Source organism: Drosophila subobscura, chromosome J (assembly GCF_008121235.1).
Source record: "Drosophila subobscura isolate 14011-0131.10 chromosome J, UCBerk_Dsub_1.0, whole genome shotgun sequence".
In the NCBI taxonomy this organism is placed as follows: Eukaryota; Metazoa; Arthropoda; class Insecta; order Diptera; family Drosophilidae; genus Drosophila; species Drosophila subobscura.
The window spans coordinates 16,811,789-16,948,467 of NC_048532.1; the positions used below are offsets into that span (position 1 = coordinate 16,811,789).

Here is a 136,679-nt window from a genome sequence, read left to right on the forward strand (position 1 = left end):
TCGCCTGATGCTGATGGGCAGGCTGTGGCAAAGCGGGCGGCCCGCCGCCACCACCCGAACAGCTGCCGCTGCTGCTGCTCCCAGCCCCACCGCCGCCGCCGCCGCCACCGCCCGTCGAGAGATCCAGCTCTGGCTTCACGTAGTAATCGCAATAATAATCGTCACCGCTCGCATTCAAAGTCGAGCACTTGGACAGATTCAGTGCAGAGGCCGAGTCGTTGAAGGCTGAGGATAACTTCATTCCGGCGCCTGCTTTGCCACCAGCTCCTCCGCCCAGCAGGCTGTTGTGGTTGTTGTTGTTGTGGCTGTTATTGTTGTTGTGCAGATGTGCCGCATAGGCGCTCAGGCTGAGATCTGTGGCATGGGAAGCGCCTCTGAAAAAGGAGAAACACAAAAATTGTTAGTAAAATGAATTTAAAGACAAGGAAGCTTTGCTTCAAACACGGATTTAAATCCATTTTCCTATTTTTTCCCAACCATTCCCCATGAACCTACAACAGGCCATGCCAGAAATAGGCAAAAGTCGCAGACAACCCCCCCAAATGGTAGAGCAAAACGTGCTCAAACAAACCCCAAAGAGCAGATTCGATACAATATGGTAGTGGCAGCAAAAGGACCGAACCGAACAGAACATAACCAGAACCAGAATTTATTTCAATGTCCCGAAAACACAGACCTTGGCTCTCTCTCCCCTTCGCCCTCTCGGTTCGGGGCTGGTTTCCTTTCCTGCGTCTCAAATTTCAAGAGCATTTTCCCAAAACAATGCAGCTGTCAGGGACTCTGCTCTGGGTGAACGCCTGAACGTGGCTATTTTTAGCGTTGCTGTCCCCTCCCCAACTCCACAAAGTCGCGGCTTGGCCCAGTTGTGTGCCCATTGACAAGGGGAAAAAAGTGAAGCGGAGAACATCTCTCCCCCGCTCTAACAAGACACTCCACGGCTTATCTCTCTCTGTCTCTAGCAGGTAGTTGACAATTGGAAAATGTTGTATGTAAAATGATATGCCAGACGGGCAGGACTAATCAGGGCCAAATGCATTTTCACATGTTCCACTATCTCTCTCTCTGGAAGAGAGAACTCTATTTGCCTGCGGCTTCTGTGGTCTTGGCTCGAATGGTTTCCCTTGGCCTTATCAATATTTGCTTCCGCTCTGACCCAAAAAACAGGACCCTGACCATAGACCATTAGAGAGTTTACACTTTTCGGGGGATTTTAGCGGGGGAAATTCCACAAATCGCCGCGTTATCTGAACTTGGTCAGATTATTCTCTCTGTCGTTTGAGTCACAAATAATTCTGTTGATCGTTTAAAACAATTTCCCAATCCCAGCTTATTGATCGAGTGAAAAAATGAATAATAATCCCTCCCAATTGCCTAATCGGGCACAAATATTTGGCAGTGCAAATGGAATGGGGCTATGGGATTGGAATGTGGGGGTAAACGCCCACTTTTTGTGTGTGTGTCTGACGCACTGGAAAAACATTTCATACCGAGAGGGGAGATCGCTAAACTGTGATTTTGGGGCGTGGTTCGTGGTAGTGCACGGGTGGGTAGGGAGGGCAAACAACAGTTTCATCAATTTTGCAGCTCATTTGCTTATTAAATCATAAGCGTGACACACAGACAGCCGAATGCAAAGAGCCGAACAGGAGAACATGCTCAGATGTGTGCGGCACAGCTGCGGTTAAAATAATAGTAACAAAGAACACAATTCATATATGCGAAGAATGATTACCTGAGATTTAATGGAGAACTAAGAATGATTAGGTATACCCAAGAAAGTCTTTGGGCAAACAGCGATCAAAAGAAATATTGCAAGAAAATTGTATGTACCCACAACTTGCATTTGCATTGCTATTCATTTGGACACAGCTGTGTTTACGCGTACGTGGACTCGATCGGGGAGCAGCGACAGAGGGAGAGGGAAGATGGCCGAGCAACCCCACAGGCCCGGGACTGATGTGTTGTGGCTCTGCCGTTTCGCTTGTCCCCCGTCCACCGGCCGGCCGTCTGTCCCTCCGCTGCTGGGCTGGTCGTGGGCATATTTTTAACCCTGGCCGAAGTCGAAGCCAAAGCCGAGGCTGAGACTGGCTGTTCAATTGCTCACCCATACAGCCACACACACACACAGAGCCAGCGCAGCGCAGAACATTCACACTGACATGCCTCATTTTCTCTCTCCCACAGCCGACCCGACCCAACCAACCGACCGACACTCGTCTGCGATTCTTTTCTAAACTTGGTCCACGATTGTCATTTTCATATTGCTCTCATTAATTTATCGCTCTTTCCCTGTCTCTCTTCTGTCTTCTCTATCCCTCTATTCCTCCTTCTCGCGTACACTCTCACTGTCTCTGAGGCTCGAGCGCGCTACCACCACCAGTAGTACGTTTTTTTGTTGTTGTTGTTGTATTTTGTTGGTTTTTGCAGCTTCCCTCAATTTTGTTTTTGGTTCAAGTGGCGACGATGCTAAGGCTAGAGGCTGGCGGCTGGAAGCTGGAGGCTGGTGGCTGGTGGCGAGACCTCGCCTCTGTCGTTGTATAATGCTGTAGAATATTCGCTGCTTGGCGAGATCTGTTTTTATGGCTATGGCTATGGCGGCGGCTCAAGCGCTGTACCGGGCCCGGGCCGGGCCGAGTCCGTTCCGTTCCGTTTCTGTGTTGTCTGTTATCAGCTCAAAATAATAAAAATTTAAATATATATACATATGGTCTGTGTGTGTGTGTGTGTGGTGTGCGGGCATGTGTCGGGGCCGTCGACTGCTTGTTGCCCATGTGGGTACAGTCAATTGAAAGGAAATGGCCTTATTTCATATAAATATGTACATAAAGTACAATCCACACACACACCAGCGCACATTCTTATACAAGTTGAGCTCCATATGAGCCAGAACATTGGTCGGGGCAGACTCTCGACTGGCGGGTCTCGGTCTCTGGTCTCTGGTCTCTGGCCTGGTCATTCCTTTGTTCGGGATTGGTTTTTTCCACGTTACCGCTCCGATTTTCGCTCTACGAGTACTTAAATGTGCACACGTCCATCCCATCCACATATGCATATTTTTTTCGTGTTCTTTACGTATTGGGCAGATGTTTTTGCTCAGATACTGAAGCTGAGATTTGTCCGAGTTCGCCATGCAAATTATCAGCGATGCCAACTGGTTAGCGTTTGAAAGGATATGAGCCAGAGAACCGAGAAACTTGCTGATTATTCTTACAAAGTTGATTTCAGCTTTGTAGATCCAGTAAGGGTAGATCCAATTTTTTTCTTAACCATAATGTTTGCCTATTAGCGTGAGTCATAAACCAGCAGGAAATAGACTTCAATGGCACTTGGGACAGCAGGCGCTACCCCCATGAACTGATAAGTTTCCAAGAAATGTTCCACTTCAAACAATTATTTGGGCTATGCATGGCCACCACCCCACAACAGCATAACAACATTCAACCACAAACCAAAGAGACTTTGCATGGAATTGCTTCACCACCGATCAGCGACGTCAACAACATTGAAACCGGGGGAGAACGCAAACCTTAGCCCCCAGACCTTATGCGATATGTCAGTGTGTGTGTCTCAGCTACAAAACCAATTTATGTTAAGTGTGCCATCTTTTCGATTTCCAAGCAAGATCTAGCGCATGAGTCACCCAAAGGAAATATAAACGGGGATCGTGTAGTAGTTTGCACCCGCGCTCTGCACACACAAAGCCACGGACAATGAGCATGAGAATGACAGACACAGAGACAGAGGCAGAGACAGCCAAGCCAAGAGCCAAAAGCCATTATTCATGACTTGAAGGTGCACTTTGACCGCACACCCCAATGCCTATTATGAATCGATCAAGAGGGGGCAGACACTGACGACGCTTATCGAAACTCTTTGTAATATTAGTCAAAAGCACGGACAATGAGTACATCAACCGAGTGTAAGATGAGCCAGCGACATGATAAATACGAAATAACATTGAAAATATCGGAACCAAGACCCATTCATGGTCCATTTAACTCAATCGTGACACGAGCACTGCCAATACGATTCGTACTCACTTTCTCTCTCTGATGACATCTCGCAGAAAATCCATGGCCTCGTACAGGCTCCACTTGGGCTTGAAGCCGTTGCCCATCATCTTGACGTGGGCCAGCTCCCGACGATAGGATTCTCGCAGAGATTTGAATGCGCGCGCCACTCGGCGACCCGGAGCATTGAACTCCCGTCCGATGTGCTCCCAGGCGCGGTTCTTCTCCTCCTCGGCGCCCTTAAAGTTGGGCAGACGCGAGTCCCACAAAATGGGGTTATCGTGCACCATTTGGATGAGCTTTAGCTTGTCGGACGCATTTCGACGCACCACTACGGAGGGGGAAAAACAAAACAAAACAGAGGGTTGATGGGGGGTATGGCGAAGGATGCGCGAGGACTACACACATTTCTTGATCTTCTGCGTGGGCGCCACGGCCGTGGAGGAGGACAGGGGCATCAGCTCCACCTTGGGCGTCATGTCCAGGGCGATGGCAGCTGCGGCTGCGCTCAGGTCCTGCAACGAGTTGGTGGCGCTGGGCGATCGGCCAGAGATAGCGCTCACGGGAGCCATCAAGATGTGCTGGAGAATCTGCAGATTTATGTTGGCGGCCAGTGTTCCGTCTTCACTTGGCACTTTTTGCACTAAGACACGACACGACAGGGCACGATCGCGGGCAGGGCGGATTTAAGGAGGCTTACCCTCTCACGACCAAGTTTAAACGGCGAATAAAAACGGAAACCAAAAAAATAACAACCACCGCAACGAGCAGCGGCAGAAAACCGAGCTGCGTCGACGCTGGCAGCAAGCCCGCATTCAAAGCCAGAAAATCACGCGCACATCATGAAGGAAGGAGAGAGCGCAACAACAGTCCGTCCTCTCTCTATGTTTCGTTTCTGTTTTTGGCTCTCAGTCTCGCGCTCTCTCTGTCTGGCACGCTGCCTAGATGGAACAAAGTGTACCGTTATCGGAGTCGGTCAGGCCGAGACAGACGACCAGGTCACAATCGAAACGTTCTCTTCTGCACTCGCGCTGCCGCTCTCACCAGAATGGAAAAATGCCGTTTAATTGCAATCACACAACAGAGCAACAGAAAGTAAAAGCAAACGAGGAACGGCGAGCGAACGAACGCGAAAAGCAGCGACAGCCAGCCAGCGCGCACACACACACATTCCAGTGAATACAATCAAGAGGAGCAGAGAAACAGAACAAGAAAATGTGTGTAATACACAAATCCGTCGACGCGTTCGCGCTTGTGTCGTCGGTTTACAGTAGCGCTGGACGAATTCGCCGTTTCTTTTCCGCGACAGAGATGGCAATGTAATACCCTACAGTGCGAGGCTTCTTAGTTCATCAGAGATTTCACCAATAAGGTATACATTTATTTATTTTTTAATGAAAGTCTAATTGGACCAATGCTAAAGGTGTAGTGGATGGATTTCTTGCAGCGGAATTTTTAAGGAGAAAAACATAAAAATTTCAAGGCTGGCAGAGATCGACAGAAAATAATGGTATCCTAACAGAGAGTATAACCCACACTTTGGTCGGCTCTTAAGTACAGAACGGTCTAGTACACCCCATTGCATACGCGTACCCTCACAGATTAAATTTATTTATTAAGAGCGGCACAAACTGTTGCCGGGACAAGCAGACTATCGGCCCACTCGCAGTGGTCCAATCGCATCGTACACCAGTGTACTTCCTCAAACTCCCTCTCTCTTGTCTCACAACAATTGCAGCACTCAGTTCAGTTTCAATTTCGTATGCATCACCCTCTGCCCGTCCACAAACTGCTGTGTGTGTGTGTTGTCGAGAGGGGGATCTTCTGGAGGGTGGTAGGGGGCAGATTTGAGCCCGCTTAAGTAATGTGGAGTGGGGGAGGGAGGGCATGCCAACGATGAATTCGGTCTCTCGCTCTCTGTCTCTGTCTCTTCTTCGCGTCTACAATTGCGTTTTAGTTGAATTGTCGTTCGGTTTGTGCTGCTTTGGTTCTGTCTTTCTGCCTGCTCGCCGCGTCGTCTTGTCTTCTTTCGCTGCAGTTACCGCCGCGATTCCGATTCCGATCCGAAGTCGAAGTTCAGTTCATTATCGTACTTCCTCGTTTGTAAAAATTTACAAGAGAACACAGAACATTTGGATCACACATGTTGGCGATACTGCCAAGGAGCAACAGAGACAGAGGACTTGCAGTGAGTGGGTAAGTGAGCGAGCGAGATGAATGTATCCGTTTGTGTGTGCGTTTTGTTGTGGCCTGCGCTTTGCACTCACATTCGCTGCAGAGCAGCAGAGATAACAGTTCCCTATTTCTGTCCATTTAAGCCGCTGAAAAAATCTAGCAACAACAATCGACTCGGACTCTCGCACTGCAAGCAAATGGCAAAAAGAGAGACGCAGCAAGAGAGAGAGTGAGTGACAGAGTGAGAGATCAGAAATGCTTTGTCTGTACGTAATTTATGCCTAATGAACTATTTCCGGCCAAGTGTCAATTAATGTATTCTGTTTTGGGGCAGCAGCCCAGCCACAACGTGCCCGCACAAATGTTGTCACGATCATTTTTCTGGCAAAAACTCTGGGCCCCCACATCCACACACACACACACACACACGCAGTAGATGCCCATGCCCATCTCTCGAGCTCACAATCTTCTGGACGGACGGACGGACAGCCAAGCAGCCGCTTCCGTTGCAGTACCCTCTATGACCCAACCCAATGCCTCTCAATCTGGCCCGATCGCATGATCTCTCGCCAGATGAAAGACCCTCCCTCCCTCCCTCCATCGTCACCCGCCCGCTACGACTCTGTTTCCTTTTGGTATTTTTCAAGCCAAATTGAAACCCATGCAAGCGGAATTTGTTCTCTACTTGACGGCTACTGCTGATTAAATTCTCATGTGTGTATGTCCATACATACATACATATGTACATACATACATATGCACAAGAATAAATATGTACGGCTGTATTTATGTGAACTTTTATGGGGCAAAATGAGTTTTCTGCTCTTTAGCTGGTCTCTGGCAATAATGCGCAGTTAATTGGGCAGCCATAAAACGGTAAAGTAAAGTGAATTTGAGAGCCCAAACGATGATGGCATGAACAGGAAGATTTTTTACAAATGAAATAAAATATGCATTTGTTCATAAAAGAATACTATACATACATAATATGTACAAAATAATGTACATATTTCTGAATTTGGTTCCTGAAACTCAACTTCTCTTTAGGCCAACACTCCTCTAAGGGACTCCTCTTCATATGGAAAGTAGTAACCCTGCCCAACCCATGAATGTACTCATACAAATGTACATACACCCATGCATATTCATGTTCGTACTTAAACGAGTATTAGGAAACACCACAGAGCGCTTCTTCTTCCGTCTCCATGGCATGGCAAATGACGATCGGTTCGTCGCTTATCACTGAAATTAATCACTAATTCAATGCAAATAGAGTCTTGGCTGTAAATACAAAGTCATAAATATTGACACAGGTCAAAACGCCAGGCCAGGCAGCGTAGAGCGATGGGGGAGGGGGCTTGGGCAGGAACATGAACGATCGTAACTGTTGGCGTTTTTTTTTCGCTTCGTCTTCTTACCCATTCGATAAGCCCGAAATGAAACGAAAACGAACCCTAATTGAACTCAGCTCACAGCTCACAGCCCAACCCCAAACCCAACTCAACTCAACTCAATCAGGCCATAAAATGTACGGCGACTGTTTCTGTGTCCACAAACGATCCAAAGCGGGGGAAACGATCCAGACCATGTTGGGTTATAATTTTAACCAACATTTTTTCCGATGAACCAATCGACTGAGACCCCAGGGCCAAAGGCAGAGACCCTCCCCCCCTGCCGCTGCATTTGGCAATAGATAAAGAAAAAAGATGACGACTCGACGGGATGGCTTGGCGTGGCGTGGCATGGGGCATAGGCACAGGGGTAACCGTCTCATGACAAATCAAGCAGATCGAAGCCCGAAGCCAAGACCGAATCTGGGCTGGAATCTGAATCGAAAGCGATCGTCCATCCATCCATCGATCAGTCCCAAGTACCGGGCGAAAATCAGTTGCCGTTTTTTCTACTTTGTTGTTATTTGACGATGGTGCGGTGCTGGCGGTGCTGGAGGTGCTGGCTGGGCTGTCGCGTTCGAATATTTAAATTCTGACCCAACCCCAATCCAAATAAATTTGTGGCGTAATGTGCAGCTGTGTGCGTGTGCTTTTCAGTTTCAGTTTCTTGCCGTTGCTTTACTCTCCCTCTCTCTCTCTCTCTGCCTTGCTCTGCCGGTCTCTTGGGGTCAAAATAGTCGCATATCGTTAAGAATCCACCAGGCCAGGCAGGCAGGCAGGCAGGCAGGGCAGAGACGGGGCACAACAGAAACTTAAATATCATCGCAATTGGGTAATGGCCCGGCCATGTGACTGCCGCTGCGATACGGCAAAAAAAGAGTTCGAAGATGCAAATGAAGGTCACAATGTGTGTACATACATAGTATGTACATATGTATGTATATGTATGGATACATATGTACATAGGTTCCTAGGGGAGCTCTTTAAACGCCATTTGTGACACTTTTTTTTCAATTTATTTCAACCGAAAAATGGATTTTTGTGTGTGCTGCTATGCTGATTTTTGGACCCAAAGATTGTACAAAAATATGTATTTACATTTACATCTACATTTATGTATGTATTTACATATCTTGTACATATCTCTAGCTATTACTTCTATTAGTTATAACTTTGTCTTTCCAACCGCTTAGCTGCCCACAAACTCGCAAGATATTGCTGTTATTGTTGTCCCAGGCCCTCGTTGCTGCTGTGTGTGTAATCGCGGTTGTAGGCCCAGCTCTTGGTGCAGCACTCCCCGTACATGTGTTGACGCTGTCAGCGCTTATCGTTCGCCCGTTGATTGTTGTAATTGCCCGCTGGTCGTACAATTTGCTGTTGCGGTTGGCCCACAGATAGTGGCTGGAAAATATAAAACTGAGAATAGTTGGGAATGCCCGGACTGAGTGAGAGTTGCACAAATGAAAGGAGGGCTCTGAGCTGTCTCTCATGATCTAATGCAGTCGTCGCTCCCAACAGTCAGTTCATCTGCTTTTGTGGTGGGTTCTCCGTGCCGTGCTGCCAACATTTGCTGCTGTTAATTACTGTAACTCACTTGCAGCAGCAAACACAGCGAGAGGAGAAGCCAAACCGAAATGGGCAATACACTAACTAATTAAAGTTAAAGCTGTTAAGATAATGCCAGCGAAGGGAAAGGAAAAGAAGTGCATCGCGCGCTGCTCTATCCTTGGGAGTTGCCCCTGCCGCACACACACATGTCCGTTAGAGAATGAGAGCACAGAAATTTAATTAACAATTTAGAGCAACATTTGGGGCCACCGAAAAACAGAAAACAAGCAACAAAAACGCCAACGCCAACGCCAGCGCCAAAGCGCGGTCGGTCCCTCGGCGCGTCCAAGGCGAGTTAGTTAGCAGCCACGCCCACTGTGGCAGCCTGCAGCGGACTCGGGTCTAGTGTGTGTGTGTGTGTGTGAAGGACCCTCCTTCGCTTTGGGGCCAAAAGCTGCCATGTTCCAGGCAGACAACTGCAACAACAACAGCAGCAACTTATCACTCAACAATCAGAGGCAGGCACAGGCACAGCCGTCGCAGTCGGAGCCCAGGAACTGGCCAAGTAATTACAAGAGGACATGCCAAGAAGGCGCCCTCTCATGTGAAAGGGTTGGACTGAGAGGGGGAGCGGATGGGGCTGCGGTTAGCATCTACATTTAAATGGGAAAATTGTTAGTTGAAGCAAACGGAGAATCAAGGCAGAGATTTCTTGGGTTGACTTTTGGGGCTAACATGCGACTACCAGAATTATGCCCAAGATTTATACATGAATGTGTGGGTGCTGTGTGTGTCCTGTGCTGTGTCCTTGCAGGGTACAGCCATGGAGACATGTGGCAAATTATAACATTGACCAACAAGGAACCTCTTGGCTGACAATGGTAGTAGTCGGAGCAGCAGTTGTTTTTGCTATCACTTTGGCATTGTTTCTGACATGTAAGGCAGCAACCCAGCACTGTCATAATCAAGGCAACTCGCCCGCGGGGACACAGCCAACAACAGCAGCAACAACGAGAATGGTTACGAGTCCGAGGAGAAACTGTGTGGCAACAGCTGCGCGCTGCTGCACTGCTGCTCTGGGGTTTTTTTTGGGAGCAGCAGAATTTGGGGAACATTCCAAAAAGGATTGACCAACTCACTCTCGTGCTGTTTGTTTAGGTTCTCTCCCCAGTTCTCCGTCAGCAATCGAAGTATTTGCCCATATCCATAGCCACTGCCCAGTCGCATGACAATCCCTGAAGGATGCAGAGCAGTCCTGGCCGTGCGTCCCCAAGGTAAGCTGCCAACTATGAGGACAAGCGGCAGTACTTTGGGGAAATAATTTGGCCTCTGCTATTATTATGTTATTAGGGCAGAGAGCTGGCAGCTGGAGAGCGAACTCTGCTGCTGCTGCTGCTGCTGCTGCTGCTGCTGCTGCTGCTCGCTTTTTTCTTTTCCTTTTTTCTTAGTTCTTTTTTTTGCGATGAAGACATCCTGTCCTCACTTTCGCCCACAAATGTGTTTTATAAGTTTTTTTGCTGCTGCTCCTCCTTGCCTTCTTTTGTGCTCTCTCTCTCCCTCTCCCTCTCCCTCTCTCTTGTTCCCTCATTTGTGTCGACTATTTCGCCTCTGTCTTCGCTCCTGCGAGTCGTCTTTTTTCTGCTCGTTGGCAAAGTAAACATGCACCCAAAGCGCAATCTAATTAAGTGAAGTGTGGATGGGCAGCAGGGGGAGTGGCTCGGCAGAAGATGAACTGATGGACTCGAAGGACTCACTGCCAGCGCTCTGTGTCGTAGCTGTTGCGTGGGATGCGTCTCCTGACGTCCTTGCCGTGCTGCTGCATGAGATTTGCTGCTTTGCTGTAACTTTTTCCCTTTGCTGGCAGTTGTACCCTGGAAGCACTTGGGGTATATGTGTGGCAGTGGAGGATTCACCTCCTTCTACACATTTTTTTATACTTTTTCCTGCCTGCAGGGTAGCTCCACTTCCTCCTCTCCCTGGCGCTCCCTTTGTTTCTTGTTGATTTTTTGGTTTTGTCTATTACGTTGCTTGCTGCTGCTGCTGCTGCTGCGTTCCCTGTGTAGCTTGTTCGAACAACATTTAAATTGGCTAAATGGTTTTCCATTTGCTTGAATCCCAAAGCACCCACCCGCACCCGCACCCGCACACTCCCCTTTAATCACACACCCCGCCCACGCCCTGCCACTCCCCATCCAAGACACAACTGAAATGGCAATGTGAAATGGGTTTCTGTGGGTTTGTGGCCTGCAAGTTTATTGCGGGAGAAAAGAGAGTAACAGGAACACACATTCAGTGGCTCTGCTCGTGGGACTTTACCTTGAAGCTGAGTTGATAAATTTTTAAATAGACCAAAAGCTGTTTTTGGCTCGTGCTTGACATTAATGAAATGGGGCTCCATGCGCTGGCTTGGAGTTTTATTAGCCTGCAGCCTGCAAGCTGCAGCAATAACCCAGCCACGGAATGGTCCTGCCACGTCTTAGCTGCAGCTCCTTTTGGGCTTCATCGAATTGATTGAAAATTGCCTCTTAATGCATTCAAGTGGCCAGCCACGTGCCGCGTTCAATAAGTAGGGGTGCCGCCCGATGCCCGATGGCAGCTACTGACAGCAGCCCAGTCCTGGCCCAGTGCTTGCTCCTTTGTTGTGTCCTGTTTTCCCTTTGTGAAATATTGTCATTATCTTATTACAAACGCCTGCGGTTAAATGGCCATGTAAAGTTTTCGTTTTTTTTTTTGCATTTACAAGCCAAAAGACGAGCCACAAGGCAGCTCCCTCCGTTGTCCGAGCTGAGGTCCTGCCGATCCTGCTGGCTCATGCATAAATTATGCGTTAATTACAATGATTCTTGAGCAATAAAAGGCGCGGAAAAAGAGGAGGAATAAGAGATAGCAAAGTGCAATGCCCCTTCCATTGATGCTGCAAGTTTATTTGCCGCAAATTGTTATAAATCGAATTTTAAGTAGGAAAAAAAGTATGAAAAATAACGGAAAAGGCGGAAAATGCAAATAAAAATGCGTGTAAAAATATGATAAATTACGCATACGCTTGCTCTCTCCCTCTCCCTCTCTCTCCCTCCCTCTCTCTCTCTCTCTCCCCGTCTCTGTCTGCGCGTGAGTATGCAGTTAATTGCCATTTTTAACAACATTTTGGCCTCTCGCTCGCCGAAGTTTCGCTCTGTATCATCATCATAGCAATGCCATAAATGTCTGCAGCTGTCCCCCCCTGTCTCCCTGTCGAATGGCTTTATTCAACGGCAAAAAGAGAGCGAACTCGGCGGCTTACATGAATTGTGCATTACGACTGTGGGCAGTCTTTAAGCAGTTTATGCGTTGTAATCGGATGATTGCGCTGCAGCTCAAAATAAAGCCAGCCAAGATATACGGCCACAAAAAAGAAGACAAAGTTTGTAGAAGTATTTTAGGGGCAGGACTCGTGCATAGCAAAGTAGCGAGCGAGCGGCGCCAGCTTGGCGACGTCCTTGAGTGGAATTTACAACCCCTTCGACGGTGGACAAAAGCTGCCACTCCCCGCTCCGCGCTCCCTGCTGAAGCTGCCCACTTGGGGCTAACTCTCGCACAAAACTTCCCGGCGATTGGCAAGCCATAAATTGTAAATTTAATGTGTCCATGGGGCTACGTTTTCCCCACCCACTCCTTCCACCCCCCATCACCCCACCCAAACAAGCGTCTCAATCTGCGTGGCAGTCATTGAGTTGTCAAACAGTTTTATTGACTTTCTATACAAGTTGATTTTAGGCCCCCAATATCTCCATCCCGCTCCCGCTCACAATTCGCCAAAGATAAATATAGTGCCTCCAGAGAGGGAGAGGGAGGGGGAGAGCCATGTCCTGCTGCTGCTCTGTGCCCTCGAGTCCTGTCCCAACATAGTGGGAAAGCAAACACTTGCGTGTCCGACACACAGTGCACAACAAAAGATTTCGGATCAATGGCCAGGGCCGTTTAAAAATCACAAACGAAAATCAAACACTCCCCGCTGCTCCTTCTCGCTGCCAGAAAACAGATTAGAAAACTTCTTCGGCTGACCGAGAACCCAGGACCCAAGTCCCTCCCTCCCCCGCACCGCAAGTTGTTAAAAGTTTCCGGCTGCTCCAGCTCTCCGTCTCCCTGTCGGCGCCAGAGCCACAAATCGCAGGCGTCTCCCGAAATTGAGTGCGGACGGAATACGGCGGAGTTTCGGAGCTGAACGAGTTGTAACAGCAAATTGACATATGGCCGCCAAAGTTGAGTCTTCCCCCGCCCCACAGTACCCCTCCCCCCCTGTCTGCTGCCAATGCTGATTTTTTCCGCCTGTCCGTTTTGCTTATATTTTCTTTTGCGTTGGCCAAAAGTTTTTTTTCTGTGCAGCAGCTTAGAGTCCGAAGAGCCTTAAATTTTTTGTTTGAAGTTTTGTTGGGCGCTTAAATCTCAACATGACTGCGGCTGTAAATGTCTGAGCGAGAGATGAGCTCTTTGGCGAAATTAAATTACACATTTTAACACGTTTTGCCAGGCAGCACTTAACCAGCGAGGAGGAGTGCCACGAACTGGCAATGCTCTAACCAACAGCAGGGGCAGGGACAAAGGCAGCGGCTACTGCGGCGCCGGCATACCCTTTGGCAGTGACTCGCCTTTGATGGGCAAACGAAAATACCTTCTACACATTCGAGCAGCATTTTATATCGAGAGCTGGGAGCTGGTAGCTGGTAGCTGGGAGCTTTACTGCCAGACAGGGAGACGCAGACACATTGGAATTCGCGAGCAAACATTACAAAGAAGGAAATGTGCTGCCGCTTTGCCGTGTTGCCATTTGCTTTGAAGTGGTTTATACTGATTAGTCTGTGGAATTGGCTTAAAAAGGCGCGGCTAAGAGGAGCAGAAAGGAGCAAAAGGGTGGCCGCAGCGAGCCGGAAAAAGAAGCGCCTGCCCCGCTGCCCCGCTGCTCCCCTGCCGCTCTCTACGCCTTACGTTTGAGGACAGAATTGAAATTGTGGGTGCGGCTGCTGGCTGCTGGCTGGTGGCTGCTGGCTGGTGGCTGGTGGCACACACCACGCTGTTTAGTTTATTGGCAACGCGCTGCTAATTGGCGGTTTTATAGTTGTAGCTGCTGCAAATGCCTTTGGAAATTTGCAATGGGCCAGCTCCCAGTGCCAGCTCTTCAGTGCCCCCAAAAACCGACGACAGACGAGGAGTCAAACCACGTTCACACCACGATAGCCCCGTCCCAGCCGAAATCCTGCCAGGGCATGGCTCCACACCAGCACTAATGATGATTGGCAGCTGTTAAAATGATTAGAGGGTGCACAGCTCTGGCTGTGAACTGTCTGCAGCACTCCCAGAGCAAAGAGAGTGTCCTGCTGCGGAGTGTGAACATTTAAAAGTATTTTTTTTTGCTGGCCAAAAATTAGCGCCAGGTTAGCAGCTCTGATGAAAGGCGTGCGAGCTGCCTCAGGAGCGGCAGGAGCGTCCAATTTGCAGCGTTTAGAAACCGAATTTAGCTTCAACTCTTGCCCAAAGTTTTGCTGTAATTTGTTTGGTACTTGCACCAAAAATTGCCATAGAAATAATTGCCAGAACATCGATCGCTTGCCACCGAAAAATATATTCCCATTGCTGCTGCTGCCGCTGCTGCGCAGACATCGATCAGTCGCTCTTTGCATATTTTGATTAGCATTTCCATTTGGCTAAAAGTAATACCGATTTGTAGCTGCACAACCCCCCCGCACTCCCCCTGCCCCGCCCACATTGTTATGCATGCAGCTTTGGGGCAAGTGCAGCAATTTACTCTCGAGTGCCGAGTCGTTTTTTGCGTGAGAAATTTTCAATTAATATGCGCAATTGCAATCGAGCAGAGAGGGGGGCTACGCGGGGAGAGGTATGCGGGAGGGGGTTGCAGCATTTTAGCATTTTTCGCACAGAAATTTGTTGCTTAGCAAAGCGCCACGGCAATACCCTCAGCGATTCAGATTCTGATTCTGCCACGGTTCAGGTTTAGGTTTTTTCGCTGCACTTTTTTGGGGTTTCGCTTTTTGTGGGTGTGTGGCAGCCACACAAAACATACGCAACATTTCGTATTCAAGTGTAAATTGCATTTGCAGTTTTGCAGTTGACGAGTTTTGGGCAAAGATTTTGCATTTTTAGTGGAATGAATGAGAAAGCAAACAAAGTGGCAGGCAGGCAGGGAGGAAGGAGCTTCCCGTGTTGCGCCAGGTGCCGCCACTTGGTTGGTGGTGGCACATGTGGCGCTGCTACGAGTAGTTGTTGCCACACTTGACAGACACAGCCCAAAACCCATTCATTCAAGCAGTCAACCAAGCATTCATCCATCCATCCATCCATCTATCCCATTCAGCGCTTCATTCAGATGAAAATTTACAATTCAAAATGCCGCAAAATTGTCTGCGCCAAGGCCGTGCAACATCTATTTGACAGCTGTCAGGGGCTGCAAAGTTTTCGCTGAAGACGCAGTCGCTCGGCTAGGAGGCGCCACAGCAGAAGGCCAGGCCCGAAATGCAAATTTTCAATCAAACTGCAAGCCGCCAACGTCGTCACTTGTGTCAGTGCTTCATCAACATCTTTGGCTTTTGCTTGCCACTATTCTCCCTCCCTCTCTGTGTGTGTGTGCCTCTTGTTGTTTGGCCGCCTGCCTCTTTGTCGTGCGTGTCGAGGCGCCTCTTGCATATGCAACACATTTTCATGCTGCTTCCACCCAGAGACAGACGCGGGCAGGCAGTCAGCGACAACCGCAAACAAAACCGCGAGAGCTTAGGGGCCAACAGTGGGCCAAACAAGCGAAGGAAGCGCTCAGAAATAGGCTGGCTAAGGGGCCGTTATTCTGGGCTATTTACAGGATTTTTGTGTGCATTTTTGCCTGCTCCAAAGTGCGTTAAAAATTCAACAAAAACTTTTCAGACTTAGCCCACCGTTTGTTCGTTTTCTTTGGAGAATTTTCATTCTCTGCCCCAGCTGCCACAGGCAACGGAAGTTGTTTTGCATGTCCCACAATGTGGCAGGCAGTCATACCGTCCCTCTCTGCCGCTGTCCCTCTGCCATCTTTGAGTAGCTTTTTCGGCTCCAAATGCGATCCGATGATGATGTTTTCCTCTTTTTTCTTCTATTTCAGCGACTTAAAGTTTGTTTGTGGCAACACCTGTGGGCGCTCCCAAGTTTATTGATCCTTTTATGAGCCATCAAAGTGACCGCGAACCCAAGAGGGACTTGGACCGGGGCCTTAAGTCTCCAAAGGTCGTGTCCAAGCCACTCAAAGTAGTTTCTCGCCAGAGAAATGTCAATAAATGGGACACACAAAAGGAATACGGAGAGACAATCCCGCAGCGAGGCAGCGAGGCAGCGAGGCAGCGCGACGCCAATTGGCCGCATTAAGAGCAGAGCTTGTAAAAATATTTCTTCAGTCAAGTAATGGCCCTGACAGTGAGCCACCACCACAGTGGACCCGCAGCTCCTTCCCCCTGCTGTCCAGCTGCTGCTCCCGCTGGCTGCTCCACTTTCAGGGCACAGAGAAATATCCTTTTATGATTTATCCCAGCGGTGGCAGTTAAAAGTTGCACAAACATGCGACCGAACCAACTATGGGCACAGACTCGGCTCCAGCCGCTGCTCCTCGTATTATCCGGGGACATTTTTAATAAGATTGTGTGGGCGTGGCTCTCTGTGGTATCTGCCACGAGCCCCCGAGGCTTGTGAGTAAGTTGTCGCAAGTTATTTATGTGTCAATTATTGGGCATTCCGAGCTTATGGCAGCAGCAGAGCACTTGGGCCAGACCCAACGCATTAAATGGTCAAATGAACTCTTTTATTTGATGGCCCCAAACCCCCAGCCCGAACCCAAACGACAGCCCGGCTTGTGCCTTCTTTTTTATTAAACAATTGGATATTGGGGAATGGAGGCGATGCCGCACATGTTGCCCGCGTTGCGTGCCAGCTGGAGATAGCCGTCGATGCCCCAGGATGTGCCGAAGGAGTTCTTGATCAGCCAGTACTCGCCCCACTGCGGGTCAGTGCCAAAGCCCACCAGCAGCATGGCATGCCGCAGCGTGCGGCGCTCCGATCTGCAGTGCGGCTCCCGCAGGACACCCCGCTTGTAGCTCATGAAGGACTCGTGCTGATGATCGATGGAAACACTGACGGGTCCAATGTTGTACAGCACTTCGGCGAGCTGCTCTTCATCGGCAGTGTTGAGGGTGACATAGCCACGCACCCGACCCGCGCTTGTCCCACCTTCGTAGCGACAAGCTTCGGTTTGTGGCACAAAGGGATAGGCGGCCTTTGTGGCAATGCCATGGTCCCGCGTGTAGTTGAGTGCCACACTCACCCAGCCCCCCGAGCAGCCGTTGTTGGGCGAACCCGAACAGTCGAGCAAGTGCTTGGGCGAGAGCTCCACCAGCTGGTGATTCTTCAGCGCCAGATGCGCCTCGATGACGCCCGAAGCGGCAAAGGACCAGCAGGCCAGGCAGTCGTCGCCTTGGTTGCCCACCGCGGAGACGATGCCCGCAGCCCGCCAATCCTTGCCTGTGTCCTTGATCTCCTGGTAGTACTTGTAGTCGCTCGGCTTGCTCGCATTCCGAGTGGCTGCATCCTCCTCGGGCTCCGGCCCGTTCGCCAGGAACGAGACCAGATTCTGTTTCGTATCCGAAAACTGATTCAAGCCCATCTCGTAGCCCACTGCGCCGGCGGCAAAGAGCCGATTGTGCTGCTCCACCTGCTGCGCCCGGCGATTGTAGATGCCGTAGTGGCGGATGTTGTCCTGGTGGTTGTACCGCTTGCCATACCGCGCCTTGAACGCCTCCCAGTCCTCCCGGGACACGCGGGCGCTGGCGCAGGCGATGCACAGCAGCAGCAACGGCAGCAAAAACAATTTCATGACGATCTCAACGGCTCAAACTTTGCCACACAACTGGGGAGCGGCCCGGCGATGCTCAGACTATATTTATTTTTATTTTATTATATTTTATTCCAAAGAAAATGTTGAGCGATTGCACGCTCGGGTTATCGCTGGGCGCTCGGCGCTCGGCGCTTGCGCTTCCAGGAAACCCCAAGAACCCCTCCCAAATGACGTGTGCCGATAGCTCCAAATTGTTGCAGTGCCAATCTCGGCATTTGATTGGGAATGTGAAATAATTTATGCATAATTATAATGGGCATAATTATGTTGAGTAGCAGGCAAATTACGCTCGGTTGTGTGATGTTCGTTGGACTTTGGCAAGTGTTTGCACGGCACTTGGAAGTGCTCTTATATTTGTTGTCAAAATAGCCAAAATAATTTAGTTACTTATATATTTTGGTTACCTATGAAGCGGCTGAATATTGATAGCGATAGTGAAGGTTTAAATCGCGAATAAAACACCTTGGCTTAGTGCCAAAACCAATTTTAGAGACATGAATCTTTGCCATTGAACAGTATTTGATTATTATTATTTTATTTTAATTTTAATAATTAATAATAATAATTTATTATTGATAGAAAAAAGCTTGAAAATAACAAGGTTTGCCGCTCGTTTAAAGGCAAGAAATTAGGCTTATAAAGAGTATTTTTTTTTCAATCGAATTGTATTATGATTGAAAGCGAAAATCGCATGCTAAGAACTGGCCTTTATCTGAGTCTTCTAAGTACTTTTGGTTTGTGTTTTCAATGCAGTCAAAGTCCTGTGGTAAATTCTCCAGAGGTATCTCTCAGTCGTTCTGTCGCGCACACACCCCCTGCCCATTGGTTGCCATTTTGAACACAAAACCAAATCATTTTCCCATTTGAAGGGAATGCGCACAAATTGTTGTCATTCCATGCGTGAGGCGTATCAAACACTCGAGCACGCTGCATGCCGCACTCGATGTCATTGGACAAAGGGCACCAAAATGCACATAATTCCAAACTCATTACAGAAAAAAACAAAACACCAAAAAGGCAAAAATACTATGAAAAATGTACTTAGATTTGTTGAACTAAATGCAATGTTGATAGGAGCGATTCAGTGTTGGTTTTTGGGCGAGTGTGCAAATCATAATCCAATTAGTCAATAAATTATTAATTACAGGACTCAGGCACTGCCCTTGAATGCCTTTAATTGTTGTTGTTGTTGTTGCTGTTGTTTTTCTCTGTGTGCATATTTTGAGCTCTGTTTTTGTGTGTTTTTCTACTTGCTGCCCCGAGTATTTATTTCGCAAAAGGAAAGTTGCATTTAAATGACTTTTTCTGTCTATATCGATGTCAGCATAGCCATATCCGTATCCATATATATGTATACCCGATGCATTCATAATTTCCACACAATTGACTCAATTCACAGGACACAAGTGAATGCCACATGATGCAGGGACTCGCCTCTCACTCGCCTCATGATTTATGCAGTGCACTGCCAAGTCGGGGCAGGGGGAGGCGTTGTAAGCAGTAATTTTATTTTCTGTTAATTTTGCCAGACAATCGCAAAACAACTGCATATGCCACAGCACTACAATGGAGCACTGGGAGCGGACACAGCGGAAAACGAGAAACGAAAATGAAAATAATACAACAATTTATTTTATTGATGACAATTTCTATCTGCCACTCGGCTGTTTTTGTGCATACGAAATCAGGCAGCAGGCAGCAGGCAGGCAGCAGACAGGAGGCAGCATCATCAGTGGAGGTCCAACTGCTCGCCCGCGCCCAGCGCTCTTCAATTGCATTATGGACTGGACTACTCCCATAACGAACAACACACAAAAAATACAGCACAGGACAGCGGACAAAGGGCAGAACCCATGGCGGACTTTGGGCATACACTGCAGCTACAAAAACTAGCAAAAGTTGCAGCTAAATTTCAGCAGCAGGCTGAAAGTACTTTTAGGCAGCAACAGCTTCAATGATCAAGGAATTTCCTTGCAGAAGTGCCACCAATTAGCCTAAGCAGCTGTTAACGTAATCCACTTAATAGCTAATGTAATCGCTGACAAATAGAGAGAGTGACAGCACAAAGCCTGGTGCACAAATATGTGCACAAGCTTCATGCTCCTCCTGCGCGTGTTTTTGGGGCACAGAATAATTCCCCGTTGAAGCTCTTTGAAGCGTTTCGTTTCAGTGGCCCATTGTTGGACGAATTTACAATGGCGATTCATCAAAAATAGATTAGGTTTTCATTGCAACAATGAATATGCAGCAGAGGACACTGCATACAGATAAAGGACACACATATGTCCCTGCCAAGGCCCTCCTCCAATATTCAATATGTTTTGTCATGGCTGTGCGGGGGTAGTCAAACAATGTGGCAATGTTTATTGTAAATCAAAAATGTACTGGCAGCAACTTGAGCGCAAGTTGAGCTGGAAACAAGTTTCCTAAGGCAGCTACAAATTGTGGATGGTTCTAATGTCGCAAAGCTTAAATATTCGACACAAAAGTGCCGTAAAATAAAATAAAAAGCGCGCAAAAAGAGAGCAAACTTTGAACTTTAAATAAATTTCTTCCTTGTGTGACTTTGCCGCGGAAAAACTTCTTAAATAAAATAGAATATGAAAGAGGCAAGGAGGCAAAGAGGCAGCAGCAGCGGCACACTTACTCCATGTGCAACGGGGAGAGAAAATTCGCTGAAATAATGGGGCCAGAAGCTGGGGCATTATTTCGGGCTTAAGCGAGGCAGCCAGCCATCCCGGATATGGACTCCAGAAATGGGCTACAGCCATGGGTATCTGTGGGGGGGAATGTGCATAAAATTTAATGCCTGCTCCACGACTCACATCCTCAAGCTCCTCGCCGAATGGCGCCAAGTTCTAGCAGCAGTTTCTCTGTATGGGGAATATGTCAAAGAGTATCTGCCCCATCCTCGACTCTGTTGCATTATGAATGCCGCATAATTTAAGCTGCACACTCGCCCGCTCTGCCCTCTGCCACATAAGAAGTTTCCCCAGTAAGTACAGCACGGAAGCGGGGCAAAAACTTGCCCCTTCAAGGTACTCCATGTGGCACGCTGCTAACGATTGCTTGGACCCCGAGCTTTGGGCAAACTGCAACTCGACTTGCCACTTCTAGTTGCCCTTTTCAAAGTGTTTGCTTGACGCTTCCAAATCTCTGCAGGAGCAGCAGCAGCAGCAGCCACTCCTTGACAGCTGCCAGCCTGGATGGCTGCCTGCAACTGGCAGCAAAACTTTCGACTCTTTTCCTGTGCCATGGTGCTGCTGGTGGTGGTGGTGGCCGCAAGTGTCCTGCGTGCGTGCCGTGTCCTCTTCCGGTCAATCGCTTTGTAATGTTTCAGGCACTTGTCTTGGGAGTGTCGGCCATGCTTTTGGCTCTGCCTCACCTCGAAGTGCCACCCGGAATTGAGTCGCTCGAACGTGCCCAACGACAGGATATTACATGCATAAGTGAGTGCTGATGGAAGGCAGTTAAAAGTTAAAGCCCAAACAGCCACGGATCAGCTGCGATCCGCATTTGAATTTCTCGATATATATTTTCTCTCTCTCTCTGAATTATTGCTCAATTCTTTTAGTGTCCTGAATTTCTAGAGCTGCTTCTTATGCGGTGGTTGCCGTCTCCGTGGCAACTGTCGCAGTGGCACACATTTCCAATCATCCTCGGCGCACTGGGGACACCGCATTGTGCTCTGCACTTACGCAGCTGCTCTGATTGCTGGCCCTGGCCTGGCCCGTAACTCATAGAAGCCGCAGCTTAAAGTGCCACCCCAAATGGCAGCTTGGAGCGGCAGTTCTGCCACCTTAGAGCCGCGCTGGCTTGACAGTTTTTCCTTTAGTTTTACGCGCTGTTGAAAGTCATGGAGAAAAGCTGCACGTGTGTCAGTCTCAGTCTCAGTCTTCCCCGTTCTGGTTGTGTGTGTGCGTGTTGTGGCATCTTTTGCATTTGCACGTGCCGCACGTAAAACTTAAAAATGCCGCACCAACAGCTGCCGCCAGCTGCAAGCCAAGTTCCAGCCACTTCCTGGCTGCCCGTCGCTGCCACCCGCTGCCACCCGCTGCCACCAGCTGCAACTGTTGCTATCGATACGCGCACTTGCAACAGTTGCCATTGCCATTTGCCATTCCCATAGACAAGTGTAGGGCGTCGTCCTGCCATTTGATACCCTTCAGCAGCGAGTTCCTTTCAAGCATGCAGCAGTCGAGAGCTGCTCGAGATTTACAAACCAAATTTGGAAAAGTTCTTCAAGCTTCGATCCGCCATGGAGGAAACTTCAGCTATTTGGGCCATTTAGCGGCTGCGCATAAAAAAAGGTCGATAAAGGGCATTAAAGCAGCCTCATTCAGCGGCCTCAAGTTCAGGCAGCATCTTGTCTTAGTGGAAGGTGCCAGTGGTGCTGGGGGGAGAGGCAAAGTGCTGCACAAGTGCAGTGGGTGCGTTTTTGCATATCGCCAGTGCCAGCGCCAGTGCCAGCGCCAGTGCCACTCCCTGGGCTGCATCCTGCGCGGCGACGCTGCACAGGTTGCCACCGTAATTTACCAACTATATCCGCCTTGTTACCTCTCCAGCAATCTCGCTGCTGGAACGCTGCTCGCTGGCTGGCTACCGGATACGGAAGCGTGCCATAAAAGTGGCATATTTGCCGCATCCTGTTGACAATAACTGAACTGCACCCAGCACTCTCTCTGGCTCTCCCTCTCGCGTCGTGCGATTTTTGGTCCTGGCCTTGTTGGTTTTTATTCCCTCCCCCCCCGCCCCCACGGGCCGCACGCTTTGGTGACTTTTGCCAGAACTCGGTTCATTAGGGTCTGGCTTAGCGAGTGAAAAGCGCGAATTGAGAGCACATTTTGACGAAGAATTGAACCCAAAATGCTTAACTTTACTTCAGAACTTTCACTCTAACAATTCCGAAACGAAACGCGTGCCGTAAAGTTATCAAAGATTCCAGCTCCAGCTGCAATATTTCATGTCTAGAAAAGTTTTTAGCCACAACAGAGCACTGGCAGAAACTACCGGCAACTGCCAGCCACTATGTAGAATTTAATTGAAGGAGCAACCATATTTTGAGCACCCCTAGCTCGTGTTGGACATTTTAATTTCTTCAATTTTAAGCCACAATTTAAAAAAAAATGTACATTTTTTACCCACTCTAGCTCACATTTTCAGGTGCTTAAAAATTAAATTTTTCAATGTTTTCGTTGACTTTTGAAGTCTTAACTCTTGCCTGTCCGATAAGGTAGAGCCCCCGACTAAAGAGGGGGACACGCCATTAATAACGAAATGAAATCAGATGGAAAAACAAGAACACAACCAGAGCTACACTCACACAGAGCGAGAGCAACTCCTCCTAATAAATATGCCCAACTAAATTAACTGCCTCAAAGATTGACGACAAGAACTCAGCAGAATTCAGGCCTAGAAAAAGACACCCACACCCACGCACGCACAAACAAGCAGAAAGGGGGAGAATATTTTGCGTCGTAAATTTAGGCAGAATAAGTGGGAACAGAACAAGAGATAGAGAGAGGAGAGCAGAGGAGCGGAGAGGTTAGCAGCGGAGAGAGTGGGTGAGCAGAGGAGCGCAATGGTGAGCAGCGGAGAGTAGGAGAGAGGAGCGCAGGCAAAAGCTGACAAACAATTAAAACAATGAAAAGTGGGCAGGCAAACGGTAAAGATCCCAAAGAGACAGGTGTGACCAGCCTCAACCAGAGGGGCAGGGGGGCAGTAGGTGGCAAGGAGAAGGCTGTTAGGTGGCAAGTAATGGCTAGAGGGTGGTGGACTGTGGCAGTTGGCAGTTGGGGTGGTCTATGGGTTGAGGCTGTTGAGGCATGGCAACTTCATTGCCTAGTAACGGGTCTGCTGTCTGCACTTCATCAACTGCCGTTGGCATTTCTCAAGCAATATTCACCCCAGCTCTCTCGCTCTCCACACCTCACTCAACCGCTCTGCCTTTGACACACTCACACTCGCTCTCTCTCTCTCTCTCTCTCACACACAGGGCTGCGCACTTTGCCGTTGTTGCTGTTGCTGCTGAGCTTATTGTTATTCTTGTAGGCTAGACAAAAGGTGTTCTTCTGCTGTCTCCTCCCTGTCTGCCTGCCCGGCGTCTCTCGCTTGCTGTCTCTCCCTTTCTCTATCTATTACTCGCCTGGTGACGACAGAAGGGCCGGGCTTGACTGTGGCCCAGCGAGGTTGGAGCGCAGGTGAGCGGAGAAATTATTATTTATAAATTGCTATACCCTGGGCAGTGTGGGAGGGTATAATGCGCTTTAGCAGGCAGTTTGCCTTAGATTACGGGGTTGACACCATTTTTTTTCACTCTTTCTAGCACCTAGAGATGAGGCAGCCTCAAAGAAAATCATCACAAAAATCTATAAAAATCGTACAAATCTGTTCCCTCTTGTCTCTCTCTTTTCTTCGCTTTGCTAGAGCATCCAACGCTTCGTTATGGCGCAGTTTAGGGTCTTCCCTTATTGTTGATATTGTCTCCGTCCCCCTGTCGACAACACCTTGCAGGCAGTGTGGATGGACCCTTTGCGCTCCCCTTATATTTGCTCTTTTGAATAAAGTTTATGGCTCGGTGATGGCTCAACTTTCCGCCCCCTGCGCCTGTGTGTTCTGTCCTGCCATCGTCCTTTCGTGCGCCTATTGTCTGATAGTTGAAAAACATTTTGCACGCTTTTGGCAGCTAACATGAAAATTATTGCGTCTGTCCTGCTTTGGTTTTAGTTCAAGTGCAAGGCGCTAAGAGAAATCGCAGAGAGCGGGGTGGCGGAGGCACGCTGCAATTTTAATTAAATTCCGACTTTTGCAAGTGCACAAATAAAAGCGTGGAAAAATGGTGCAAATGGTAGAGGCGGCAAATCCCAAAGGAAAAACGCGTAGCGAAACGAATCGAAATTTTCATTTCTATTTTTTTCACTTTTCACTTTTTCACATTTCAATAAACAATTTTTATTGCCTCGCAAATTAGCTGCGGGCCAAGCGCAAGGTGGAATTACTTAGAAGGTGACGTTGCGCGCTGTGGGGAGCAGCAATGACTTATTCACCACGCGCAGAGAGACCAGCGCTAGAGAGGGATGGAGATGGAGATATTGGTTCTGGAATAAGATTCCACTGTTGTGAAGACGTCACCTTGTGTGGATTCACCTTGGTCCAGCCTATCGCCCACTCAGCTGCTGCGCTTCCCACCGCTCCCCTCCTCATCACTCCGCCCACCTCCCTTCCGCACACTTGTAATAATATTTTTGACCCCATTTTTTCCTTTTTTGCTCTGCTTTTCCTTTATTTATTAGAGTTTTCTTTAGATTTTCTTGTGCGAGTCGCTCTTGCTAATGAGTTTTCACTTGATTGAAGCTCGGAGCTTGGACAACATAATATTATTTCAGCACACAGTTCTTGGATATTATATTTTGCAGCATTTACGAATGAAATTTTCCTGCCCAGCAGCTCAGTTCGAGTGCCAGTCCGAGGCAGCACTTTGTGGTGCGTTTCGCCCGAAATGTCTGTCAGAGCCCATTATCTATACCAAAAGTCCATGAAATATATGTTTTATGTGGCAGAGCTGCACTTTGAGAGAGAGTGCAGGCCCCAAATTGAATGTGCAGCAATCCTTTTGGGCATGTGGACCGAGAGCAGCATGAAATTCCATAATGAAATTGTGCAGAAACCAAAGGACATCCGTACAGACGACATGCAACATCCGACAGGCGACATGCGACATGCGACAGACGAAGCTAGACGAAAGATGGGAGATGGCAGACCCACACTCGCCCGCCCACACGCTTGGCCCATGGCCATAGGCCTGTCACGTGCCAAGCAGCAGCAGGGGCAGCAGGGTCCTTGCTCGGACTCCAGCTCGGTCTCGTGCAATCCTTGGGGTTGTCAATGCTGTTTGCATTTTTCGCATGAAATTGACGTTTCATTTGTTATAATATGCATTGAGGCAACATTTCGATACTCATAAATATTTAACAGACATTCATCTGTTGGGAGAAGCAATGAAGGAGCCACAGGAGCGTGGAGAGTGGAGCAACTGCTGCTGCTGCTGCAACGGGCAGCAATGCGATATCCGCACAATGGCCCGGAGACGGGCAACTGGGGAGCAGCAGGGCAGTCGGAGTCGGAGCCGGAGCCGGAGTCGCTGTTGGCGGGTGGCTTGTCTCTCTGTTGTACGTGTGCTTGCACATTATGGTCATAAAAATGCTAGTGCCGCCAAAAGGAGACCCCAGACGAGGCAGCTCCACGCTGGACATGGGCGTTGACACATGCAGCGGCAGCGGGGGGTGGGAGCAGCCACGTTGAAGGCCTTTTGCAGGCAGGCTGCTCTCTCTGCTGTGGAGCGTAGTCAAGTGCATTAATTATTGATTGAAATAATGCTCCAGCCCAGCCAGCTCCTCCCACTCGTAAGCTGCTGCCGTTGCTGCTGCAATATCAATCCGGGAATATTATAAATTTCAGCCACAAGGGAACTGCAGCTCGAAGTGAAACTGGCACAGGCACTTGGTGGCTCTGTGTGGCTCTGTGTATCCTCTATCTTGTGTCTGCTGCTGCTATTGATTTTCAAATGCCAGTCAGTCAGCCATTTCTTTGCCTTTCAGAACGTGGCCCCCACCACCTAGCCCCTGTTCTGGCTTTTTGCACACGCACCGTTTGCTTTTCGCCGTTAAATCGAAACAATCAGCGCTAATTGGAAATTTAACAGTTCATAAAAAAGTTTTGCACACCTACGCTCCTGCACCCCCCATTGATGTGTGTGTAGACGCTCGCAGTTGACCCAAATAGCGCTTTGAGCCACGAAGAGGCTACAGGGGAGAGGCAAGGCATGGCCTGGGTGGGTGCTGTTGCTGTTGCTGTTGCTGGGTTGTTGCATTGCAGCATGTGTCTGCTGCATTCATACATCAACGACTGTGCACACACACACACACACACATTAAAACACTATCAGCGTGTGTTTCATTTCACTTTCGAGTTGCCTTTCAGCTGCTGCTCCTTCCCCCCCACCCCACCCGCCAGGATAACACTAATTTCGCACCACTAATTACAGTTTTTTAGCCCCACACAACACCCGTCCTCCGCCCCACACTTTGTGTAATTATGCGAAGTGAGTTTTGCTACTTAACTCAGTTGGGAAATATCGTAATAAAAATTACACCCAACCAAATGTTGTTTCGGCGGTGTGTACAAGTGTGTACAAGTGTGTGTGTGCTGTGTGTGTGTTGCTGTAGTTGTTGTTGCTAATGTTTTTCTTCTGCCATTCCTGCAGTTACTTTTCATTTAAAAAGGAAGCATAGAAATGGCCAGGAGTTGGGTTTGGGGTCGAAAAGTGTAAATTAAGTGCAACATATTACACATGTATGGAGGTGCTCCCTCCCTTTGCAGCTAAGAAAAACGAGGGTAATAGGGGCAGCACGAAACTCAAGATGTGTTGAAGGAAATGCAGGAACCTGTAAGCGATAATTGGGAGCTAAACGAAGACATCGCTGGGCAGCAGGCGGTAGCGATAATTATGATACAGAATGGGGATCAAGGAGTGTTCTTTCTCCATGAGCGTTGGGAGAGGAGGGAAACTGATAGCTTATAAATATTTGAAGACATTGCTAGGCTGCATTTGGTGGCTAATGAAAGGAGAACACATGTGATCCAGATCGGGTTACAAAAAGGTGTTCTTTCTGTCACAATTTTGGCACCAAAACAGCTTTACTTTGGGCACAAATGCGGCACCACCTGAGCAGAAATATTACCTTAGACTTAACCCTTCAAATATCTTCTAAAATGAGAACTAAATGATACCTTCGGCTGGCAGTTTGCAGTGCGAAGTTCCTTCTATTTCATTGCTTATTCCAATGAAGAATTCAGCCTCCACTTGCACCTCAAACTACTCCAATTGCTGGCTGCTGCAGGCCAAATCAATTTCAATTCTCAGCAATTCAAGTTCCCAAGTTAAGTCAAGCGAATGCCTAGACTCAACGCCAGCATAATACACTTACCATAGGAACCTGCCTCAGTGCCTGACTCCCTGCCTAACCAACTGCCAGCGGAATTCAACTGACGTTCAAGACACAACAAGACGCGGCAACAACTGCAACGCTTTTTTTTTGGGCCAGGTGCTGCCACAAGCTACACGTCCCCCCCACAAATAACTGAGAGAAACTTTTCTATGCAACAAGAAACAGTTTTTGGTCCCACTCCGCACATTTCGCATCAAGGCAAAGCCCTTAGGCTCGCCGCGGCAAGAGTCGTGCAGGAAAATAGAAAAAGTTGGGCGCAAGGAGGGTGGGGCTGGGGTTGTAGCTTGGGCTGGGCGTGCTTCAAATTGAAATAAGCTGCAGGTCGCAAGTAGCAAAGATTAAGCGAAGAGTTCAAGAGGGTCCAAGGGCAAGAGACAAAAAGTGCGCTGTAATAATCGCTTTAATTACAATTAAAACGGAACTGTAATCACAGCGTTGTTTTTGCTGTTGCTGTTGTTGTTGCTGTTTTTACTATGAAGATGAATGACTGCCCATCCATCCAGGACGAGCCAACGGAGGGACAGACAGAGCTCAGGGCCAGGCAGACAGAAAGGTGAGCTGCCAGCGAGGGGAATGGGCGGGGGCTCTGGCAGAGTCAAAGTCGCGAAAGCAAAATGCTATTATAATTCTAATGACGTTTAATCGTTTTTGGTTGAAGATTCCATGGGCGCTGCACAATTTGCATAAAGCTGAGGCAACCGTTGAGCGGGTGGCCTGCTCTCGTGGCACTGCTGGAACTTTATCAACGATTGTGGCAGGCAGCAACTTTTTTCCACGAGTCACTTAAAGCGATAAAGTGGATGCGGAAGTTGTGGCAGCAATGTGTGTGGGGTTTATTATGTACTACAAACAATTCTTCAATTATTTCAATGAAAAAAAAGTATTTATTTTTTAAATTTGGGCAACTTTTGTGCCTTTGTCTTTGAGCTTAAAATTCACTTGTTATATTTTAGTGCATTTTTTGTTTCATACAGTTTTATGGCACATAATACAGACTTTGATGCATGCATAAAATAATAAAATAATTATTATTATTACTATTATTATTTATATTTAATTACGCTAGAAAGTTAGCCTTTGGGCTGGGAGCTGCAACGAGAAAAGGAGAAGAGTGGAAATTAGTAATTTGGGCAAAAACATTTATCGATCAAATTCAAGTGAGTTATTCAATTTTATAGCCCCCTCCCCCCAGCACCCCGCACCACTTTTGCAGCCTGCCAATTAACAATTCCCATCACAGGCAATAAATCAATTTTAACGACCATTTCGCCTAATTAAAAAGCCTCACAAAATATTAGTCGTAAAAAAGAAAAACTTTATGACACTCGGTCGGTCGTACAGTTGTGTGCCTGTGCCTCTGCCTGTGCCGCACCCAAGTGCCACAAAATGTAGCAGGCAATTAGGCGCCACACAAAAACACCAAGAACACCGAGCAGGGGGGCAGTCCAGGAGGAGTCACAGGAGAGAGAGAGGAGCCGGGAAGTGGAGTAAATGACACAGAATGAAAAGCAAATATTATTACGGGGCACAGATGAGTGTCCGTCGTCGTTTGGGGGCACAAAAAATACTCTCATGTGTGTGTGTGTGGCGGGTAGGAGAAGTGGGGATGAAAATTGTACTGCATTGACAGTTTTCGAACACTTGGCCAAATAACTGGTGGCTGGGAGGCTGGGAGGCTGACACCTGCCACGACCTCATGGCACCCCTTGGCAATTTCCCTATGCACACTGGAGCTGCTGCTGCTGCTGCTGCGTATTGGTGAGAAGCGAATGGGTTAGAAGGATGGACAGAGCACAGAGCAGAGCAGACCTAACCGCTTGCTTGACACGTTGTTAACTTTGAGGGCAACAACAATGGAGGAGAAGGAAAAAATTCTTGGGGGCCACAAACAGACAGGGAGAGGAGGACACAGAGACACCAAGGCAGAAGCTGCTGCTGCTGCTCCTTGACATGTGTGTGTGTGTGTGTGTGGCCTCGACAAAAAGAGAACCGCAGAAGGAGAGGCGGCAGGCAGGCAGCAGGCAGGATGGAGCTACCAGAGGACGCTGTGGATTTTACGCACTGCTAAATAAGCAATTTGCAAAATGTCCAAACCAATAACATAACAAATGACACAGTGGCTGCCCCAAGTTTGCGGTCTCTGCTGCCACTCGAGGCGAGGCGAGTCGAGTCGAGTTGAGGCTCTTGTCTGCCAGGAGGATGAGTTCCAACTGCAGCTAATGAAAATTAAGGCTAAGGCTAAGGCTGCGGAAGTGGCTGTGGCTGCCTGCGGCCTGTGTGCCATGTGTCCGTGCCTGTGCCTCGCTGTGAAGTGTGAAAGTTTTTCCAGCTAAAGAAACATTTCCGCAACGAGCTGCTATCAAAGTGAATGTTGGATTATGCAAATGAAGGCCTGCCAATACCTGAGGACCACAAAAGAGAGTTATTAGCAGCCAAAAAAGGAAAGGGGACCCAACTTCTAGTCAGCATCTTCATCATCTTTAGCCTCTGCCTTGGCTGCAAAACTTTTCTAGCTGTTGTTCAAGCTCTTAACTGCCAGCTGAAGCACCCTTTGGAGGGCTCTTACCCTGCCACAGGGGCCAACCTTCTTGTCTGTTGGAAAACAATGGCAAAGCCCGAACCTGAAACTGCTGCGCTACGCTTGATGCGTTGGGAAAATCTCATTAATTGGCACCGGGCACCGCAAAGCGCAAGGAAAATAACATGTCGGCAGGATAATGGACAAACCCTCTCTCTCTCCCTCTCTCTGGCCTAAAAGCGCACTTTAAATATTAAAGGGCAGCCCCAACTGGATGCTCCTCCTGGCACTGGGACAACGTCAACACAACCGCAAAACATCAAACCGGGAGTGGGGCGTGTGCAAGCAGTGCGGGTAGGCAGCGGAGCTGTGCAAGCAGTGCGGAGTGTGGGCAGGCAGCAGCAGGGCTGTCCAAGCAGTGTGCGTGGGCAACGGGACTGTCCAAGCAGTGCGGGGTGCGGGCAGGCAGCAGGACACTGCTTGGAGAGTGCGGCGCGGGGTGTCTGCAGTTGGGATTCCTCCGAGGCTGGACCCAGACTACAGGTCTGTGGCGAAGGCTAAACGCAAAAGCGTATAATTTACAGCACACCTTGTGGGGGTGGGCAGATAGGCTGTAGGAGAATGGGTGGGAAGGAGACTCTGGCTGTTGCTTGTGACAGGCCAGGCGGGTGGGCGTGGCCAACACTTGCCGGAGCACAATGATTACCATGGCGATGATGAGCATGATGATGATAAGGACAACCAGGCAGAGGGGCGACCATCGTCTGTTTATGAATATGCCGCTGACGAGCAGAGAGCAACGGGAGGGGGTCTGCCCCCCTCCCCCCTACGCATAATTGGCGTAGGGACATCTTGGTGGGCGGCCCCCCATGTGTAGAGTAATGTGTGACGGGCTGACGGGCACTGGCTGCCCCAGACGTGCCGGAAATCAACTTAACACAAACCGCAAAAGCGCAATCTCCTTTTTCGGGGGTAGGGTTTGCTCTTTCTTACGCCTGGGGAACGGACTCTTGTCTGGCTGTGTGTGTTGATATTTCGGTATAATTGGTGTGTCCATGTTTAGGGGTAAAAGTCCCCCTCGCCCATGCCACTTCCTAGCTGAGGCTGCCCTGGCGTCCCCGATTGCACATTAAGTTGCCGCTTTGCCTCGCACAAATTGACTTAATGACGCTTTGGCGTAAGTGCAGTGCTGCAGCTGGCTCTGTCCGCTGTTGTGTGTTGCCTCGTTTTGGTTTTACGCATTCGCATTTCAAAGCAGGAGCATGCGGAATGGAGACTGCAGTCTGCCCCGACTCCTGCCTCGTAGGTCAAGTCGCTTGTGGTTGTCCCTGTGGTCTCGTAATGATGTGGTAATGTCTCCCGCTGACCTTTTTTGCATGTTGCATTCACTCGGGTTTGGCCGTGGCTGTGGCTGTGGCTGCTCCTTTGCTCCGTTTGTCGCTCGCTTATCCCCAGTTTGGCGCCTTGGAATATAATAAATTACTCATGCCACACTAGCCCTGCAGACGTGTCAATATGCAAAGTGAATGCGACACCCCCAAGAGTGCCCGATGACTCATGGCCAGCACAGGGGTCAGCACATTCCCTACGACAGTTTGCTGCTGCCAAAACTCAGTTAATGCACAACTCAAAAGCGACTTTGCTGGGCAGCTTAATCCGGCTCCTAAGCTCCCACCCGCTTACCCAAATCAATTGTCAAATCCGAAACACATTATCGAAATTAAATGCCAAGGAGCCCGGATTTTGCGCTCCAAGTGTTTGATTTACGGAAACAAAAAACCAACAGAATATCCTCAAGCTCAAGTTAAACAAAAAGCCAAAGGGATTGCGGGGGGGTGGGGCAGGGAAAACAATTGGGAAATTGTAAAATATTAAAAACATTCGGAGAACATGAAGGAGAAGCGGCCATCGCCCCTCGTGCTGTAATACACTGCCCAAAAAAGGTGCTAGAAATGTTTGGAGAACATCAGCAGAAGCCTTAAAGTATTGTTAAGCGATTGGTGGGTCTTATGCGCACTATTTATACCCCTAGTTTTGGTACTTATAGCACTCAAATCAATAGAGTTTCCTCCATTTATTGTCTGTTAGGGTATCTGGCAAGCAGAAGCCTTTTCTTTTGCTCTATTTTCGAGCCCATTTTTGTTAGCTATTAATCAAAGCAAATAGCTATGGAGAAAATAAATATTTAATTACCACTCAGCCACAGCAGCAGCAAGGAGAAGGGCTCTAGCTGAAATTTGCATTGCCTATCGCAGGGCGGATAACCTGAGACTAGAGCTGGGACTGGCACTGGCACTGGCACTGTGGCTCTATGGGGGCTGGGGTAGGCTTTGTTTTCTTTGCATTTCATTAGGGAAATGCATAAACAGCCGAGCGCCTGCATCCCACTCCAATCCACTCCGCTCTGCTGCTCCACCCACTTGAGTTGCCTTTGCACAGGCTGTGCTCTGGCTTTCTCAAGAACTGTTGCATACCTGTAGGCGCAGCAGCGTATGCTGTCATCATGTTTCCTGGTGATTTGTGGGCCACATTCTGTGCAGCAAGCTGTACCCGTGAGAGTCTGCAGCCTGCCCGCCTGCCTGCAGCATTCTGATTGAGTCGGGGAGACAAATCGCTGTGGCAGCTAATGTAATTAGTCTGTTTTTGTCTCTGTCTCCGCCGCTCACTCTCTCTCTTGCCCTCTCTTACGCTTTTCAGTGGTAATTAATTGTGTAGCCCTGAACAAACAAACTGCCAAGACGCAGCGACAGTTGGCTGGAGGCAAATGCATCCAGCAATTGATATTTTGATTTTTTGGCCCCAAAAACCAAACCGAAACTCTCGTTCAGTCTGTAATTTACTTATAAATGCCACAGCCACATCGCCTTTGCCTGGCTCGGCATTTACGGCAATCAATTTTTGTGGCCAGCCAAAAATATAAACGAGTGGAGTGGACTGGAGTCGAGTGGCATCGAGGGGAGTCGAGTGGAGCGGCCATCGAGTGGCCATCCTTGACTCAAAAATATATACCCAAAAAGCATTTTGGCCTGCAAATGTTTAGAAAACAATAAGCAACGGGGCTTAGGCTCTTAATTGGCAGAAACGGAATTTATTTTCAACATCATCTTGGCTAATTGTTGGCCCCCTGCCCCGGCCGCTGTCTGTCTGCTGCTGCAACTTAATTACGCAGCCTTCGGGATTTTCATTAGCTTATGAGACGCAATTTATTTGCAGTGAAAACTTTAGCCTGCCCGCCCCACCCCACCCCGCCCCGCCGCCTGATTGTCAAAGCGATGTCGAAGCGCGCCAAAGTTCAAAGTTCGCTCCGGCACACTAAGGATGATAATTTTTGTCGCATGGCAAAAACTTAAACAACTGTCGCAACTTTTCATGCAATCAAAATTATTAATTTAGCAACAAAAAAAGCATAGAAAAGCCTGCACAAATCCAAAAGGTAAATCTGGCACATAAATTCCTGGCAATTATTTTGTTCGAGCTTACATCCTTCGAGCAGTCTGTGTGCAGGGGCGGCAGCTGGTGTAAGTTTCCTTTTTTGTTGCTTGTGATTTTTGTGATTGCCTGATTGATATGCAGCATAGTCGATGGGGCAGTGCAGGGTCCGTGCAGCACGGACAATAAGTATCTGGCGCAGCTAACCATACCTGGGGGCCTCATCATCGTGGGCTTTTGGCTGCCATGATTGCAGTCAGTGCACGTCGGGCGACGGCGGCGCGTCATCAGTTCCTTTGACATGTCCTGCGGCCATTAATACGAAGGAGATGCGAGGTGGCATTCAAGACGAGTTCAGGTCGGATCCTCGTCCTCGTCGTCGTCGTCGTCGTGTGTGTCGTCTGCGCGCTTCCGTTTTGCCTTCCGCCCCCACAGCTACCTCTGAAATTAAGTCCCCCACGTGGCAGGGGGATTGGCAAATTTCCAATCGCAGACGGAAGCATTTCCCCAGTCATCAGGCAGCGGCAGCGGCAGCGGAAGCTACGAACGAGGCGAGGCGCCTTCTGCGCTGTGGTGGAGCTCATTAAAAATGCAGCAACTGCCAGGAGACACAGAGGCGCAGGACCTGGACTCAGTCTCTCCGCCTCATCAATGTCTCTCTGCTTATTGCATAAAATGCCATATTAATGGCTGTCAATATTGATACTACTCATGGTTATAGTTCAGGCCTAGCCACAGCCCACAGCTCACCCGTGCTCTGGACAAGAAGTTTCCTTGGGTTAACATTATTATACAGGAGGCAGGCAGCAGGCAGGCAGGCAGGCAGGCAGCTTGCACCCAAGGGTATATCGATGCACAAGGCAGGACCATAAATTATGCACACATATTCCACATGCAACGCGTCCTTCAACTAGCCATTTGTGGGGTATCCTGGCATTCGATCAGCATTAAACACATCCTGCTGCTGCAGCCACATGTTAGACTTGCTTTAGATTCGATTCATTGGATGCGTCTCTGCCACAGCCTCCCCCCATGCTGCTGCTGCCCGGGTTTTTGTTGCCCCTTTCAGTATTGGGTGTGGCTCCACGCACACTCCATTCAAAGTTATAATTATGTTGATTGGCATATGCATTTCATTAGATGATGGACCTCAATGGCATCCACTCAATCACAAACAGAAATCGCTCAGAGGGAGAGACTGGGAGACAAAAGCCAAATGATAAATTCATCATGCGAGGCCCATGGAAAATCTTGTGCGCTGAGTTTTGTATCAGTTGCAAACATAATTTGTCAATGGCACTTGGATTTTGCCGAGTTTAATGAATTAGTTCTGCCACACTTAATTGGTGCGGCAGGAGCAAACGAAGCCTTTAAGCTGCATGCAAAGTCAAGGGCCACTTGCAGACTCGTGCCAAAATGTTAGTACAAAACGTAACCCCAAGGTGAATTTGCTTAGCTGCGGTTGCAACCCAAGTTGACGTCTTCACCACAGTGGCGATCTCTATCCCTTTCTAGCGCTTGTCTCTCTGCGCGTGGTGAATACGTTATTGGTTCGTCACCTTGTTAGTAAATTCACCCTGACAGCCGACTGCCAAGTCAATAGAAAAACGGCGAAAAACAAAGTATATTCCCCGCCAAAATAAAATCAACAGCAGCTTTTCCAAATATTTTTCGGCGAGAGAAAGATGGCGGCGTATTAATCAAACAAATGCATTTTGATTATACAAACAGCGCGAAAGTTTTTCGGGGGCACACACACAAGGCCCCACCCCCCACTCTGCCCAAAAAAAACTGATTTACGAAAGTTACGATCCTAAGCCCCGTCCGTGCTGGCTGGGAGCTGGCTGTGCAAAATCCATTAAACTTTTACGACTATTGTAAACATTAACTTGCATATGCATTTTATGTGCAAAAAGGGTGGCCGCTAGGAGTGGGTGCGGCGGGGTGTGGGGAGGACTGTGCAATACTTTTTAGCGCCGCCATTTAAAACTTGCCCCATCGAGAATGTGGCATGGAGGCGGAGTGCGTACATCAGACATTGTAGCCAACTGAGATTTGATTTTTTCTTCTCTTTCCTTTTTTTTGTTTGAGCGGAAATGCAAACGGGCGGAAGTGTGTGTGGAAAGTGTTTGGGAAATCTGGCACTCAGACAGCAGCCAAAGTTCAAGAGTGTGTGGCAGCAGCATCCCAGACAAGGAAATGTTCAGTTTATTTACTGTGAATTTCGAATGGTGGAAAGATGGGAGCTGCCGCCACACAATGTACCCCACTGGATATGTCATATTTATCTCTGCAATTTATCGATCCTATCAAATGCACACTTCCCAATGATGGTAAATGGCTGCCGCTGCCGCTGCCGCTGCTGCTGCTGCCCCCGTTTAATGCTCATTTTGCGGATCAAAAGTATCTTTTGTTGCCCACATCGCGTGTCATCAGCTGCAACCATAAAACGATAATTTATGGCAAATTTATAATGTTGTAAGTGCCAACAAACTTGCTGTAACTATCCATAAAAGGTCGGGGACATGCCACCCACTGTGCTGGCTATGCCCGCTCCCCGCTGCCACTTGCCACACTCAAATCCGAGGCTGCTGCTCGTAAAGCAACTTGGCCCAGACCATAGATAAGAGTGGAGCTAGCGGGCTGTTGGCCTGTCGGTTGCATTGAATGGGTATGGAGGGAAAGGGCAGCCGCAATGGCATCTAAAGGGCACAGACACCAAAGGCGTCGCTGCATAAATATTACAAAATCGTAAATACAGACGCTCCTGCAGTTGCTGGTTACAGATACAGGATGCAGATACAAATGCAGGGCCAGAACTGGCTTGGCCCTGTGGTGAGGCACACATCGATGCCTGGAGGCTGCACCACACATGTCTCCGTCTCCGACTCCATCTGTGACACAGTTCTCGCAGCTAAGACCCAAGAGGCGAGGCGTACATTTGGGGCAGTCTAAGTGGAAGTTCTGGCACTACTCTTAGCGGGCAGAACTCTTCTTTTCGTTACAATTTGTAGTCCCACTTAATCCAAAGCAAAATTAATTTCTTCTACAACAAATCAGCTGCTCAAAGGGATGGCAATTTGGCATAACTGAAAGCTGCAAAATCCCCATCGAAGGGTGCAAAATATTCGCCTAGCACATATCCGGCAGCCTCTTGCCCCAAGTCCGAGTTTGCAGTTCCGATTTCAAAGCCAAGAGCCTGTGTATCCCCATTGTCGCTTGTTTCTTGTTGTTGCTGTTCTAATTTTTGAGCTCATTCTGTCTGTTGTAGCACTGCCTTGGAGGGCCCAGTTCTGTCAGCTAGCTCCTCCATGGAAGGAGGGCCCAGTCGGTGTTAGGGCTCGAGCTCTGGGCTGCTGTCATGTGGCAGAGTTCTAGGCATTTTATTTATGCGTGAAATGCTCTCAAATCTCCAAACTTGCCACGCTCCGTCCGGCTGTGTGTGGGTCTCTGTCTGTGCGTTTGTCTGGGGTCCACTTCAACGTCCGGAAATTAAAACTTTTTTATGGCTCTCTGGCATTTTGTGTGTAAATAAAACTTGAAATTTAAATATGTGTGTGTGCTGTGGTGTGCGTGTGTGCATGTGGTGTGTGCCGTTTGTTGTTGCTAAATAAATTGGTCAGTGCAATAAATTTTCGCAGGGCAAGAGCCAACGCCAACTCGTTGAAGAATTTTCCGTAGCCCCCAAAGCTCAACATTTTTGCAAACGATTTGCAACAAATTCTTGGAGCAAATTCCCACAACAAATCCTGCAGGATCATCAACCCAGAAGTAGCCCAGAGGCTGGCACATAATTCACAGAAATTGCAGCATGGGATTTGGCAACCCCTCGCTGGATCCTTACTAATTAAGCCTTAAAAAATATTCGAATTACTCACCACTCCTTTGTCGATTCAATCATATTTTTGGGCATTCCTTAACGCGCTGCTGCCACTCACTTCTCTGCTATGAGCAGCAGGATCTTGTTCATCAGCTCATTGGCCACAGTCTCGTTCAGGGTGTTCAGTCGTGCGGCCAGAAAGTCGCCGAATTTCATGTACAGCAGCTCCCGGGGGCTGGGCACATGCCGCGACGGCGAATGCGAGCGACCGCCGCCTCCACCGCCGCCACCGCCCACGCGCGTGTAGCTGCTGGTGCCGCCGGGCGAGAAGCGGCCGTCGGGCCCCAGCATGTCCACATCCAGCACGGGCGAGTAGCGGCCCGTGTCGTCGTCATCCTCGTCGTAGTCATCCAGATCCTCGTCGAGGTCTCCGGCATCGGCATCGATCAGCTCGTTGTTGGCATTGATGATGAGGCGTGGCGGGGAGGTGGCGTAGATGGAGGCGCTCTTGGGTGCTGCCGGCGGCAGCTGCAGACGCGCCTTCAGCTGCTGCTTGGTCTGCGGGCGAATGGTGGCCAGCTTCGTGGCGCTGCCCTCTGCGTCTGCCTCCTCGGGCGACCCCGGCTCATCCTTGATGTAGATGGAGGGCGAGGAGCTGCAGGAACGTGAGCTGGACAGCACCTGGGCGGGCGAGGGAGGCGCAGCGGGCACGGGCTGCTTGGGTATTGCACTCAGCGAGGTCAGCGTCACATCTGGCTGTAGTTGCAGCGCCTGCAAGTGCTGCGCCTGTGGCAGCAAGGCGGCGGGCAGTTGGCTGAGGCTGGGCAGGAGGCTGGGTGAAGGATTTGTCTTTGGCTGTGGCTGCGCCGGCGGCTGATTGTTGGGATTGTTGGGATCGCTGGGTGCAAAATATTGATACTCATCCATGGCCACGCTGCTGCTGTTGTTGTTATTGTTGTTGTTGCTGTTGGAGCTGTTGTTGTTGTTGGTTCTGGGTGCTGGTTCCGTGGGACCCGGCTTAACGCGTTCCCGCGATCTGCAAGGGAGGAAGAACTTTAGTTACAGCCTCGAAATTGTTCCCAAATTTAGTTTTTAGCTTACTTCCTCTCACGTATCACCTCCTTGAGAAATGCCATGGCATCGTAGTACTCCCACTTGGACTTGAAGCGCGTTGTGCCCAGCATCTTCTCGTGGTTCAACTCCCTGCGAAAGATCTCCCGCAGTGAGGTGAAGGTGCGCTGCACCCGCTCCCCTGTGACATTGAACATGCGCCCCAGCTCGTTCCACTTGATGGCCTTCTTCTTGTCCGAACGCTTGTAGTGGGGCAGGCGACAGTCCCAGAGGATGGGATTGAGGCGCACTAGCTCGATGAGTCGGCGCTTTTCGATGTTGTGACGCGAGAAGGCCATTTCTCGCTCTTTGGTTGGACTTTCCGGGCGCTCTCTTAATCTGCACTCCCGTTGCGCGTTCTCTCTCGTTCGATGACGCTCTCTTAGGCGCTGCTGTTAACGTTCACTTTTGTGTTGCTACCACTACCAAAATGATATTTGCGCATGTCCGCCTTTTGGTCCACTTGTCGGTGAGAGTTTTGTGTGTGTTTGTGTGTCCGTGTGTGTGTGTTGGCCCACTGAGGTGGGATGCTGGCTGCTGGCTGCTGCAAGGAGTAGGGAAGTGAAGTAAAGTGAGAAAATCGTTAATATTAGTTTATGCCCTGATGGTCCGTTGGCCGTTGCATACTTTTCGGCGCTCGTCTTGCCACACAAATAAGGGGTAAGGGTCGCCACACCGAGTGGGTCCTTGAGGCTGGTTAGGGAGGGAGTTCAATGAACCTTTCGGTCCGACTCCGAGTCCGAGACCTTGGCGTGGGTCTTGTATTTGTTTTACAAATAAATTCAATTGACTTTGAGCGGGGTTTGAGCGGGAATGATTGAGATAATAAACAGTAGAGGAAAACAATGTAAATATTAAATTGATTATGGAATCCGCAAGAAGGAATGAAGTTTGAGAAAATCAAATGAAAATGAAAGAACAAAAGCTGCCAGCATGTGGCTCTAATTCAGGTGTACTTTGCCGCACCACCTGAGGCGCTGTTGCTGGTTGCTGGTTGCCACCCCACCAACAACCCGAACCGCACAAATATATATTTATTCCAGTTGTAAACAAAATGGGAAAGTGCTCTTTGCAATGAAATCAAAAACCCACCGCCAATCGTCTAAACATAAACAATTGTGCGTTGTTTCTGCGAAATGCGAAATGATTATTTATTTATTTATTTGGTTTATCTTGAGAGAACTTTCTGCTGACGATTGCGAGGGGTTGGAAATGGAGTGAAACTTTCCGAAACTTTTCTATCTACTGCCAAGAGAAGATCTCTGCTAAACAATGGAGTGGCAGATCGTTTGACTAAAGCAAAAAGCCAGCAAAGGAATGTTCTGGCATGTGGGACACAAAAGATCTGCGCTTTGCAGGCAGTCTTTGCTTTTTTTTGCCAATTTCTTTGTGAACTTATTTTGAACGTTGCTGCAACGAGTCTTTGTACACTTGTTCGCGGACTTACCGCACACTTGCGTCTAAAAATAAATATAAAAATGGTTTTTGCCACGCACTTGCCGCTGATACCAAAACAAATGAAACGCAAGAAAATTCAACGAGCCGCCGAACGCATTTGCTGATTATTTGCAACTTGAGGGGAGGTGGGGGGTGGCGGGACTCGGCACCACATTCAATTAGCTTTTAATATTTTGTTGTTGGAATATAAATGCTTGCCTGATTTCGGTTTGTTTTCGACTTGCGGCTGATGAGATGGTTCACTGTTTTTGTTTATGCCGTTGATTCTGTCGCTGTCGTGGCGCTGGCGCGTTCCTTTATTAACAATATGAGCAGCAAACGTTGTGGAATTTATTTCAATTTATTTCAATTAACAACGTTGTTGCGGCTGCCGCTCTCGCTGCTCGAAGTGGATGTGTGTGTGCGTCAGTCCGCAGTCCGCAGTCGTCGTCGGTCGTCGCTGTTGCTGCCACTTATTGGGGGATGATGGATGCTGGCTGTTTGTTTGTTACTGCTCGAAGGCCTTGCAACAACTATTTGCTGCCACCACACAACGCACACAGAAATCTCCAAACGAGGTTCGGCAACACGGGCAAAATTTACCGCACACACAAACACACACACACACGTGAGGCATACACATACGTGTATGTATTATTGTGTCTATGTACCTTGCGTGTGTATGTATGCCTGCGAGTGCTTGCCAATGTGTGTGTATATTACTTAAGCGGCAGCGAGAGAGGCGCCCGCCGCAGCAACAAGCTCATTTCCACAATTTAAAACACGATAATTTGATTTTGGGGGAAACTGTAGCTTAGTTTTTACACCACTTGGTAGTTGCCACTGCTGCTGCTGCTGCTGGTAGCTGCCACTTTCTGCTGCGTGTTGGCAACTCTCCTTTACGGCGTGGTGTGTGCTGCTTCTGCTGCTGCTGTGCTCTTCTCTCCTCGATGCGATTTTCACAACTTGCCCACCAAAACCAACTGTAAACGAACTAAATTTTCTTGCAAATTGGCGGCGCAGCAGCCGCCAGCCAGCCACCGAGAGAGCGCACAGCAACAATTATGCTCTCTCTCTGTCACTCGCTCGCACGCTTATAGTGCACAAAGAGAGCAGCCATCCATCCCCGCTCTCTGAGGATGCTTTTGCTTTTGCTGTTGCTGCGTTGCTTTGCCTACTCTCTTCAGTGGGTTGTAAACAATCCGAACAAAAAGAGAGCGAACAAGCGGGAGCGATGGAGAGCGGGAACTTTGGTAAAACACACATTTTCGCAGTTGGTTCTCTTATCGACGACGTTTGTGGCAGCAGCAGCGGCAGCAGTGGCACGTTTATCGCCCTGCTCCTCTTGTGGTCTGTGAGTAATTCCAAAACGCTGATTAACACAAGTTGTATGTGGCCTCCTCACGATAAGCGCCGGGGGTAACATCAACAGCCAATGCACGGGACAAATGTGTTCCTGAGCGAGATTTTGGCTTTGCTTGCGAGAGATTTCGTGGATCAGCTGCTTGGCATTCTTGGATCTTATTTTGTTTGCTGCTGGAACGCGCACTGGAACTGTGTCCCGTTAGGTGAGTGTTGTTTCCTCGACTATTAAAAGCTGATCTTTTTCCTAGAACTTCCAGTACACAAACAGCTGATCGAAAGAGCGAGCTGTCAAAGCTGTGCATTGAACAGCAATACAATACCCTGTCGATACACACACACACACACAAATATTGGGTGCTAGCGTCCTCGCACTAACAACAAAGAGGCGGCAGGGGAAGTGAATTCAATTCGGCAGCTTGTACTCAAACGTTATCGAGAGCCCGAGTCGAACTAGATTACGAAATCTGAAAGGGCTTCGCACACACCCCCGCGGCAAGAGGTCCAGTAAATTAAACAAAAGAAAATCGATAGAGCCCAAAGATTGGCATAAGACGCTGGATGCCTCGAACAACATCAACAAGAAGGAGGAGGAGGAGGAGATACAAACAACGAGCAGAAGACGCGAACAAAAACAACAAGGAATTGGAATACAGTGGAAACAGGCAACGAAGCAACAGCTGAGGCGGCCCAGTACGTGGGGAGAGAGAATCAGAGAGAGCAAAGGGTTGCTTGATATGATAAATTGGTAGCTTGAAATTCTTAGACAGACAGAGACGCAACTTACTTTATCCACTCGCGAACACCCGTTAACAATGGTGGAACACAGTTCCCAGCGCAAGCGAATCTGTTCTCTCTCTCAGTCCAGTTCTCTGCTCTCTCTCTCTCTCTCTCTCTTTCTCGTTGTCTACTTTGCATTTATCATACAGATATTTTGTGCCGTTGTGGATGCTGTGCTTGTGGATGGTGGAGCGAACGAACATTTAACAATGCGAACAAATACGCGTGCAAACAGAGAAAAGCGAGACGAACAGAAATCGCACACATTCACTTGCAGAGACACACAGAGGCTCTCTCGCTCTCTCTCAGATGCGGGCAAATATTCAATTTGCCACCGACTGCTGCAATCAACTTTATTACAGTGGAAACTCAACCCAAGGGATTACCATTATCTACACAGAAAATGTGCAGCATCTGAATTATGATAAATGAAAGTATTTGAATTTAAATGTATTATGATAGGGAAAGAAGAAAGTAACAAAAGAGTCAATTTGGTAACCATGCATGTCAGTTACTCTTCTGTGAAGTCTTTAGCCTGTTCCTATATTTGTCTCAACTAATTCTCTGAGGCCCCACTGTACTTGCTGCTGCTGCCGTTGTGGCTCTTGTTTACTTATTTTTGTCGCCCGTTGCCGGTCGTCTCCCGTTTGGACATCTGAAAAATAAGCTTTAAAAACACTCTGATATTTATCAATCGCAGTTCTGTGGGCCACTCACTCACACAGAGGCCCACTACTGACACCCCTGCCTCTGCCTCTGCCCCAACCAAACGCCATTCGATTTGACTTATCAATACTCGTGCATGGATGGGGATGGACTCCCGACCAGCCAGAGACGAACACGGTCCACAATTGAAATTAAATCAATTACTGCAATGTAAATCTGTGGCAAGCAAATATTTTTGGGCTCGCTCGCTCGCTCACCCGCTCGTTCCGTGTGCGATTTTAATGGGGCAGCAACAAGATGTCACAGAAATGACAAATTGTTTCCACAGATAAAATCTGGGCATGTCGCCTTACACAAATATGAGTGTAGTAAGCTGCAATAACCGCAATTTTAACCAAATTCCTGCCCATTAAATGGAGTCTACATATGTATTTCGGAGAAAAATAAAATGCCTTCAACCAAATGCGAGAATGTTGTGGGGGAAAAATGTTAATGGTTAGGCAAACTGTTAAATATTTAGGCAAAATAATATTCTAACAGACAAAGGAAGGCATGGGCCATAAACATTTCATTGGCCACTTAAATCAATGAAACAATTTGCCAGCTAATTTCATTTATTGCCACTTGTAATTGCATTTGTAATTGGTGCGCCAAACGATGCGAAATATGTGTGTATTTGTGCCTCAGACATAAAGTTAATCAAGATGTGTATCCAATTAATAAAATCAAATTCGAAATATTCAAAGCTCATTAATGCCAAAGGAGATTCCTTACGCAGCGGGCCTCCAGCTGTATCTGAATGTCGCGAATGTCGTCTGTCTGTCGTCGCATGTGGCTTAGGCGTAGGAGGAAGTCGCTGTAGATAATATTTAAATGGTTTTTTAATGGAAACAGTTGGCCTGCCAAGAGACACACACACTTTGTAGAGGAAGAGGAACAGCGAGAAAATCTCTGACAAAGCAGATAAGCAACAGCCCAGCCCAAGCCCAAGCCCAAGCCCCCTCTGCAATCAAAGTGCGAGCTGCCAGCTGTTCCCCAGTTGTCTCATCGGCTTATGAGTCGGCATCGTCATCGGAGGTGGGTTGGTGGATGCCGGAGCGAGGGTGGGCCGCTCAAGCCGCTTTGGCCTTAAATACTTCACCTCAATTTGCTCTGCTTTGGCCCTGGGTGGAACGCTTTGCATTGCTTTGCTCTGCTCTCGAACGGAGAGAGTCGTAAGTGCCTAAGAGGCGCAATCGAAATGGCCTGGGCAACCCTGTCGCCGCCCCGACCTGGGTCAAGCAAGCTTTTTGCATTCGCCAGCCTCGTGTTTGGCCATAATTTTAAATATTTCACAAGTTTCTGGAGCTGCTCGAAAAAGTTTGCCGCTTTCTGCCTCTGCCTCTGCGTCTGACTTTTTGTATGTTTGACTTTGAGGACCTTTTCTTGCCTGCCTCTTTGGTTCTTGGCAGCTTCGGGCGAATGCCAATGCCCAATCGCTGCTAATTGGGCCAGAAAGTGAAGTAAATTTGCAGAGGCAGAGCCCGATCCCGATCCCTATTAGACCTGCCTGCTGCCCATTAAAAGTGTGTGTGTGTCTGTGCACTCTTCAAATGGCAACCAAAGATGGCCCAGCCCATGCCCCAACTGGAGCGCCTGTCAATATCAATTAGCAGTGCATGTGGCCGGGGCTTTTAGGCGAAGAATTTTCCTTTCATGGATGAGCAGCAGCTGCCACCTGGCCCAAGAGCACGCTCAACCTTTTTGGTGGCTAATTTCAATCTATTATGAAATGAATATTCATTCAACTTGAACTCGTCGATAACCTTTTCCGACCCCAGACCCGTGGCGTGCCCGGAACCATCAGCTTTCAAGAGTCAAGCGCTCAATTACGTTACTTTAAAAATATTAAAAAAAAAATGTTTTATTTACTCTTTTGCCGCTGGTCTTGGTCCAAGGAGCAGCTCCAAACCAAGGACCGCTACAATATTGTAATTTGGCTGGCAGTCCGCAAAAGGGAACGCAAAGGAAAACAAAGAAATCAGAGGGAAAAATCAACTTTGTGCAAATAAATGCAAAATAATATTACGAAAAGTTGACCGTAAAAAGATGCCGGAGCAGTCGAGCAGCAGGAGGAGCAGTCCGTGGAACAGAGCGGGGTGGGTCGGAGCGGAGCGGGTAGTCGTTGCACTTTGAGTGGTTTGTTGGAGCCATCGCTCCTGCTGCTGCTCCTGCTGCTGCTCCTGCTGGCTGGTGCGCCTAAAAGCGCACACTTCATTTCTAAATAGAATTTTTGTGCCCCGCTTTTTGGCGCAGGCCAAAAGTTTTCTCTTCTTTCTTTTTCATTTTTTGTGTGCCTTTCCGCCTGCTTTTGGCCATTACTTGGCCATTGATTTCAATTCCATTTCGGCCATTGGCTTGACTTGGCGCTGCCTTCGCCGCTTGGCTCTCCTCTCCGCTGTTCCTCCTTTCTGCTCGTTTTTTGCCCTGTGTGGATATTATTTAATGTGCAATTTAGAGAATATGTTAATTTCACTGAGGTTCTCCGCCGCTTGGCCAGCAGCCACATGATGGAGAGGAGCTGCCCCAGCAGACAAAATATTCAACTCGATTTCAACTGATTTTTCGTGAATAAATTTTATTATTCCATATGCTGTGAGGGGGGGAACAACTGAAAGTCTAGTATTGGGAGAAGAAATAAAGGGCGATTGCTGTCGAGTCAGCTGGGTGGAGCCCAGCTCTACTCTATGTACTTTCCAGGATCAATTTGGTTCAATATTCCTCAGTTCGTGTCCAGTCCAGAGAGCGCTTAGTGGCGGCGGTAACGGATGCGACGCACGGTCTTGTAGCGGTAACCATCCTTGGCCAGCTCGGTGCCCTCCTCAGCGGCAGCCTTGGGCTCAGCCTCAACCTCTGCGGGGGGCAGATACTCGCCATTTGGGGCACTCTCGGCGGAGGCCTCCTCGGCAGCGACGGCCGTCTCACGGCGATGACGACGGAGCTTGAGGCGACGCACGGTCTTGTAGCGGTAGCCATCATCGCCCAGGACAGTCTTCAGCTCGGGGGCAAGCGACACCTCAACCGGGGGCAGGTACTCGCTGCTGGGCTCGGCGATCTCGGAGACATCACGACGGTGACGGGCACGGAACTTGAGCTTGCGGACGGTCTTGTAGCGGTAGCCATCGTCGGCCACTTTGGTGTCCCCGATGGCAGCAGCGTCAACTGGCGGCAGGTACTCCTGGCTGGGTGCATTGTCCACGGGGGGCAGATACTCCTGGTTGGGCACCTCGCGGCGGTGGCGCAGCTTCAGGCGTCGCACGGTCTTGTAGCGGTAGCCATCCTCGGAGAGCTGAGCGGCCTCGGCATCGCCAACAGGCGGCAGATACTCCGCCGAAGGCTCCAGACCCGCTGGCTCAGCCGACTGGGCAGCAGCGAAGGCCACCAGGCACAGGGACAGGGCACCAATGAAGAGTTTCTGTGGTGGGGAAATGGCATAAATATGCTCCTTGCTGCCAGTTGCGGCTTCACACTCACCATTCTGTGGCTACAGTTCTTGTGGGAGATTGGCAAACTATGATGCGAACTGACTGAAGATGTTGCTGTGTCGAAGGTATTGAACCCAATGATGTCTTGTTCCCCATTCGCATTGAGTATTTATAGCGGAATCTGCAAGTGATATTTGAATCAGGTTTCATTACCCACAGAAACAACCAACGAATGTAATTTAGAGCCAACAGTCAAAGCCAACAGCGGACTCTATTAACCACTTGGCAAGCAGTTTTTGGTTCGTGTTCCCGCGACTCGTTTTCGTTTTTCGGCCACGCACTTGAGCACAAATTATTTTTGGATCTGGTTTTCAAACTCAAGTAGCTCTTCACGCGGTCTTGGATGTACATCATTTGTGATTGTTTGATGATGGTAATGTGGCTGGAAGCTAACTTTTCGAGGAAAAGCCAAGCCAAAGTGCAGCTGCTACTGTTTGAGGGTGGATTCCTGCAGTTTTTTACAACTAAAATCTTCACCCATCAGAATACTTTCCAAAATTCTAGCTGTCAGCATGTACCCCTCCATTTCTAGCCACTTGACGGCTGCTCTGGCTCAAGCATCTTGCCAAAAACTCTTGAGTTGTTCTGCGACCTTGAACACTGCTACACTTTCGGCCAACAATTTGTTTCCTGCTCAGCACGAGTGCCACTTGAGGCCCTGTTTTGTCTATTGATCGATAGCTTGCGAGCAGAATGGAAACGTTTTGTCAATCTGCTGTTTGTTCTGATGATAATTAGAATGACAAGCGTTTAATGTGGCAGTCCTTAAAGAATATTTAAATATATTTCGAAATGAGTACCCTTAAAGGGGGAATACGAGAGCTCTTGGATGTATTTTTGGCACATTTTTCATGCTATTTTTAAAGCATGGCGGCATGCCCTGAAAGTGCTTTGGAAGTGCTTTCATTTGTTTCTAATAATTTGCCATTAATTGCGAAGAAAAACTGCGAAAATGTCAAGAAATGTTAGCCTAGAATTGTGAGCCTTTAGTGCTGCATTCTGTCTCTCTTCATAGGCACATTTGACATGCCTCTAGGTATGTTTTATATTTATAATCCAACCGAAATCTCCTTGCAGCTGCAGCACCCACCCACCATCACTCTCTCTCTCTCTCTCCCTGTTGTGCCTGGCTAAGTGGTGCCATAAAATTTCGATTGGCACTCGACAAACACAGACAACAGGCAAATAGCAAATGATGACAGCGACAATCGGCAGCACAGTAATAACAACATGAGTAATATGCAACTCGGCCAAAAATTATGCATTAAACAGACTTCAGCCATTTAATTGCCACAGTTCCAGTGCCTGTCCCTGTCTCTGTCTCTGTCCCTGTCTCTGTTGCAGCTCCCTCCTGTTGTTGCCCCTCTCCTTTTGCAATCATTTGATTGCTGGATAAAGTACAATTGTTTGCGCTCGGCATAAGGACAATGCCCGGCGGCGGAGGCAGCGGCGGTGCTCGGCAATCGGCCAGGACACCTTCGTGGAGTGGCGTATATGTTGTGCATTAAAACGAAATTAAATGGATGCCACACCGATGTTGCTGTGGCAATTGTTGCTGCTGCTGTTGCTGCTGCTGTTGATACTGTCATTGTTGCAACAAGCGTTGCTGCTGCTGCATATTTTATAAGCGGCAAGCATATGCAAAAGGGAGGGGTTGCTGTTTGCACTTCCCCTTTACTGTTTTTCGGTTTTTTAGCCAATTTAAACGGACTTTTTGGTACGGTCTGGCCGGCCGGCCTACAGGTCGCTGGCGTAAAATCAGCAGAAATAACAGTAATAAATCGACAGTAAAGTTCGTGGAGAATAAGGTGGGGTAGAGCAACCGAGGGGGAGAGCACACGAGCGGGAGAGCAGAGGAGCGCGAGAGCTCGCGGACGGGAGAGCGGAGTAGAACAATGGGGAAGGCTTCGGTTTTTAGGGTAGAAGCAGCGACACCCTGGCCAGAAGTTGATCGCCTCTGATTAGCAAATAAATTTGATTATTTATCTTACAAATTAATGCCGAAGATTCTTCAATAATTTCTCTAATTTTCATGGTAAACTCCACCCCGAAGTTCAGGCATTCCTTTATGAATCGCATCCATAAGCATCTTCCATCTGCCCCACGCGTAACAAACAGTTGCAAGTGCATGTCCCTCGTGCCTGATCCCACCCACTGTGCCTCCCCGCTCCCCCTTTATCTGCTTATGCGTGAGCTCATTTGTGCCATGCATCACACATGCAACTGTGTGTGTGTCTCCGTCTCCCCCTGTGTGTGTGTTTTGTCTACGCCCTGCCTTTGACATCGCTGCCGCCGCAGCTGCCGTCGCCGCTGCCTGCGCCATGATAATGTGTCATTATATTAAAAGCTTTGCAAATACGCCACCTACCGGGCAAGCCAAGGCACTCCCTTGGCTGGCCTCTCGCCCTCTCCCCTCCCCACCCGCTTTGTCCGCCCTGTGCACTATGGGGCATTTGACCACTTTTCCTGGCCGAAACTCATTTGTCAAAAGTCAAAAAAGTAATATTTTTGTAACATTTATACATAGGGATAACATCAGTCCGTTATGTAACATACCCAGAAAATTAACAGTTCGCACCACTGTTAAGATAACAGCTGTTAAAGTCAGCTGTTTGCTACGAACAATATAAAGTTATCGGAAAACTGATTTTTTTTATGAAGTTTAAAGTGCAAAAATTGCTAAATTTACCAATTTAAGTAAATTTTTTACAACATTCTTGATTCAGACAGGTATTAAAAAGTTGTTTGTGAGTTTGAAATTAAAAAATTGTCCTCATAATATGTTTAATGGTTAGTTTTTTAAGAAGTCCATAATTGTGACGAAAATTTGTCTTTGAATAGACTTACAAAGTGTTCGGTTCCCGCCGGAAGCAATAAACTGCATAGATATTGTAGAGTATTCAATTCTTTATCCAATTTATGTTACTTTTTCTTGCGCTTTTCTGCGTCTTCGGAGATATTTAAGTTTTCGTAACATAACCTAAAGTTTGGAAATTCGGAGTTGTTTGCAATGTTAAACTCAGTGAAGAAGAAAGTTGTGGAAGAAGATGTCGATTTGCATTGCATTTAAGTGGTAATACCTGTCACTAGCTTTGAGACCGATAAGGGATATTTGTAGACCCTTTGAAGAACTTTTTTTCACGGTTTGTCGATTAAATTGAACAATTCCACGGAAAAATTGAAACAAATCGTAAAAAACTGTGCAGATTGGATCAATTCGTGCTCAATCGTGCAATTATAATAACGTTGAGACATTTCCAGTATATCTGCACTGACGTGCAGTGCTATTGTGTCCAACATTCAACAAATTAAAGAAAAGAAGCTGCTTGCCGTATACAAGGAAGTCAATGTAAAAATCCGATTATCTTCTACTTTAAAATTTTTAAAAATCCGGGCACAACTTTTTTAGTTTAATATGGCATTGCTTTACATATTCCCATCATTATTTGTTTAATTCAATTTAAAAATAAAATAAAAATTAGATTTTACCCTGAAGAAAAGGCGGTGCCACGCCCATTTTTTCAACATACCTTCCTTTCACTATTATAAACTCATATCAAAAAACTAAATCAAAAAATAATGTTTCGTTTGGAAGTTATTAATTAATGCCACAAAAAGTGGTCAAATGCCCCATAGTGCTGTGGGGCTGCTGTGCTGGAAATTTCATTAACGTTTCTGCTTTGTGGCGGCGGCCCGTGTTGTGTTTGCCCATAAAACTAAGACGCCATTGGGAATATGCCTAAGAGCAGCGAGTGTACGTGTGCACGTGTGTACGTGTGTGTGCAGCGCATGTTGTTTGTCAGTGTGTGTGTTTCAGTGTGTGTTTGCTGCCTTCAAGTGCAGCCAGCAAAGTAGGCAATTAATTTGTTAATTGGCGTGAATATTGTTAGTCAAATTGATGGCAGTTGACGAGACTAAATGGAACTCGACTTGGACACTGGCCTGCCCGGTAAAGCGCCCACCCTCCCTAGGCCCTAATCGGATCCCCGGAGCTGAAGACGTTTCACCAGCAAATTGAGTTTTCGCACTCTGTGCGCAGTAATTTGCTCAGTCGAGTGGATTCTCACATAGAAACGGGTCCAGGATTGCTTTAATGAAGAGTCGATGGATACTGTGTGGAGGACTTCTGTCTATGCGCACAATAATTCTCCCTGCGACACTTTATAGCCCTCAGTTAATGGCCCGCCATTACTCTTCATATTATATGATAACTTTTTCCACCTTTATATGCTGCGTATTTGCATTTCAAATTTTATGCAGCTCGCAATTCTTTTTTTCCTCCTTTTTGTTGATTGCGCCGCACACATGTCGTTGATATATTTTTGTTACTGCCCGCCATGGGTGCTGGCATTTTATGGCCTTTTGATCTTTTCATTATGGTCATCAAAAAACATAAAGGAAAGTCCTTTTGCCACACCCGCTCTAACTCTGGGGGCTTTGTTTCCGTTGCCCGCTCCGCTGATTTGATTTACACAAAATGCCAAATGCGATTTTATGACCATGTTTGCATTTTCCGCACTTACATACATACATATATTTGTTGGCCACAGCAAAGGCAGTCTACAGACTTAATGATACTCCCAAATGGGGGGGAACTATCAAGGGAAAAGCAACTAAAAATAGGAGAAGTTTATGCTGGATTTTTGTGTGTAAAAAAATATAAATAAATACAAATAAATTCTAAAAACCCTCAAATTGCAGCTCAGCTTATCCCTTTTACTCTGCCACGCATACCCTGTACTCTGTGTGCACACTAATCAAGAGGTGCGAACCATGCAACAGTGCGTATGATGCATTTGGTTAAATGGCTCGATGCGTCAATGTTTTTGGACCAAATCTAAAATGCCTTTCAACCACAAGTACACCCATATGGCACATATACCCATATATATTTTGTATATACATTTGTGTTTGTGTTTCTGTGTACAATTCGCATCTAGCACGCATTTTTGTTTGTTTTATCAGCAGCACCTGCTGTCCCGTGGCGCTGCTCAAATAAATAGAGAAAATAATATGTTTTGCTCTATGTGTGTGTATTTATTTGGTTTGGTGGCTTTGTTTTTGTTTTGATGAGCCCACGTAAAATGCAATTAGTGTGCAAAATGTGCAAAATACTTGAAAATGTTAATTGAAAATGAATGTAGCTGGGAAGCCTCTTCCAGCGCAACTCTTGGCCAAATGATCTCTCTTTACGCCGCTCCAAATCGTAATTATCCCTGTGCATGGTCCGTGCTGGCAAGTTTGCCAGTTCATAAATGTCATGTCCTTGTATGTAGCACCTGTCATCATCAACATCATCACGAACATCATCGTCAAAGCAAGCATCCGGACAGCGCATCATCATTACGACCGCACAACGCGCTCTCTCTCCTCGCTGCAGCCACGGCACGCTTAGCATATGTGAAAAATGTTGGCTTAATTCTCCCCCTTGCTGACAGTTTTTTGTGCCCTTGTCCATGTCAAATAATATTTATATACTCGTCCTGCCAGCCATCGCATTGCCCATTCAAATAATGCGGGGATTATTTTCTTAATTGATGTTGATCGGCCTATTATATGCACATGGCAATGCTCCCACACCCAACCCGCTGCCTTTTCGTTTAATATTACATTTTTTTCAACTATTACCCAGCTCTCTGGGCCAGTCTCTGTGGTCGCTGCCCCCCAAAATGTGTGCGCGCTAAAAGTTAATTTGATTTTGTGACCGCATGTAAAATTTTGAACTTTCTGACTTTGACAAAATTGCGGATTCAAATTGCATGTGTGGGGGGTGCGGAAATGACGAACCCCAGAATCATTAGCAATTTTGGTTTATATTCTATTTGGAGCCACATATATGAAATTCCAGTTAATTGCTTTGAAGCGTCGCAACGAGGGGCTTTGGTTTGTTTTTGTTCTGAAATGAAATGCGCAAAAACTTGACTAATAAAATATCAAATAAATAATGGAAAACTCTCAGCGGCAGCGGCACGGAAGCCCCCACTGGCTCTTCGCTTTCGATTTAGTGATAGTTTACGGACTTATGGAATATGCATGCAAAATGCAAATCAATATCCGGTGAACGGCGCTCAGTCTCTGGCCCTGGCCCTGCGCTGTCCTTGATTGCCCGTTCATGTGCCGCTTCCTGACCCTCTCTCTGTGTGTATTTTACAGGATTAAGCACTTAACAACAATTTTACGCACGCACTTTAAATTAATTATGCATTATTTATAAATAAATGAAATGCACACGCACCGAAAACTTTTCGCAAATGATGTGCGCGCGCCCCCCCCGGCCTGGGGCCAGACTCCCTGCTGTATCGGGTCGCGGTCGGGGGAGATTTTGCATGTTGAAAGCCGCAGGACGAACATGTTGCGCTTAAAATACTTTTCCTAATTTTTCGCTAATATTTACCAGGTGGACGCCAGTCCGCCAGTTCGCTCTTCCATGCTGCATCCTGCTTCCTGGTGTATTCCCTTCGCTTCGGTTTCGTTTTTCGGTTTTTGGTTTTTGGATTGTCTGCCTCTGTGTGTCGGAAATAACAAATATTTAAACGTATTTAATTAAAACTCACAAATGAAACCACAAACGCAGAACGCGCGCAATGAGCGGCCAAAATGGCGAGGGGCGAGGGGCGAGGGGATGGTGGTGGTCCAAGGGTGCACTGCATCCTACCCACAATCCTCCCCCCTAATCCCATGGCCCTTGCTGGGCATTTATTGTTTATTTATTCACCTTTCAGTGCAGCTCTCGCTCTTTGCATACTCGAATCTGATACTTTTAGGCCGAAAACATTTTATTTGAGCGCAATTGTAACGCAAATTGCATTGCAAACCTCCCCCGAACCCCACTCCCCCACTGCAGCACTGTGGGTCTGTGCGATTATTCGATGGCGTGGAAGTGGCATACGAATGGATATATGGCGCTTTAATGGGCATACGGATAGGGATATGCTTGGCAACGGTGCCATAGATCGGCCGCACGTCAGCATTTATATGGGAAGGACAGATGAGGCGACGACCCCACGACTCGCGGATTACACTTTTAATGAGAAGAGATGGGACATAAATAGATACATATTTACATGTGTACATACATTAAATTTGCCTAAAGTTGTTACGTTGTTATATTTTGAGACATTTTTTGATCAATTTTGAAGCTTAAAAACAATCATTTTTACTCAAACAAATTCTGAAAAAGTCAATAAAATGCCGTTTCTATTATGATTTCCATGACTGTATGTACACATGCGGCTTGTACATTTCTTATATTTACAAAAATGCAATTACATTTCCAAGGAACTATTAGTTTCCCTTAGCAGGAAGTAGAATCAGTGAAGAGATCCTTGGGCTGAGATGCAAAAGAGGTTCCAAAAGCGTTCCAATATTTAAAAGTACTTTTGTTAGAGCATAAAACGGATAACTTAAAATGTTATATGAGCATGTGGCATGCTCGATTAGATACATTAAAACCACAAGCACACCCTCCACATACATTCTCCTCCCCAAAACTATTTCCAGCGCAAGGTATTCGTGGCTTTTGCACGCGTTGCAAGTTTCAAACAACAAAACAATTTCATTTAAGAATAGTTTGGCTATTGTTTAGTTTAAATTAGCAATACGCTCAGGCCGAGCAGCATCGCTGTACTCTTTTTAGTAAACAAATTCCGAATGTTAATGGAAATATTCATCAAAAGTGAAGCATACTTGCAGGCTGTCATTTTATCCGGTACTCAAAGAGTAAATAGGGTATATTGTATTTTTGGGGAATAACGGTTGTATGTAACGCACAAAAGGAAACGATTCCGACCCCATAAAGTATATAAATTCTAGATCAGCATCAATAGACGAGTCGTCTGTCCGTCTGTCCGTCCGTCTGCCCGTCCGTCCGTCCGTCTGTCCGTCTTGTTTGTCGGCTAGTTCTCAGAGACTATAAGAGCTAGAGCCACCAAATTTTGGCACCAGACTGCTGTATGCTCACACTGAAACCAGTGTATTTCAAAAATGAGCCCCGCCCCCTTTCGCCCCCGCAAAAGGGCGAAAACCTCCCAAATCTACAATTTTGAAGATAACAGAAAACTAAAAACGCCATTCCGTAGGGAATTACCATATCTATTACTGCTTCTGCAGTATGCGACCTCTGCCGCGAGTCTGCAGTGTGCGGGTCTAGCGAAGGGGGGCGAGCTAAAGGAGCGTGTTGGTGTGAGAAGCGTTGTATATGTAGATGACAGATGAAGGAAAAATGTAAAATTTGACAAAACACCGCTAAGGAGCAGATGTAGTACTGAGTGCCGGGTATAAAAGTTGTGACGCGTAAGAAGCGTCTCACTCGTCCCTTCTCGTTTTTGTGAAGAATACATGTATAACTACACTACTGTGACATGTGTAAGGTGGAATGTACAAATCAAGTCAACATTCAAATGAATGTTGATATTTCTTAGCTAATAGCTAAAAATCTTCTTATCGTAGAAGGCTTTTAATCCCTCATAGGTTTTCGCTTAGGAAGAATGTCTCTACTAGGGGGCTATTGATTACCGAGCCGAGCAGCTGGGGAAAAATAGAAAAGAGGAAAAATAGAAAAGAGGAAAAATAGAAAAGGCAAAAAACAGAAAAAGAAAGAAAAGCAAAGCAAAAGTAGTTGCTGTGGCAAAGCTCTTCCCTCAATTGCTACGATGGCAGCGTGTGAAAAATTGCATTTTTCCGCATATGTGCACAGCAAAGACACAAAAGTCAAATTACAATTCCCTCTCGGAATATATCCTCTTTTTTGCTGGCACTCCACTCCACTCCACTTTCCTGCACTCCCACTCCCACTCCCACTCCCTTCTCTTCGCTCCACGTAAGCATTTGATATGCTTTTAAAATGCATAAATTAGTGCTGTGGAAAAGATTGAAATAGAAGGGGTTAAGAGTAAATCCGGGCAAAACAATTGTATTTTCTCAGTGGACGATGCCTTTGTCCTCCTCCTACACTTGGCATATTCAGGATGCGCCATACCCAAACTCATTGCCATTCTCCTCTCCAGTTTTGCTTACATTATCCCCAAGCAACTTTTGTCTGGCTTTTTGGCTCTCCTCTCAGTTACGAATTTTTTTGTGTTCTATTTACTCTTCAAGTTCTCCCAAGGCTTAGAAATTAGAGGAGTTGCAGAGTCTAGAGATTCTTTGCCATTTAACTAAGCTGGCTAGCAAACAATGTGGGAGAGAGTCGCAATCGCAATCGCAGTCAGAGTCCAAGTCCAGTTGCGAGTTGCCAACAAACAAAAAAAGCCAGAAAATTGCATATGAAAGAGGCTGCATGAGGCAGAAGTTGCCACACTCCAGGGAGCCAAAGCGCTCTTGCTAGCTAAATATTTAGTAGACTTCCGAGGTAATCCAACCATTAAGACACGGCAATTTCAATTAAATATCTCATCCGTTTTAATGATGAACAACATTGGATTTTATTATTAAGCAAACAATTGACGGGAGTGGAGCGGGGGCAGGGGACGGGGGTAAAATTCGTTTCTGGTTTTTGGCAAAATATTAAACAAATGTGCGGAAAAGGCTTAGAGCAGCTAAAGAGCTTAAAAACTAAGTGCAGCTCCGAGGCCACAAGGCAAAGCCTGCAAATTGCAACCTGCATTCTGCGTTGATATTGTACATAAAATAATAGTTTCATTTACATTAAATTGTGATACAAAAAACTAAACAAATATGGGATCATTATAGCTCTATACATATACATATACATACATATTTATATACATAAATATATGTGGGGGCGTGTGTGTATACATATTTACAAATATCACAACAAATTGGGGCATTGCGAAGGGGACTTCAAATGGGTTTTCCTAGGGGTTTCTTTAGGGTAGTTTAAGCTGAGTTAAAAGTGGTTTAAAAGCGCTAAAAGTTGACTGTAAAAACAGTTAAAGTAATTGTTTAATAAAATGACGAAATGGTTTAAATAGAGTCTGGGGTTTACTGGAGCTCTCTCTCTAGAAGTCGCTTACGAAAGGAAGCGTGTGTGGCGCATAGAAATAACAGATCCGCTTGGTACAAACATGGGCTATGCAATGGAATGTGTGTGGAGGTTCAGATGTGGAATGGGTTAAGTGATGGCTGCAGATCCATTTAATTTTTATGCGCAATCTATTCATCTCTCTCACATACACGTGCTAGCTGCTGGGAAAGGCAAGAAGAGTCTTTGTTCTATTCAAGAGTAAATGTCGAGGAGTCAAAATGAAGTTGAAATTGTGTAAAATCGGGGGGGTGGGGATTCCTATAATACTTTGGCTGCTGCTGCTGCTGGCTTAAAGCTTCTCGGAGTACTCGTAGGGCGGTGGCGACTTGAAGCCATTCTCCGCCTTAAAGTCCGGCTCAAAGGCACGATTCTCGTGCTGGCCATGATAATTATTATCTCTCTGCTGCTGCAGCGCATTGGCGGCCACCTCGGCGTGATTGCGATTCCTCGAGATCTGCGTGGAGTTGCGCAAGCCATAGCAGAAGTAGATGACATAACCAATCACAATCCAGATGAGGAAACGTATCCACGTGTTCAGATCCAGCTGGAACATCAGATACAAGTTGGCGAAGACACTGAGGCAGGGCACAAACGGCACCAGTGGCACCTTGAATGTCAGCTCAATGGTGGACACGGGCTGCATGCCAATGACAATGCCAATGAGGATGAGCACCACGCCCAGAAGACTCAGCGAGACAATGCCACCAGTGCTGTCGAGGTCAAAGACCTTCTGCAGCGAGCACCACACGAGGCAGACGATGGCAAAGACCACGATGCCGATCTTGGTGATGCCGGAGGTCATGCTGTTGGGCTCCCGATACGAGTTGCCATTGAAGAACTGCCTGAAGACATTGGGCGCCTTCACAGACACCAACTTGGTCATGTCCTCGTCCTGGTAGCGCAGCACCAGCACACAAATGGCCACAATGGTGTAGGCCAGCAGCGTGCCAATGGACATCATGTCCACCAGCTGATCGAGGTTGAAGAGCATGGCCATGATAGCTGTTGGAATAAACATTAAAGTCAGCCATGGATCTACTCCCAAAGTGCTGCCCACTCACATGCAAAGATGCCCGAGACAATGGTGGCTATGAGCGGCGTCTTCGTATACGGATGCACCTTGGACAGTCGCTTGAACAGGATACCATCATTGCCCATGGCGTAGAGGATGCGTGGCAGTGGGAACATGGCACCCAGCAGGCTGGTGCACAGCGCAAACACCGCTCCGATGGTCACAATCCACTTGATGGTGATCCAACCAACGGCATCGAAGGCAGCCGGGAAGGGCGCATCCCTGTCCTGCAGGTAGTACGGCAGCATCATGGTCAGCACCGTGGAGACACCGAAGTACGCCAGAAAGATGATAATCAGCGAGATGACAATCGACAGCGGAATATTGCGCTTCGGATTGATGGCCTCCTCGCCCGTGGTGGCAATGCAATCGAAGCCCACAAAGCCAAAGAAACATTTGGCCGCGCCAGCCATCACGCCAGCAATGCCAAAGGGCATGAAGCCACCCGTGCCGAAGCCCTCGGGCACTTTATCCTGAGGAATGCGCCAGTTGTCGCTGTCGGCTGCGGGATAAAAAGGAGCATTAAGAAGGACCGGTTGAAGTCGGGTGCAGCGATCACTCACCATTCATGGAGCCGGCAACGAGCACAATGCAAATCGTCACCAAATTCACGCACGTGAAAATGTTATTCAGAAAACTCGACTCCTTGGCACCAAAGGCGAGGATGCCAGCCAACAGCAGCACCATGCCAAAGGACAAAAAGTCCGGATAGTCGCCCAAAAAGTCGACGTTCATGTGCATCGATTCATTCAGCGCCTTGGACATGTTATTGTCGATCAGCGCATCAAAGTAGCCGCTCAAGCCGCGAGCCACGCTGGCAGTGCCAATGACATACTCGAGGATCAAGTTCCAGCCAATGGTAAAGGCCACAAACTCGCCAATTGTCACATAGCTGTAGACATAGGCACTGCCAGCCTTGGGCACACGAGCGGCAAACTCCGCATAGCAAATGCCCGCAAAGGCGGAGGCAACGGCGGCAATCAGGAAGGAAATGGTGACCGCCGGACCGGCAATGTTGTAGGCCACCTGACCAGCCAGCACATAGACGCCCAGTCCGAGTGTGCTGCCCACACCGAGGGCCGTCAAATCAAACAGGTTAAGGACACGCGCCAGCTGGGATTCGCCCTCGTTGACATCGTCCGTTTTGCGGCGTGTGAGTGCATTCCAGAATTTCGCCATAACTGAAAGGAATGGTAAGAAAAAACATCAATTAGACATTGTCCAGGTCAAGACAAAAGCATATCTAATCGGGAGTATGAGTACGAGTGGATCGAGCAAACATAACTCTAGACAAGTGGTTCGGCTGCCTCGATGTCTGTCTTGATAGCTCCGTCGATTTGCCAGCCCTAATAACATTTGTTGGCTGTGTCTTTGTGACACTGATTCATGGCGAAGTAACTCGTTACTGGTAACAGGGGAGAGTGCATTAACATCTGTATTCGTATAATTAATGCCTGTTGAATGTACTCCAACGACTTTTTGTTGAGCCGAGAATAATTGATGAACTTTACGGCGTACGAATGCGGTTTAATAAGCAGGGGAAAACGTGATGACAGCTACAAGTTCCCAGCAGATCTACAAAACAAAAGTGTTTCCAGTGCCCCAAGATATTTCACCATCAATGCTCTCTCGAAAGTGCTACAACTGATTCTCCAGTTGGTAACGAATAAAACCGCGATAAGTTGTGGAGGATTATTTATGTGCACAGATTAAACCCTATGACCGAAACCTAATCGAGTGGGTATTCCATCATTCCGAGAATGTAATCCCAAACTGATTTATCAGCCAACAACACGCCCGAGTGTCGTATATAAGGCCTAATCGATGTGTCTCACTATTTACAATGTCTTTGAAAGGCCATTTAATGGTGCTTCGGTAACCCAGCCCATCGAGGGTTTAAAGTGTAATATTTTTGCGACCTGTTGGTAATCCTGATAAGTGGCTGCTCGATGAGCACGCGCCTGTCCCTGCCCTGCCCTGCCCTGCCCTGCTATCTTATCGTTGATTGACAGGCTGATTAGCAGCGAGAAATCGGTGTTAATGCGCGCACTAATAGACCATTCAAGAGTCTCACTTGTGGCACTCAAGGGCAGCCACAGCGAAAGTAAACTCCTTGCAGATAGCGATCCGACTGGGCTTTCGCTTTTCCCACCCAGCTGTCCGGGGGTCTGTGTCTGGCAATACCTGTTTTGAGAGGTCTCAAAAGTCTAATCCCAAGTGGCAGGGGGGCTCTGCTGCCGTGATGTTAATGTTAAATCATCTGTGATCGAAGGTCGACTAGTTTTATGGGTCACTGCAAAGTCCAATTAATTCAGAAAACTGCCTGTAGAATAGACAGCTCCAATAAATCTCTAGTAATAGCAGAATATTGGTTCGAGTTGTATGCAAATTTTGTTGGGGATTTCCCTGCAAGAAACCTCCTCGAACATGCTGCCGCTGCGTGGTCAAAACAGTCAGCCCGGCCTCTGCCGCATTCCTCTTAGTATTTTTTATTATATTTTTCTTGTTCCTTTGATAAAAATACACACACACACGGGAGGGTGGTCTGTGGCGCGTACGGGGGGGCTGGCACTCTTATAAATTGCACAATTTTATAGGCACCGCAAATTGTTAACTTTATGATCATTCTCTTTGTTTTAGGTCGGGTTCGGGACTTGAGTCATATAAATAATGATCCCCCCCACTCTGATTAGGGGGGATTTGGCTGCTCGTTTGGCTGCTCGTGGCTAAGAACAACAAGTGGAATGGAGTAAGTAGAGTCCTTGCTCTCTACCGAATATCACCTGGAACATACTTTTCAATTCGTTTTCCTCTTTTTTATTTCCAGTCAAACACTTTTGGCTTTTCACTTTGCTCACCAGACAACACTCGAGACGGTGGGAAAACTTTTACTAACTAAACTAACTATTTTTGTGCCGATCAAGTTACCGCGCGCGACGCGCTCCAAAGTGTTTCTGATCGTGGGCCGCCGCTGTTGGAACGGTTAAAGCTTTGGATTTCGCTCTGCTTGGAGCTGCGCTGCTCGCCGCTCTGCTCACTGCTCTGCTCTGCCCGCAAATATTGTTAACAACTTTTTAGCCAAACGAAAGCAGCGACAACGAAGATATCGCAGCGCAGGGCGCTGAATGTTTTCCGGTTCAATCCGAATTTTATTTTTGGCGCGGGCTTTAGTCCCCGTTTCGTTCCCGATTTGCACGAACAGAACAAATCCCAATTACATAAATCTTTATACGACAAATACCAGCGATACAATAGCTGTTTTATAGTTATTAAGCAGGTGGTCCTAATCGTTCCTGACGTCACAGCCAACCAGCCGATAAGCCCCCGCGTTTTGGGGCATTTGTTTTTTCTTTTATGACTGATTTCGGTGTTGGCTCGGGCAGAGCCGCTCGTGCCATTGATTAGCCCAGCCCTCGACGAGAGAGTCGTTAGCATTTGTGGCTGCCACATATCATCATCGCACTGTGTGTGAACAGCACATTTACAGCCCACTTTTAGGTCTCTTCTGATAAGCAAACATTCAGACACGTTCGCTCGTAGCACGAAAAATGCGCTCACAGGTGCCGCGGCCGGGGGGCAGACCATGAATTTGGAGTGTTACACTTGTAAGCAGCGGACGGACGGACGGATGGACGGACGGCTTCAGCTTCGTTTAGAATGCAGGCCGTTGTGCCCGCTTGACACTGATCGAGACCTACGATGAGACGTGCGACTGCCTGCCGTGCGACCTTGACACAGTTGGGCGGCGCGGGAAGCGGCAGTGCCTCGAAACGGCAGAGCTTGATCGTTCTGGCAACAGTTGTGGGGGTGATATTAACATTCCGGCTTGGCCAAACCAAAGTTTTCACATTTACTTTTGGTTATTTTCCAAACCAACAACACGTCCTCCCCCAGCCCGTAACCCTCGCTTTGGACTTGCTCGGGTAAAAAGCATTAAAAACGCGCTAGTCTGGCCAGAGAGAGACGCAGACGTAGAGGCAGACGCGCAGATGCAGCCTCGGGCCAGACCAATGACTTGTCAAAATACTTCTCGAGTGAAAAGCTCGGCTCAGAGCAGTGGCCACGCGGAGACCGGCTGCTCTGGGGCAGCTAATGGCTGCGCCTCTGGGTCTGTGGGGCCTGTGGGGCCTGTGGGGCGGTAACGACAGTCTAGTCAAACTTGAATAACAAATCAAATCTTGTTTTGTCGGGTCTACAGTAAGCAGTAGGCCTAGTTTGCCACAAGTGAAACATAATCCACAGCCACGCAAGTCGCAGTCGCAGTCGCAGATTTTGAAGCCAACAAGCGGTGGGCGGTACCTGGAACTTGTGACTAACGATAGCCCCAAATGTCTCCATTTGGTACCACTTTGCCTCCATTTAGCACTTCTTTTGACGAGACATTTTGACGTCAGAAGTGTCGCGCTGTGACGTCAGTTTTGTTTGACAAATCACTGGAACCCCAGCAGACCGTAGACCGTGGGCATGGCCTAATTGATTGCTAATTTATGTTTCGATTACTTGCAAATATTTGACAAACTCTTTGTTAAACATTTTCACACCTTTTGCGCCGCTAAGTCTCATGGATAATTGTACAACAAATATTTCGCTTACTTTGTGGCACAAATACGAGCACCAAGCGATATCTCTTTTTGGTTTTTTGCTGGATTTTGTCATTGCAGCGCCCAATCGATTTATGATTGTACCATATTTGTTTCCCAGCTTTAATTTACGATCGCATCGAGCTGAATTTTTACGATTTCCCGTTTCTATAACTGATGTCTGCATCTGTCCAGGAATTTTCCCCACTTCGAGAGGTCCATTTGAATAGTTATTTCCCGACTACTGGCCATTGAAGCACACTCCATAAATAATTATTTACGCACTTTGCAATTTCAGTTTTAATGGCCCACAATTAGCACAGAGAGGATTATAAATATTTTTGCCAATTTTATTTCAACTTTCCTCTTGTGGATTTAGATGGCATCAGTTGGGTCGGGAGGTTTATAGCGCCTCCCAGACGTTCCATAAAAATGAGCTAAAAAATATGTATAGTCGCCTGAGTTTTTTGTTCGACACATAATCGTTCATGGTTATAAGTATTATCTTTCGCTGTGGGCCAGACACTTCTGGAGATTAATCGCCCGAGAATTCTTGACGTAGCGAAGGCAGGAGGCAGCGGCACTCCATGCGTTGGCTTAGTGCAAAGTCGGCCTGTGGGGCTATATAATTTCATACGTCTAATACGTCTACGAGTGCGGGTATATCTGATGCAATTAAAGTAGGCCCTCCATTTGGCAAGACTCCTCCAGATAAGCGACTGGCTAATAGCTGCACTCTCTGAGCGATATTCCCATGTTAATCGTGAGTCTCCCCCCGCCTGATAAACGAACAGAGAGAGAGATAGAGATAGATAGAAGGTGTTGCTTCAGCATTATCTATGGCACAGCAGAGCAGAAAAGGGAGGGGAGGGGAGGAACTTTGTTATCTGGCCGGTAGGATGTTGGCGTCTGTGTTGACACGAAGCATGTACAAATGAAAGAGACATTGAATTGGATTTTTTGTTGATAAGTGAAGAAGTGTGTTCCGTTCTAACGAATTGTTGCCAAAAACGATATCTTTTCCGGGCTGATAGCAGCCATTTCTTTTGCTCTGGTAGCAACTTCTGCCCATTCAGGCATCTATAATTATGTAGATTACTTGTGCCCCACCCACCCACAAATGACTCTGAGAGTCACTGAACTCGCTGAAGAATTCTACCCAGCAGCCACATTATACTCGCATTTGAATGGTTTTTGTATACATTTTTCGTTTGTTTTGTCTTCGAAAAAGTTTCAATTTGACTGGAGTAGCACATTGTGCCGTGCCCGTAGTACTTCATAATATTAACAATTTTTATTAGCTGGTTGTCAGGTGAGGATTGCATTGTCGCGGGGGAGTCGCGGGTGCCACAACAATGGGTTGGCTGTATTTTAATGCGGCTTGTTGAGTGCTCACTCTGGCTTGTAAATTGTTTGTGACTTTGAAGCGGCCGCCGCATGCGCTTGCATTTTTTTTGTATTTGACTGCTCTGTTTGGGGGGGAACCAGAACTTTTCTTGACTTGACATTCGCTGAGCAAGAGGTCGCAGTTGCAAGGGTTACTCAGCCGGGTTAATTATGCAGATGGAAATCCTCTCTGTGTGTGTTTGTGCGCTAAAAACCAAGTCAAATGGAATGCCAAGTGGCTGACTGACTGGCCACATAATGTTCGCTGGCTCAAGCCGTGTAAGTGCCTCTCTCTCCCCTGTAGGAGTGTGCTTGCTATCAGCATTCTGCGATTACTATGTAAAACCCCCCATTCAGATATCGTTTATACTTGGTACACTATAATAACTCTTCAATTGGCAATATTTGGCTCATGTTTCTCAGAAAAATATATACCTATATAAAGCAATCTGTCGATAGAGATTTTCTATATTCGTCCATGTCCACCTAAACCCTGACAAGATTATTTTATCGGTCAAGCTAATCAGTTCACTTTCTGTGTTTTCTCTCTGAGTTTGTGTGTGTGTGTGCAAGCCCCCCAGTTGCCATGAGGCATTTGTTTTTCTTAGCAAGTTATCATTTCGAGAGGGTTTTTGCAAGTACTTTTACGAAGGTGCGCCATAAATCAGAGTGCCGGAAGGGAACCGGTTTGAGGCTTAGGACAAAATGAATGTTCATTATGCGATTGGAATAGATCAGCTTTAGGCAAAGTCCCACTTCTAATTTGAAGTCGTTAATGATAGGATGGTGGGTGACCTTCCAATGCAGAGACAAAAACACTCGAAACTACAAAACAATAAAAAGCACTACCATACATACATACATACATATGTACGTGTACATCCATATTCGTGTACATCTCTCTTCTCTCTTTATGCCACAAAAAAGAACTCACAAAAATGATGTCATTTATGGCCCAAAATGCGTGGAATACAAAATCAAAAGGAAAGTCCACTGAAAACAATAAAGAAGAACCAAAATTGTGCAAAAAACAAAAAAGAGAAGCTCTGAAACCGGAATTACCGTGCTGTTACTCCGTTGCAGATTCGTTTCGTATTATTTTATATGGGAAGAGCAGCTCCAGGCAACTCCAGGCAACTCCGCGTAAGATTACAGTTACAAAAAAAGGCAAACACAAACGACAGTCACGCGACGACACTTTAATCGAAGTATTCTCCGTTTATCATTCGCGCCTTATTTTATACCTAAAAACACTGAGATCGAAGCTGAGCGTAGGGACAAAAAAAGTTGTAATTTGTTAAAACACGTACTGCTGCCGGCGCACACCGCTCAGCGGACTTGAATTACGCTAAACAAACTGCAATTAAGATCTGTAACCGCAAAGAGAGAGAGAGTGTGAGAGAGCGTGAGCAGGCGAAGGAGAATGTGCAAGGGAAACCAATAACCAAATGAGAGCATCAGCCAGAGCGGGTGTGAGAGCGTAATGGCAATAGATCTGTTTACAGTTATTAATTCTCTCAATTGTTTGGTGGCTTTGGCTAAAGGTGTGGTGTATTAACCCCAGTGGCCTTTCAATGCGTAGACCAAGGGTGACTTGATTTGATTTGTATTTCATATTTTTATCTACAGGAGACAATCTTTCACTTTAAATCAGTTGGCAGATTAAATTTTGGAAATCACCCGAATAAGTTTCCCTGTATAGCTGCACCTCCTGCATGCAACATATTTATGCGAGTGCGTAGCTCCAAAAGTTTTCCCAAACGCTCAAATTACAGACACCACACAGCCCACACCTGCGGCTGCAACGGGGTTTTCCCGGGCAGTGGTCGGTTTCCCCCCCAGGTGGTGTGGCCACGCTTCATGGAAAACGGGTTAAGGCTATGCACGGCCCGATGTAAGCTGCAATTAAATTGCAACTACTAACTTTAGTGTACATACCTTTAGCACACAGAGGAGGGGCCAGTGGGTGGGATGGCCTGCCTATGCACCCTCAAGCCGTTCGCGGATTTGCATTCGCCGCCGCATTCGTAAATTAGTAATTCAACAATTTATAATTAAAAAGTTGTGCAAACATTGTGAAGCATTTATTGCATAATTGCGTTTGGAGGTAAGCCAAATAAAAAATGAAAGAATGAAGGAAAAAAAAACCTCCATTTACCGTCATTAATCGAGGGGATTTTTTATGTTGTTAAATCCTTGTCATATTTTTTTGTTTACGATGAAAGGCGAATCAATGGATATGAATGGATAGCTGAATGGATGGTTGGCGGGAAATAGGATTATCAATTTCATTTCAATTGGCCGGAAGGCTATTTTCCGTCTGCTGATGATGTGTTTTTGTGCTGATTTGAGCAATGAAAGCGGAATTCTTGTTTGTGGCTTAACCATAGATTGTTAATAATTTCAAAATTGTACGCTGCACAGATTGAAAAAAACAACCACTAGAATGATTAATATCTATTTGTGAGTAAATTAATGTAATGTATTTACAAACAATGCACACCCCTTCCCCCAAGCAGAGATAATAATTAAATTATGTTCCCGATATAAGAAACGATTTCTCATTTTCAGTGCTGCAAACTTGCTAATTGGATTGCCCCTTTATTCAATAAATTTATTCATTTAGCAATATATAAAATTAAACCCAGATCGCCCCACCAAAAATGGGCTCGGCAGCACATGGAGGGGCTGGGGCCAATCCCAAACCCCCTGCTAATGGCACTTGCATAACTTCCGTTTTATATGTTAAGTATTTGATTGCCTCGTACTCTCAGTGTATAATTATTCATCTCCTGAATTCGTAACTTTGCAAATTAATGTTTAGCCTTTGAAGTCAATTCCGCAGACATCATATTTTAATCAGTGATTGCAAATTGCAAGGGAGAGTGTGGGTCCAGTATTTATATTAATATTCACAACAATTTGCCAAACAACTTCTAAAACAATGCAAATAACTTTGCCCCAGGGAAAATACCAATCAAATCGATGGTGGGGTGGATGTGTGGGTCTAGACTCTAGAAGGGTTGCCCGTACAGCCCCTTTTTGGCAGCGAGCCCCAACCGAACATGCCGTAGCAAATTACTTAACAAGTGATTAGCCGCAGAAAAGTTTTTCAGCATCAAAGTCTGCCACCCTTGGGTTGGCCTGGCCAACAAGCCTCGCAAATTGGAGAACACACTTTCAGGCTATTTCTGCATAAATTATTATTACGAACAAATTTCGGTTAGTTTTCCCCGGGCAAGTCGAGGCGTGCCTCGCTCGCCTCCTCCTTCTGTGCAAAATATTTTGCCTATGCAATTTTCCAAATGATGATGATGGTCGTGGAAACCTGAAGCGTCCACGAATTTCTTTGCTGCTTCAATTAGACGCGGCCCGGCCCCAACACAATTTGCTTTTAATTGTCCCCGAAAAAAACCTTTGACAAAAACGAGAGTGATATTATTTGTGATCTGATTCATTCCACTTTCACACACAATTATCACCCGAAACGATTTGTGATTTCTCGCTTGATTCTGCCCAATGCGGAAATGTCTTTATTCCGTGAATGCTGGCTGCCACTCTCGTTTGTGTGAAAATAAGTGGGGTGTATGCAGGTATGCCCAGGGGGATAGTCGGTAATTAGTTGCAGAGACTAAGCTGGACTGTCTGCCAGTCGTTTAACTGCGATTTGCGTTTTAAATCAGCTTCAATGAGCGAATATTTAAACAAATGAAAAGGCAAGGACACAGCTGATACAGATACTGTTTTCCTGGGTCTCTATTTAGGTTGTACCGCTGATCTAAACCTGAGAAGAAATTGCTCATTTATTGTCTCAGAACTTTCAAAGTTTTTGCCACTCGAATCCGTTTTCAAGCCGTAATAAAATGATCAATGGTGCTGGCAGTTTGGCTCAGCTGAAACCAGTTGAATACTAGTTTAAAGCAGCAGCCATAATTATTTATGGCTGCCATAGAGTACGGACTCCGAAAAAGCAAACTGAGAAACTCTCTGGGGCTCTTCACACACCAACGCGTCTGGTTATTATTATTACTCCGTACCTTGTTCAGACGTCAGACAACAAAACAGATCACAGAGAACACCTGTAGAAGCCGCGATCGAATCAAATGAAAACAAATAACAAAACAAGTAAAAACACAGCCCAACCGAATGCCTCGAACGCTGGCGATGAACTCAACTCAAAGTCTGTGAATCGCAGCGGCAGCAGCAGCGGCAAACAAGCTGAAAATTAACTATGAATGTTAATGGGCACAGCCATATAGATTCTGCGTTCACCTTCAGACCAAAAGCAGCAGCCAACAATGTTTTATAACGATGCAAAACACGCACGAAGTGGAATTGAACTGAATCGGTGTATATTACTCGCCCTATGCTACGATGGAGTTGTTGTTGGTTTTTAGTAACTATTTACAGTGCAGATGATCGGAGATGCAAATGGTTGGTGTAGTTAGATGCTAAACTGTCCACGCTGCTTGGACGTTCCGGCATGCACGTCGTCCGCGACGGTCTTGCTGCTCTGCTGATAGACCAGCCCATCGACGCCGGGTATGGTGTTGCAGCCCACGCAGGCGTGCAGCGTGTCGTGTATGAAGATATCACAATCGAGGCAGAACAGCTGCTTGCAGAAGCCGCACTTGAACACCGTCTTGTCTGCCAGTGGGCCAAAGAGTTTCATGCAAGCGTAGCATTCCGTGGTGCGCTCCGAGGCTTTCGGCAGCGATTCGAATGGAATTTCCTCAAAGTTGGGCACCGGGAAGAGATGATGGTACGAGCGGGCAAGATGTGGCGCCGAGACCAGAGTGAGACCACACGACTGACACTCGACGGGCAGTTCGCAGTACTTGCTGTTGCACTGCGGACAGTGGTGGCCGGTGGTGCAGAGCTCGCTGGGCTCCTCCAGATTCTCTATGTGGCACATGCACATCGAGAGCGGTGCATCCTTGCCCTCCACCTCGTTCTTACTGTGCGGAAAGCCCATGCGGATGAGCGAGTTGTGCTGTGTCTTGGCCGCCGGCGGCGGATCCACCTGCGACATCAGTTGATCCCGAAAATGTGCATCGTCCAGGACAGCGCCGAATGTCCCCCTCGTCTGTTGGGTCAGATATCGGGCGACGTGAATCTCTGCCGACAAAGAGATGACCGAACAGCGTATGCCCTCCTTCTTCAGCTCATCGATGGTTAGATTTATGTCCACGGGATCACAGGTGGTCAGGGAGCCCATCACGATGACAATCTCCCGCGATGCATGCGAAGGTACAACTTTGAGGGTCTTCAATGCCAAGTCCAAGCCGTTCTGCAGCGATGGCTCGCTGGTCAGCGGCACATTTGCCAGGCTAAGGGGAAACTAACCATTAGTACGCTGTCCATGCCATGCGGGGGACTTGTCGCTGCTTACCTTTCCAGTGCCTTGAGATGCACACGCGAGGTGCCCGTCAATTCGGTTATTTTCTCCGCTCGCTTCGCCTTCAGGGCAATAATGCCCATCTGGCTAATGGGATTCTGGTCGAAGAACTCCTCGATGAACTGATCCAGCAGCTTGAGGGTGCAGCGCAGCCGCGTGGGCTTCAGGTCGGGCACACTCATCGACTCGGAGCAGTCGAGTATGAGGAAGAGATGCCGCATCATTCCCAGACGATTCTGTTTTGCCTTTTGCGCCTGCCGCTGGCGCTTGGCCTTCTGGATAATATCCGCAATGGCCCCATCCAGCAGCCCATCCTCGTCGTCCTTGATGGCTTCCCTGAAAGATTTCACCACATTGAGTTTAGCGGATTTCTCATATATTACACAATATTACCATGTCTTCTCATAGCCCGTCTCCCAGCGGTACTCCTTCTGATCATCACGGTCGTCATCAGCCATGATATTTTATTTAGCTAAGCGGCAAACAGTTAAATAAACAATGTATTAGCGTAATGCTTCTTTTTTTGTATTTAATCGCCACAGTGAATGGCTCATTCCGAGTGACTGTTCAAATTTAACACACTGAACGCCCGCCTTTTAAATAGACACCCTTTGGTCAACAGAAGGTTAATCGGTATCGGTCAATGACATATTTACTCGATTTTAATATTCTGTTTAATATTGCCATCCAACTTAGACTCTCAGCTGTAGAACGACAATTTTCTACGATTGTACAATACGTTCGCCACAAGATTGGCCTACTCTTCATGACTTCTTTTATTGCATTGCCTACAAAAATAACGATTTACCTGAAAGGGTTGGAAAAAAAACGAAATAAATAAACACTTCGTTTTTAGAATGTTTTGTTTCTGGGCACCCAGTAGTATGTTCCTTTGTGTACCCTGTATCCGTTATTTAATTTAAAAATTTCGTTTCAAAGCTGCTCTTAAACATACGAATGTTTTTATATTATGCAACATTTGTTAAGATATCTCTCCAAAGCAGATTTACGAGCCAAAGATTTCCAGCATATCCTCAATTCGAGGACATCCTACCCTCCAAGGGTACTAAATGTTGCTTATTCCATAAGAAATGTTGGGGAACAATACTGCGATGGAGATTGATCGATATACAGTCTGGCCCTCAGAAATATACCGAAATATACTTTTCATTTTTCGAAATATACAGTAAATCCAAATTGTTTTCCACGATCTTGATATTACCGTTTAATATTACCAGCAGGAATCTCATATCTGAACATAAAGTTTTATAAAATAAAATAAAAATAAATCAACTACACAAATTTACCGGCAACGGTGAAAGTGTGTACACATGCATCGACACCCAAAAACAAAACATTGAGGGCTGCCATGTCTTGCCATCGAATAATAGTTTAACTCTCCAAACCAGTTCGTAAATTATTTACATAACGCTTATTATGCAACTAAAATTATAAAAATACTTCCTAGGTTTTATCTCATCAGTTCAACTATTTAATTTAAATTTATTGAAAAACATCAGGGTGCACAAAGTTACCATATCGGTAAATCATTTCACCACGCCACGCGACTGGCTTAGCAAGTGCTAATTTATGTGTACGAACGGAAAGGTCCACTACACTCTTGGTCGAGCATTTGAGCGCTGATTAATTCGTGAAACTACATTAAAAAGTGCGTACGTCTAATAGATTTGTGACGGGCTAGCAAAAAATGTGCTTCAATTTATACAATTAATAAATTCGACAATCGCAGATATAACCTACCAAATAGGAAATTTGGTAAACATCTCAGAAAGAGCTCATACAAAAGTCACCCTGGCCGCAGCAAAAGCAGCGCTGGCCTGTTTTCTGTGAAACCAGACACAGTTTTGTTTTTGGCATTCAGAGTTCACGCGGGCAATTGAAGGCAAGGTGTTGAAGTTGAAGAAATCAGTTGGAGTAACATTAACATTCAAAAAAACAATATAATCTTTAATTTGCCATCGATTTGGTTTATGAAGGTGTGTAAATGATTCAGTAAAATGTGGATGCAATTTTCATTGATTTATGTGGGACGCGAAAAGTTGAGAGACTGCAAACATAGCTGGTGTGCAATTTGAGCGGGAATCGGTATACATATTAAAAAGTGTAAATTACATGAAACAGCTATTAAATTGTATTGGATCCATTTGTACAACTGGATGCGATTACTATAAAACATGACATAAGCTGTAGAAATAAAAAAAACAGGAATTGCATAAATGATTTGTTTTTATATAAACAATTTAAATGCCCCATCGTGTGTACCATCCCCGTTCCCCAGTGTCAACCCGTGTTCCCTTTTTCTGCGTGAGTCCGGCTCGCTGCATTGCACTGCATTTTTTGTGTATTTTGACTGTAACCAAGGCGCCGCGCCGCTGCATTAGCGAAACCCACCATTCTGGGCACACACCGCAGACAATTGGCGTTGCCACCTATGTTGAGACAAATACACCACGGCACTGTACTTTTTCCTTCCCCTGTTGGCTGTTCCGTTTTAAAAAGCAAACAACAAATAAAAAGATTTTTAATTTATACTTTAAATGCACATTCAACAGAACCGTAGGCTTTGGTGTTGTGTATAATGTTGGCACAGGAGATAGCACCGACGGAAATTGGCAAGCACGCAAACATTATCGGAGGTAAGTGGAGCAAAAAAAAAATGGCAGAAAAATGGCAAGCAATGAAAGTAACTACTTTCGCTTTCACTCCCCCAGCTGCCCAGGAGGATCTGGCAAACATGGATGTTCTCGTGTGTGGACGCTGCCTGAAGGCCTACAACTTTGTGGAGGAGTTTCAGGCGCACAAAGAGGATGCCTGCGAAAAGGAGAATGCCAGCTTGAAGGACTCGCTGGACACAAAGCCATCAATCTGGGCATTTTCATTGTGGAAGGCCACGCAGCTGCACGCGCGCAAGGAGTCGAGTGCGAGTAACTCGTGGGCCATGTACCAGCATTGGGTGAGGCTGGAGGAGAGCGTGAGGGAGCCATGGATTGTGGCTGGCCGGACTATACAGTCCTTTGGCAAGATCGCACATGGACAGCTGCAGGATATGCCAGTGCGCATCACCAAGACGGTTGTGAATCCCAACAACAATAACAACACCTCGAACAGCAACAACAACACAAGCTTATCCCCAACCAGAAGTATGTTTAAATCTAAAGCAGACTCGTGATTGATTCAATGTTGATTCAACCCAGCAACATTCTTTCAATGTGACTGCAATGGCGAGATCGTTTATAAACTCAAGTCTTCTTTTCAGAATCGCCAACCAAGCTACCAACCGTGTCCAGCCAGCAGAAGGACATTGAGAACGAACGGCCCAAATCTAAGCCTGGTACCCCAACCCTGCCAGCAGCAACCACCGCATCGAGTGGTGGCGCTGTCAAGCCCAACAATCGCATAGCCACCCGTATTGATTCGAAGACCGAACAGCGCACCGAAGAGGCTGTGGAGAAGATCGTCGCGAAGCGCTACAATCCGAGACGCAAGACGCACGAGTATCTGGTCAAATGGGTGGATCGTTCGCATAATGAGAACACCTGGGAGGTGATGTCCAATCTCGAGAATGTGCCCTTCTTCTTGCAAATGTTTGAGAAGCAGCTGGCGCGACAGAAGCTGACCAGAGAGAAGGGTCTGGATGCGTTGAAGCGGCTGCAGAATCCGGTGCCCTCCTCGAAAGGTGATGCCGCAGCTCCACTCAGTCCAGCCCCGCCGCAGGCACAGGTATCGCCGACCTCTCGACCATCGCGCACTTCCAAAACCAAGGCCATGGATGCGTTCAAGCAGTGGGTGACAGATACAGCCGGCGGTGATGGTTCCTCATCGCCCTCCTCGGCCAATGACGATGAATCCGCCAACGAGCAGGAGTGGGCAGCCGCCGCGTCGTCGGGTCCCGCCAAACGTAAGTTCAATCAAACGGATTCCAGTATGGACGATAGCGCAGTGAACGAATCGGCGGATATGGAGGATCTCGAGGAGGATCTGCCCGCACACACTGTGAAGCGTTTAAAAAACGGCGGTAGCTCCGTGCAGCAGAGCAAGTCGCGTGTCCAGTCGGCTGAGCGGCAAGCGTCATCCAAGATAAATGGAAACTCTGCTGCGTCCGGAGCTGACAGCAACAAAATGGGAGAAATAATCTACACGGAGGATACCACCAGCTCTGGAATGTTTCGCAAACCCGAGATGCCAAACACTCTGCTCTCGGTAAATATCGAACATGAAATTATCTCCCTTAAAACTGTTCCTAAAACTTTCTTCCCATCCGTTACAGAAGAAGGATAAAGTAGAGTGTCCTGTGCGCTATCTTACCCGCTCGGAGATAGCCAGCAATAATACTGGCGTCTTCCGCGTTGAGCACTCGGAGCCGACACCACCCGTCACGCCAGTGGCAGCCGCACAGAAGACCAGCGCATCAGCCACGCCAGTGGCAGGAGGAGGCGTAGCCAAGAGACTGAGCGTGGCGCGGCCTGCACACTCCAAATCAAGTTCGCCCATAACTGTGAGCCAGCGCCAGCAGGTCTTACGACCCCCGGGTCAGGGTGGACCCATAACAACGACAGTGCGGCGTCCAATGGGTGGCACACCACAACAGACTCGCACACAGCCACCGACGAGAGCACATCCCGGCGGCCGACCACTGGCACGCGCTGGCCCAGGAACGCCGCAGCTGCGGCAGCAAGCGTCGCCAGCAGCTGGCTCCAAAGTGGTCACACCCGAGCAGAAGATCCTGCAGCTGTCCAAGTCCGGAGACTTGAAGGTCACGCGCAAGGTGGTTACCCGAGAAGAGATAATTGCCCAGCGCCAGGCCCAAGCCCGCCAGCAACGACAGGCCCAGCAATCATCCCAATCGCAGCTACAAAAGGTGCTGGCACCTGGGCAAAGGCAAAGGCTAGCGCCCAAGCCAGCGCCACAGCCCACGCCCCTCCAGTTGGAGCTGGAGGAGGAGCTGCACCATCATCAGGCCCAGTTGTGCCCCATCACGGGCAAGCTGATTGGCCACGAAGAGTCGCAGCTGCAGGCCGAGCAGGAGCAGATGCAGGAGGAGCAGCGCGAACAGCTGGAGGCAGCCGCACACGCGCTCTTGGGCGGGGATCAGCAGGTGCTGACCAACGAGGATGGCTCAGCTCTGCTGGTGAGAGGAGAAGATGGCACCGTCTACCAGGTGGCTGGCAAGAATGCCGAGGGACAGACCATATTGGTCACCCAGGGTCCGGATGGCGAGCAACAGTTTGCGTATGTGGCCGCCGCTGAGGGCGACGATCAGGATGTGCTCTCGCTAGACCATGCCGTGGCTGAGGCTGTCCAAGCTGGTGAGCATTCTGCTGCAGCAGCCACATCCGATGGCGAGCAAATTCTCGTCTCCATGACCGAAGAGGAGCTGGCCCAACACCAAGCAGCCACACTGCAGCAGGAGAGTTCTGGCACCGGCACGGGCACCCCGGTCTCTGCTCAAATTCACATCACAACCTCTGACAGCGATGGCATCGAATCCCAAATACCAGCTGAAGTAGTGCAAGCGGATATGCCCTCACCAGGTAAGCATCAATAATGCAAATCCTCCCTTCAACCGTTCATTAAACTCTCGCCAAACCTTTTCCAGGTGGAACACGTCGCGTCGTTTTGTTGCTACAGGATGGCAGTTTTATGATGACTGAGATGAACGAAGAGCAGTTCAAGACCCTCAACATCCAGACGTAAAAAAAACATGTTGTTAATAGTCTCTTAAGCTAGCACTAGGCGTAGCTCCTAAGCCCACACGATATACATACTGCATATATGGAATGAGAGAGCACTTGATCGTCGTTGCACCTGCGCGGCTTCGTTTAGGGGTAGTACATTCCCGAGAACACCCACTAATTAATGACATTTGGGGTACATCCCCATGACTAAACTGCACTTTTGGTTTTTTTCCTTCATTTTTTGTACAAGTTTTCTTTCCATAATTAATTATTTCGCCAACAATTCTTAGTGTGGAGAAAAGCTAAGCTGGAACGGCAACAAATAAACAAGCAACAAAAATCGTATAGATAATATTTGATCAATCAATTGCGGGGCGACTTATTAATTAATGGAAGAAAAGGGATCGAGATCTAGGCATTCTTTTTACCCTAATCCCTAACAAAAACACACACTAAATAATAATTAATTAAATTATAAATATAAATGTGAAAACGCCTGTTGGAAGGCCACAGATAGAGTGTGAGAAAAATGCATCGTTTTGCATTTAAACAGGAAAATACTCGTCTTAAGAAGTGCTAAAATAAAACATAGACTATAATTAACATTACGATAGATGTGAATTGTAAACTTCTCTAAGTAATTTTAACATTTAGAAACCTAAACAAAAATATCATCAATTTGTGTTGTTTATTTCATATTTGTGCCCATTCTGCAAAGAAATCTCTACGTTAGTGTTTCCGGCACTGGCAAAGCTCGAAACAAATATTTAAGGAATTCAAATTCAATTAAATAAACAACCGAATAACTTGAATAATCATTTAAGCTCCTTCTGAAATTTCGCTATAAAGAAACCCACAGTGTCGATATCTTTGCAGGGGCCAAAGCGCTGCAGCAGACTCGACTGCTTTGCCTCCAGATCGGGGAGTGGCAGGCCAGCACCACCGTACCGAGGTGTGGCATCCACCAGACGTAGCTCGGGATACTTTCGCAGCGCCCAGGCAACAATGCCCTCGCACTCGGCCTCGGTGACGGTGCAAGTGCTGTATACCAAGATGCCGCCAGGGCGCAACAGTTGCACGGCCTGCCCCAGCAGACGACGCTGAATGTTTGGATAGGACTGCAGCACCTTGGCCTGCTTAATGCTGCACAACAGCTGCGGACGGTTGCCCAAGCCGCTGCATGGAGCATCTAGAAGAATGCGATCGAAGCTGTCGCATGGAAAGGGTGGAGCTGCTGGGCAAGACGCATCGCTCGACGCTGCCACCGCCTTTGTGGAGTCAAAGACGTGCGCCTGTATGCTCTGATAGTTGTTCAGTTTCGTCAGCATGCCGCGCACGCGACTGGCAGAGTTATCCAACGCCACGACGCATCCCTGATCGCCCATTAGCTCGGCAATGTGAGTCGTTTTGTTGCCCGGAGCAGCACACATGTCCAGGATGCGTTCATCGGGCTGTGGGTCCAGGACACGCACGCATACAATAGAGGGCAGATTTTGTAGCAGGGCATCTGCGCTGCTGAGGTCGCCTAGCGAGGGCACGCCACTGACGTTTGATTGCATTTCAACGGCGATGCCTGTGGGAGCTTCATCTTTGTTATTGTACAGCTGATAGCGCTGCATTAGCACCTTGCCCACACCCACGAAAACCTTTTCCGAGCTCTCGTAGCGCGTAGTTGTGCCCCGCTTGCATTTGCCGGCCAAGTCTGCATAGACATTGGCGCATTCCTGCAGTTGTGTGTTCGACTCCATGGCCAGAACGCCGGGGGCATAAATGTGAGCTCCACGCAGCAGGGCAGCTCCGCAACTGGTGTCCACAATGATCTCTTTCAGCGTTGGATCAGGCTCACGCAGCACCAGTTCCGCCTCAAATGGCGCAATGCATAGTACTTCGGGCAGATCCGCCAGGCCATAGATCCTAGGAGCCTGCTGGCCATAGCGCTGTGCGAAATGCTCTTCCAATTGCTTCTTGTGCGTGTCCACATTAGTGCGCAGTCGGTTCACCCTGTAGGTGGTCACTCGTGGAGTCTGACAGAGCCATTCCAATAGCTGGGACAGAGCCGCCGACTGCATAAAAACATTATTATGAGATCAACAGTTTTAATATTTGAAAACCAGTGTTGCCTTATCGTTTCAGAGCACATGGTAGGGGAGGTTCCTCACATTGACTTTAAGAATTTCGGCTTCCAGCAAACTGTTGCCCACGAACGGAGTCTTTGGATAAAACATGGTTAAATACTTAACAAAACTACAACTTTGTAAAGCCGGCTGTATATACAAAACAACATATGTGCGTGCGTATATATTTTTTTTCGATATCTATCATGAATACATTTCGATATTTGTAATTTCCGCAGCGGTGACAGCCCTAGAGTGAAGAAGAGACGTGGCAGCATTTCGGAGCATATTTCATGGGTAACGTAGTTGTCCCACTCTAACACACGCCATGCGGCACCGTTTATGTTGGTGAGTTTGCAGTTTTTTCAACGGCAAGTGTATTCTCGGTCAAGTTTTATTTTGCTCTGTGATTTTTGACATTTCCAAGCAGAAATTTATAAAATTTCCGCTCAAATTTGTGTGCATTTGATTCAATTAGTTGGTGCGTATGTGATTTTTGTCGAGATCAGGGGTAGTGTATGAGAAACAATGGATTCATTTCCTGCCTCTAAAATGTGGACAATGTTGGTGTGCTAGTATTAGTGTACACACGCACACAAAGAACGTACTCGGCTGTGGGGAGTTTGTGGATAATAGTATTGTAAATCGCCCAAAATGTATCGTCCGAAAATTGTTTATTCGCTTGGGCACTTCAAATTTTCAAATTTCCTTAATTAAAATTCTTTGTTTACTTCTTATCGAACATTAGCTCAACGTCTTATATAATTTGCACATTTTCTTCGACTTTGGCCCCTTGATAAATGAATAAGTAACACTAATCGCCTGGCACATTGTCCTGATATCGATACTTTTCCCATCGTCATATTTCTCTTCACTATTCGGTGTGTGGTGTGTTTGGCAGCAGAGAAAATTTAATCAAAGAAAAATCCACAAAAGAAGCTCAAGTAATCGGTAAATAAAACGTGTAATGTGCAGTTGGACAAATGCCAACCTGGATTCATTGACACTGGTGCAGGATACTCTGAATATGGCTCTGTATTTGAGAAAACAAGGCCTTGCCGCCGTCGCATTTCACCAACCTCAAAGGGAGAAAAAAAAGCATACGTCACTCACACAGACGCACACTAACCACGTATAAGTTTCGGAGCAATGGCTCTCTCTGCAGCTAATTTGTACTTTACCGACAAGAAAAACTAAATGTGTGCATATACTACTGAGGATATCCTCAAGTCCTGCGTCTGTGACGTTGGCCAGGCTGGAAGCGGGGAATCTAATTCAACGGCACTGGGCGTTCCGTCCGAGTCGAACAACGTAATAGGCAACCCTAGAGTGTGGCTCATGGGTGTGCGAGTGTGTGCGTGCAGGGTGTTGGTGTAGCTGCTGCCTTCGCTTCTCGTCGTCGTCGTCGCTTGGCAAATAAAAGTTGCTACGTGTAGTTTTCGTTTTCCTTTCCGGCATACAATTTCTACTGTTCATTTCTCCATTTTGATTAGTTGATTCGGAGCAACATAAACAAAAAAAACTTTGGTAATTATCACTAAATTTGAGTGTATCGGAAATTGCGTGATGTTGCTTCTTCCCTATGTGCGCATTATGTTTCGTTGGCAACGCTTTGGTGTGCTTTGGCTCCTGCTCTGTTCGTTCGTGCGCGGGGTGGAGTGCGACGTTGAGGAAGCAACGTCTTCGGTTCTTTAATTAAAACTTTAATTGAATTGCATATTGGAGCAGGAGAGACGAGACAGCTGTAACTCACACAAAGCCACTTGGACTCTGTAGCTGGTCTGGCCGCCGGGTGACTCACCGCAGATTTTGAGTTGAATTTATAGTCTCAGTTCCGGCGCTGAGATTGCAAATTTCCCACTGGCTTTATCATTTTACGCGCATTCCCGTTTACACGTTTCGTGAATGAGGCGGGGTGGAAGAAGGCGACCCTCCTGCAGTGCCGCCGCCGCCGACTCGTCATCGTCTGCCAACAACAAAAATCGATATCTTATCAGCGCGGCACCCGCCGACATCGAAATTCGCAGCCAGCCACGAGCTGCGGGCAACACATTGAAATTAGGGGCACAAATATTATACCCATACTACGTCGGATATAACCAACGAGAGAAGCGCTCAACTTTCTCAAAAGTTACAAAGCAAAGTTCATGTCAGAGTGGTTTAATGGCACTATAGCTTCATTTCATAGGCGAATAGATGTGACTCAGTTTTGGAAGCTACCAACTCGTCAGCTTGGGGTAATGATTAAGACAAACAAAAGAGTTTCAGCGAGTTTTAGACAACAATTCAGTTGGCGCGTCAATCAAACCCTCTTTTGTTTTATTTGTCAGTTGATTCAGTACCAGTTGGCAGACTCACAACCATAGAAAGCATTAAAATATCTATTTTGTTTGGTTTATTTACAGATTCTCCAAGTCCAAGCACACAAGTCCAGAGTTTGCATATTTTCAACAGCATTTGCAACTCGGATTTGAACTTGTAATAATTCCAGCCAAGCAAGAAGGCAAACAGCAGCAGCAGAACAGAATTCCTACTCCTCCAATCAAAAGAATCGAAAGACAAGCCAGCAACTATGGGAAATGTATTCGCCAATCTATTTAAAGGCCTCTTTGGCAAAAAGGAAATGAGAATATTGATGGTCGGTTTGGATGCCGCTGGTAAAACCACAATTCTGTACAAACTCAAATTAGGCGAAATTGTTACAACGATACCTACCATTGGTAAGTCAGAGCAGCTAAAACTATTCCACTGATACTCATTCTGTATGTTTTATTCGATTCTCTCTCTAGGTTTCAATGTGGAGACTGTAGAATACAAGAATATTAGCTTTACAGTGTGGGATGTGGGCGGCCAAGACAAAATTCGTCCATTGTGGAGGCATTACTTCCAGAATACACAAGTAAGTGTCGGAATCTCGACAGCTATGGCAACAAAGACCAAATTCTAGATGATGTTAATAACTTGTTATGATTCTACTATGATTATTCAAAGTTTATTTTGTTTCAAGACGGGACTGATTTACCAATATGTAGCCCCCAAAGATCATTGCTTTAATACTCCATAGATACACTAATGGTATTTCTTGTTTGGTTCATTACAGGGTCTTATCTTCGTCGTTGACAGCAATGATCGAGAGCGTATCGGTGAGGCGAGAGAGGAATTGATGCGTATGCTGGCGGAGGACGAGCTTCGGGATGCAGTCTTACTAATATTCGCCAACAAACAGGTAAAGCATGAGACGAATCGAATCGAATCGGTTGCCGCCACATAACACACCAAAGCAAAGCGGTGACAAATGTTGAAGCTTCGTTAACGAACATGTGTGAGAAATGTACACAAGTTGATAAGAGCAATCGTCTGTGCACTTTGGTTGATTATGTGGTGGCCTGTAACTACTTCTAGATGATGTTAATAACTTGTTATGATTCTACTATGATTATTCAAAGTTTATTTTTGTTTCAAGACGGGACTGATATGCCAATTTATCAGCTAGAATATTTGTTTAAATTATGGAAATCCCTATTAATGCATGGCACCTTTCCTTGGCTTCGTTTTAGGATCTGCCAAATGCAATGAATGCGGCTGAAATCACCGATAAGCTCGGTTTGCACTCACTCAGAAACCGCAACTGGTACATTCAAGCGACGTGTGCAACTAGCGGCGATGGACTCTACGAGGGACTCGACTGGTTGTCCAATCAGCTGAAGAACGCTAATCGCTAATTAAACACACACTAAAACTACAACAACCACAACAACAACAAGATAAAATACACACTAACTTTGATTTCAAGCAAAGCAGAAGCAGAAAACAACCAGCAGGCAACAACGTCAGAAACACCAACAGACAGACAGACATCTGACTTAAACAGACACAGGAAAACGGTGGGAGAAAGAACAACAACAACAACAACAACAACAAAAGCAGCAACCGCAGCAGCAGCAACAACAAGAGCAGAGAGATCTTCGCATATAACTTAAAAGGCTCCTTCCTCCATCTCCTGTCCTGTCCGTTTACAAAACAAGAAACTGAAATTTTGAAAGAACATAACTTTTCAAGCAGCATATAAAAGAACGCTATAATTTAATTTAAATTTATATACATAATTATTGGATGTTTAAAAACGAAAAACGATTAAAAGAGAAAACCCCAACAACAACAACAACAACCAATCGCAAAAGAAAAAGGAAACACTAAAGTATATGGTATAAAAATGTCTTTTTTAAGTTATTTTTGTCCTCTCCCTCTCTCCTCCCCCTCATCAATATATATTTCTTTTTAATTTTATAAATATAAAAGTAATATTAATGAGAAGTAATAAACAACAAAAACCATTTTAATTTTTAACACCCTTCGTTTCGTGTCGTCGCTTGGCAAAACAAGAAAAGAACAAAAAACAAAAACAACCATAAAACAAACAAAACACACACGCATATACATAAAACCATATTAAAACGGAAAACGTACTATTTAAAAGGTAATTCTAAATAAAATTTAAATAAATAAAACCGGCTGGACATTTTTGTAATACGTGAAATACATTTATGTATCTACAATTTTTAATTACAAATAGATGTGCCGAGGAGGAGTCACGTCTTGAGATACCCCTTAGCATCTATAATATTAAAGTTTTTTGGGGACCAACTACTCCACCAGCGATATTGCACAGAGATTTAAAAGCAGCTCCTGATGGAATATGCTGCTGATAGAATATATTTCTGATCGAAGATACCTCTGATCCTGCATCTACAAGATACTATTGTGACTCATTTACTACATAATTTTCGATCGGGACGTGCCAGGACTTCCTGATTAATTAAAGTTGTTTAACTAAAAGACGGTTAATTGGGTTAAGTTCGTTTTTTCGGTATTTTTGGTATGTTTGTGTGCTTGAGACGTCATATTTATTCTACTCTGATGCAGGGTGACCATTTACATAGAGAAATGTAACTTTTAGTGCGCTTTTCTTGGTTGATCTTTTTAGTTTTAACCTTATTTTGCAATCAATACAATAAAAACAAGTCAGGAAAACCAGCCAATACTGTTGAAAATTGGCTGATGAATTAGATAAAACTATACTTATAGCGCTGAGAACTCTAGCTAGCTGGTAACATTAAGCAGAATATCAAATCAAGGAAAATGTTATGTATATACGGTATCTTTGCGGTATATTTTGAAAATGGGAAAGTATATTTCGGTATATTTATGAGGTTCTGAATTTTTGCAACACTAGACACCCTGCATGAAAAATTTACCCCGAATTGTACAAATTTTTAATTAAATCAATTGAATTAAATAAAAAGCAAACCTCAACATGTCTGCAAAGCAAAACTCAAAGAAATTCAAGTGGGCGTTGGACTTTAACGGAAGGTAAGAGCGGTGAAGCTGCACAGCAATGGATACACTTTCACGCTCCCTTTCGTTTTTTCACCCGTTCCAGCAAAAATGCGGAAATTCCATCTCCGCTGGGCTACAATCCCAGCGCGCTGGTGAATCAAACCGAAGTGGTACGCGATCAGCGTTTGGTTATCAAGAAATCATGGGATCTGGCTCTGGGACCACTGAAGAATGTAAGTGTCGACCGGCCCGTGCCGGCTGCAGGCAGAAGGTAATAACCTTTGGATCCATTGCAGATACCCATGAACCTGTTCATCATGTACATGTCCGGCAACTCCATATCGATTTTCCCCATCATGATGGTCGGCATGATGCTGGTGCGTCCCATCAAGGCAATGTTCACCACCCAAGTCACCTCGAAAATGGCCGAAGGCGCACAGGGCACTGGTCAGCGCATCGTCTACTTCCTGGGCAACCTGGCCAACGTAGCGCTGGCCCTCTACAAATGCCACAGCATGGGCCTGTTGCCCACACACGCCTCCGACTGGCTGGCCTTTGTACAGCCGCAAACGCGCTTGGAATATTATGGCGGTGGCATATCATTTGTTTAGTTTTGTAATAGCTCCGTGGCCTAGAATTTAACGCCACTTTATTTGATCATAGATAAATTTGTTTAAACTTTAAAGCCCAACTTAATCATCCAAGATCTTCTTTGCCTCCTTCTTGATGTCGTGAACAATCTGTTCAGCCGTCGACCTGCAGAGATGGGAATTCAATTAGAATGCGTTTCGGGGAGCTTTATTTAAAACTAAATATTTAACCTAATATATTGGATAAATGAGTCGTCCCAAATGATTAGTCGTTCCGCTCCCCATAGTTTGTTGTCTTGACTGCCGCCGAACCTCGTTAAATAATAATTAATAGCCATAACTAAAGAGTCAGTCGAAAGTTTTATTGTAACTATGGAGTTTTTGAGTGTTCGAGGGGGTGGTGGATGGTGTTCAGAAGGAAAGACAATGTCCGAGAGTTAGTAAAGATTATGGGAATTACTTTTTCTTGTTGTCATCAATGAGCTCTCGCAGCTTTTCGTTCATTTTCTGGACCAGCTTTTGGGGATCATCCACACGCGGCACCTGGGAACAGATTAGGGCATGGTATTAACAATTTCGGAGAAGGAAGCATTGCCGTACCTCATAGTTCTGAGATATGTAGATGCCCGTGTAAATTCCGGCTCCAAAGGTTAGCTGCAAGAGAAGAGCGAAAAAGAACAGTTAAAGCGGTTGACATTGTGACGTTTTGCCCCATTACGGCTGACCATAGAGAAGCACAGCGTACGCTTGAAGTTCCAAAAAGGTTTTTTTGGGCAATAAGGAAGTGCGTCCTGCATCTCCGGGCAGCAGCTGTAGGAGGGGCGACTGGTGCCCGCTCCACTTCTGGCCTTCAGCAGCTGCAACCCCAGTCCAAGCAACTTCATTTTTGGTTTCAATTAAAGTACAATATTAAATTTTTGTTGTTGAAATTTCGCCAGACCTGCGTCGCTTGCCAAAAAGTTAAGGTTTTATATTTTCAAGGTTTCCAGTTGAAATTATTCCAAGAGCTGACTGGGATCGTTATGTAACCTTGAAGGCGCTTGTCTAATATCCAAATTTGTTTGTTTCTTTGAGCCAAAATGTTGTTTTGTGGATGACGAGAAGCGGGTGACAACGCCACAACGTCATCGCCATAAAAAGATGCGACACAAATCGCTGATGTATCCATAATCCTGTTACTTTTTCTTCCTGCACACACAAGGGGCTTTTTTTTCTGCCCAATCACTATGGCATAATATTATTTAATTTAACTCACCAAAAATTTAAGCATTGTCGAATAACTAAAGCCACTTTTGCCGTCGCCCGCCGCCAGTTTAATGTGTAAATGAGACTGTGTGTGTGTGCACGAAACGTCAAACGCGGCTGTGCGTCTGTGTGTGTGAGCCAACAGCTGACTTCACGTTGAATTTTCTACAGAGATTAGATAATCACAGTTAGCGCTGATAACGTGCTGGGCGAGCTGACTGTTAAAAAAATCTGCACAAGCGAGTAATTTAAATTGAACTTGATATCCGATTTAATATTTAATTTAATTTGTCTTGCAGCAACACAGTTCAAATGCAAACGACAAGCGCTATCAGCGTGGTGGACTGGGGTGAAAAAGATATAGACAATAGCCAAATATAAAACCTGTTCGCGGTTGTCATGGTCATTGTTATAAGCTTTTTTCTTTGGCTGAACATTAATTAATTAAAATTTTAATTAATTAACATCGCGTTTAAATCAGAATTGAAGTTTTTTTTTTTTCGGCAATTTTTGTGTATTCAAATGTAACCGCCAATTCTTATTCACCTCTGCAACGCAGCTCTGCTTTGATTAAACGTTGTCTAGCACTGCTGCTGAAGAACAAAAAATTTAATTTAAATTCAGGGAGTCCTCCAAATTACACTCCTCATCTCAGGTTAATGTTAATGCAAGGTACTCCTTTACTTTAACGATACTTCATACGACTACATTTGTACAATAGACAACTTTAGACACGAATTGCACACTGGACAGGTAACATTTAAATTCAGAAAATATACTAACTTATGACTAAAGACATAGACGGTCAGGTGACGGTGTGCATGTGCCCCGTTGCACTAGGCAATGACTGCAGGCCGCGTCTTAAGGTAGACGAACAGCACCAGGAATAGCGCTATGACGCCCATGGCCGGCAAAACAATTGTACGAATTTTTCCCTGTATCTCCACATTATCCAATTTGCGCTCCTTCTTCTGCTTGCGCGTCTCCTTGACCTTGCCTTTCAATTGACGCATTTTCTGTAATTATTTAACGATTAAACATAGGAGTCTTTGATTATATTTGACCGACTTACGCTTTGGCTGGCAGTGCACACACCTGGATGGGAGAAACTTTGGTGACGTGTAGATGTTTTTTTTTGGAATGCGTACGCTTGCGTGTCGTGTTCTTCTGCGTGTGGATTTTGTATAATTAGAATAACAACAACAACGGCAGGGGAGCGACAGGTGGGGGGCCGGGCCGATGCTGTCGCTACATTCAACAAGTTTTTTTTTGTTTTTAGGCCATTGTTGCTATTGTTTTGTTTTCTTTTTGGTATTTAATGGCTTTGGCGAATGGCTAACTCCATGTGACTGTTCAAACTTAACACACTGAACGCCCGCCTTTTAAATAGGTAATCCTTTGTCCCAATTGGCGAAATAAAACTGCTTGTAAATGTTTATTGTAGCCACCCATTCCCCCTGTTTACGAATAAATTCGAATGGGCACCGTTTCATTCAGATAAACTGCGTTAAAAACCTTTAAGTTTCATCAATGTCTTAGTTGGCACTTAAACACCCATTGGTCAACAGAAGGTTAATCGGTCTCGGTCAATGACATATTTACTCGACTTTAAAATTCTGTTTAATATTGCCATCAAACTAAGACTCCCAGCCGTGGAACTACAATTTTCGCCACAAGATTGGCCTACTCTTCATGATTTCTTTTAAACGATTTAGCTGAAAGGGTTAGGTAAAAGACGAGATAACAAAAATATTTCGTTTTAAAAGCTGCTCTTAAACATAATAATACCTTAACGTTTTTATATTTTGAAAAATTTGTTTATATATCTCTCCAAAGCAGATTCACTTGTTTTTACATTGATTAAAGCCATAGATTTCCAGCATTTTCTCAATACGAGGACACCCGTCTCTCCAAGGGTACTAAATGTTGCTTTTTCCATGAGAAATGTTGGGGAACAGTGCTGATTAGTATTCGCAGCATGTTGCTGGTCCATACAAATTATGCCATGCCAACGATAAAATACGTAAGTGTGGATAGAATTCAACGTAAGTGGGGATGGGACAGGGAGTCTACTCTCTGCACTGAATATATAATTTTATTTTCTACAAGATTGTCCAGTTGTAGATGGGATTCCGCCGTTTTACGAGATGTTATTGTTATTAGAAGCGACAACAGGTGACCCTTAAAAGTATACCGAAATAGAGCTACTAAACTAAGAATATACCGATGAAAATCATAATAAAACATCGATAATTTTGATTATTTGGCGGTCGCAACCTCTTCTTTGAAAATAAAATGTAACTTTAATGTATTTTATAGATTTAAGGAATGCATTCAATTTGAAGTGATATACCATGAACTCAGTTTCGTAGTCAAAACTTGCGTAAAGTTTATAATAGAAGTGGAATAAGGAATACTCTTACAGTGTTGTAAAATGACAGTCTTGACAGTGCTGCCCATCAAAAGTCCAGATGTGCGCGCGATTTAAATTTGCTGTTCAAGTAAAATTACTTTTCTTTATCATTTTAAATTACTTAACAATATTAAATCAATTATATCTTGGCATAAGAGCATGCACACATACATATGTATATCTCTTGCCTGCCTGTCTACTTGTTACTCTATCGCTGTTTGGATTTTTGCAGCTCCTTTTTGTTATTGTTCAATTTGCCGCTACGGCGTCAGTTGCTTGTTTTTCATTTTCCACTGCGCTGCACGTTGGAAAACATATTCGCCAATGTAAAAACAGAAGCAGAGCCGCCCGACAACCGACTCCCGACTCCCGACTGATTGGTAACTGATACGGTGGCCACTCCGGGTGTGCTGCAGTCGACTCTCTGGGGCTGGTGTTGTGTCCCATATTTCTTTTTAATTACCCTGCCGCTGCTTGTGCTAAGCCCTCTCTGTGGGCCGCGCTCTGCGTTCCATGTGGCATGTGGCAGATATCAGATATGCCACTAACTGTTGCACCTTGCACCCTTCACCTCTAAATGCGATTTCAAAAATGTTTTGAGCAGTTCCAAATGCTCTTACGGGTCGTCGCGTCTCTCTTCTGTCTTCCGTCTGCTGTCTGCTGTCTGTGGCTTTGCCTGGGGGCAGTCACTGCTTAGGTTTCAGCGCATTGATTGGCCTCTCTCTCCCAGCTGGACACTTGATGAAGCAATAATAATGCAAAAATGTTTCTTGTGCCGTTGCAAATCGGGCGAGACGGGCACACGCCCAAGTTTGTGCATCGATAATGAAGCATCCATGCCAGCTCGTGGCTCCGCTCCTTCAGCCGCATTTTGGCATCTAATTTTCGTCCATGGCCATAAAAGGCAGCCGCACCGCGATCAGTTTGGACACGGATTATTGGCAACTATTTAGTCGTTGTGCCCCCAAAAATGGCCCAAAGCTGCCAACTGTCGTCACGTCACGGCCAGCCAGCCAGCCAGGCAGCAGCTCTGCGCTGCTCCGTTTGATTTGGCCTGAATAGTCCGCAGCAGCAGCAGCCGCAGCCTGTCCAAAATGCATGTTTCCTGCTGACCAGGCCCAATCTTAGGACGCAGCCAGAGAGCTCTTCTATCTTTTAGTTCTGGCCAACAACAACTCGAACATGACTCGCGACTTGTTCGTTAGCAAAAGAAAATGCAGCCAGCCCAAGTCTGCTCGTTGATTGGGCTTGGAGTCGGAGTTGGAGCTGGAGTTGCTGCTGGCCAGAGACTGACTCTTTTAGTTAAACTCCTTGTTTTGATTGCCAAGTCGTAAAATGATGGATTACCGAGTTGGGATTTACTTCTTGTTACGGTCATAATAGATTATCTTTGCTCACTCATTGTCGGAGCGGGCCACAGCGCTGCCCCTGCGCTGCCCCAGCTCCTGCCGCAATCTCCACAAATGCTCGTTAGCCTGTTGCCTACCGTTTGGGCTTAGCAGCTTAGCTTTCCGTCGTGTTCCTCTGCCTAAGCTGGTAGCCAGGAATCGTTGCAGATTTGGCATGTTGATGGAGCATGCCTAATCACATGGCTTTCGATCAGAAAGATCGGGCAAGAGGCAGCAGCCAGCAGGCAGCAGCCAGCGCGCAATTAAACTATGAACAAGATGAATTCCGGCAGCAGCCAGCAGACAGACTCGCAGCCAGTGTTCAACAATAACAATAAGCTTTTATTGGAATAATATTCTATGCAACTTCCCTCCGGCAGGGGGCTCTCCACTCAGCCAAAGTACGCGGCGTAGTACTGGGGCGCGTTCACATAGGCGGCCGTCGCTTGGGGCTGCAGTTGGGGAGCTGCCAGGAGCTTGGCAAACGCCGCTTGCTGTGGTGCGGCCAGGACTTTGGCGTACGCCGCCTGTGGCAGCTGTGGAGCGGCTATCAAATTGCCATAAGCCGCTGGTGGAGCTCCCAGAACCTTGGCGTATGTCGTGGGATGCACAAAGCCCACGGCACCCGCTGGATAGTAGGCGATTGTGGGCGTGAAAGGAGCAGCTGCGGGCACAGGGACTGGAACTGGAGCTGGAGCTGGCACAGGTGCCGCTATCTTGGGCCGCGTGGTCACCTCCTCGGCGGCATCATCCAGATCCTCCTGCGCCTCGCTGTTGGCCACGAGCCTCTCGGACTGCGGCTGTGCGGGCAGCGGAAACTGCCGAGCGGGCTTAAAGCCAGCCGCTGGATACGACAATTGTTGCAGGCGAAGACGTTGCTGCTGCTGCTGCTGCTGCTGTGCCACGCCCACATCCGCACGGACCAGGCCCAGAACAAAGAGTGTGGCCAGCACACAGGCAAGCGACGAGCTGAGTTCCATTCTCATGACTGACTGCCTGACTGAATGCACGCTGCTCGGGCCGTGGGTCTGGCATATATATAGGGGAAACACACGCCCCAAAGGGGGAGACACACTGCTTAAGATGCGGCTGGCGTGTGTGTAAACGGTCGAGAGGGTCACACTGACACTGACCCCAAAACAACGGGAGACACACACGAACCTGAAGCTCGCTGCATTTGCATTTGCAATTTGGTGGATTGTGGATTTGGTTACGCTGCATCCAATCATCCCACATCAATATGCAGTCAATGTTCTAGCCTGCGGCTGGTCACTGCTTTGGTTTGGGCATTTGGGCAATTGTTTTCCAGCGCGGACAGTTGCTGGCAGTTTAGTCACGTCTCAACCCCACCCGCGACATCCCCCCACACGTTTGACACTATAAATTAAGTCACAGCCAGCGCCGTGGCAGCTTGCGGATTCCATTGACATAATGGACTGTAAATCGATTGAGCGGACTGTCTGTCCCTTTTTTTCACAACTAATAACTTGGACAGCATTAGTCTTGGTTCGCCGGCCGACTGGCTAATCAATACAAAGCGAATTCATTAACTTCGGGCCGCAGGGACACTCCTACCGCATAAATTTGCCATAAGTTAGGATCGGGGCTGGAGCTGGGACTGGGGCTGGGATCTGTGGCGATGAGAAATGCTCCATAAATCCACGCGGAATGGCTGCGTCTTGTCTCTAGCCCAATATTTACAGCAATTTCAATAAAAATGCAGCAACTAATTGATGTAATTAATTTATTAAATTACATTTGCCACTTGCCAGCGCCCCTCTGCCCGCTCAGTGCCGGCCTGCTGCCGGTTTTTCCTGCCTCAACGCCTGCTCTGCAGCCTCAACGCCATAGGAGGCAAAGCTAAAAGAAATGCACAGAAGTCGCTGGTAGTTGGCAGTCAGTTTATGGGCCAGAGAAACTGCAGACTCATCGCCAGAACAGGGAGAGAGAGAGAGAGGCAGAGGCGGAGGCAGAGTGCTGTGGTCGTCATTAGCATGTGGCAGAAACGACTTGCGGCAACTGTACTTTGCATCGATTAACATTCGTTTATTGTTAATTGCTGGAGCCCAAAATTGGCCCATTCCCTGCCCTGTTCTGTGGCATAATTGCGGAAAATTCTAATCGCAGTTGCATGCATCACAATGAGGCAGGAGATGTTCCAGCTTCGTTTGCACAAATGGAGCAGCAGCAGCAGCAGATCTGCTCGTTGGCTTCTCGGAAATCTGCACATTGGATTTGCCAGAGAAATCCATTTCCAAACTGGGCGTCATATTTCAAAGGCAATCGGAGGCTGCCACGCATGCGCCGCGGCTCAGCCGCACCGCGGGATTTCTATGTGGAGTCGCAGTTGGACTGGGACTGGGACTGGGAGCTACAGTTGGAGTTGCAGAATTGATGCGCCCGCTGCACTCGCAATTAATATTCCAGCCGGAAGGGGTGGAGGGGCTGTGGGCTGGAGGAGCTCTTGGCCAGTAGCCGGTCTGTGGCTGCAGCTACAAGGCAAATTTCTCTAATGTCCCGCCCGGCTCGCTCCGTGATTTATTTTCGCTTTTAGTGTCTTTTATTTTATGATTTATGCGGCAACCGGTTGCGGGCTGCTCCTGTGACTCGAATCTGTGCGGTGCAGGTGATCATCCCAGGCCAAAACCAAGCCAAGACCCAAACCAACCCAAGCCCAACGCTGATTGACTGCAATTGTGTTGCTCGTCACGTTGGCTGTCGAACGATCAGGGGGCTATCCTCTCCCCTGGGACCCCTGGCATAGACGCAGACAAAGGCGGCGTCAACGACAATTGCGCGCTAATTATCGCCTCATGTGAAGGGGGGGAACACGCGGGGGGCACTCTCAAAGGCATTCCTTGCAGGCGTGAATTGAATTCCCTGCATCATGGACGCCTCATGATGAAGATGATTGGTAACTACTTCATTCAGACTGGGCTTTGACTTGCTGGCTTTTGATTTATGGCGCTTGGAAACGAAAGAAGTTTGCGCACACTTTTGCCGCAGTGCTCCATGAGTTGCAGGAATGTTGCAGGAGAGTCGCTAAGGCGCCTAAGTGGCTCGCTCATTAGCCTGGACAATGCGTTGGTATTTGGGTTAGCTCGGAGCCTGTAATGTGCGCAGTCATTGGATGCAGAGAGGGCTCAGGCCAAGCGCGGAAGTTTGCATCTGCAACTCTCTGCTGGCAGCTGTCGACGCCTTATCCCCGGACTGACCACTTCCTGCCGCCAGTCAAAAAATAGCTCAGCGGCAGGGGAGCAGCGTGCTGGAGCTCACATAGAACATAAATGGTTTGGTGTAAAATGTCAGTTAGCGGCACTGACAACTGTCAAAGCGATAAGACCACACACAAGACCCGAATGGCAGACTCAGACACGGACACGGACACGGACACGCAGCTTTTCAATTAGCTCTCGGCTGAGGCCAGGACGGGGCGCACGTTGCCGAGTTGCTTGGAATTTCGCTCAAGGTACATGCGATAATTGTGGAATTGCCAGTGGGGAATTGTGTGCCACATACTCGGATTAATAGCCGGATTTGTTGGCACGCCATCATCAGCAAGAAGAGATCCGAAAAAGGGGCAGAGGGAGCGCTGGGAGGATGCAAATCGTCTGTCGCTTTGATTTGCCAGCCAACTGAGAGCTGAGGTGTCTTACTTTGAGGAGCCACTAATTAGCCACTTGCCTGCTGCCATTCCATGCCACATGCCACATGCCCCATGCCACAGACAGACACGTGTCAACCGGCAGGCGTGTTGGCCTCAAGTGTTGCCACGAGAGACGCGACTCGTGCCGGTGCCGGGCCCGGGCCCTTTTGTCATCATCGTGGCTGTGGCTCTCCGCTCTGTGCGCTCTTTCCGCTTGCTGCATTCTGACAATTGAAAGCCAGGGAGCAACAGCTAGCTGCAAGCGGAGAATCCTGCCCTCTCCTTCTCCCGCACAACTGCGCGACTGGCTGCCACTTTCCACAGTGGGAAATTTCTCTGCTTGCTGCTTTTCCCGCGGTTCGGACTGGCAAGTTCAGGACACCACGTGGGCAAACACTGCCGCAGCCAACAGCCGCAACATTTGGCGACAAACAACATCGGGTTTCGGCTTTGCCACAAACTTGCAACAGGTTGCAGCTTGCAGTTGCTGCTGTTGTTGCTTTGGCTGCCGCAGATATCAAATTTCAAGTGCGCGCAGCAACAAAATGCCACAAAAACGAAACAAATTTAGCAACCGAAAGAGCAGCTTCAGGTGGGGGCTTGATGGTCTCCAAAATACTCTCTCGGAGGTGTCCAAAGCTGTGGCAGAAATACGCAGGATACGGCTGGAGTGTGTCCAAAATCTAGGCACATTGTTACAGCTCCTCTTTGCCTGTCTGCTGTTCCCTTTTATAACCCTTAAAGCTTCCTGTTTTAGCTGGGCTAACCCGCCTCGAAAGAGTGTCTTGAAAATGGACATCTTCTGGGCAAACTCTGCCTGCCACACGCGAACAGAAAGGAGCCCGTGTGGGCTGTGTGTGGCAGGCACAAGCTGCGCTGTGTGTGTGGCAGGGGGCAAGGAAAATTGTGCATGTTGCACTTGTCGATTGCTAGCAGCTCACCACTTGAAGGTTTCACAGCGAATGCCCACTCATTACCGAAAGAGAAACTCATTGGGGGGAGATGCACAATCAGAAGTCTATCCACTGGCAAAGCTGCCGAATTTCGTGGCTTTTTGGGTGGCTCACAGCCAAGCGAGAACCAAGGGGAGACTCTTATTGCTCTCCGAAGATGGGCAGAGGGACAGCCGGGAGTTGAAGGCTCCTTCCCGATGGTGCAGCAAAGTGCCAGATCTGTCCGCAGCTCTGCAAGATCTTCTCTAATTACAGCTGCCTCGATGCACCATGACACGGAGAAACGTTGCTGGAATGCAAATGGAATGCCTGTAGGCAAAAAACCCAACTAATTATGCCTTCGAGTGCCTCGGCAAATCATTCCCCGTAACAACAATTTGTTATTTGTCCGCTCTTTTCCCCCTGCCACGATAACCATTTAATTAATTATAAAGAATTGCATTTCATTATTTATGTACATACATTTATTTGTGTGTGTTTTTATGTACAAATGTATTTGCTCTGCTGCCTGCACAAACGCTTGCAATTATGCTCGGTTTTAATGCGAAATTCAATTAATAAATCATCATTGGATGCGTCTATGTAAATTTTCGTTTATTTGTGCAGTTTTTTCTTAATTGCATTCGCCACTGCCCGCCCCCCGCCATTGTTCGATACTGTTTTCAGCAGTGTTTGCCTTTCGAATTTATGATTATGTGCGCGAAATATTAATCGAATTAATCATCAAATGCAGCGCCAGAAAACCAATTTTATATTTGAACATAATTTATATTGTTTGTGGAACGAGTAGTTGGCCTGCCCAGGGTCTGCTTTGTGTGCTTTATAATTACGAAATTAAGTTACAAATTGTGAAAGGAGTCGATCGCACTCCCGTCCCTCGGCTAGTTCAAAGCGAAGTTCTTGCACCTATTTGTTGCTATCTTTTCACTGCTAATTGCAGTTTGGATGCTCTGCCGAATGGTCACACATTTTCCAGTTTTCCAAGCGAAGTTTTCCACGCCAGGCAACCACTAATAGTCCCGGCTCCTGCCTTATCATATCTCACTTTTATGGTGACCCACTTGAGGCGGCTTATTTTCTGCCAGTTCCATTAATATTCGCTGGGAAAACCAGCAGAGATACTTCACTTTGGTTGTGGATCTCTGAATATTCCACTTATCCACATTTCATTTGCGATCCTCTGCAGCTCTCTGGCTGCCTCTGCTCAAGCCATTCTTGGCGATAATCATCTCGTTCCGCTTTGAAATAAATTGATTAACCTATCAAGGGGCGGCAGTTGCAGTGGCAGCCTTTCCTTCCGACATCTCCTAGCCACGTTCTTGGCCATGGTCAGCGCGTTATGTAATTACGGACTGAGCAGTGCCACTGAGCAGTGCCACTGCCATGTGTCTTGAGCTGCTCCTCAGCGGCGAGGAGACACATGGACGCCAAGAGCGAGCCCCACAAGTCTCTAATTAAAATAAGAGAAACCAAATGGCAGCTGGAAACCAAGGGCAGCGACGACTCTGGGAGTACCCTGGGAACTGCCGAAGATTTCGAGCAACTCCTGAATCACATCTCGACTTCGGTATGAAAGATTTGCTAATGGATTGCCAGTGAATTTAATGCAAAATTAATTTGTGTGCCCTTGCAGCTCGATCTAGCTATGGGCTTAACATTCTTTGATTTTATTGGCACAACTTTTGGGGTGCTTACTGGCAGCACGCCCCTTGCCGCAAGGTAACATCTTCTCCTCATACATTACACCTCCGAGAACTCAGCGACCCACAGACAGACAACAAAGACTGCTGGCTGCGGCTGCGGCTGCTGCTGCCGCTTGTTGCATGTTGCCACAGAAAGAGCCGCGAAAAAGGAGAAATGCGAAACGTTTTCATTTCCCTTTGATGAGCGAATGAGCAAACGCACTGCCAAGATGTGGCATGGGGCATGGGGTGCGAGGCAAACGGCAAACGGCAAGTGGCAAGTGGCACTTATCATGCATGCGGCAAGTAGCCAAACGCTGCGAACTTAATGGACTGCAATTACGCTCTGGCTGTGGCAAGAAGCTCAAGCACAAGGGGCAGGGGCAGGGGCGGGCTGCAGGTAGAGGCTCTCCCTTGTCCGTTGTCTTGTACAGAAAATTAAGGCCTACAAAATTTGCCAGTGCAACATTTACGACGTGTTTACGATGCCACAAATTATTGGTTGGCACTAATGCGTTGCTGCAACGCGAACTTAATTCCTGGTTGCACACACACAGCACATAATCACCAGCAAAGGGAGACTCTGCCACAGAAAAACAGAACCGAAAAGTAGGCCCAGAATCAGACCCAAACCCGGGACAAATGTCAAACTGTAGCTGCCCCAAATCAGTGCCACAAATCATTTGAAACTTGTAACTAATTCAAATACAGACGAGCGTGAAATATTTTGTTGTTTGTAAATTTTTGGTAAAATGGAAACAAATCGGGAACAGCCCACGGACGATGCCTCGCGGGGCATGCCCAATGCGGGTTCTGAACTCGGCAGCGACTCGCTGCACACCTCCGACAGTCTGATCACCCTGAAGGAGGGTGAGCAACTCGGCTTGGAACTCACCACAGATGCCATACATCTGGACTTGATGGTGGAGGTGAGTAGCAGCGCGGCTGTGTGGAGTAGCCCGACGAGTTCCTGGTGCATCTGCGTAATCCTTATCCCTGCAGAAAGGTTTAATCGATTACGACTCGCTGGACAAGCCAACGGACGAGGATGACCTCGATTTCGATGACTATCAGCACCGTTTGACCGTGGAAGCTGCAGTCTCCGGCCACATCGAAGATTTGGTCCAAGAGATGCGCAGCGAATTCATGAAGAAAACCCTCTGCAAGGCCAAGCATCTCAAGTCGGCATTCATGAAGGTAGGCTAGAAAGGGTATTCGCAGAACGAAATAAATATATGTGCAAAACCCACAGAAGGGCTTGAAGTGTGGCTACAAAAAGCTGAAGTCCGAGTCTGAGGCGGAGTTACAGGAAGACATTGAGGAGGAGGAAGCTGAAGAGCAGAAGTCTAAGGAAGAGTTTGGCAGCAAGAAGGAAGCTGAAGAGTTGCTGCCTGAAGTGCAGAACTCTAAGGAGGAATTACTCCCCGGAGAACAGAACCCCAAGGAAGAGTTTGACAGCAAGGAGGCTGAAATCAATCAGCTTGTCGTCCAGATCAATGAATTCACGTCGAACATGGAGCAGAGTCCACCAGACAGCGCCGATTGGCAGCAATTTCGTGGCAGCCTGTCGAAAGTTTGCCAGATTTATCAGCCAGCAAAGGAAGTGCCAGATCCCGAGTCAATCTCCGAACTAATCCCCGACCAGCCACTGCAGAGCTTGAAAGGTCGCGCCGCACAGTTGCGCCACAAAATCAGTGGCATGGAGGGCAAAATGGTCTCGTTGGATCAGCGTTTTGGCCAATTCTGCGATCAATTGGACAGCAGCAGGATCGACAAGGAGCGCACGGAGCGGGACATGGCCATACTGCGGTGCATGCAGGAGAGGATTGGACGCCGACTGACCCAAATGGAGACGGATTTGCAGCAGTCCCACGAGCATTTGCTGAACAAAACCAAAACGGTGTTGGAGGAGTTGAAGTGTTCCGAGGGCGATGGAGGAGGAGGAGACGGCGTTGGGGAGCTGCCTTCATCCTCTGATTACGGAGCATGAGCTGGCACTTTGGCACCATTACTTATCGACTGTTTGCCCCCCATCATTAGTGTTTGTGTGTGTTTGTGTGTGGCAAGCAGCGATGATTACAAGTTGCATGCAAAGTGCGTTGCAGTTTTTCGTTTGGGAGGAGCATTTTTGGCTTTTGCCTTTGCCTTTTCGCTCAGTTGTCAATTCCGTCTGTTTTTGTAGTTTCTCAATAGTTGCCCAAATTTTCCGTTTCCCGTTTTCATTTCCAGCTCCATGCTGGCATCCCACGCAGTACCAAAATGTGGCCAGAGATTGGCCTCAAAGTCGTGGTGAGTTCTTCAGCAGCTACGCCAAGAGTTGTGGTGAATTCTGCAGCCGCTCCAGCACCAGTCGTAGTGAATTCCGCAACCGCTGCATCTCCAGTCGTGGTGAATTCTTCAGCAGCTACGCCTACAGTAGTGGTGTACTTTGCAGCCGCTTGGGGCCCACCGCTGTCGACGCTCTTTGCTGCTCAGCCACGCCATGTTCCCCCCACACTCCGAGGATCAGGCCGCCATTGTTGGTCTGATGAAGCTGCTCAAGCAGCCCGCCTCCCAGACGGTGCGCAGCGAGTCCATGACCTGGCTGGTGCCCGGCAACAGTTTGCCCATCTGGAGTCGCAGACTGAGGCATAATCTCGAGGGTCGGCAGCGGCATCAGAGCGGCACACGCTGGCGCGACTATGACGTGGAGATTGAGGATCGTCTGTGGTCCATCTGGGGTGGACTGCATCCGCGTGCGCCCTGGTTCGATAGCAAGGTGAGGGGTCGCCAGTCGCTCGGCTGCTACGTCGTGGCCTGCTGTGCGGCGAGCATTTTCCGGCGTCTCGGTGACTGGACGAGCAAGCTGCTGGACGCCATCGTCGTGAATGGCGACAAGTATTATCGGGCCAGTGTGGAGTCCAGTCAGCGCTGGGATCAGAACTTGAGTCTCGATGACATGTGTGTGCAGTGCGACTTCCAGGACATTCGCTTCCTGGTGCAAATGGAGCTGGTGGCCTTCGGGCATGTGTACAGCGCACCGGCCAGCGCCTCGATGAGTCTGCTGGAGGCGCTCAGCTTTTTTTTTACGCGCTTCCAGTGGGGCATCCTCGAGTGCCAGGAGCGACGCTTTGCCTTTGGCTTTAGCTCCAGCCATGACGGGGGCTACTTCCTCTACGACTGCTCCGAGTGGGATAAGCCGATCTTCCCGGATGACATGGGCGCCTCGTATGTGCTGCGTGCCCGGCAGCTGCTGGTGCTGCTCTACTGCATGGTCGTCACCCTCAATGTGCGCTGCAAGAAGGTCGGCTTTCGGTTGTACAACGTGGACATGGTGCGGGTTCCCAGCCGAAAGGACAACGAGGAGCGGGTAGAGGCTGAGTCGGCAGTGGCAGTCGCCGCGCCAACGACTTGATGTTGGGGCAGTGGGCCACAGGTTCTTGAAGGTGTCCCCGGCACCCGGAAAACCAGTTCCAGATTCCCATTTCAAAATCAAAACAAAAGCTTTTCGTATTCCTTTTGGGCTACCAAAATAAAACAAAAGAAGAACACAAAATAAAACCGGTTCCACGCCACAAAAAAATATGCAAAAACATTACACGGAAACTGTGATTCGTGCCCGAGCAGGGCAGAGGTACGAAAATAAACATAAACCATCCAATAAAATAAAACCATAACGCGGGGAGGCTACGTGCTGCTGCAACAAAACGGGGCAAAGTTTCCAGAACGGAGCAGCACAGAAGGGAAACTGCATTCCGAAAACTCAGTCAAATGTAAAAACAACAAAAAAAAGTCAGCCCCAAACACGAGACAACTCGAAAACTTCTAAAAAAAATGCAAAAAAAAAAAAAAAAGGAAACAAAACTGGCTGCAAGTGTACGGGCGCGGGGGAGCTGCGGCAGAGCGGGGAAAAATGAATCAAAAAAGAAATCCGGTTTCGTTTTCAACCAGAACGGTGGCTGGAGCGGGAGCGGGAGCGGGAGCGGGAGCTGGGGCCACTCCACTGTGTTCCCGCTGCAGCAGCAGCCGCCGCTGTCCCTTTCTGTTACCTTTTATTTTGCTGCTTTATTTATTGCGGAGGTTTTTTACCTCTCTTTTACCCTTTTTCCCCCTTTGTTGTGACTCCATCATGGCATAGTAGAGACAGAATTTAGAGTTCTTGTTACGCGGCATTTGAGTGCGTTTCTAGCCGACGGCTTTTGGCAGACCAAAGTTACTTATGGGAATTTGTATTCTTCCCGTCAATCAGTCGGAGAGCGCAGCAAGTGGAAACATTGGTAAATCCGTAATATTTTATCGGCAAAATTTAACTGAAAGCCACTCCATCATCATTGCAATCATCATTGCAGGACCTGCTACTGTGCATCGCTGAAAAACTCAACGTGCAGCCCGCAAAATGCTGCTTCCTGGTGCCAGGGGGGGCGACGGGTCAACGTCTACTCTCGTGCCTCTAGTTGAAGTTTGGCCGAAAAACTCTCTGCCAGCCGGATGAGTTGCCTGGCAGACGACGAACTTGAAATTTAGATTTCGAGAGCAACCGCAAAATGTTGCAGGCATGCCAGTCGCAGTCGCCGTCGCCGTCGCAGCATGCAACGCGTGCCGGCAGCGGGCGAGCGCCGCTCTGCCAATTTGGGAGAGCAGCGAACGAGTTGGAGCGAATTTGGAGCTGCTGCGTCCAGCATTGGAGACCATTGTATTAGTGAGAGAGAGAGAGAGAGCACACGAAATTATTGCAGTTTTTTTTTATTGCCTGTGTGTCTGTGTAAAGGGTTGAGTGCCGGTCTGCACGTGTGTGTGTGTGGGCTGTTGAACTTGTGGTAGTGGCCGCTCTTTCACACGAGCTCTTGCTCTCTCTCTGGCTCCCAGTGGAGCTGCAGAATTTTATTGATTTTTATTTTGCATGCTAAAAACTCGCATGCTATTTTTTGATAATACTTCTGAACTAGAGTTCTTGGGAGAGCTACCAAAACTACTCCTGGCAGTAGAAGGCTCTGCGTTCCTCCTTCATTTCTTAAAGCTACTTTATGGCTGAGCTGACTAATACAGAAAGCTGTCTTGAGCATCTCTAAGATAATAAGCTTTCAATAAGATTTGCCCCTCACCTCTCACCCGCTTCTTGACTCACCAAAGTACAAGCCAAACCCGGCGGCGGCGCTTAAGCTGACCAACTAAACGAAGCTGACCAGGCCATGCCCTTCCTGCAGTGCACAAGACCCTAAGCCGAAAGCCGGTAGGCTGCGAGACACGATATTGCTACCCCCACAAAATAAACAAAAAAGAGCAAAAGAAGGTCGCTACCATTGATACCCTAGCAATGATACTTTGCTTTGATTTTGCTAAACATTTTGACTGATATTTACTCTTTAAAATATTTATTGAAGGATATTCAGAGATGTTTTGTATGACATAATTAAAGAAGTTACGTAAATATAGAAAGGTTTAAGCTGCCCAACTTAGATTTAAATTATTTGTAATGCATTTCTATATTTCTATATCTTTATTTTCTATTTCAAATCTTATTTTTCCTTCTTGCCAAACATTCCCAGCACACCCACAGTACCCTCTCTCTTCAAGGGTATACTCGTACTAGGAGTAGGAAAAAAAAAAGATCTTCAAGATGCAGCGATGGGCAAACGAAGTTCGAGGTCATTGCATCACACACACCAGCTCACACACACAGAGGAACACTAACACAGCAAATACAACAGCAAAAAATAACAGACAGAAATGAAATGAAATGCAACCAAAAACTTCTCCAGTGCCTGGCTGGCTGCCGGCTCTTCGCTCTCACTCACACTCTTTTTGCGCTCTTTCTTTCGCTCTCCCTGCTTCTTGCGCTCTGCCGTCTCCACGCTCCGCACTCTTTCACTCTTTCTGTGGGTGGACTAGGAGGACGCGTGGCGGGGGCTCTAAATTGCAAATAAAATAAATGGAAATGACTAAAAAAGTGAAATCCGCACAAAAACTGACAAAAACCAACAGCAAAAAGTGATTGCAGTTTTTGCCGCTGGCTCCGGTGGCTGTCCCTCCGTCTGCTTGGGGGAGAGGCTGGGTGGCATAAATAACGTAAAGAACAAAAAGCGTGGAATACTCGTGCTCGATTGAGGGAGTGGGGAGGGGGCAGTGAGGGCGTCCATGGCAAATGACATACAAAAAAGGCGCGACAGCAAAAAAGAGAGGAAAGCAAAACAAAGGCAAAAGATGAACAGGGGGGACTGGGCATAGGAGGGGGAGTGGAGCTACGTTGGGAGTACAACAAAGCAAGATTGATGATCTCGTTCAAGGATTTTACGAGAGTGTACTAGAGACCCGAATGCAGAGCGCAGAACGAGAGAGAGAGAGAGAAGCAAAAACAAGAAGCCAACAAAAGAGAAAAACGACAGAGAGACAAGCAGGAAGAGTGTGTGGGAGTGAGGGTGGGTTTAGCCGAAAGTTGGATGCGCTGCAGTCAAGCTGTAATGGATAATTCTCCACCTGCGCTCACCTTTATCCAATTACACCTTGCCAGAGTCGAGCACTCGCTGTGTGCATAGAAGAGAAATAAGCAGACTGACAGCCCGCTCTCCTCTCTACCCTCTCTCTCTCTCTCTCTACACAACTCTCAATTTTGCATGCATCTGTGGTAGCCCGCAGGCCCTTGCTTCCCCCTGGAATTGTTTTAAACGATGGGCCAAGAGTCGTCTGCGTAGGCGTAGCAGCCGCAGCAGCAGCCACGTTCTGTTCCCTGCCTTTTATCACTCACCACAGGCTAACACACGCACACGCACACACAGGGGCAGCCTCGCCTGGAGTGTCTGTTGGTGTCTGTGTCTGGATTTTAGGTCTGGCAGTGAAGGAAGGAACTGGTCAGTCAGCACTTCAACCAACCCGCTGACTCACTTAATGACTGACCAGCGAAGCGTGCGCCGAAATGGCAGCCGAGGCACTTGCACTGCCACTGCCACTGACTACTCCACTCCCGCCGGCCCCACCCTGGCAGCCGAGGCAGCCTAATGACGCATGCTGCAAATTTTGCATTCAGTTTGTGTTTTAGTTCTCGTCTTCTCTCCCATTTCCCCATTTTGCGGTTGGAGGAGGAGTAGAAGGAGTGAGAGCTGCCATGAGTAGACCTTTGCCACACATACAATACGCTTACGATTACGCTTGCAATTATATGGCTGATCTTCCTCAGCCAGGCGTAGCTCCGCAATGACGACTTTTAAGCGCATTTGCCACGGTCAAGGGCACGTGCTCTCCAGTCACCAAAAACCGCAACCAAAGCCACACCACAGCCACACTCGTCTCGTTCCTTTGTCTCTTTAATCATGTATTTTTAGTGCAAATTAAATGCTGCCTGAAGTACGTCCACCATCTCGCAGCTTTCGCAGCTTCTCCAGCTGCTCCAGTGCGTATTTGCCATCCCTGTGTGCCTGGGCAGTCAGCTGCCGTCGCAGCGATTCCACGCTCAGGTCCAGCGCCAGCGAGCGCTCCGAGAGGCCAGTCAGACGCCGACGCACCTTCTGCAGCTTCTCCGTGGTGGACTCAATGGTGGGCTCCGACTGAGCAGCGTCTGGAACGATGGACTGCGACTGCAGCTGGGAGATGTTTGAATTTTGTCGAACTGGATGCATTATCAAAGTTAATTTTGGGGCTTTTTTAGGATTTACTTTACTCGAAATCTGTCTGAGGTTTTCTACTGTTTCGAAAGATCTTTGCACTGGTTGCTATGACATGGCCAACTGCTGCACTTAATTAGAAGCGGAAATGCCACGAAAAGTGTTATTGATCAGCTGTCTATGAAGAACTGACAGGAGAGCACTGCCAGCCATCGAGGCAGCAACTTTTAGCGGCTTTTGGCGACAACATCGTTGGGTAATTAAAATTAATTTTCGCAAAAATCTCAGCAGCGCACGATCGAACAGGGAACAGGGAACAAGCGAGCGACACTTGCCACAAACAACGCTGACTCCCAAGGCAGTCACGAGGCTCAACTCTGTTCGGTAGCCAAGGCAAGGCAAGGCAAGGCATGGCCCGTTGGTGGTGGCCTGTAGAGTCGGTCAGTGAAATCTAGTTTTCCCAGTTCTTTGGGTTGCCTCGTAATGATAAATGGTGTCTGGTTAGCGGAGCGCCAAAAGAGAAACAAGTTCAACTGCCAGAAGACACTCCACTGTGCTCCACTCTGCAGTCTCAGCCTCCCTGGGCAGTGCTCCTTCCCCCCGAAAGACTCCCCCAGACTACGTGTTGTATTTCAATTAGAGCAAAGTCGTCCTCGGCCGCAATTAGCAACAAAGTATCTGGCAATGTATGTTTTCGCTATTATCATTTAAATTTATGTTGTGGTCCTACACACACACACACACAGAGATTCTGCCTACGAGCTTCCATCTCTCCTCCATCTATGGGTCCTGGCATGCCTTACGATTATGGTCGCTGCTTGTTGGGCAATTTGTTAGCAGGCAGCTCGATAAAATATGTTCCCATGACTATGCACCTTCTCCGCTGTCTTTTTGGAGGTACAAATTGCCGGCTTTTGGTCGGCAGCCATTCCACGATTAACGGCCATTGGGTGAATGTTTCTGGCTGAAAATTGCAGGCTGCTGCTTGCATATTTCTGTTGGAATGCCCAGGGATTAGTGGAGAAGTGCCCGTCCTCCATGGAGGCTTTTTCATTTGAATGGCTAATAGAATTACACGTGGCTCCCAGTCCAATCCCAGCCCATTCGGAGATACCAAAGATCCCCCCAGCTCCCCCAGCTCCCCCAGCTACTGCAGCTTTTCAGGTGCCACAAGCTGCTGTGTGCACCCAGCTCCCTGTCCCATGGCTGCTCTTTTAATAAATGAAAATGTTTTTAATTAATATGCTTCAATATGTCGAGTGGCCCAGCAGGTTCCAGCAGGTTTCAGGTCCCTCTTGAAAAGTCCACCCCTGCCTGACAGCCACACACACAAATACCCACCCACCCACAATCCCGCCCACTCCCCCGCCACATCCACCCTTTGGCCCGTTTGTTTTCTGTTCAAAATTTCATCGCATGCGGCCGTGGAGGCGCCTCGGCTCGGCTTTATTCTTGTTTTCATGCGAGCATTAAGCCTACGGGGCTAAATTTCAATATTTCATATGCACAATAAGCATGCCCCTGCCTCCCATTGAGGCATGCAACCAAATAAATAGCGGCCCAAAAAGAGCCAAAATGCATCGCTCTTCCATTTCCATAGCTGGGCAGCTTCCGTTTTGTCATGGAAATATTTCTTAGAAACATTTTGCTATCCATAAAATTATGAGAACTTTTTTTCTTGATATTTTTAGGTATTTTTGGTCTCCCCACAAAGTAAAAATTGTAGAAATTGCATGCCAAAAATAGTTCCCACTGCTGTCCAGCAGTTCCTGGCATTTTTTAAGCAGTAGCTAATGGATTTACATTGCATCGCCCCGCAGCTGTGGGACTTTACTTCTTTTGCAGGCAGTTAAATGTGCAGCTCCGGCGGCCCCTTACCCTGCCCACTGCAACATATGCGCGGCGGCTGCGTAATTACATTTTTTACCCCCTGCCACCACCACCCGAGAGCGCACCACCAGCCAGCCATTATTTTGATTCATATATCATACATGCATCAATGTCCGTTTCGTCTATTATCCGAGTTTTCATATTCATCTCCTGCTCGAAATTGGACAACCGTCTGTCCGTCCGTACATCTGTCCGTTTGTCTGTCCGTACGTCTGTCGCCTGCCTTTTGCTGTCAACTGATGGATGATTTCCCGAATGAGCTTCAACGCCGCTGCTGCTGGGGGTTTTGGAATGGGTTTTCGGAGTGGTAGAGGGATTGCTGACATTCCCCACTGACTGCTGCAACTTGGGCCAATGAAGTGCGCTTGCAATGTTGCCATTTATCAATATTAATTACCAGCCAAGAGTAGCGCTCTTTCAATGGATGGATCAACGTCTATTTCGACAGCAAGGATGCCGCCACACATTGAGGACAAAACCGCAAACTTCAGCTACAAAATGGCCATTCATTTGCAATTTTTATTCGAGGATGGGGGCGCATGGCAATATTATTTAAAAATGCAAAAACCAACTCTCTCTGTCTCGCTTCTGTTGCGGATATTGCACCTGACTGTACACGCAGGATGTGTCCATGCTGAATACTGCATCCTGTGCATCCCCCAATTGGCAATCGTCTGCCGTGCGGTTGAATCGCTGACAACACGTCGAACATGGGCAGCCAGCTACTGGACAGCAGCTACATTTCCACACCCATTGACATTCCCCTCTTCCCCGCTACAAGTGGGTTGTCAGGTGCAGCTGACAAGCGGCTTGCAACTTCATTAGGTGCGCGGAGGGATATGGAATGAGGCAGGAGCTGCAGCTGCAGGAAAGGCGTCTCCACACTGCAAAAAGCAGCTGCCTGGCATCTGCCACCACCCCAAATGTTGCGTTGTGGGCAGCCTGAGTGCAACCCTTTTGGGTGCATTTAAGGCAGAGAGTTTCCAGTCTCCAGCTCCAAGCTCGACCAAGGATCAAGCTTCGGTTCGCTTCGGTCTGTTGCATTTTTCGGCAATGCAAATGGCTCCAGCAGCAGCAGCAGCAGCAGCAAAGAGGCTGCTCGTGTGGGGCTTGGGGTGGAGTAGGCTTTCATGTCCATGCACATTTGCATTTTTTATGCTTACTCCATATATGCAACAGTCCCCGGTCTCTGTCTCAGTGTGTGTGTTCATGCAACCCCACGTTGCATGCATGTACAGAAGATGGCCAATAGCCCTCTCGCTCTGTCGCTCTCTCCGGCCTTCTCTCTCTTTTGCACCAACAAAAATCGATAACAACCGAAAATTTAAAATGCACTTTACTCTTCTATTGTTTTATTTTCATGTGGGGGCAGCCCTGCATCCCTTACGTGAGGCTGAGCCTTGTTCATGTACATATGTGGCAACCTGCTGCAAGCCACATTATGGTGCAGGCCTGCAGCCAGTATGAGGTGGGTTTGCCTTTTGCATTTGAAGTAGTCTAATTCAATCGGATGCGGGAAGCTAATAATAAGCACAGGGCTGGCAGCTGAAGAGGCAGCAGGCAGGAAGGGGCTGGCAGGTACAGCCAAATCTCAAGTGGATAAATCCCGAATTTATTTAACCAGTAAATGCTGGAAGGAGTCTTCCAATAAGTAGCAGAAAAATTCCATTTTAATGACAATATTCGGTTCAGCCAAAAGATGTTTTTCAGCCAGCATCCTCTCTGTAGCCACATGGCTGGACTTTACTTAACTTTAATTCACATTTCAGTGGCTCAGGACAGGAGTACAGTAAATTTGGCTGGTTATTCATTCGCCAATAATCCAATTACGGGGTCGCATTATCCATTAGCTCGTATCTGGCTGTGTGCATCGCGAGGCAATTCGATTGCAGCCAATTTGACTGAAGCTGGGGGGAGGCGCTTCAAGTGGGTTTGAGTCTGTGCTCTGGGTTTGAGTCTGTGCTGGTAGGTGCTGCCGCCTAACGAACAATTAATTGAATATAACATTCAATTATTTTGTGAAAAAGAATTTCAAACAAACATACACAGAGAGAGATCTGCTGTGGTCTGGCATCTGAGATTCATTGTGGGCTGGACGGGGGGGTGGGCACTGTTAACCGCATTGCATAAACTCTGCCGTGCTCATGTAAAGGCCTATGTAATACATAGACAGCTGCATGTACAGAGGGAGAGAGCCTTTCTTGCATATGCTACAGCAAGTCCATGTCCTGACCTGTACATGACGCACTTTAAGCCCCACAGTACACCGTCCACATGTCCGCCGTGTCGCCCCACTGTGTCTGTGTCTGTGTCTAGCCATCTCTTTCGCACCCACGCGCACTGCCAGCAGCCACACAATGAGGGGAGGCCGCTCTGCCGGACGGACTACGAGTATTAATGAACAATTTCGTACATCGGATTCGCATCATTAAAAGCGAGAAAAAAACATGCACCGAAAAATTCGCACATGTGAATGTTGGTGTGGATTTTTTTAAGGGTTGCAAATTGTTGGGCGAAATAAAAACATTCCAAAATGTTTTGTAGAATAAAAATCAATTTGGTTTGTGGACTCTTTTTGCTGTAAATGGAAACAATGCGAGTACATAAGGTGGCAGGGGGTGGGGGGGCTGGGTGCAAATGGCATAGTGGGTGCGACAGGCTATGTAGCGATGTTTTTGCACATGTAAAGTGTATTTTTGTTGCATTGTTTTTCGGCCGTGTGTGTGCACGGAAATACATTAACCGGGCGAACAAAAACATAAAAATAAAATGGAATAAAAATGACAAAAAGAATGCTTGTCAGAAGTGGGATTCGAACCCACGCCTACAGAAGTAGACTGCGACCTGAACGCAGCGCCTTAGACCACTCGGCCATCCTGACTGTAGCGATCGTCGCAGCAAATGCGCTCTAGATCGCTGAAACGTTTTGGGTGATCTGCGGCCCCTCTCTTTGGTTGTTTGGAACTACGCCACTGTGGAAAATTAAAGAACTCAATTTTTGGGGCATAATACATCAGTGAGCGTAAGGAAAAACATTTGTAATACTTTTCCGATATGCCCCACACCTTTGACTGCAGGGTATGCGCATTTTTTTGCGAAAATTAAACAAAAATGTTAAATAAGAATATGTTTTTTTTCGCATGCATTTCAGCTGCGCCCAGGCATGGGCCTCCCACCTCCAGGCGCAACATTCAGGAACAGCAAAATGCACAGTTGACAGCAGGAGGCTGCACTTAATGCAGTGGCTGAGCTGTCTCCTGCAACTGCCACGAGCTGGCATAATGATGTAGCAAATGATGAATTGTCATCTAGTCGGAGCGGAATGTGGCCCAATCGTTTGATCATTTTCCCCAATTTGCAATTAGCCAATGAGCGGTCTTTGTTAGCCGTTAATGCGGCTCGCACACAATTCTGAATTTATTTATTCAACTCCAATGCTAAAAAATGATTGGATGGCGAGTGAATTATGTACTGCCGAACCGAATTGAATATGTGTGCATTTTAATGCATTTTTGCGACAATTTATTATAATTTTTGCCAGCTCCCAGGGCCCTTTGCATATGCGCCTATCATTCAATTAATGCGTAGACACGTTTGGCCACTATGCAATATGGCCGCAAGTACTGAGCGGATTTATGTACTCTCCGATTGTGTGTAAATTTATGGCCATCGAACAGTAGCGAAAATCCCCGCTCTTTGTTCCATTCTAGGTGAGGATATCACTAATTTTGAGTCACATAACCCCATGGACAGCACATACGCACCAGCTCATTTGCATAACGCTCTCGTACCCCACCTTATACTATGTACATTAAATATATGTACACCTATGTATAAGCTATGTACGATATCCTCCTCTGTGGGCTGGGGCAGGCTGGCTGCTGGTTTGGGCTACGCAAAATGACAATAAAATCGCATAAAATGCGATAAAAAATACGAAATAAAAGTGTAATACTCCGCGCACAACACAGCCAACATACAAATAATACAACAAAAAGTAGGAGCAGGAGGAGCAGGGAGCATAATGCGTTGATGCGTGCGTGCGGTTTTTGGGCCCGCCCCCTGGGAGCGGCGTGTGGGTTGGCATTTTGGTTGGTTGGCGGCTCTTTGTGAGTGCAGCAGCAAAAAAAATATTAAAAAAATTAATAATAAATTGTATTATAATTTCTTTTTCATGCATGCAACAGGCGGACTGCATGCGAAAGTCATTTACACGCAGCGTCTAAGATTTGACTTCGAAGACTTGAAGCAGGCTCATTAAATGGACAATGATCTGTGGAAAACTACAGTCAAACTCCTCTCAAAACATTACCATGGCATCCTCCAAGCAGTCACTTCACTCTCTCATATTTCAGCGTACAATATTCCACACATTCGACGCCCATGGAAGCCGAGTTTCAATCCTCTGCCCACAACCGACTGTGAATGATTGGCGCCGGGTGAAAAAATAATGAATGCACTTTTTGTGTGCGAACGCATCTAAAAAAGAATTTAAAAAACGCTGCAGCGAATGAAAAGGCAGGCGGCGATGCAGTAGGAGCTGCAGCAGCAGCATGCCTGGGTGGTGGGGGGCTTGGGGCAGGCTGCATTGGGTGGTATGCGTGCCATTAATGCGATGTTGCTGCTGCTGCTGCTGCTGCTGCTGCCACTTTTGCTGCTGCTGCTGCTGCTGCTTATTATGTTGATGACGATGCGCAAACAACAAAATAATCGAATAAATTAACATGTAAAAAAAAAGAATATAAAAAATGCAATCGCCACGCACTGGGCGGCGGCAGAAAGGCCTCTTCTCTCCCCTTTCCCAACTGCATTCCGTATTAATAGGTCTGCTAATTATTGATGGGCCTCCCCACGGCGGCCCCAGGGCCAGTCCGAGCCCACTTCTGTGGATGTGGCTGTGGCTGTGGCTGCGTCGCGCTCTCATAATGAGTTTTTTCTGGCTGCAGTGCTGCTGCCTGCAGTGTTGTTGCTTCTGTTGTTGTTGCAACAAATGCGTGGCAGTGCGTACTGGCTGGGGCGAAAATCAGTTTCGAAAATGCTTTGTCAACAGCAACACACATTCAAAATTTTCGGTTTAGTCGCATAAGTTTTATTTTACCTGATTTAGTACCACATTACAACTTTGGCGCGCCACTTGGTCCTGTGTTGGATAAATTCTCCTCATTTTTGATGTCGCGTGGGTCGAGTCCCAACAGCATGAGTGAGTGAAGTTGCATCCAGCATGCGTCGGGCCCCTAAGCCTAAGCGTATAACTGAATTAAGTATACGCAGTGTGTGTGCGCCATGCGCCACCCCTCCGTTTATGTGTTTATGTGTCTATGTGTGTGTTTGTGTGTTTTGAACGTAAATTATGCAAATACTACCCCTATTACAGCCCTAAACCGCAGAGAGACCACCCACACCCACCCCCTATTTCTCTATTACGCTGACGTCGACGCTATTCTCGTCTCTGGTCTCTGGCCGTGTGTATTCTGCGGTTTTGTTGTTGTCGCTAGTTAGCTGCGCCGACCGTTGCAACTGATTAACAAAATTAGTTTAGAAAACTCCGCTCTCGCGTTCGAAACAAACAAAAATTGTTCGCTTTTTTCGACACAACCCAAAAAATAATCAACCATAATTGTAATTTCCCCAAGAGCCGGAGTCCCCCCTTAGACATGTGTTCCCAAAGTGCGATTTAAAATGTGAATTAAGCCAGGAATATGCTAAGGAGCAGCAGAAGAGAGCTTAGCTATGGTATGTCGGGTGCATGAGGAAAGTGATTTGTTTATAGTTGAGTCGAAAATAAGCGACTCAAGTGCCATTGGACGGTGCCAAAAGCGATCGAACTTAAATGTAAATTCAGTTTTAGATGGGAGTTGCTAACATACCTGACAATTTCGTGTGTCCTCTAATTCTGTAACGAAACAAATGCATTCCAAAACCCATTAAAAATGTTATCTGAAGATTTTGTAGAATAAAAACGAATGAAAATATGAAAAAAAATTAGTTTTCAAGAATTAAAATAATAGAAAACTAATTTAACACAATTTTAACTCAAAAACTTAAACCAGCAACCAAAACTGAGATAGACTTTCGTGTAAATTTGTGGATGCAGAATGGTTGGATGTGGTTGAATAGTGAATGTCTATGCCAAAACCCCCCAACAACTCAAAGTCAACCCTGCCCAAGTGTAAATTCGAACTTAAAGCTTCAACGGCTGCAACATTTTGCAGCATGCCAGTTTCCAGTAAAGTTTTGCGGCACTCTCTTTAATTTTCATTAGAAATGTTTGCTGCGATGCTTTTGCCGCTTTCCATGTGCTTTCTCCCATATCTGCCTGTGTCTGGGCCTGTGTGTGTGTGTTCCCCGACCTCCATGGTGTTTTGTTAGCCATTTTGTGATCTATTTTCTAGCACGGGTGACTGCGGGGGGGAGTTTGTTCTAGTCGGGCAAGGCCCCTCGTTGTCGTCATCAACATCATCATCATCATCATCGTCGTCGTCGTCGTCGTCGTCGCTGGGCGTTTGCGTTTCTGTGTCGCGAAGAGGAGATTCCCTCCCCTCCCGAGGCGACGCGACGAAGACTCTTCTTGAATGAAAGTCAAAGTAAAAAGCGGGGAAAACAAAGCAACAGAAGCAAAAACCTAAACAAAATACAAAACCATAGACACGAAGCGGCGAAATGGAGGGGGTGTGGGGCTGAGTGGGCGCCGGAGAGCGCCAAAGTTTGATAAGGCGAAAGCAAAACAAAAACGGAGCGAAAGACAGCTGCTGGGGTGGGGGTTGGGGCAGCGGATGGCACAACCGGGGGGCCTGTCGCCGGGAAAAAACAAACAGCGCACAGGGTTTTCCCACCGCTAGAAAAAGGCGAAAAGGAAAAGACGCAAAGCCGAGGAGGAATTGCAGCGAGAGAATGAAACTGCCTCGAGGACAATGGGGGAGGCATGGGCAGTGGGAGCAGTCGGGGGGAGGTGGCGGGTGGCTCAGGTGCGTTGCCGGGTTGAATGCACGCCGTGCGGAAAAGGGAGAGCATTATGTGTGGCTGCCAGAGCGGCATGGCTACAGTTCTGCTGCAGTTCCTCCAAGCTCTCGCTCTGTCGCTCGCGCGCTCTCTCTCGGCGCATGTGCAATGGTCGGCAGGGGGGGATGCTGCAACAGCGGGGGGATCGTATGTAAAGGGAGAGAGCGCGTGGATGGATGTGGGGGCGGATGGCTGGATGACTGCTGGGTGGCTGTGCGGGGTGGGACAGGTGCAATTTATTTATTTATTTCGATTCATTTCCGCTTTTGTGTGAGGCTAAATGAAAACTCATTTCCCTTTGATGTGTGTGCGTGTGTGTGTGTGTGTCCTCTCTTTGCTCGGACACTGCCAGAAGGAGATGGATATAGACAGAGCGGACGAGAGATACCAGCCAGCAGATTGCATGCGCTCTCTCTTGCTCTCTCGCTCTCTCTCACTCTCTCTGTCCGATTTTGGGTGCTGCTCTGCTGGCTGCTGCTGCTGCGCGATAATGAAAAAATATAATGCACCCAAAAAAGTGACATAAGGCTGTAAATTAAGCAACAAGAACAAATGTAAACTCTGCCCCATGTACATATGTGACGTACATTCTACATATTCATACATACATACATACTACATACACATTTACATATGTATTTGTGCCTGTGTGCACATATAATCGGTTATTTACAGTTATCTGCATATCCTGAACGAGAGGCTGTTGCTGTTGATGCTGTCGCTGCCACCCACTGTTGGGTGGGTTGCTGTGGCAGGTGAGGAGCCATTTGGCCCCGAGGCCACCTACGTGGTGTTGTCCACGTGTGGAGGTGGTTTCATTTTTTTTGCGCCTGTCCTATCCAGCTCCTTTATGTTTTCCCATCAAATTAAAAGCCTTTTCACTGCAAATTACAAAAATGGTAATCGCCTCCGTCTATCCATCCATACATACATTTTTACATTTTTACATACATTTATGTATGGGAATATGTACATATGTACCTGCAGGATAATGCACATGTGTGTGTGTATTCTATTGAATTTCGCTCATGGCTAATCGATGCCCTTTGCTGTCGCAAGAGGATTTTAGCAATTGGGCAGAGAGAGAGGGAGAGACACACACAAGGGAAATGGAAATATTTGCATGCAAATTGTATGAGCCTCAATGGATCGTAGCATTGCCATCATCACCTATGTGCAGACCTCCCCACCCCCTGTAATCTATAATGCCGCATTCCCGAAATGATTGAATACATAATTCCTCCCCCCTAAATCTGTATTAATGCAAATTCAGCTGAAAGGCCATTAGGGAAACCCCAGAGTCTGTGGCGGCGATGGTGGTCTCCTCTCTCTTGCCTAATTCATATTTATTGCGTTCTATTTCTGCCTCCTTCCTTCCTTCCTGCCTCCCACCCTCTCTGTTGCTCTGCCTCTCTGTCCGGGTCCGAGCATATGCTCGGACATGGCTGGGGGCTATACTCGTACTCGTATTCGCACTCGTAGAGGGACTGGGACTGCCACTTGGGACTGGGACTGGGACTGGGATCTGGATAAAAATTTACATAGCCAAAGTCGACAAAGTCGCAAAAAAAGCAACAGCGAAGCAGAAACCGGCTTACCAGCTCACACAGACGCCGAGACACACAGGCACAGGGAAGCTCACCCACATATGCATGCAGTCAGCTCCACACACAAGATAACAGACACAAAAGCTACAACAGAAACCGGCTTTTTGTGTGACCTAATATTCGAGAGTCAACAACTACTACAATACTTTGGCAAAAAGGCAGCAAGAATTCGCACAGCCAACCCAGAGAATTGTTCCACGGAGTGCGATTCTCAGACTCTCGCTCCAGCCTCGCGATAAGATTAGAGCGCACGAAAAGGGAGCGGTGCCGGGGCGGGCGCCTTATCAGCGGCAGCGGCAGCGGCAAGGCAAGGCAGCGCCTTCGAGCAGAGAGCTTTTGCATTCGTCTGGCTGCATGCTGGCAGGGGGGAGCGTGGGGTGTGAGTGTGCCTTGGCCTGTTCTTAACCTATTCCACGCTACGCCGCCAAGTGAGAAAGCAAACAAAAACACAATTATACCGCTGCTCAGTCTCCGCCCTGCGCTCCCCTATCCTAAAGTCCCGATATGCCAGGCCCTGAAGCTTCGTTTTGAATGCCGAGGCCATCGATGGCTGGCAAGAGAGCGAGAGAGTGGGAGACGAGACACAGTGAGAGTTGAGGAGGAAGAAGACATGCTAAAATAAAGAAATCATAAGCAGCATGCCGAAGCTTTTGATACACTTTCGAAGTAATGCGTTCCATTACAGCTACGGAAATGTATGTAAATATATAGAAAAGGTTACTTTTGAGCCACTATTAACTGGTGATTAAGCTTAGAATATGTTTCCACATAAAAACAGAACCTCGTGGAACGCTTCCCCTCAGAGCGTGACCAACGTCTGCTCATAGTCATAGTGCCGCGCACTAAAAAGGTGCTAAAATAACAAATGCCAATGGTCGGATGGATGGTTGGAAGGTTTGTCGGACGGGCAGGGGGGGCGGCAAAAACTATTCGAAGTTGACTCTTTATTTGCATTATTCATACACAATGTGTGATGCTGCTGGTGTCTGACTGCGTGGGCGATGATGTACTGTACACTGTAGTGACTGCGAGAGCAATAGAGAGTGAGAAAGAGAAGGTCGGGGTCGGTATTGGGTTCGTTCTCGCGTTGAGTTTAGTTTTGTGAGAGTGGAAGCTTTCAGAGCAGGTAGCCGGGGGGGGCTGGGGCCCGCTTGCTTGTCGTCTACTTTTTGCACCGGCAAAAAAACTAAGCACCCGGCAAATGTTGTTGTTGCTGCTGCTGCTGTTCCCTCTCCGATTCCGATTCCATTGCTCTCTTCTCTATGCTATGTGAAGTGTGTGTAGTGCTCTTGTGCTTTTTGTACATTGTTGTCTTTTCGTGTTGGCGCCAAACGAGAGTTTCTATTGTTTTTGAAGGCAACGTTGCCACGTTTCACAGCTTAGATTGTTGACGCGTTGTCACGTTTCACAGCTTAGATGGTTACATTGCGCTGGACAGTGTCTGCAATGGCATCCAACTCCTTCAAAAGCTCCTTGAACGGATTCAGATCGTATTCATTAATTTTCAGGAGAGTCTCTAGTGTGATCTCATCGTAAAGGCACCATGTGGCTCTGCTTTTGGTCTGCATTTGCAGATCCCGCTTTTGGATCTGACTGAGCATAGCCTTCCGGCCCTGCGCTTTATCGGTTGCCGTTGCTTTGAGTTTTCGTTTCGTGCAGTAATCCTCCAGTTTGCTCTGGCTCAGCTCAATGGTTTCAATGGCCAGCTGCAGCCTGGCACTGATCGCCCTCTGGCGATTCATCACACAGAGCAGCTTGAAACGGATTTCGCCTATCTTCCGCTCCTTGCCGGGAACGGTTTGCAGCACGCGACTCTCCATTGGGAGCGAATTTGGTTCAAGTCGTGTAAAATTTAAAAATTCGTGTAGTTCGACAGAACTTTCCAAGGATAATTTTGTAGTTTAGAGCCGGAGCCGTCAAAGCGAGTTTCATTCAAATTTAAATTCCATAATTCAGTTTTCTTGTTACATCCGTTCGAAAAACAAGTCTAGAGACAATCAAATTATTTGCTCCAAAAATGAATCAGTCCCATAGGATGGAGAACTCTCGCCCAAAATCTCTGGCAAAGCACTCAGTGCCCAAGTCGCAGAAGCAGTCCCCGAGGGATGACTTCAATCTGTGCGGCAAGCCAAGTTTCATCGTTTGTAAGGGCAAAAGGATTCCGGACCTCAACGAAGTGACCTCAGACACCTCGGATCTTGAGCAGAAGAAGGCCGGCGAGGAGGCCATACTGAAGATCCAGAGCATAGTGAAGCGTCAAAGCCGCATCATGTCATGGGTGGACTGCATTCTCTTCCGCAAGACGGAAGTCACCCAGGGTGTGAGCCAGAGCGAGGATCCGGAGACAGACGATTCCATTGGCAAATGATGAGTTTTGAAATTTTGAATGTAAAAGAAATATAAGAGTAGAAAAGAGTAGAACTCTACACAGATACCAGATACCATACATTAGCTCTTCCTTGAGATGTTTGGATGTCTTTCCTGCTGTCTTTCTATGCAGTCTTCTCCCTCCACGAATCAGCTGTTCAGCCAGCGTTCAGCGACTTTTGCTGGATTTGCTTCGATTCCAATTCGCTTTATCATTTTGTTTTTCATAAATATTTATAAGTGAGCACTTTTGTTTTTCTACTGATAGGACGTAGCGTATAGAATGGGTGGCATGGCTACACCCCGCAAACCCCTGGGACAGCAACAGCATAGCGGGGGAAACTGATTAAGGCTCTGCAGCTGATAGAGATAAGTTTATATATAGAATCGGACTGGCGTACGAATCGATTGAGGAAACAAGATACCCTGTAGACACGATCTAGGGAAATTCCATGCCAGTTTCAAACTAAATTTGCTGCGTTTTTGGCGCGCGAATCTAAGCGGCCATGTACCGTACCCCTCCCTGTGGGGCAGGCACTCTGATTTACCTAGTTCTAAGCTCTGGCGGTTTCAAATCGTAACACTTTCACGCGCCGTCCGCCAAAAGGAATCACAGAGGCCAGACACTGGGATGGGTTGGGCAGCAGGGCCAGACCTGTCGCAGCTCCTCCCTCCTTCCCTCATCACACAGATATACAGAGAGCGTTGCATGCCAATGTTTAACCCTTCACTGCCCTGCCCAGCCCTGCCTTGATGGAGCCACCCAAAGCAGGCAACAAAACTTCAACTGCAAAGGCACGCGACGCTGATGTGCTCTCTGTCGACGCACGCGTCGCTGCCGACTGCGAGCCCCATGTGAGTCGCGCGACAAGCACGCACAGATACACACTGGCAACACAAACATACGCACACATGAATACACGAATATGGTAGATACACCACATCCATGCACTCCCCTCCTGCACCGCCTCCACCAACAAGCTGCTTTTTTTTGCAAACTTTTTGCCGACGCTTTTTGTTTGCTTTACTTGTCCGTTGCTTGCTTGCTCTCTCCCTGTCTCTCCGTGTGGCTGTCTCTCTGTTCCTCTCCAGCTCTGTCGCTCTCGCACACAAACAAATTCTTGAGTGGCAGCCGCCTCTCTCTCTCTCTGTCACTCTCTCGCTGTGCTTGTGTTGGAGCTGGCTGCATTGGTGGATTGGGGGAGGGAGCGCATTCGTAGTCGTCGCCTTTTTGTGCTCGCTTCGTTTCATTTTCGCTTCGTTTTTGTTGTCTGAGCGCGAGCGTCCGTAAAAGCTTTGTGCACACACACATCTTCCCTCCTCCCACCGCCCGCCTACCCATTCATCAGAGCGTCCGACGTCGACGACGACGACGACTTTTTTCAATTTCTTTTCTGTTCTCTCCCAGAGAAGAGTGCCGTGGTGTGCCGCTCCATTCTCCGCTGCCCAAGTCGGCAGCGACAGCGACTGCGACTGCGAGCGCGCTGCCGCCTTCCATGGGGGTTCTTGAGCGTATGCAAAAGATTTTTGCACATATTCATCTTTTTGGCCGTTTTCGGTGCGTTTCGTGGAGCTCGCTGGCTCCTGGCTCTGACCGGGGTTCCCGCAACATTTTTGTGCGCCATCTGAGAGTTTTTTAGCGCGCTCTAAAGACATTTCTGTGTTCCCCCGGTTTTTTTCTGGAGTCTGTTTCTGGTTCTGGTTATACGTCTTCATCTTTGCCAGCAGATTCCGATACTTCCTACATCTGCGTCACGATATTCTCGTTAATTTTCGATTTTATTACGTTTCGTTTCGCTTACTTTTGTCTCTCGGGACTGGAGTGTGTGTCTATGTGCAAATGTATCTGCAGCTGTAATTGTGTCTGTGAGATGCCCAAATAAATTTTAGCATTATGCTGAAAAATCTGTTTAATGTGTGTTTGTGTGCGTGTGCAGTGCCCCGAATGGCCTTGTGATTTTGGGTTTTTTGAAGGGTATTTGGCATGTGAAACAGATGTGCAGATTAGCTTGGAGTCGCAAGCGAAGCCCCTCCCACATCAACGGATCAACGATCGTTTAATGTGAATATTGTGGCAGCCATATGCTGACTGACTGTAGACCGAGTGAATAGAATCATGCAGGAAGTGCAGGACTCACAGAGTTATGGCCCAAACTCCCCCACATGTGTACAACGCCATAAACCCCGTTAGAATTGTCCGCAGAGCGGGGCTACGACGAGGGGTCTACGAGTGCTAATCTATTGACTCTCCCCGATGCGGTTCAACAATTTTTGCTCAACTATTCGGAACTTTTTTGTGCTTTTGTACCGGCTGAATTGTGCCTCTTTCTGTGTCTGTTACTGTCTGTCTGCCCGTCTGTCTGTTTCCATTGTGCCCTCTGTGTACTAAGATCTGTCTAGCTGTGTCTGCGTCTGTGTGTTCTGTATCGCCATCCGTGGATCTACACCCGGCAGCTCCCTCCCGCTCCAAAGTGCAGTCGCCGTCGGTTAACTTTTATTTCGTTGCCGCCGCAGCTTTTTTCGTTGTTTTCTGCATTTAGATCGTATCGCTGGGGGTTTGTTTGTGCTCTGGTCTTTCCCTTCACACGTTGTGTGTGTGTTTAGTTTTTGCTTTTTGTTGCGCCACACCCCCCACCCCACCCCAAGGGACGGCTATCGGAAGCCTCGTTTTATCATCTGGCGGCGTTTTGAACTTGAAAATTTTGTTGTTCGCTTAGTTGTGCTCTCCCCCAACCCCCATCACCCAGGCACTGTCCATTGTCCTCGCGTCCTGCTCTCTCACTCTTTCCATGGCTCTCTTTGCGCTCTCTTTTGGTGGGGTGGGGGGCTTTCGCTGCTGTTTAGACAATATGCGTGGCCCAAGCACGCGTGTCTGATGTTAGGAATAGAAGAGCACAAAGGGGGAGTGGGTGCTGTCTGCGGTTGTTTGTCTGCAGTATCTGTGTGTGTGTGTGAGTGTGTGTGTGTGTGTGTGTTCGCCATGTGTTGAACTTATTTTGGCAACAGGAAGCCAGACAAGGCAGCCCCCGATAACACGATGAGGCGTAAAACCAGAATCGAGCACCCAGAACCGAGCACCGAGAAACACGTTGAACTCATTTCGCACCCCCGCCCACCCCGCACCCTATAATTAACTTGGCTATTAGCCCAGTTCTGACATGTTGGTAGCGTTTGGTGCCGCAAGGATAATCGCATCCTTAAAGATGCATAAAAAGTGTCTGCCAGAAGCTACCCACAGACGACCTTGCCCCCCTGCCACATACGAATAATGATAAAATCTTTTGCTTTGTTTCTTCCTCGATTTTAGGTGCTTTTTGACTGTTTGGAACATTTTTAAAGATTACGTTAAAACGTTGTTGATACTTATTGAAATATTGTTTTATTTAATTGAATAATAATAATAATAAAACATAATAATAACCATAATACCAACGATATAATACGACAAACGAAGACGAAAGAAGATCCCGTCAACATAATACAAATGTAATAATAATAATAATAATAATAATAATAATAATAACGATAACAACTTATGTGCAATGATTTAAAATTATTATTTGAAGCGTTCTTATCACTAAATAAATGCTATAATTTGTATATAATTTCCATCAATCAATTCTACGACAAAAAGAAGGAGAAGAGGAAAGATCTAACAACAGCAACAACAACAGCAGCAACAACAACAACAACATCAAGAGGAAATAGTACAACAAATTAAAGTTAAATCTTCAGTTGTATGGAAAAACAAAAAGTGATTTTCAGTTAGTTTCTCAAAATTTAACAAACAAAATTCACAACAAAATTTGGAATACAACAACAACTACAACAACAACAACAACAACAAACACAGCAACAACAACTACAACAACAACAACAGCAACTACAACTACAACAAACAAGCAACTACAACAAACAAGCAACTACAACAACAAACAAAATAATAAACAAATAATAGCGTAGATAAAGTAATAATAAAAGAGAAAACTGTAACCATAATACGAGAAACCCCCAATAAAAAAAAGAGGAACCCACAGCAAAACGAAGGATAAAAAGTAACAGAAGCAACAAAAGGAAACAGCCAATAAACCAGAACACAAAGCAGACAACAGAGAACCAGCAAACAAAACGGAAATAGTAACAGTAAACCAAAACGAAGAAGAAGCAACAAAACACACACAAAAAACGGAAATAGAAATAGCAACAGAAAACCGAAAACCGAAAATCGAAACAGAAAGCCGAAAAAGTAACAGAACAAAATCAAAAGAAATAGCCCCACAGCCAGCAGCCTCCCCCCACAAACCTCCAACAAACCGCAGCCCAGAAAAGCGATAATCGTTAAACAGGAAAATAGAAAATAGCAAAAGCAAAAGCAAAAATATAGCAACGAAACAGCAACATAAAACAGCAACAGAAAACAGCAACAGAAAAGCAACAGCAAAACAGCAAAAACAGCAGAAGTGAAAACTGAAATTCAAAAACAAAAGCCAAAAAAAAGGAATACAAAAATAAAAACGAAATAGCCAAAATTTGTTAAATTTCTTTTGTGTCTTTAAAACAACAAAAAAACAACAACAACAACAGCAAAAAACAGCCACAAAAAGCTAAACGGAAATCCATTGAAAAGCAGCAGCGGCAGCCACAGCAGCAGCAGCACAATTTTGTCGTTAATCAAATTGAAACTTTGCGTTAGGGTTTGAATTTTCGTCTTAGTCTTTTGAATTATTTGTTAAAGAAACGAAACAACGCGGTCAAGAAAATGTTCTGAAAAAAGTCTTGAATGAATGAAAAAACTTTGGGAGTTGAAAGAAAAGAAAAGCCAGCGACAAAACAAAGAAGGGAGAAAAAAACATTAAACATTTCGCGAGTGAATACTAGGAAACAGTTTTGTGCCAAAGTTGCGCAACGTCGAACTGTACATTTGTGTATGTGTGTGTGCGGTGCGTATCTGTGTGCAGCAGCACACAGGATCGGTAGGAGCAGCAAGTGAAAGAGAGAAGGTGAGAGCGGAGAACATCACAATATCAAATATAATATCCATATAAAAATTATCTCAAATTATTCATATCGTGGCAAAAGCAAAAGCAAAAAAGCAAAAGCAAAAGCAAAAACTATGATCTAAAACATAACAAAAAACATGTAAAAACAGTTTTCGAATGCATTTCGTACGTATACAAAAATTAAAGCTAATATTAGTAGTGTGAAAAAACAAAAACAAAACAAAAACCAAACAAAAATCCATTCAGATAAGCGGAGCGTTCTAAGCTAAAACCATCAAATTATATTACCATTTATGATAACACGAGTATTCGAAGCATCTTAAAAAACTATAAAAAGGAGCGTAGGAGGAGCAAAGGATTGGAAGAGAGAGAGAGAGAGAGAGAGCGAAGGAGTTTTTCTGGCAACACACATTCCCCGAAATCCCATTTGGAACACACAACTTTTTGGACAAGGAAAACAACTGTCAGATAATTTGCGGCACGAAAGAAGCAAATATTGGATGCGAAATTGGTGAGTAAATTAATTACAAACATAACTAAAATAGGGTTAGACATTGAGCAGAAGATAGGGATTGCTTCAGCTTTAAATGTTCTTAAAGTTGGGCGAAAATTACGCATTGATCCTCTCCTAAATATCACTACTTAAGGGCATTGAAAACGCATCTTTCACGAATAAAATGTGCTCTGAAAGCGCTTCTTTTCCTTCTTCCCCATGTGACATGCATGGGGTAAAAGAGATGGCGCGTACTCCGATAAGGACAACATGCGTGCGCGCCAAAAAGTATGCAACGAAAAACGCACTGCCAGCAGGCAGGAACACGGCACACAAAAACCATTTACTTGTAGCAGCAAGAGCGAGAGAGAGAGAGAGAGAGAGACACACATTATATAACAGCCTCCCATGTGTATATACTTGTGTCCTCCTCATCTACATGCAAATTTCATTTACGCGCAAAAAATTAATTATTGAAAAAATGCGCGACGGACACCCAAAAGAGCGCAAGAGCCCCAGTCACATATCCTTTTACCTCCCTCCATCCACACGCTCACTCTTTCGACCCCTTTGGCTGGCCATTAAAAATGATGCTGCATGGGTGGGCGCCTGGGTGGGTTGGGTGATGGGTGGCTGGCTGGTTGGTTGGGTGCTCTGTCCATCGACAATCGAAACACAAAAGTCGAAAGGATGAGCGCCAGCAGCAGTGCAGAGCAGTGGAGGAGGGGTGGGCAGAGTCAGTGGCAGAGCAGTGGCATCCAAAAAGCCGCAGTGGCAGCGGCAGCAGAAAAAAGAGGAAGCATTACACATATTTTTTTAAATGAATTGAAATAAAATTCGTATATAAAAATGCCTCTGTCTGTGGCTGCCTCTGTGTGTGTGTGTGTGTGTGCATGTGTGTGTGCATGCGTGAGTGTGTGAGCATAAAAGTACAGTTGACTCCACACATTTTTAACGGCAAATGGCAGCAGGCAGCGGGCAGCAGGCAGCGAGCAGCGACTGCGGCAGCGGAAGAGGCGTGGGCAGTGGCGTAGTTGTCCAGCGCAAAAAGGGGGTGGCCAGCCAGGCAGGGATGTGTCCCTGGTCTCCAGCCCCAACCCTGCACAGCAAGTAGCTGCAATTTTTTAATGGTTTTGAAGCCGGGACGCCATGGACGCGTTGCCCAAAAAGAGCGCAATTATATGTGCTCGCTCTCTCACTCGCACGCCACCTCACTCTATCTCCATCTCTCTCTCGGTATCTGTTTCTCCGTGTCTGCAAATGTATCTGCATCTATGCGGGGCGTACGTGTGGGCCATGTCATTAATGACAACTTTAATTTACATTCGTTAAACTCTTCTTTTTCTTCGCTCTTTCTCTCTCTCTCTCGGTTTTAATTTTTGCGCTGCGCTTGCACTTGGCAACAGTGGCAGCCACAGCAGCCACCCACTCAGTAGTCAACCCAAACCCTCCAAAAATCCCACTGGAAAAACCCAACGAACCGCACGGAAATTGCATTTTTGTGCCCCCGCCCGCTCCACCATTTTATTGCAGCTCCGCGCAAAAATTTCTCTGTCTTTGCTGATTTTTTGCGACGTCATTGAATGTTTTAGTTGCTGGAGACTAGAGCAAACGTGACAATAAAATGAGCAGGGGAAGGGGCAGGGGCAGGGGATTGGGTGTAGAACATCAGAATTAATTGTAAGCTGGTGTTCATTTTTTTGGTAACGCCCAAGGTTTGCCCTCTTTTGTGGCAAGGTGACTGATTGCGAGACTCGGGGGGCTCTTCATTTGCATTTGGGGTTCGTTTCCCCTTAATTATCCACTCACAACTTATTCAAAGTTTTATTTTGTAAATATTCAAAACAAAATCCACGCTGCAAGTGAAAGTCCTGAAAGGCAGCAGCTGGGAGGAGCGTGGCCTGCCACGTGATGGGGTAAGGGTATGCCAGAGAGCGCTGGCCTTGGTGGCTCCGGCTCTAGCTGCCACTTGACAAAGTTGCATATGGGCCAGAAACGTGCTGGAGATAGAGCAAAGGCTGCATAGATAGATGACAGATAGATGGATGGCAAAGATGGCTGCATGGATACACAGAGAGGCTGGGGGCAGAGGTGGAGGCCGAGGGCATGCCGGAAGCTTAGGTTCAACGAGAGTAACGGACCCCGTGTTCATGTGTGTGTGTTTGGCTGTGCAGAAATGTTGCCTGAAATGCTTTTGAAGTTGTCAAAAGTCAGCGTATGGTGGGGGATACACCCACATGCCACAGGCAGCACCGATGAAAAGGATTTTTTGTGTTAACGCTTGCCTGAGCCCGTAATTAGCCGGGATAGAGATTAAAGGGGCACAAAAAAGGGGTAGAAAGGGTTATGGAAAGCCTGTGAAAGTTCCACCATTGATTGCAGCCAGCGGCAGAGAGAGAGATCAGTGAGGAGCAGCAGCAGTCACTGCCAAATGCAAGCAGCTCCTACGGTCACGCCCACTTGCATCTGCAGATGGCGCCTCCGAAAAAAAAGGGAAAAGGAAAAGGTGAAAACAGCAGAAAAGAAAACAACTTGAAATACTTTTATTTTATTTAAAATAAACAACACTCGACGGCAGGGGTCGAGGGTTGGCGGGAGGACTGGCCGCTGCATGTCAACAGCCTATCGCGAGGCAGCACGGGGCGTATGCGTAACATTTTCCATACGCCCCGTTCTGAGATCGTTCGCTCGTCTTGCCAGGGAGTGGGCATTGGGTGGGTGGGGGCTGTGCAGAGTTGTTTTCCACATGACGACGACAACAACAAAGTTGCCATGCAATAAACATTTTACCGAGCCAAAAAAAAGGATGAATCGAGGCAAGGAGCTCGTGTGGTTGGGTGGCTGAATGGATGGGTTGATGGGTGGTTGGGTGCTTGAGTTGCTTGTGTTGTATGGGTAAACAGCAGACGAACAAATAAGGCCATTAAAATATTTCACAACTGTTTTTTCGGCAGCGAGTTTCCACTTTTTGGAGTAGGGATGAACCCGAAACCGAACCCGAACCCGAACCCTTTGCTGCCTGAAACCTGAAGCCTCGCATCGCCCGAAAATTAGATCAAAGCAAAGAGGCTGTGGAAATCCGATTAGCCAGCAGCAAGAGGTATAAATATTTTAAAGAAAAACAGCAGCAGCAGGCAAACAATTGGGCGGGGAAAACCTTTTCATTAATGCATGCAAACCCTCAGCGCTCAACCCTCAACCTTCTTTCCTCCTGGAACAAAGAGCCCACACATTTATTTAGCCTTTGTACACGCACACATGAATGTACAGTGCAGCACATAAATATATGTACTACTTGCACCCCTGCCACTGCCGTCTTTCCTTTTGTTCTGCTGCTGCTGTTGCGTTTTTTTCTGACTCTAAAAACTGCGAATGTTGTTCAGGACAAGTGCACCTTTTTGTCTGCAGTGCTTTGGGGCACAATGCAGCCAGACATACACACACAGAGAGAGCTTGCCACTAACCCCAAGCAGACTGCCTGCCGAATGGTTAGGGGGCGTTGGCAAGGCAGGCAGGCGGCCATCAAATTTGTAAACCTGCAACTGCATTTAACTGCAGTGGAAACTTTGTAAGCGCCCCATGACCCCTTGCCACATGCCACACGGCGCGCTCTCTCTCTCTCGCTCTCTCCCTCATGTGATTTATGGCCACAATTGCTTAACGCAACCCAAACCCAAGCCCAAACCCCTCCAAAATGCAACTCTCAGGCGGGAAGATCCTTCCTTAAGTTCTCCTCCAATTCGGCGGCTCGAATGTGGCACATTAAAGACTTTCACCCACATTTCGGCTGTGCTTCTGTGATGTTGCATCTTGTTTGTTTACCCCCCGCACAAACCCCCTTTCCTCGCGCTGTAACTATCTTTTGTCTGGCTGCTGTCTGCGCTGCAAACTTTTCTGCCCATAAAACTTCGCTTGCTGCTTGGAAAATTAAACGAAGGGGCGACGTCTATCTGCGCGCAGTTTTCACTTTCATGCCAGCAAAAAACACAAACAAACAAAGCCAAAAACGCGATAAAGTTTATTAGCAAAGACGACAAACGGAAGTGGCAGAGGCGGCGGCAAATACAAAATATTTTAATTTTTCGTATTTTATATTTTGTTTTCTTTGCTTTCACGTGGGTCCCGGCCCAAAACTATTTAACGAGTGCCTCTGCCTGCCTGCCAATTTGAATTCTGAATTTGACACACTCCGCGGAGGGCCCTTGACAACTTTGCCAGACGCTCAAAAAACGCGCATACGCCGCGTTCTCGTTTCATTTCGGCTACCTCTCGAGGGAAAACTATGTCAAAACTCATTTAGTTCTCGAGGAAATGTTTGGCAGAACATCTGCAAGTGCTTCCGGCGTTGGAGTGGGCCAACAGTGGCAGAGTGGCAGCGCTGTGGAGTGGCAGAGTGGCAGAGTGGCCGCAACGTCCATGTCTGGCAGCTACTTAGGGTCGCTTCGGTGCAAAAGGTGTCCGACCCATGGTCCCCACTAATCCTATTACTTACATAAATGCCATTCAACGAAAAGACCCACGAGGTGGCTGCAGAGCTGGGCTTGTAGCTGGAGCTGGGGCTGGAGACAAGCTTGGTCGATGCTTTGTGCGTTGGGAGGATGTCCCCTTGCCCCATGCCATGCTATGCCCCTGTGGTGTGCGTGCGGATTTTCACACTTTACGCATCGTCGGATTGGAAAACCCACAAACAACAAAGTGGCAAAAGGAAAAGCGGGGGCCACGGGGAACTCACTTACGCACGGCTGCGTTTTTGTCACTTGCCACTGTTCGTGTCCATTCTGTTGGTTAAATACTTGCGGCAGCGACCACTAAGCTGCCGGCCAACCTCCCCTGCACAGATTTTGAACATATTTCGCTAAATTGCATTTCTGCAGCCATTTAAGGTAATTGCATTAGACTCGTTCGACATGTGGCATTAGGCGGGGGAAGCGACGAGAACACTTGGGAGAAGAACTCGCTTATCAGCGAAGTAGTTTTATTTTGTGCACAGATCTAATCAATAAATCGGCAAGCTTGAGCCGCATGTGTGCTGCTCTACGGATAATGCCTCCCCATGTCATAATATTTGCGCTTTGCCTCCCCGACATTTCGTTTTATCAAGTTGGGAAGGTAAACAAAATCAAATCGATAGGTTACTGAACCAAAAGGCAAGGCGCAAGCACACACACAGCTACAGCCACAGTTGAATATATCCAAACAGCTGAATGCATTGGTAAACAACACACACAGGGAGACAGGGAGAGAGAGAGCGAATACGTGCAAGATTCTTGGCAACAATGCAATAAAAAGAATTCTAAAATTAAACTACAAAACTGCACAAAGGCTGCCCCAGAGAGTGGCAGCAGCAAGAGAGTGAGTGAGTGAGTGAAAAGTATCTGTGGCACTGTGAGATGGAATCGTATCTGTGGAAAGTGCAGCAGCCAAAATGCCAATTCGTTTCATTTCTCAAGGGAAGATTTTTTCTGCATTTGCGTTTTCTGCTGCTCTCTTTTGATTGCATTTTGCACTTTTATTTTCCAATTTTTAGCTTGTAATTTTTCGTGTTTTTCGTGTCAGTTTTTTTGCTGCACGCGCAGAAACCTCAAAACAAAGCAGAAACCCACAGACGAAAGTCCAAATATTCGTGCAAAAAATTAATGCTACAGCGAAAAGACACGATGTCAGCAAATGTATCATTGAAACATTGTACATTTTATCCCCCCGCCACCTACCCCGACCCCTACCCCATTATGATTATTTTTAGTTGTTCGATTGTGGGGTTTTTTCTGGCTTACTGCTGCCTTCATTTGCATCGACTGTTTATAAAGCATACAAAAAAGAAGAAAAGCAGAATTAATACACATAAAAAGGCGCGTTGTTTATTTATACAATAAGACACAATGATTTAGTTAATATTTGTACACGCTTGCGGCACCCCTCTGTGGCCCTCGTTCGGCACCTGTCTGCCCCAGTGCTCAGCCCAACCCGGAAAGCAACGAAATCCAATGAACAATTGCACATTTTCTGGCACAATAAAAGCAGCTGTGGGTGGGGTGTGGTATCAGGGGGGTCATGGCCAAGCGGGGGTGTGGCACTGGCAAATTGTAATTGACTTAACGGTTTTTGGGCATTTGGTCAGCAGGTCCAAAGGTTGAGCTGCTTAAGCGAGAGCCAGTTGAGGTGGCACGAAGTAGTTTACGCTTCCTCGGGCCCTGCCCCCGCACACTCTGCGAAATTAAAGCGACATAAAAAACAAATTATACACAAAATAAAAACGAAGCGAACGAAAGCGCGCGCCCGAAGTGCAGGCTCCCAAAAAAAAAGCTGCGGCGGGGCAGCAGGACAGAAGCAGAGAGGAGCAAAGCAGAGCGAGCGCTGCCCAACATTAGAAGCAGCAGAGGCAGAGGCAGAGGGAGAGCGAGGCGAGCGAGCTTTGAGAGCGTAAGACGCCGCGAGTGGCGCTCGCACTCACACCAATGCGGAGGGGCCGCCGCGCCGGCAAAAAGGTGGAAAAAATTTTGCAAATGTTTTGACTAAAAAAGCTTAGAGAGAACAGCGACGCTCGCGCTCTCACGCTCTTGCTTTGGGGCTTCGCTTGCTCTCTCGAGAATCTGCGTTCAAGCAAAAGTTGGCGCGCTCCGCTCCCAGCGGCACACACAGATACCAATACAGGCACTGGCATGGGGCAAAGGCAATGGCAAGGCACTGCGAAACAGAAGCAGCAAACGGCAGAAAACAGAAACAGACGACGACGACATCGCTGAGAGTTGAGTTGAGTCTCTCGGTTACTCGGTTCGGATTCGGCATCTCTTTCGGTTTGTTATTTTTTGGCATTTTGTTCGATTTTTCTTCGTCGACAGCGACGACGACATCTAATAAAAAACGAAACGAAAAGAAGCGAGCAAAAAAAAGCTGTACACACATGTGTGTGGAGCGGCTCTCCCAGTGGGAACTTCGCGGGGCAGGCAGCCATCGAAAATAACCAAAAATGTAGTCGAACAAAATAACTGAAAATAAAACGCAAAAAGTGCAACCAAAAAAAGCAAGAAACAGTCGAGAATAGAATGGAGAACGAGCGAATGAGTGTCGCGAATCAACAATAGACAGAATTTACATGTGTGCCGTGCCGCACGACTCGGCGTATACGCAACGCTGTGGCAGTGGCAGAGGGGCAGTGGAGCCGCCAAATGAAAAGTGAACTTTTCTAAATTATGTATTGCAAATAATCAGAGACAGCGCAACAACAGCGAAACGTTTTTTGTGTGATCGTCGGCAGTTTTTGTTCCCTTTTTGCAACATTGCAACTGCAGCAGCAAACGACGACCAGAGCCAGACCCAGCGCTCGTGTGTGTGTATGTATCTGCCACTGCAACGTGCACTGGTGTAAGTGAGATACGAATTTCGGTTCATTTCGGGGGTGTCTGTGTGCAGCACGTGTGTGTGAGCTGTGTGCCTGTATTCGTGCCCGTGCCCATTGCAGTTTTTGCAATTTTTTTGCTCGTATCTAAGAGCATGCTGCAGCCAGCAGCCCGCCCCAACGCCTGCTGCAATCAACTGTTTGAGGTTAGTGTATGATTTCAGATACAGAATTATTGGGAGGAAGATCTTGCCCGTGCCAGCCCCCAAAGCCAGTCACACCTCCCCAGCAGATGCTGGATCAATATTATCATCTGAATCAAGGCCACTTCGAATGGAGGTGTGAAACGCTTGGCAAATAATTTTTGGGCGTGAGTGCCGCATAAATCTGCAAGCCAATCAATTGAACTTTATTGTAGGAATTTTTCAACTTAAAAACTAAATGTAAATCCACTAAAAATACTATAAAAAGAGAAGAAGGTACACAACTTGGAGATGTTTTTGCGCGTAAATCAAGTTGACAAAATGCAAAAGAGATTCGCCTCGGGGGCGACACACACACACATAGGGTGGGGGGTAGTGTGTGGATGAATGGGCGGGGGGACACACACAAAACGGCACTAATGAGCAGCGAAGCTCAAAAGCAGAAAACTAAAAGCTGAAAGCCAGCAACAACATTTTTCGCCACAAATCATTTGCAATTTTTATTTGCTTTTTGCTCTCCGAATTTCGTTTTTTTTTTGCCTTTGCGAAATTCTCCCTGGGGCTAAATTCATTTATATTTTTGGGCTCTGAAAGAGTAGGGCACATCGGTGTGTGTGTGTGTGTGTAGCTGTGTGTGTGTGCGAGTGTGCGTTCGAGTATCTACGAATTTTGTGTGCGAATGTCAGGCCATAAAGGAATATGATGAATTATAAGCAAAAACGGCGGCGATTTTTGCACAAAAAACTAAAATCCACAAAATGTTCAACAATAAAAAAAAGCAAGCGAAATCACTTAATTGTGTGTGCGTGTGTATCTGTGTGGTGTGGATCTCTGTGTGCCGTAGGTTTCGCCGTTTGCCATTTTTTTTTCGCTGTTTTTTCGCTCATTTTTGGCGCTATGTATCTAACAGATACATCTCCAACACACAACTCCTAATGCATGTGTGGCGTGCTGGCGTCCATCCATCTGCCCCTCAGGCATGGGTTTTTTTTTTCTTTTTTTGCCGGTAGAAAAAATGTTGTTTGTCACACGACAGCGACGCCAGCGACAGCGATGTTGAGCGTTAATTAAATGTGCAGATATTTGGCAACAAAAAAAAGAACAGATATAAATGGGTAAAAGCCAAACAGTCGATGCTGGGAATACCCTTTGGTGGAGGGATATTAGAGTAGGGGGAGTGGCAGAGGTTCCAGCATGGCAATCCAATTACTGCCCGAAGTGAGCCGAAAAATTGGGTTCGAAAAGTGAATTAAAGTTAGCTGCAGATGCCTGAGAAAACCCCTCGCTGAGGCATAGATAAATGGTCTTAGGTTTTCCGAAATTCCCGAACTTAATCTGCTTTGAACGAGCCCACATTTATGTAGTAAAAAACTATCAAAGTATGATCCATGTGTACCCCCATTTGTTAGTGTATTCACACAGGTGCAGCATACTCGCAAAACCAACTCCGAGTTGACAATGACAACAGCTAGCTGAATGCCTTTATTCAATTACTGCCCCAAAAGCGCTCCGAAAAATCGCCTAAAAAATGCCACAGCCACTGCCACAGCCCTACCGATAAACCCTTTGCCCCGTGGCTCGCCCAGCCGTATAGTCAAACCCAAAAGGTAACCAAAATTTGTGCAAAAAATACTCGCTGCGCGGTACTCGATCCGAGTACTCGTAAAATGCTGAAAAATTGCCCATTTGGCTCTGTTTTGTGTGAGTCACTTTTTGCCTTATTTTTATTTTTGTGGCGCAAATTGTTTTTATTATTCGCTCGCAGCTTGTCGTTGCTCTCTCTCTCTCTCTCTCTCGCAGCTCTCGCACCCGTACCCCTACCTGTCGCTATAGTTTATGCGACGCTCTTTCCCTCTCTCTCCCGCTCTATCTATTAGTCTCTCTTCTCCTCCTCTCTCTCCCTGTGTTGGGCAAAGCTTTTGTGTATTGAATTAGATTGCTGCACAAATTACGTTAAAATGTTTTTGGCGCTCGTTTTTTGTTGTCTTTCGGCGTCGCGCAACAAGCGCAAAAAACTTTTTTGGCAATTTGTATATTTTGTTGCTCAGTTTTTGCTGCCTTAACCTTGAGAATTGTTCTTTTTTTACGGTGGCTAGCTATGAGTTACTCACTTGTTAGATAAAACCAATGGATCGCGGTGACAGCGCCATAAAAAGTGAAAAAAATTGAGGAATACTTCTCAGCCATGGGGGAGCACTGAGGTTGTGGCCTCTGGGTATCCTTCGCTGCCTCAATGGGCGGGTAATCGTACACCCGTTAGGCAGCGGAGCCGAACGCTGCACGGGAAATGGGAGCAAGAGTTGGGCGGCAGGCCAGACTCCACCTACTTCACACCTGACAGCGCCACAACGAGACACCACAACAAGACACGAGCCACACCAAACAGATACAAGACACAAGATACAAGTAACAAGACACCAGATACAAGTGCAGCGGCACGAGATACGAATGGTGCAAGATACTCGTACGTGCGGGTAAATGTATATTAATGGCAATGAGCGACGGCGTCATTGGCTGGCTCGCTGCTAGCCGCCATTTAAATAGAAATAGAAACTGAAATATCATTCTCCCCCCACCCCTTAAGTGGATCACGACACGAGCTGTGGGTGGGGGGTGGCAGCTGGAGCTGGCCATTGCGGTGCACATTTGACAACTTTCACTGGGCAGCAGAGCGTGAGGCCAGAAGTTGGCAACTCGAATTTGCGCAAAAGATCAACAAAAAGTGGAGCATATGCAGAGTGCAGATAGCGAGGAACGGGTACGAGCACGAGAGTTTGGACATGGAAATGATTGCGGATGTGCGCAGATCTGGGTGAAAATGTTGCCATTAGAAGCGGGGTAGAAGATCTAAGTCTCCTTTTCCTTCCAGACTGTTACACTTTACGCCACACAACTGTTATGCCGCTGCACAAGTTGTGCACTCATTACAGGCTGTTAAAGAGGAGCAGTGGGCGCTGCTGCTGGCGGCCCTAAACTCACCAAAGATAGTGGCACTTGGAATCGGAATGGGTTTCGTACGGACTGGAAGGCGACCTGCAACGACAACGAACGCATAAATTGCAAATGCTGTCGCTCTGCCAATGGAGCGCAATAATTCACAAATAGCAAAAGGCAAAGGCAAAAGCAACGGGCAGAGGCAAAAGCAACAACAACGGGCAGAGGCCCGACGGCGGCAATGCATTTGACACGAAGTGCAATCGTTGTGAGAGCAAACAGCACAGCTCCCCCTGCCCGTCTCCCTGCCCCACAAGCGTGCATGTTCCGGACCCGCCAGCTCTCTCCACTGTTGAGGTATCTCACAGTTGCGTTCACTTACTCACTCACTCACTGGCGGGTTCAAGGTAGTTTACTTCGACTTCTCGCTCTCTCTCTCTCTCTCTCTCTCTCTGGTGTGCCGGCACTCGATAGCCGATTGACGACGCGACTGCCCATTGACCGTGCCTTGCCGTGCCGTAGCCATTCCCCCCGAGTCAACTTCTTGTAATCGCTGCTGGCGACACGCAAAGCGATTTTGAGTCTTGAGTCGAATCATTTCATTTGCAAAGTAGCCAGAGATTGTTTCAGGCTCTGACTGTGACCCCTTTGCAGACAAGTCAATCAATATGTGGGGAATCGCTCTCTTATCACATCGCAGACGGGATCAGAACATTTGCCTGATCGGCGGCCCCTTCCTTCTCGACAACTGCTCAAAGTCGTTTAATGGAGGTTGCTTGCGGGCCTGGCCTGGGGATATCTTTCTGCGATCGTGTGTCTGTGTGCCTTTCCTTGTCCGTGTTTGTGTCTGTGCCCGGGCGCACGCTCTCCGAGACCTTGATCCCGCATTAAAAAGTTGGCACGTCGTCGTCATCGGCATCGTCGTGGGACAACAAAAAGAACACGGCACAGAGATAAAACCAAAACCAAAAAGAAACACCAAAACAGCGAAAAGCAACAAAACAGACAAAACAGGAAAGAAAAGGCTGGACTAGGGGTAGGCCAAGCCGCAGCGTCTAATACACTAACAGAGCAATGGTAGATGTATGCCTATGTATGTGTATGTATGAAAATATGCAGATATGGGATATAGAAATTCGATTCATAACAGTTAAGTAATCAGATATATGTACATATATATACACATATTTCTGTGTCTATGCATAGCTCCCTTTTCTGTGTGTGTCAAACGTCTGCTCTAAGTCGTCTTTACTCATCACAAAAAGAGTATCAGAAAGCGACTCTCAAGTCAGGGCAGGGAGCGGGTGGTTGGCAGTCATTCGGTTGCTCATGACAACAAAGAAGGAGGCAGTGCAGGCATTTGGTCAACCATTTTGAGGGTTGGGGGGGAAGGCAGGCCGACTGCTTGGCTTGGCTGCTTGGCATGCGGTGTCCATTTGGTGCGCCCCTCCTCCCAATCAGCCGCTGATGATCTTCATTGTTTTTAATTTGCCAGCCATTGCCAGCTAATGTTCCCCGTATCCCCCTGCTGCCAGCATGCGTTTTGCATACAACAAATAATCAACAATTATCCTTCTCTCCACTTGCAGTTCAACCAAAAGGATTGATAAACAAACAACTTTGGAAGCCAATTTGAAATCAATCAAGGAAAAGCACAATTTAATTTCAACTAAAAACTGAAAACCAAAAGCCTCCTGCCAGGAGCAGCAGCAGCGACAACAAAACAAGTTTATAAATCAAAGGAATAACAAAATAAATGTGACACTTAAGAAGAAAGGAATTTCAAATTTTGGACAAAATGAAGAGAAACAAATGAAGAGAGAGAGAGAGAGAAACAAAAGTAGCAGCAGCTAAGAAAGAGCAAACAAAAAAAACTACGAAAATGTGCAGCAAAAGTCAATAAGAGAGAAGGAGAGTCCCCAAAAGAGAGTGACAAAAGCCACCAGAAGAGAGAGTGAGCGAGAGAGAGAGCACTCTCCGGGTGTCTAGTCAAAGGACACAGACAGGCAACAGACAGCAACCAATAGGACATACAAGGATCAAAGAGAGGCAGCGAGGAGCAGCACAATGGCAATCAACTTCTCGGCCTCGTTTGCGGCCTGCATAGCGGCAGGCCTGAAGGTGCCCCGCCAGATCATGTACTGCATCACACAGGACACGGGCCAGCCGTACGTTCTCTACAAGGACTCGCAGGACGCGGAACGCAATGCGGGCGCCCTCGGCGCCAGCGCCGCTCAGTGGGGCAGCGAAATGTATCCCAACATCCAGCAGCAGGCGCAGCAGCATCTCAACGCCCAGCAGCAGCAGCAGCAACAGCAGGCGCAGGCGGCTGCCCAAGCGGCCGCAGCGGCGGCAGCAGCGGGCCAGCCACAGAGCCCGCCGGGCGGTGGCCAGGAGCCGCGCGACAATGGCAGCGGCGATGGTCGCCAGCAGCAGGTGTCGCCCTCGTCCAGTCCGTACCCCACGGTGCAGCAGCAGCAGCAGCAACAGCAGCAGCGAGCGAATGCCGGCGGCGAGGATGATGCCATGAACCAGGTGAGTCCCGAATTGGTGTCCCGGCAGCGGCAGGAACATTGCTAACCCATCGATTCCCTTTGCAGCTTCAGCAAAACTCCGCGCCAAATCAAAACCAAAGCAGCAACGACCCACAGCACTCCGGCTCGAATACCGGGGAGGCGGGCAATCCGCATGTGCAGCAGAACGGGGCCGGCGGCGGACCACAGGGCGATCCCAGCAATGGCTTCCAGACGCCCGACTACTATGCACCGAGGCATGCGGCGCCGCAGGGCGGAATGCTGGCGCCACCGGGCTTCCCGCCTCTCCACTATCTGAACAAGAGCGTCCTGCCGATGGAGCAGAACGGGGCAGGGGGCGGCGGCGGCGGAGGAGGCGGCGGTGGCGGTGGTGGCGGCGAGGCCTACTCGCTGCCGGAGCTGCTGCCGGGCCAACAGAATGGCCAGCAGAATGGCAACGGTGGACCGGCGAATGCGAATGCCAATGAAGGCGCCGCCGCAGCCAATGGAGGAGGAGGAGCGACGGGTGCCGGTGTGGGGGCGGTGAGCGGTGTGCCCACGGGCGGCCGAACGGGCAACGGTCCCGGGCGTCCGCACAAGAACAAGCCGCACAGCGATCTGCGGCTGTTCAAGTGCCTCACCTGCGGCAAGGACTTCAAGCAGAAGAGCACACTGCTGCAGCACGATCGCATACACACGGACGCACGGCCCTTTCCGTGCTCGGAGTGCGGCAAGCGCTTCCGCCAGCAGTCGCACCTCACACAGCACCTGCGCATCCATGCCAACGAGAAGCCCTTCACCTGCCCGTACTGCTCGCGCAGCTTCCGCCAGCGGGCCATACTCAACCAGCACATACGCATCCATTCGGGTGAGAAGCCCTTCGCCTGCCCCGAGTGCGGCAAGCACTTTCGCCAGAAGGCCATCCTCAATCAGCATGTGCGCACCCACCAAGGCGAGCGACAGATAAATCCTACCTTACCAATACACAGATACAGATATAGATATAGGGGCTAGGGTTACGCAGCAATATTGACCCAAAGGCAGACAACTTTTGGCACAAAACTTCAACAAATTTCCCTGCAAAATTCAATGGCGAAAGATCTAAATTTTTGACAAACATTTTTAGGCTAAGATCAATTTTGTGTTGCTGTGGCGATTGGTTGAGATTATTCGGAATAGATATAGCATCTACCCGATGGACTATAAAGACTCCCAAGCAATCGGCAAAGCAACTTAAAACATAAAAAATCGATGCAAAAATCCGTCTCTAGTGCAGCAAAAGTTAGAAAATTCTCACCAAAATTTGTATCTCATCTCTCACCCTCCACCCAAGCGCTGCTAACATTTGCACTTTCTCTCTTCCATGTGGAACACGTGCAGATGTCTCGCCACACCTCATCTTCAAGAATGGGCCACACCCGACGCTGTGGCCCTCGGACGTGCCCTTTCCGGGCGAGGAGAACGACACGAAGGGCGACATTGCCGGCGCTGGTGCCGGCTACCACGATGATGACTCGCAGGGCACGCCCGATGGCAGCGGGGGAATGCATTATCCGTCGTACTTCAAGGACGTCAAGGGTGAGTGATCTGCGAGAGTCAAGGCATTCGAACGATCAATCCTTTAATTAGATCATCCCGCAGGCCAAAAGATACTGCCCGAGGTGCTGCAGCACATCGGCGTGCGTCCGGCGAACATGCCACTCTACGTGCGCTGCCCCATCTGCGACAAGGAGTTCAAGCAGAAGACGACGCTGCTGCAGCACGGCTGCATACACATCGAGTCGCGGCCGTACCCGTGTCCGGAGTGCGGCAAACGCTTCCGCCAGCAGTCGCATCTCACGCAGCACCTGAGGATTCACACGAACGAGAAGCCCTTCGGCTGCATGTACTGTCCGCGCTTCTTCCGCCAGCGCACGATCCTCAACCAGCACTTGCGCATTCACACCGGCGAGAAGCCCTACAAGTGCACGCAGTGCGGCAAGGACTTCCGGCAGAAGGCCATTCTGGATCAGCATACGCGCACCCACCAGGTAGTTGTAGCCTTGCCACAGCCTCGGACAATCTGCTGCAGCTTGAAGATTTCTAATCCCCAAAACAACTTTCTCTTTTCCCACAGGGCGATCGACCCTTCTGCTGCCCCATGCCCAACTGCCGGCGACGCTTTGCCACCGAGAACGAGGTGACCAAACACATTGACAACCACATGAATCCCAACACCACCAAGGTGCGTCGCCAGCAGCAGCAGCACCAGCAGCAGCAGCAGCAGCAGGTGCAGCAGCAGCAACAGGTGCAGGTGCAGCAACAGCAGCAGCAGCAGCAGCAGCAGGGCAACAGCAATGCGGTGGCACAGGTCGCCTCCGTGGCCAATCATCTGATGAACGATGTCAAGAGCCTGGCGGCCCAGCAGTTCCTCAACAACAACAATCCCTCGGCGGTGGACAACAAGGCGAACATTCTGCCGGTGCGCAGCATAGCGGCAAATGCGGCAGCCGCCGCTGTCGTTCAGCAGTCGGTGGTGAAGAATGAACTGTACTTCCCGCAGTGCTATGGGCCGCCCTTCCAGCATCCCTTCCAGACCCAGCAGCAGCAGCAGCAGCAGCCACAGCAGCCGAGTGTGGCCCATGCGAATGGGGGACCCACGACGCCGGTGACTGTGACGGTGGCCAATTCGGTGGCGCCCGGTGTGGTGGTGCAACAGAACCCGTCCGCCTCCGTTGTGGCCCAGTGACATCCCACCACTGGAGCACCTGGAGCACAGCAGCAGCAGCAGCAGCAACAACAGCAACAGCAGCAGCAGCAGCAGCAACAGCAACCGACGGCGCCCCAACAGCAACATCATCCGCCGCCCCCACCGCCGCCCACCGCGTCCGCACATCATATCACGGCAGCAGCAGCGGCAGCGGCGGCGGCAGCAGCAGCAGCGGCCTCGCCCACCTCCACGCACGCCTCCTCGGTGGCGGCACCACAAACGGTGACGCTCTCGATCACGCTGCCGCCACCGCCGACGTCGCATCCGCCCCACCCAGGGCATCCGGGACATCCGGGAGTGCCCGGCAATGGCGGAGGTGCGCCCCCACCGCCGCCCACACTGACGCATGCGATACCCATCCATCCCCACATACACTCGATATTCGGATCTCTATGATGTCATCAGTAGGAAGAGGAGAGAGGAGCAGTAGGAGCAGAACTGCTGTAGAGGAAATCAAAATTGAGAGGAATACACACTCACACACAAACACACACTATTCACAGTAATCGATAGGTTCGATAGGTTCGATAGGTTCGATAAGTTCTATAGATTGTAGACGCATACAAATTCTCTTAGTTTTTAAAACTAATCTTTAAACTTAAAGCCACAAAACAGAGTTTTGGTAACAGAAGGAAAAGCAGGAAAAGAGCAGGAGCAGAGCAAGAAAAGATCGGAAGCAGATCAGCAGTAAAGGCAGGACCGAGTACTAGTCTTTTCGAAAAGGACTCTAAACTCCTTTGATTACGATCCATGAACATCAAATGCAAATGGTGAACGATTGAGAGAGCTACAAAAAAGAGAAGAGAAGCGCGAATGAGAACCAAAACACAACGTTATACGATTCCTTGTTTGATAA

General features: G+C 47.4%; 17 protein-coding genes, 1 long non-coding RNA gene and 1 other non-coding gene across 29 annotated transcripts in view; 8 read left to right on the forward strand and 11 right to left on the reverse strand.

The window, feature by feature from the left end:
- LOC117893898 overlaps positions 1-4,828 on the reverse strand; it is a 5,563-nt gene extending 735 nt beyond the window's left edge. Inside the window, exons 1-3 of the mRNA XM_034800674.1 lie at positions 4,417-4,828; positions 4,041-4,341; positions 1-374 (exon numbers count right to left, since the gene is read on the reverse strand). The exon at positions 1-374 is cut by the window's left edge and continues 735 nt beyond it. Coding sequence (XP_034656565.1) covers positions 1-374; positions 4,041-4,341; positions 4,417-4,582 — 841 coding nt within the window. The 5' untranslated portion in view covers positions 4,583-4,828. The remainder of the gene's footprint in view (positions 375-4,040; positions 4,342-4,416) is intronic.
- Positions 4,829-16,978: 12,150 nt separating this feature from the next.
- LOC117893636 (cathepsin L1) lies at positions 16,979-18,031 on the reverse strand. The gene has a single exon (XM_034800323.1). It carries the CDS (start codon positions 17,997-17,999, stop codon positions 16,998-17,000), a length of 1,002 nt encoding a protein of 333 aa, XP_034656214.1. The 5' UTR covers positions 18,000-18,031; the 3' UTR covers positions 16,979-16,997.
- Positions 18,032-29,038: 11,007 nt separating this feature from the next.
- Positions 29,039-39,286, reverse strand: LOC117894858 (kinesin-related protein 12). The gene is made up of 3 exons (XM_034802115.1): positions 38,896-39,286; positions 37,853-38,830; positions 29,039-29,116 (listed from the first exon to the last, which is right to left on the reverse strand). The coding sequence occupies exons 1-2, from the start codon at positions 39,201-39,203 to the stop codon at positions 37,909-37,911; spliced, it is 1,230 nt and encodes a 409-aa protein (XP_034658006.1). The 5' UTR covers positions 39,204-39,286; the 3' UTR covers positions 29,039-29,116; positions 37,853-37,908.
- A 6,460-nt stretch (positions 39,287-45,746) lies between these two features.
- On the reverse strand, positions 45,747-46,776 carry LOC117893799. Its single transcript, XM_034800544.1, has 2 exons — positions 46,663-46,776; positions 45,747-46,603 (listed from the first exon to the last, which is right to left on the reverse strand). The coding sequence occupies exons 1-2, from the start codon at positions 46,663-46,665 to the stop codon at positions 45,938-45,940; spliced, it is 669 nt and encodes a 222-aa protein (XP_034656435.1). The 5' UTR covers positions 46,666-46,776; the 3' UTR covers positions 45,747-45,937.
- A 9,294-nt stretch (positions 46,777-56,070) lies between these two features.
- Positions 56,071-67,844, reverse strand: LOC117895350 (cationic amino acid transporter 3). Of its 3 annotated transcripts, none has more exons than XM_034802933.1 (4): positions 67,734-67,844; positions 58,294-58,911; positions 57,720-58,232; positions 56,071-57,660 (listed from the first exon to the last, which is right to left on the reverse strand). In XM_034802933.1, exons 2-4 carry the CDS (start codon positions 58,907-58,909, stop codon positions 56,948-56,950), a joined length of 1,842 nt encoding a protein of 613 aa, XP_034658824.1. In that variant the 5' UTR covers positions 58,910-58,911; positions 67,734-67,844; the 3' UTR covers positions 56,071-56,947. The 3 variants fall into 3 exon arrangements, with proteins under 3 accessions (XP_034658824.1, XP_034658822.1, XP_034658823.1); XM_034802931.1 differs by lacking the exon at positions 67,734-67,844 and adding an exon at positions 64,759-65,047; XM_034802932.1 differs by lacking the exon at positions 67,734-67,844 and adding an exon at positions 60,525-60,682.
- A 182-nt stretch (positions 67,845-68,026) lies between these two features.
- LOC117895353 (general transcription factor IIH subunit 2) lies at positions 68,027-69,646 on the reverse strand. The gene is made up of 3 exons (XM_034802937.1): positions 69,488-69,646; positions 69,089-69,430; positions 68,027-69,026 (listed from the first exon to the last, which is right to left on the reverse strand). Exons 1-3 carry the CDS (start codon positions 69,550-69,552, stop codon positions 68,141-68,143), a joined length of 1,293 nt encoding a protein of 430 aa, XP_034658828.1. The 5' UTR covers positions 69,553-69,646; the 3' UTR covers positions 68,027-68,140.
- A 1,300-nt stretch (positions 69,647-70,946) lies between these two features.
- On the forward strand, positions 70,947-75,135 carry LOC117895349 (myb-like protein Q). Its single transcript, XM_034802930.1, has 6 exons — positions 70,947-71,091; positions 71,668-71,751; positions 71,827-72,255; positions 72,372-73,315; positions 73,383-74,646; positions 74,712-75,135. The coding sequence occupies exons 2-6, from the start codon at positions 71,694-71,696 to the stop codon at positions 74,807-74,809; spliced, it is 2,793 nt and encodes a 930-aa protein (XP_034658821.1). The 5' UTR covers positions 70,947-71,091; positions 71,668-71,693; the 3' UTR covers positions 74,810-75,135.
- A 112-nt stretch (positions 75,136-75,247) lies between these two features.
- Positions 75,248-77,102, reverse strand: LOC117895352 (tRNA (cytosine(72)-C(5))-methyltransferase NSUN6). Of its 2 annotated transcripts, none has more exons than XM_034802934.1 (2): positions 76,929-77,081; positions 75,248-76,853 (listed from the first exon to the last, which is right to left on the reverse strand). In XM_034802934.1, exons 1-2 carry the CDS (start codon positions 77,013-77,015, stop codon positions 75,606-75,608), a joined length of 1,335 nt encoding a protein of 444 aa, XP_034658825.1. In that variant the 5' UTR covers positions 77,016-77,081; the 3' UTR covers positions 75,248-75,605. The 2 variants fall into 2 exon arrangements, with proteins under 2 accessions (XP_034658825.1, XP_034658826.1); XM_034802935.1 differs by having other exon boundaries at positions 75,594-76,853; positions 76,950-77,102.
- Positions 77,103-77,282: 180 nt separating this feature from the next.
- Positions 77,283-81,051, forward strand: LOC117895354 (ADP-ribosylation factor 1). Of its 2 annotated transcripts, none has more exons than XM_034802939.1 (5): positions 77,283-77,385; positions 79,310-79,624; positions 79,694-79,803; positions 80,005-80,130; positions 80,462-81,051. In XM_034802939.1, exons 2-5 carry the CDS (start codon positions 79,477-79,479, stop codon positions 80,624-80,626), a joined length of 549 nt encoding a protein of 182 aa, XP_034658830.1. In that variant the 5' UTR covers positions 77,283-77,385; positions 79,310-79,476; the 3' UTR covers positions 80,627-81,051. The 2 variants fall into 2 exon arrangements, with proteins under 2 accessions (XP_034658830.1, XP_034658829.1); XM_034802938.1 differs by lacking the exon at positions 77,283-77,385 and adding an exon at positions 77,727-77,855.
- A 1,065-nt stretch (positions 81,052-82,116) lies between these two features.
- Positions 82,117-82,926, forward strand: LOC117894312 (ER membrane protein complex subunit 4). The gene is made up of 3 exons (XM_034801278.1): positions 82,117-82,274; positions 82,345-82,474; positions 82,538-82,926. Exons 1-3 carry the CDS (start codon positions 82,219-82,221, stop codon positions 82,850-82,852), a joined length of 501 nt encoding a protein of 166 aa, XP_034657169.1. The 5' UTR covers positions 82,117-82,218; the 3' UTR covers positions 82,853-82,926.
- On the reverse strand, positions 82,874-84,395 carry LOC117894313. 5 transcript variants are annotated; one of them, XM_034801283.1, is made up of 5 exons: positions 84,087-84,395; positions 83,432-83,485; positions 83,292-83,374; positions 83,063-83,143; positions 82,874-82,997 (listed from the first exon to the last, which is right to left on the reverse strand). In XM_034801283.1, the coding sequence occupies exons 1-5, from the start codon at positions 84,099-84,101 to the stop codon at positions 82,934-82,936; spliced, it is 297 nt and encodes a 98-aa protein (XP_034657174.1). In that variant the 5' UTR covers positions 84,102-84,395; the 3' UTR covers positions 82,874-82,933. The 5 variants fall into 5 exon arrangements, with proteins under 5 accessions (XP_034657174.1, XP_034657170.1, XP_034657175.1 ...); XM_034801279.1 differs by lacking the exon at positions 84,087-84,395 and adding an exon at positions 83,557-83,730; XM_034801284.1 differs by lacking the exon at positions 83,063-83,143 and having other exon boundaries at positions 84,087-84,359.
- Positions 84,396-84,738: 343 nt separating this feature from the next.
- Positions 84,739-85,335, reverse strand: LOC117894314 (single-pass membrane and coiled-coil domain-containing protein 4 homolog). Its single transcript, XM_034801285.1, has 2 exons — positions 85,149-85,335; positions 84,739-85,092 (listed from the first exon to the last, which is right to left on the reverse strand). Exon 2 carries the CDS (start codon positions 85,087-85,089, stop codon positions 84,913-84,915), a length of 177 nt encoding a protein of 58 aa, XP_034657176.1. The 5' UTR covers positions 85,090-85,092; positions 85,149-85,335; the 3' UTR covers positions 84,739-84,912.
- Positions 85,336-88,244: 2,909 nt separating this feature from the next.
- Positions 88,245-88,900, reverse strand: LOC117893883 (translation initiation factor IF-2). Its single transcript, XM_034800654.1, has one exon. The coding sequence runs from the start codon at positions 88,861-88,863 to the stop codon at positions 88,270-88,272; it is 594 nt and encodes a 197-aa protein (XP_034656545.1). The 5' UTR covers positions 88,864-88,900; the 3' UTR covers positions 88,245-88,269.
- A 5,938-nt stretch (positions 88,901-94,838) lies between these two features.
- Positions 94,839-96,255, forward strand: LOC117893594. 2 transcript variants are annotated; one of them, XM_034800269.1, is made up of 4 exons: positions 94,839-95,087; positions 95,161-95,355; positions 95,411-95,545; positions 95,579-96,255. In XM_034800269.1, exons 1-4 carry the CDS (start codon positions 94,911-94,913, stop codon positions 96,146-96,148), a joined length of 1,077 nt encoding a protein of 358 aa, XP_034656160.1. In that variant the 5' UTR covers positions 94,839-94,910; the 3' UTR covers positions 96,149-96,255. The 2 variants fall into 2 exon arrangements, with proteins under 2 accessions (XP_034656160.1, XP_034656159.1); XM_034800268.1 differs by having other exon boundaries at positions 95,411-96,255.
- Positions 96,256-96,625: 370 nt separating this feature from the next.
- On the forward strand, positions 96,626-98,837 carry LOC117893599. The gene is made up of 3 exons (XM_034800274.1): positions 96,626-97,489; positions 98,372-98,377; positions 98,670-98,837. Exons 1-3 carry the CDS (start codon positions 96,641-96,643, stop codon positions 98,835-98,837), a joined length of 1,023 nt encoding a protein of 340 aa, XP_034656165.1. The 5' UTR covers positions 96,626-96,640.
- A 7,582-nt stretch (positions 98,838-106,419) lies between these two features.
- Positions 106,420-106,503, reverse strand: Trnal-cag. The gene has a single exon. It is a non-coding gene; the product is annotated as a tRNA-Leu (tRNA).
- Positions 106,504-114,213: 7,710 nt separating this feature from the next.
- Positions 114,214-114,839, forward strand: LOC117895546. The gene has a single exon (XM_034803249.1). It carries the CDS (start codon positions 114,246-114,248, stop codon positions 114,594-114,596), a length of 351 nt encoding a protein of 116 aa, XP_034659140.1. The 5' UTR covers positions 114,214-114,245; the 3' UTR covers positions 114,597-114,839.
- A 4,331-nt stretch (positions 114,840-119,170) lies between these two features.
- LOC117895547 overlaps positions 119,171-136,679 on the forward strand; it is a 21,917-nt gene continuing 4,408 nt past the window's right edge. Inside the window, exon 1 of the long non-coding RNA XR_004648937.1 lies at positions 119,171-119,323. This is a non-coding gene — a long non-coding RNA (uncharacterized LOC117895547). The remainder of the gene's footprint in view (positions 119,324-136,679) is intronic.
- On the forward strand, positions 132,423-136,289 carry LOC117895542 (myeloid zinc finger 1). 2 transcript variants are annotated; one of them, XM_034803245.1, is made up of 6 exons: positions 132,444-133,096; positions 133,162-134,026; positions 134,455-134,652; positions 134,704-135,107; positions 135,191-135,343; positions 135,836-136,289. In XM_034803245.1, exons 1-6 carry the CDS (start codon positions 132,629-132,631, stop codon positions 136,217-136,219), a joined length of 2,472 nt encoding a protein of 823 aa, XP_034659136.1. In that variant the 5' UTR covers positions 132,444-132,628; the 3' UTR covers positions 136,220-136,289. The 2 variants fall into 2 exon arrangements, with proteins under 2 accessions (XP_034659135.1, XP_034659136.1); XM_034803244.1 differs by having other exon boundaries at positions 132,423-133,096; positions 135,191-135,975.

Bases quoted from the DNA above. Each gene is read 5' to 3' on its own strand.
- LOC117895546 (XM_034803249.1), top strand. From the start codon at position 114,246: ATGAATCAGTCCCATAGGATGGAGAACTCTCGCCCAAAATCTCTGGCA.
- LOC117893594 (XM_034800268.1), top strand. From the start codon at position 94,911: ATGGAAACAAATCGGGAACAGCCCACGGACGATGCCTCGCGGGGCATG. The intron at 95,088-95,160 runs GTGAGTAGCAGC...TTATCCCTGCAG, and splicing joins ATCTGGACTTGATGGTGGAG to AAAGGTTTAATCGATTACGA. The intron at 95,356-95,410 runs GTAGGCTAGAAA...CAAAACCCACAG, and splicing joins TCAAGTCGGCATTCATGAAG to AAGGGCTTGAAGTGTGGCTA.
- LOC117895354 (XM_034802939.1), top strand. From the start codon at position 79,477: ATGGGAAATGTATTCGCCAATCTATTTAAAGGCCTCTTTGGCAAAAAG. The intron at 79,625-79,693 runs GTAAGTCAGAGC...TTCTCTCTCTAG, and splicing joins TACAACGATACCTACCATTG to GTTTCAATGTGGAGACTGTA. The intron at 79,804-80,004 runs GTAAGTGTCGGA...GGTTCATTACAG, and splicing joins ATTACTTCCAGAATACACAA to GGTCTTATCTTCGTCGTTGA.
- LOC117895350 (XM_034802933.1), bottom strand. From the start codon at position 58,909: ATGGCGAAATTCTGGAATGCACTCACACGCCGCAAAACGGACGATGTC. The intron at 58,233-58,293 runs GTGAGTGATCGC...TTTATCCCGCAG, and splicing joins CGTTGCCGGCTCCATGAATG to CCGACAGCGACAACTGGCGC. The intron at 57,661-57,719 runs GTGAGTGGGCAG...TTATTCCAACAG, and splicing joins TGTCTCGGGCATCTTTGCAT to CTATCATGGCCATGCTCTTC.
- LOC117894313 (XM_034801279.1), bottom strand. From the start codon at position 83,715: ATGAAGTTGCTTGGACTGGGGTTGCAGCTGCTGAAGGCCAGAAGTGGA. The intron at 83,375-83,431 runs GTACGGCAATGC...ATCTGTTCCCAG, and splicing joins ACATATCTCAGAACTATGAG to GTGCCGCGTGTGGATGATCC. The intron at 82,998-83,062 runs GTTAAATATTTA...CCATCTCTGCAG, and splicing joins TCATTTATCCAATATATTAG to GTCGACGGCTGAACAGATTG.
- LOC117895349 (XM_034802930.1), top strand. From the start codon at position 71,694: ATGTTGGCACAGGAGATAGCACCGACGGAAATTGGCAAGCACGCAAAC. The intron at 71,752-71,826 runs GTAAGTGGAGCA...TCACTCCCCCAG, and splicing joins GCACGCAAACATTATCGGAG to CTGCCCAGGAGGATCTGGCA. The intron at 74,647-74,711 runs GTAAGCATCAAT...AACCTTTTCCAG, and splicing joins AGCGGATATGCCCTCACCAG to GTGGAACACGTCGCGTCGTT.
- LOC117895352 (XM_034802934.1), bottom strand. From the start codon at position 77,015: ATGTTTTATCCAAAGACTCCGTTCGTGGGCAACAGTTTGCTGGAAGCC. The intron at 76,854-76,928 runs GTGCTCTGAAAC...GTTTTTATGCAG, and splicing joins TGAGGAACCTCCCCTACCAT to TCGGCGGCTCTGTCCCAGCT.
- LOC117893636 (XM_034800323.1), bottom strand. From the start codon at position 17,999: ATGAAATTGTTTTTGCTGCCGTTGCTGCTGCTGTGCATCGCCTGCGCC.
- LOC117893883 (XM_034800654.1), bottom strand. From the start codon at position 88,863: ATGAGAATGGAACTCAGCTCGTCGCTTGCCTGTGTGCTGGCCACACTC.
- LOC117895542 (XM_034803244.1), top strand. From the start codon at position 132,629: ATGGCAATCAACTTCTCGGCCTCGTTTGCGGCCTGCATAGCGGCAGGC. The intron at 133,097-133,161 runs GTGAGTCCCGAA...TTCCCTTTGCAG, and splicing joins AGGATGATGCCATGAACCAG to CTTCAGCAAAACTCCGCGCC. The intron at 135,108-135,190 runs GTTGTAGCCTTG...CTTTTCCCACAG, and splicing joins ATACGCGCACCCACCAGGTA to GGCGATCGACCCTTCTGCTG.
- LOC117895353 (XM_034802937.1), bottom strand. From the start codon at position 69,552: ATGGCTGATGACGACCGTGATGATCAGAAGGAGTACCGCTGGGAGACG. The intron at 69,431-69,487 runs GTAATATTGTGT...GAAATCTTTCAG, and splicing joins ACGGGCTATGAGAAGACATG to GGAAGCCATCAAGGACGACG. The intron at 69,027-69,088 runs GTAAGCAGCGAC...GTTTCCCCTTAG, and splicing joins CATCTCAAGGCACTGGAAAG to CCTGGCAAATGTGCCGCTGA.
- LOC117894858 (XM_034802115.1), bottom strand. From the start codon at position 39,203: ATGGCCTTCTCGCGTCACAACATCGAAAAGCGCCGACTCATCGAGCTA. The intron at 38,831-38,895 runs GTAAGCTAAAAA...CCTCCCTTGCAG, and splicing joins GAGGTGATACGTGAGAGGAA to ATCGCGGGAACGCGTTAAGC.
- LOC117893599 (XM_034800274.1), top strand. From the start codon at position 96,641: ATGTTCCCCCCACACTCCGAGGATCAGGCCGCCATTGTTGGTCTGATG.
- LOC117894314 (XM_034801285.1), bottom strand. From the start codon at position 85,089: ATGCGTCAATTGAAAGGCAAGGTCAAGGAGACGCGCAAGCAGAAGAAG.
- LOC117894312 (XM_034801278.1), top strand. From the start codon at position 82,219: ATGTCTGCAAAGCAAAACTCAAAGAAATTCAAGTGGGCGTTGGACTTT. The intron at 82,275-82,344 runs GTAAGAGCGGTG...CACCCGTTCCAG, and splicing joins GCGTTGGACTTTAACGGAAG to CAAAAATGCGGAAATTCCAT. The intron at 82,475-82,537 runs GTAAGTGTCGAC...GATCCATTGCAG, and splicing joins CTCTGGGACCACTGAAGAAT to ATACCCATGAACCTGTTCAT.